This window comes from Oryzias latipes, chromosome 18 (genome assembly GCF_002234675.1).
Source record: "Oryzias latipes chromosome 18, ASM223467v1".
Lineage (NCBI taxonomy): Eukaryota > Metazoa > Chordata > Actinopteri > Beloniformes > Adrianichthyidae > Oryzias > Oryzias latipes.
Window position 1 is genome coordinate 15,234,960 of NC_019876.2, and position 144,179 is coordinate 15,379,138.

The window sequence follows — 144,179 nt, forward strand, 5'->3', positions numbered from 1 at the left end:
AGAAATTTAAATAGACACAAAAAGCTCTGTTTGGGCTTTGTGACAGATTAAAATATAAGTTCTATGTATTTTCAAACTACAGTAAATCTTAGATATTTAGGACTTTTTGTTTTTGTTGTAAAATGGTAAACTTTCTATATAAAGACGTTGCCACTTTATTATTTCAAAAATTTCTAAAATAGATGGAGTTTAAAAAAGACAAAAAAAACGCAGACTTGACCAGTTTACACTTGGTTTGGAGCATATTTTAGGCTAAAAATGTTGCTTTTCTCATAAAGTCATGACAAATCTTGTCTCTAGTTATTTTTTAGAAATATGAATTCTTTAAAAAACAAAAAAAACAAACACAACTTGGATCCAAAATTAGCAAAACACAGCTAAAACAGAAAATACGTTGAAAAAATGCTCCAAAAAACACAAAGTTAAGTGAATAATTCTGCAGCTTTTCTACAAAGGCAGGATAATGACAGGAAAAGAAAAACATGTGACGAGCCCTCCATAAATATGAGAAATGACAATTTTTTAATGCATCAGAACAGTGAACACTTTTTAAAAGCTTCAAGCTTTCTGCATAATAAAAACAGATCGGCTGTTTCAGCCCGGGCTCCACGGAGTGCATTAAATTAATAAATTATGACAGAAACCAATAAAAAAGGGGGTTAAAGACCCACTCAAATGAAAGTGGGGTTTCATTCGTGCAGCTTCTTTCTTACAATGGAAAGCATTCATAAAGAAAGTGAATCTGAAAATAGTATTTCTGAGCATTTCTTTCATTAAATTGTTGTGAATCAGGATCAGACGTAATGCGGGGAAGGGGGGTCGGGGTTGCTTCACGCCAACAGGTACATTTCTAATGAACTGCCAAAGCTTTGTCTTAGAAAACAACATTTTGCCTTAAAACGGTATAAACTAAAAGAAAACTGGGAACGCTTGGGACGTCCGGGGTTTTGTATGTATAAATACAGGAAAATCACTTTGTTCAATTTGTTTTGATACCTCTTGTCTCCTTTAGCTTCACCTTTTTGTTCAGATTGAGAACGTTTCAATGACAAATTACAAAAACGGCTGACAAAAATGTAGAGAGTAAACATGTTCTTTTTTTTATTTCAACAATTCTAAAAACAGTTTTTTGACTTCCAATAAACCCCAACGCCAGGAAACGGTTCCAGCTCATTTACTAGCTTCTCGGTAACTATCCAATAAAACTTTTTTCAGCTTTATCCAAGGTCAAACAGCAGCTTCAGGCTCTGACCCTTTATTTATTTCAAAATTTCTCCTGTAAAACCCACATTGTTTGGTAAATCCTTACAGCTTTTGTGTGTCATTGTTTGGGTGTAAATATACATTTCAGCTCAAGGTTATGCTGATTCTTTAAATTAAACAAACTCATGAGAAGTCATGTGTTCTTTGTTTTCATAAGGCCTCTCCAAAGCAAACAAGCTCCCTTCCTCCTTTGGTCATGGCTCACCTGAAATGGAAAGAGAGAAACGGGCGTCTCTCTGCCCAGCATGCTTCAGCGGAATCAGGTCAGGCCTCACGAGTAGTTATCCTCCTCAAACTGGTGTTTAGCCTTGATGCATGGAGGAAAAACGAGGAGGAAAAAAGGCCTAAAGGTAAGAATTAGGCTTTGGACCTGAGCTTCATCCCAGGTGAAGCAGGGTTTCCTAAAAAAACTGGACTGGCCTGTGAACCAATTTCCCTCAGGCTGCACGCTGAGCAGGACTTCATTTAAACGTCACCCAAAGTGCCTGGTTTATCTGGCGTGCCAGAGAAAGAGAAAAAAGGGTCAGACCCAAATGAGAGAAGAAAAGGCTTCCCCACCCGTAGAGGTTACAGTTGAGCACGATGAGAAGAAAAGGGTTCTGGCTGACAAGAAAGCGGCTATTTACTGAATAATGTCCTACTGTACGCCGTGTGTGACCTGTGGAGACCTCCAGCTCCACAAACAAGTGGTGTGTGTGGAGCTGCAGGTGGAATGTGCTAGCCGTAGTTGTTGTTGTGTTCAGAACTGGAAGCGGCCCCCCTCCAAAAGCCAACAGACGTGACCTCACCTTCATTACAATGAGAGGCGTGGCTTAGCTCCAGAGAGCTGGAAGGGGTGGGGTGTTGCTGTGGTGACAGGACACACACCCACCCATTTCCACACAGAAAGATTAGCTTGACACCACTGGGAAATTAGAACGGTAACTCAAAGCGACAGGATTTTATTGGCCATCCCAATACAGCTTCATTCTGTTTACTTTGCAAGTTTGCGAGGTGGGAGCAGGCTGGCGTGCAGGTGCGGCGCACACGCATCACCTAATTACAATGACACTGTCAGCCCGCGTTGGGGAAATAGTCACCACACTTGTCTGGCATTCTGCGTGTAACTGAGCAATTAGTGGCCCATCCACTCATTTCAGAGCTCCGTACTGTGTGTTGTTTGAGGGTGTCGGCTGTTTTTTTTGGAAGAATTCTAACCCCATAAATGACCCGTTTCCCTGCATGCCCTGATATTTAACACACGGCAACTGACACCAAAAGACATTGATGGACATGACTGCAATTACATTCTTTTTGAAATGCTTAGAGCTAAAGTGGATAGAATAAACTCCACATTTGATAGCTACATGCTTAGTTAAATTTAAAGGCATCTAAGTTAACCCTTTAACACCCGAAACATCACTGGCGACAAGGTCCTTTGACCTTCTGTAGCTCTTTGACTTTTTCTACTATCAACATCCATCAGCTGATTCTAATTTTTTATATGGGCTTTGCACGGTTATGCGACACTTTGCTAACGTAAAGTTAGCACTTTATTAACGTAACATTTTGCATAACGGCGCAGTCGCTTTTCTCTGCAACATAATAAGCCCATTTACGTTGATTGCGTGAGCAATTCATTACTGTGGAGTCTTGCATTTCAGCGCAAAGCTGCTTAACTCCACTATAGAACCAGCTGGAATTATGATAATTGCATAAACGGATAAAGACTTATGGTACTTATGGTAGTAAATTCTGGCATTAAAGATCTGATCTGCTAGCTAAAACACATGAAACTGAGCAAAAAAACCAGAGGAAGGAAAATACTGGGTTTTGCTAATTGAGATCAAATTAAGGGCTAGTACAGTCAATTTATCTAACATAGCTAAAAGAAATTCTTAGTATTAAAAAAAGTTGTTTTATTTAAAAAAAATTACCTGTGCAAGCCAATGTTTAATGTCAAATTAGATACATAGTAAATTTGTTTCTCAAAAAATATATCTTGGGTACAAAGGTAAAAAATCTTACAAAAACTGCTACATTTAATACTAAATGTTAAAGTTAGCTAATAAATATCTATGATTTTGAGAGAAAAATAGACCAATACTTTAAAGCAAAACAAGAAAACCGGCGTTAACTGCAAAAACCAAAGCTACAATTAGCTAAATGTAACAAAAAACTGGTTAAAAAAATACATTTAAGAAAACTATGTATCATAATTAAGATAAGATGACCAACATTAATGGGTAAACAGACTGATTTCATGCTAAATACCGGTAAACAAAAGTTTAAACTTGTCAAAGAAAGAATGATGTAAAAATTGGTTAAAACAAGTTTTGATGAAAAAGTAGAATTCATTGCTTAGTGGCAAAAGTGCCAAATAAGCTAAATAATGCTAAACAAAGTCCATAACACGTAAAAATCCTATATGTAAATTACATAAAAAAAGTCTAAACTCACCAAAAAAAACAATTATTTAATTCAAAAAGTAATAGTAACTGCAGAAACTGTGGCTTTATTCACTGTTTAGTTTGATTTTGGAAAGTTTAAATTGATAAAAATGTATGAAAATGTTACGAGGTTTTGGAAAACACATAAAAATTGAATAGAAACATCCCATTTACACTTGAATTTATTCATGTCAGTAAAAAAAAAACCTCCACGTCTAAAAGAAAACACTGGAAACTATGGACCGACTCTCTTTTTTTGTACATTAAAATGTTTATTACAAACAATGCATACACACTAGTTTCATATTGCTTCAGACATTAGTTTCTTTTCTCTTTCATTTTCAGTTAAACAACTCTGTAACAAAATGTAGATACAACATTTATGAAAATATAAATCTCTAAACAGTTATTTCAGTCCTGACAATACAAAGAATACCATAGAAACATTCATTACCAGTAAGTCAACTAAGAGTTGCAAACATGTAAGTTATTAAAAGTCATTCAAGTTACTGAACATACGATAATACCTTTTACTGGCTGCCATATGGACACATTCAAATATACTTTTAAACTGGCATTCCAATATAATAGAAGAGGATTTCTTTTGAATTTTTTTTTCCTTTAGCAAAGATGTTTTCTCTATCATAACATAATCACAGTCAACACTTAAAACCATTTGGTAACAATATAATTACAGTACAAGCCTCAAAAACAAATTAGACTGTCAACAGAAATGAAACAAATTATCGTAGGAACTTTGGCAATTAAATATCAGAATGTCTTTTCTCTTCGTTTAGACACTTTTGACTTGGTGAGAAAGTTTAAAGCTTGGCGCTGCCACCCAGTTTGAAAGCATCCAAGGGCATTTTTTTTTCTCAACTATTCCTTACTCGTAAACATACAATAAGATGGCTAACCTTTAAAAATAGCCTACGCGTCTGGTTTTTCTGCCATCGTGTCGGTCAGATGATTGAATGTGTAGGAGCTTGATACAATTTCGGTTTCAGTTTTCCTTGTCCAATGTCACAGATCTGGATTATTTTTAAATTAATTTTTTAAGATTGTCGGCTGACCCTTGTCTTGATCCACCAATGTCCGCCTCCTGCACGACATGCTCACCGTGTGTGCTATAGTCCAATAAACGTTACAAGTGATGATCCGGTTGGCCTTGTGGACAATCTTAACAATGTGCATTATTACATCATGTTGCCAGCTGGAGAAAAAGTAATGTGCACTTTTCTGACAACAGACGTAAAAAAAAGTATTGAAGTTGTACCTAAGGCATGAATAAAAAAACAAAAGCGTAAAATTGTTAATGTGTTACACACAATGGGTCCCTAATAAGTGTTGTGTGTTTATTTTTTACCTTATATCAGACTATATATGTTATGAAAATGGCACAATATGACTTAGCCTCACTCGTTTGTAAACTAAATTAAATGGAGCCAGGGCATTTTAATAGATGACTTCCAGGGCGATCAATATTTGACATTGAATTTGTGAGGATTTTGATTGAGAGGTGACTATCAAATTATTAGCATGTCTACTTATCAATTTAAGGAAAGGCCAGGATTAGGTGATACTATATCTGAAAGATATGGTAAAGATCAATGTATTGTATAGAAACCACATTGAGACTTTTAGCCATTAGGCTGCATTGGTGATATTTTTTTTGGGGGGGTTGAAAGGTTAAATTGACATTGGATTGCAAAAGCAACGTTTCACCAGCTGCTAAAGAAATAAAAAAACAACAATCTTTTTCTGATCCCAGTTGGTCCCACTGCAACCCCGTCACAGGCCCTGTCCCATTATCTAACAGCCACTCCTGGGATGCACCAAACACTTGTAGTGGGACCGTACAAATGATTGATTAGCGATATGCGGCTGGACTCAATTTAGATGTAAACTATCTCGCAAAAGAACAGGTTGACGGATCAATGGTTGGTTTGGGACACAAATGCCAAAATTTAGGTTCACATTGGCATCAAAAAGTGGATTTAATTGAGCTGAACTTTTGTGAGAAACCAGTGAAGACCTCCTGACTTCAAACCCGCTTATATGTAGAGGTACAACATATCCTCTGGTTTTAAAAGTAAATTGACTTGAGTCATAATAAAATCGGTCAGTTCAAAAGGGGCCCAAGACCATGAGGTTTGTTTTTCCAGAAAATTATTTTAATTACATAGCTTAAAGGGAGGCTACACCAAATGATTAATACTTTACCCAGATTTAGCAATAGTTCATAGCTTACAAATGCTATAATATGAAGCACCTCACTTTTATCATTTCAGAGGACTAGCAAACTAAAGTCTCTGGACTTGGGCCCTTCTTGAATTAAACAGGGGCGCTGCCATATTGGATAACTAGTCCAGGAATTTTGTACTTGATGCATTTTAAATGTCAAGCATAGTCGATACATTACTACGGACTTGGGACTTTTTTGCGCATAATCAGATAGCTTTTCCCTTGAAGACCATAGAACATACCATATCTCTATTTTGAATAATGGTGGACTTGGGCCCCTTTTGAACTAACCGATTCAATTATATGCTCTGGGAAACCGATGATCCTTTCAGCACAAAACTTCGGATAAAGCTGGCAATAAGCAACAATTTTGGAACATTTTTTGCAAAACTTGGACATTTATTTGAGCAAAACTAAATTTTAAGATGAAGCAGTTTTCTTTGAACTTGTGCTTAGTGTTTATCTTAAAGAAATAGATGTTTCAATATATATTCTTTGCTTGTTATCCCACACATCTTTTGTCTTGAGGTTTTTGTACTCTATATCTTTCTCATTTCCTTCATAACAGTGATAAGACTACTGTCTTTGGCGCCATTTTTGACACAATGCCCATGTCATTTTCCTGACCCTAATTTAAATCTGATAGATTTCCAAATGGCTCCTCTTTGAAGTATGCTGTTAAGATGACAGGGTTGCCATGTTTTATTCAAATCTGGGATATGGAGGGGAAATGCAGCATTTCAAGTAAGCCTGCAAGGATCTTCTGTGTCTCTATCTGTCAGCAGACTAACTACCTAGTTTTTTTAAACAATTAAAAGGTTATTTATTCTGAATAAATCAAGCATTTTTTTTCCCGCAAACATTTCCTAAAGTGCTTGCACCTAATGACACGCCTTGTACATATGTTCACAGAGAAGATTTTTTGCAGAAAAAAAACCTAACTCTGTCCTTCTATACTGGAACATCTCAACTAACTCCACAAAATCTAAAGCAAGTACACTGGTTAAGGCTCAAATGTGTATGGTGCTATGCTACACTGTTTGCTTCTATAGTGGTGTTTCCCTTACAAACAAATAGAACTGCAGGTCAACTGATGTCAAATTCACATAAACCATTACAAGAAATCCCTACAGCTCTCACTCCAGAAAGAAATGCCATCAATCGCTCCTGATGTCGACTGGATTGCAAGTATTATGCAATGGTGCGTATAGTTTGTTTACAAAGTCCCTGCATTTTCGTTATCTTGTAATATGCACATAAAGAACATTTTTATTTCCAGGCACTCACTTTGATTGCATTAAGCACAACTTAACATTTTAAGGAGTTGCACAAGTTGCAGCAGCCGAAAAGAGATATGTACAAATGTTCAAAGTTCTTTTTTTGTACAGTACTGCCAGCTGTTACTACAAACATAAATATACTCTTAAGAACAGTATGGCTTCGTGTGTACAATGTAAATAAAGTCAATGACAGTAGCTAAGATAGCTGGAATGACTATGATAATGTTTGACCAACAAATCTGAATCATAGCTTAGTTCTTCAAATGCAAAAGGACACATAATGGCAAACTAAGTTTACATTTTTTTTCTTTTGTAAAACAGTATTTTTTTTAACAGTCTTCTTGTGTAAAACTAACATAAAGAGCATCTGCAGTTGGAAGTAATACATCATTTGTATGCAGCGTTTAAATGGTCGGCCTATTGACTACCCACAGGCCTGAAATTTGCAGCTGAATCACTTGGCTGTAAACAAGAATCAACTGCTACCCCAGAGATTCTAAGATTTGTGACACGTCTCCCACCCACCCCCTGAATAGACATCTTTAACTCCTCCATTCCGCACTCCTCACTGGAGCAGTTCAGCCTTTTTTGTAGGTGTTGTGGACTCACCCTCTCCAGAGTCTGATACGTTGCTGGGGCTGTCCCTGGAGAAGACTTCTGTTGACTCCCTCCAGACACAGTCGGCAATGCTCTTAAAGGAATGGTTCACACATTTGGGCCGAACCTTCTGGGAGGCGTTGTTGACAATCTGCCGGCTGTTGGAGGTGGCTATCTTTATTTTGAGAGCAGCATCCACCCGGTCGACAACTGTGTATGTGCCAATGCTGCCATCTTCAAAGCCGATGATGATGTTTAGAGCTCGCTGGGAGAGAACAAGGTAGGTTGGAGTCTTGTAAAGAGAGCATGTGCCGATGCTCTTGCCGTCAGCAAGGCGCATCACTATCAGATTGGACACTACCCCAGCATCGTCATCTTCGTCACAGTTACGGAAGCAAACGTACACCAAATAGCGTCCATCTCTTGACAATTTCTGACGCCAGATTATGCCGGCTGCGTGAACAAGCCTCAACTTGCCGCTGTGAAGGTCGAGGACATTAATACTCTCATCACCTTTGGAAACTATTCCTAATTTTCCATTAGGGGAAATCTGAAAGTCCTCGAGATTTTTGAGGAAGTTGGTTGGAAGCTGGACTCGTCTGCACACAGACTCGTCTGCCACACTCCAAATAATGACGGTTTCGGTGGAAGTGATGAAGACCACACAGTCGGGGCAGTCAGGAATGAGCTTGAAGTTGACAATGGTGATGCCATCGTCGCAGACAAACTTCTTTGACACGCTCCCTGACCACAAGCTAACAGCAAGAAGCTTATTTTTGGACGTTCCCACAAGGAAAGTGTTTGCGGTTGTTATCAGGGCATTCTGGAGCATTACCAAGATGTTGCACACTTTGTGCCCTGTAGCAAGTCTCCAGACTCTAGAGGCATTCTGCTCACATAGTGACACCACAAACTGGTCGTTATGGGTGATTAGCAGCTGGGATATTCTCTGTCCATTGATGCGAAAGATGTTTTCTCCAGTATTGGTTTGCCAGATATACTGACTGGACTTGTCGTCAGATGTCACCATGAGGTCCCCTGAGGAGGTGAGGGCACAGTTCTCCACTGTGCCCTCGTGCTTGAAGACCACCTCAATAAAGCCAGTGCTAAAGTTCCACTTGTGGACAGCTTCAGAGCCATCCATTGTAAACACATAGTCCTCCCGGCCAGACAGATGCAAGGTCTGGATCTTCTTGCCTGTTTTGTCAATGTTAGACATGGCGGTGATTATATCGATGTCCCAAACTGACAGAACTCCACTGCTGGCAACAGAGAGGAGCAAATTGTGGTGAACAGATTTGATGAGTTTGACAATAGCCCCTGAGATCTCAATCAAACTCGCCATGCACTGTCCACTGTCCCTCCTCCAGACAAAGATAGAAGACGTGTTCTCCATGGAGGCGACAATGCTCTGCCCGTTCTTGGACAGAACAGCAGCAACAAAGCGTTCAGTACGTTTTGCTTTGAACTTCTCAACCATTTTCCACACTTTTGTGTCAAGAACTTCGATACTCCTTGCCTTGCAGATTAGGATAGATCGCTGGTCTTCAGATAACTCAATACCGACCACTTCACTATCATCTCCTCTACAATCATAGTCCTCCATGAGCTTTGGGTTGGTTATCTCTTTCGTACTCCACACTGACAAACTTCCTTCATTGTCGATCATTACCATTTGGTTAAGAGTGTCAAGTACAAGAATGGACTTGACAAACCCCCCAGAAAACTCAGATGTCACAGTGGCCAACTTGTCACCGTTTCCCAAGTTAAAGATGGATGTAGTGTTGAGGTACTGGCCACAGAAGGCATACATTCCATCTGGTGAGCACTGGACACATGTCACTTCATACCAACAATGGAACTGATAGAGAGGCCAGCCATACAGCAGGTCGATTACGTTCACATCTTTGCTAGCTTCAAGCCAAGCAAGCGCATGATGGGTAGACAGAGTGAAACCATTGATGAAAGCAACTCCACCACTGACACCACTGTGCTTGGACCCTTTAATTTCAACTTCTGATAAAAGGCAGGATTTGTGGTTATCATAGATGAGCAAAGTATTCTTGGTTGTGGCTACAACCAGATATTTCTCATCAGAAGTTAGTCTGATTCCTAGCACAACAGATCTTGCAGTGTCTATCTGGCGCAGGAGCTGCCTGCTTTCTACATCCCATGTACTAACGGACCCGTCTTCCAATGCTACAATGACTATGTTCGGGGCAAGAGTGGGCAATATTTCTACAATTTGCATGTAGCTTGAACAAAGAGGAAGTCTTTCTGGGCTGTAGGTGACATCCATTGATGAATGGAGGGGCATAATAGAGCAGTACTTTGGCCCATCTTTGTCACACTCCAGGAGAAGGTGTCTGAGTTTGGGTAGTGAGGCAACAACTGGCAGAAGCCTTTGTTGCAGTTCTGCAGACAAGGACGCAGGATTTTTTAGCACTTTTACTTTTACACCACGGAGGGTGGTAGCAAGAAACTTGAGCTCTTTTTCTTGTGAACAGCTGTAAGCAAGGTCAATGTCTGTCAAAGCCTTTTCAAACTGGCCAATCTTGATCATGGTATAGAGCCAGCTGAAATTCATGATGACACCAAACATGAGGTCATCTGTGCGTCCACTTCTTGTGAGGTGGTACACCAGCTCCGTCATTTTTCTGTGATTGACAAAGAAAATGTCAGGCTCCAAAAGGTTGCACTGGAACACCCACGGCTGCTCGGGAGTCTGTCTGTCGTATGAGTATTTATCAGAAGATGCTTTCTCGTGGGATTGCTGATGGTGAGGGTTTTTGTGGTGAGAAATGTTGAGGGAAGTGAAGTGGTTGTTATCGTAGGTAAAAATCTTCTTTCTGCCTCCTGCCCATGCCCCTAAAAAATACTCAGCCAAGAGGCTGTGCATTTGATGCACATCCTCCTCATTGCTGAGGTACAGCTTCTGGGCGATAAGATGGAGATGCCTGTTGGCCCAAACCAACAAAGCAATGTTCCGCACCTGCCGTTCTATCAGATACCCCTCCAGCTCCTCTCTGAGCTTAGCAACCAAGTCGTAGGAGATCCTGAGAGGGTTTTTGAGGTATGTTGCCACAATGACATCACCTAGAACGATATTGTCAAGGGACAGGATATCTTCAAGCTCAACCTCGGTTAGCCCAGCTTTGGCCATGGTGATGTACCCCAGTGCTCGGAAGACAAATCGTTGGCCCAGTTTGTTCTCCACAGAGTAAAATAGCTGTTCTATACTCTCATGCACAGTGGAGCAAAGGGACTTATCATCCACATCTTTGTGAGACCTCCAATGAACTACTTCTCTATAGATCAGGTTGACAAACATCGGCAATGTACACTTGGCCAGTGCCTCATTCACATAGATCTGCTGGCCTGAGGTGACTTTTCTCTTCACTCCAAGTAACTGCTGTTTCAACATTTGGCTACAGGCTTTTCGGTCCCTCTGGATTAGCTCTACATAATATCCATCGTCGTGTATGAGGTGGCGTAGCTTCTGCAATATGCCATGCTTGTTCGGCAATGTTGACACAACAATGCGGACTGTGCGAGGGAGCTGTATGGGGAGCCACCATAGTTTGCGAGCTTCATCTGCATCTGAAAGTTGCTCCAGGGAGTCCAGAACAATAACCAGAGGTCTATGGAACGATGATTCTCCTAATAGGTTAATCAAAAGCTCCCTCATCTCCTGAATCTTGTTAGGCAAAAAGTGAATCAGGCAGCGGTAGTTTATTGCGATCTGTTCACAGATGCTCTGGAGGAGAGTTCGTAGGTCTGTAGAGAGTTGGCTGGAGCCAATAAAGCGAACAATAACCACCGGGTCAGTTTCCGGACCCATTTCTTTCTGCAGCCACGTGTAGGCCTGTCAAGACAAAAAAAAACAAACAAAATACCATGTTAAAGTTCATGCAGTTCTAATATTGAAATAATTTATTTCATGTTTCCATAATAATATTTTGCCAAATAAATTCAATAAATGGCCCAGCTGAGATTTCAGGAAGAATAACAATATTATCTGAAGCTTTTGGGGCAATATTCATGACTCCAACTCCAGTTTTAGCTTTGAGTGGGTTTGAGGAGGCGGGGAGACAGATTGTTTGTGAATTATTTGCAATGTAAATATGTTTTCCTAGCTTTCATGGCTGATTATTTTCAGTGTGTGCTACAAAGAACTGATCAGATCTGGAATTATACATACTTGAATCTAATTCCTTAAAATCTTACCACAGTTTTGCAAAATGTGAAGTATGGACACTAAAAGCAGAAGCAAAATTGTAAGCCACTAAAGAAACAACCCATATTTACTCTTGATAACCAAATACACTTGAAATTCCCAGTTTATAATCATGGATTTTTAGATCAACCAAAGCCTGCAACATTTACTCATTTACTCATTTACTCATATAACCTGATTTAGGAATAGTTCTAGGATACAGAAAGCCATGCTTCACTAGATTACTAAAATGACTTATCAAGGTGTTTGTCAATTAAACCTTTTAACACTAGAGATGTCCCCAGTGAAATAAATAACACACTCTCTTTGACGTTCCGTAAGTCTTCAGCTGTTTACGCGATCGTGACTCAGCCAATTTTAACATGGAGAAAAGATCCTTTACGTATTGGCTGTGCCACTTTTCTCCACGACAGAATCAGCAGATTTACGTTGATTGTGTAAGCACTCCTGCAAAGTTGCTTTTCTATGCTTCAGAATCCTGTGGTATTGCGTTAACGGCTGAAAAGTTACAGTACTCAGAAGAATGTCAACACTGAAGCTCCAGCTCCAGTGTTAAAGAGTTGAAAAGTCAAACAATACCTGCAGTAAACTTGATCAATTTGCCATCTGTGAATGTACCATATGTGCTTTTCTAGCATTAATGTGCCTTAAATCGGCAGTAGTTGATGCACACAGGTCAATTTAACCCATGGATTGCCATTTGCCAAACACGAAACAGGCTTGTGGCTGCCTTTTGGAGTGTTAAGCATGTCTAAAACACAGGTGGACACTGTGCAACTTTACATACAAACAATGGTGGTTATAGTTGAGAGGAGGAGGCACAAGCAGCATGGCGAGTCAAAATAAATGTAATCTGAAACACTTATGGAATGCCAGGAGCAGCATTGCAATCTTGAAACTTCTGCATAAGTAAAAGCTTGATACAAGTTTGGGTGTTTTAATTTAAGCTTTTATGCCATTCTTTACCCCCACTTTTTTTTAAATCCAGCGTCACATTTGCAACTTTGCAACTGTTTCTCCTTGCAAATAATGCATGCTGATCCCTTTCCTATCTTCTTTGCCTCAGCTGCTGAACTCAGGGGGCAGCTGGGATTAAGAGTGCTCACCACCACCTATATACCATCTTCGACCTCTTGCCAGGGCATTACTGAGCATTGTCAGCCGAGACACAGTGCTGACCAGCTGCTGAGACTGCGCTGCAACAGACACCTTAACTCTTTTGTCTCGGAAAGCAGAACAGATGTCAGATCATCTTCAAGAGAGCTACAAACTCTTTTGTTTGTTTTAGAAGCACTTCAGTTTCAAGTTATCTTCTTACAGGAAGTAAATAATATTTGTCAGAGGGGTTTCTTCTGTTGGTGCCCCAACCTGTCCTATTAGCCAACATTTTATTCTGAGCACTAACCCTCCTAACCTCATTTGACAATCTTGTTTGGCAGCTTCACTTCTTGTATGCCCCCATAAAAGTTCTGATTGTGGTATTAAGTTTTGTTTCTGCTTATTTACTTATGGTAAATTGTGTTTATTTAAATAGTGCTTTACGACCTTCCTTGAGGGCCCAAAGGGCTTTAGAGTCACAGATCCTTTCACCCATGCACTCACACATTCACACACTGATGGCGACTTCAGTGCCCAACACTTAACGCCAAACTATAATAACCAGTAGCAATGTGGGGTTCAGTGTCTTGCCCAAGGACACTTTAACACATGGGTCGGCAGGGCAGGAACTGAACCTAGAATCTTGAGTGCTTTACCTCTGCACCACAGCCGTTCATGGTGCAGATATCTATTTTTATCATATCCAATCCAATTTTATGCCAATAGGTTCCTGCTCCATCCAACCATTTTCTAAACCTACTTTAATCCCTTTTGGGGTCGTGGGAGCTAATCCAAGTTCCTGTTGGCCAAAAGTGGGGATCACCCTGGACAGTTCTCCAGTTCATCACAGGGCCACCTTCCAGCTCTTCCATGATGTGTGTATATTGTATAAAGCATGTGCCAAATCCTACTGTTACAGTCACTATTGGTTGATCCCCCTCAAATCATAAAACTAAATAGCAGGCGGAATCTTTTGAAAGCGCACATGTCGTGCTCTTTACTAGTCGTCTCAGAAAATCCGGACCATAAACTATCATAAACTTGGATTAATCATGTTGAGCTTCGAAATCTGAAAACTCTTGTACTGTGTGTGTGAAAATAAACAATGATTCACCTTTAGAGACAAACTTCAATAAAAAGTTTGAGTGAAACACAAACAGGAAAGAACGTTGATATTGTTTTTTTTGTGCTGAGAACAATGGAGAAGATGATTAATGGTCCAACAAAAATAAAAGTCTATATTTAGCCCGCTGTAGCTGCTATGTGCTGTTGTGTAACTACAGACCACCTGCAGCCCAACCAGCTGGAGACAGACTTGTATGTTTTTACACACTCAGCACCATCTTTTTGTGAAGATCACAATGTAAGGCACTTAATAGAAATAGCAATTTAGCACCTTTGTGTTGGTCTGCTTTAGAAGTTCCTTTTTATTTTTCGAATGAATGTAAAACTCACTTTGTTTTCATGAGAAACACTGTTAGGACTTAAAAACTGCAGGCCAAAAACAGAGCCCATACAAACCACTCTTATCGTGCGTGTCTGTTTACACGTGATAAAGCGTCGTGTCATATATCAGCAGGTTTTTGTGGGCTGGCTTTCCCTGAAGCTCTCCCCTTAATGATCCTTTTATGCTAAAGTAACAGATTTGATTTGTAACCACATTAGCCTGAATGTGTGTAAATCGTTTGTTCCTGTTGAATGTACGTTTAAGATAAGTCAGGTTGTAAATAAAAAACATTTAATGTCCTGAACACTCACTTGAATGCAGAAACTGACACATAGGCATTAGTGAGAGCTTTTTGTGTTTGGAGGAGTAGGCATGCCGCGGATGAATCTTTATGTAGCGAGGCTGCCAGATGACGCACACATGAACCTGGGAGCAGTCACGCCATGTTTAAAAAACTGTATCTTTTGCACAACTCATTTAAAGCAGCTGTTGAGACTCGGTGTGTATGTTTGGCCTGGGAGGAAATGAAGCACGCGCTGGCTTTTGGTGGATGCACAGATGGTCATGAGATTATTTGCTGTGAGGGGACGAACAGTCGCACGCCTCCTCATACTGTTGCACAGAACTGGATACGTGTTGGGCCAGTAAAAGGATACTTAGGAAAAGTAGGAAATATGACTCATAAAAAGGAGATTTTGGCACACCTGTTTGGCCACCTCAGACAGCAGAAGGGTCTTTCCAGTGCAGGGTCCTCCAAAGACCACCATGGGGCTCATCCTGCTCCCCTTGGAGGGCATCAGGTACTCCTGCACATAATCCAGCGTCTCCGCCTTGTACTCATAAAGAGCAGCATAGGTCTTACAGAGGGACAGGTGCTGCAGGACTTCGTCGTACAATGGGTCGGTCTCTGTGTCAAAGTTCTGCTGGACTGTGGCCTGGATGATGTCCACCATGTCCTCGTAGAACTGCTTACAGAGACCTTCCACATAGTGACTCTCCACTTCCTGGGAGTAGCCTAACTTCATGTCGCAGTGGGTGACGGAAGAGTAAACGCGGAGGTTGGAGGCGGCCACAATCGTGGGGATGAATTCGTCCCGGACCTTCAGGAGGCGCTCGTAGGACTCTTGGTTGCGCATGACGCGATCGCTGCTGACCACAATGTCCATGTAGCGCGACATCTCTGGAATTTTGGCGAAACGGTCAAAGTTGGAGATCTTGCGAATGTAGCAGACGCATTTCCTGAGAAAGGCAGGTGTTTGTTTTCCCAGAGCAAAGTCTAACTCATCCTCCAGGGCTGAAACGACAAAGAAAAGACGACAAGTTTAAATCTCCTGAGAGAAAACTTCTTCCTCTTACAAAAGACACCGCTGGATTACAAGCTATAAAGTAGGAAATCGGAAGAATATTGGATTTAGGTCTCCTTAAAGAGCACGGCCGTCCCCCTTTTAGAAGCTTTTAGCCTCCAACTAGATGGATTTCTCTTGTGCCTTATTTAAAAGAAGCAAAGATGATAGAAATCACATAAGCCAGCACACAAGCCCACTGACTGAAATCCTGCCAGGATCTCCTGCGTAGTTTAGCTCACAGAGTTGCCTCTTATTTATGTGGGTAGAAGGCAATGTGTGAAAAGAAAAGTGAAGGTTCCGGAAGATGACACATTCATCCCATACAACCAAAAAAAAAAAAAAAAAGACCAACAAAACTCCTTGACTCCGGCTTCTTCAGCGGGATACTCTTTTATTTTTTCCCCACTATTCTTTGTGGCAATTCTTTCTAGTTTTCTTCGTATTCTTCTTCTTTTCTGAGCTGTCCTACTAACCACGGCCTTTATCATCAGGTACCAGCTCCCCCCTTTGACATTTTTTAGAAATAAAAAAGACTACCTTGAGAAATGTGTTTAAAGCTGTCCAAAGTATTGTGAAATGTTTTGGTGCTTCCCACATAAAATGTGCTGTGCGATGCATTAATCTACCGTACAGTGTTGTCTTATGAGTGTGTTACACATGTACTTAGAAAATGTGCCTGTTTACATGTGGAAGGGACAAGAAATTATGTTCTAAACCAATAGCTGAGCATCTTTTTTGAAAAATACATCTGTAAATTGGATCTTTTTGTTACTTTAATTGTACATATGCATGCACACAAAAAACTGTTACTGTTGTGTGCGTGAGATGTTATTCTTTTTCATGCAGAAACTTGCAAGCTGTCCGAAATACTGCAAAATTCCTCACTGCGGCATAAAGTTCTATCTTAAAGGTAAACCAATTAAGTCAGAAGCAATTTGTTAATTATCTAGCATTCTTACTAAAGTAACTTCAGCTAGTAGGTAGTTTTTTTGAGAGTTAGAACAGGAGGCCAGTCCTTTTTCAGAATTCATAAAGCCACTGAGGTATGCATCTAAAAAACTAAAGAAGCCTTGAATGAAAATATTAAAAACGTAAATATAAAAAAAAAAAATCAGTGGATATGTATATCTTGTTTGTTCAGTTTTCCATTTAAACTTCTTATTTTCATCAATTAAGTTTATATGAGGGACGTTAACCTTCTTTAATGAATGAAGTTTCTTTTTAGAAAGTTGGTCTCTTTTGAGTCTCTTTTGAGACCAACTTGGATTTTTTTTGGTGTTCTCCTCATTAACAAGTGTTCTGATTGAGGAAATTGGTTAGTTTCAAAAGAGGCTGCACTGAAATTATACTTTGGAGGTTTACTGCTCCACAGGCTTCTTTGTGTCTGTGTTGAATGAAGATTTCATAAATTGAAAGCATCTGTGATTTGTTGACCGGCAGAAGAGAGCGGAAGGCTCCTGTTGGGCCAGATGCACCGATGTGGTTATGACTGAAGCTTGTGTGAGTTTGAATCCACTGGCATATCAATGGCAACAATGAACCTGCGTATAGATAAATCGATGGTGCTGTCCGTGGTGCTGAAATAATATGGCTTTGTGCTGTCATGGATCTGCTTCACACTGAGCTCTTCAATACTCATCAGAAACACTAAACTGTACATGTTTATGTGCCCTTGATCCAGTCCAACTTCCACTGTAAGCTGAGCTAAAGTTACGAACCAGAATCAGAATCTGCTGATTTACGTTGATCGCCAAAACAGTCAAATGATTACAGTAGGTTAAAGAGCGTGTGTTACCTAAGTATCACCAGTGATATCAATGGTGTTTAGGGGGTTACTTGCCTTCAATCATGTTGAGGTACATTACAAATTAAGTGTTTGATTGATTGAAGTGAAGAGGCAGACTGCTTTAGTTTCAGTTTTGTGGAAGTTACATGAAAAATGTTCTTCCAAATTTCTTTTTGGGTTCAGTTAGGAGCTTATGATTAGCTGAACGAAGAGGATATGAGAGACTAAAAGGGTAAACAGCTCAGGAAACCATGGTGACATTCAAAACCAGATGAAAGAATCTTAAAATGAACGGGTGTAATGGCGCTGAAACCAAGGAATCGCATTTGTGTTTCCTTGTGTTTGTTCAAAGATGTAGGCACCAAACCGTGACTTTTGACCCATAAATTACCCAAAAGCCTTAGAGGAGGAAATGGGCTACTTCAAATGAAGATGTCTAATTTTACTATTGCATGTGCATATATCTGCATAAAGTTTTGCTCTGCCCAACCTAACAATGTTCTGAAAAGGAGCAGCTGAGTAAGATGAGGTGAAGTGAGTTTTGTTGTTGTCACTCATGGGTGCAAACCCCTTGTAAAAACTAAACAAAGCTTCTCAATAATGTCACATTTTTCTTGCTAAAAAAACCTAAACTAATTGACCCCCCCCCTCCCAACACACTAATCAGAAACTGGGAAAATTTAAAAAAGAAAAATAGCTTCTACAACATTCTAAAAGCTAGACTGTGAACGAGTCCATTTTGGGTGTAATATCAGACATTTGTACATAGTAATAGTTTAGTCTCTGGTGGTCATTTGAGGAACTGCAACATTTGGTAGCTCTTAATTGGCTTTCAAATGTAAAAAAACAAACAGAAGGTGGGCGCTTGGTCACAACCAACAGAATATTTGGGGCGACAGTGGTTCAGGTGATTCAGCGGGTCGTCCAATGATCAAAGGGTTGGCGGTTCGATCCCTGCTCCCACCAGCCAAATGTCGTTGTGTCCTTGGGCAAGACACTTCACCCTCCTTGCCTCCAGTGTGGCTCCACTGGTGTGTGCATGTGCATGAATGATCCCGGTGATGGTCAGAGGGGCCATCACCAAGTATGAATGAGGAGTGAATGAATAATGGACACATTGTAAAAGCTTTGAGTGACTTGAAAAGCACAGATAAATCCAATCCATTATTATTATTATTTATGTGGCAAACAGCAGGAGCACCTAAAAGGTTCAGAAAATATTTCCAAATAATAAATACAACAGAGGAGACATGATCATAAATAATATTTTGTGGCATGAATTTATGTGAGCTGGGAGTGGAGCTAGTAATGTGTTTGCAAATTTTGACCTGCTCTAATTTCCCAGCATTCAAATAGTCCAAATGCATTATTTGAATTCACACTGGTAAAAAATAGTGTGTTTATAACGTGCAAAACTAAACACTGTCTGTATAATTTTAAGATGAAAAGTTTCAGGTTTTTGTATGTATACACTAAGTTCATTTAATAATCTTGAAGTTTTAATGTAAAGAAAAGTTTAATCCATTTAAATGTTATTAGAAAAAAGAGTAAAAACAAAAGATGAATCTCTTGGTGATGCAGATCTAACAAAGGACATCAAACCCTTGGGAAATAGCAATTGAAAGAAAACACTTGTGTTTGAAATTAAAAATAAACCACACTGAGTTTATTTTTTCATTCAATAATGAGTCACATCACGGCAGAGTCATTATGGAATCAACCACACCTGTCAGGGGGTAAACAGCATAAAATCTGAATTTCTACGAATAACCACAGCAGTCAAGAGCGCCTCACTAATGACAAGGCGGACATTAGCAAACAGACGATACACATCAGAGTTGTTCCATAGCATCTCATTATAAAATATCAGAACATTGAGTAGGGCTCTACTGTGTCAAATACTTGGATATCTACAAATATTTGTGAAGCCCGAGATCACCGATTTGAGATTGTTTAAAATATATACTGGAGAATATCATAGTAATAGGTTTAGGGGAGTCCAGATGACAGCCCCTAAACCTACTACTAAGATGGAATCAACCTGGATGAATGAGAGTCTTCATAGACATATACTGGAGAATATTAAAAATACACAATAGGCAATATTTTTCTGTCACTCTAAAATGGCAAAAATAATGATGAATTTTAGGTTTAAAACTGGATGCTGACAAATCTTTATTAAAATGCTGGTAAAGGTTCTCATTTTAAAAGTAAAACTATCACTTGTTTGAAAATCAATTTACCAACATATTTTCAAAAATATATTTTTTCAAATAATATCATTAAAATGTAAAATGTTATTTAAATTTGAATAAAAATAAAAATCAGGAAAATTTATTTAATAATAACCAGTAATGATCATAAGAGAACATCATTGCATTTGAATTTTTTAAATGTTCTATGGTTATATGGTAGTGGATTTTAATTCTCCAATATTTTATGGAAATTTTAATGAATAGATTTGAATCTTTTTTCTGAATACAAGCAGCTGGCTGCCTTTGCGTAGCCGCACAGACATGAGGCTACTTTGAAAGAAAAAGATCACAATGTGCACTGTTAAAAAAAGAAAAAAGAAAAAAGTTGACATGAAACTCACCAGAGCAAAGGAATTTCTTGGCCTGAGCGCTCTTCATGATGCCCTTCTCTTGAAGCTGCAGCACGGCTGTTCGGAAAATCCTCTTGATCTCCTCCGACACATTCCTCCAGGCCTTGTCACTCTTGGTCTTTGCTGCGCTGCTGGACTCCATCTGAGACGAACAGGAGCCAGAGGAAGGACAGGCTGACCGTACACTCATCACGCACTGAGGGACCCCTGTCATTTTGGCTTATGCAAGGATATCTGGACTAACAAGGGGAAGTCTCCTGTGTCATTCAACTCTAAATACAATCATCAAAGTTAGTAAAAAAACAGGATGTTTTAACTTTCTTGCTTTTAATTTCTATTATGTGTTTATTTCATGTTAAAGAAGAAAGTCTGTGCTGCCTTTGCTGAGATCTGATCGAACTACATGTAAACAAAAGAACAGAATGGTTTAAAGTATTCCTACTTGTGCAGAACCAACACAAAACAAATGAATCTAAATTGACTTTGGGGAACTTTAAACCAAATGGCACCTCTTTAACATCAGGACTGAAGCCTTTTAAAAATAGATGCAGTTTATAACATGAACTCTAGAAATGTTTCTTCATCTACAAAGCAAAATCAAGCGTTCTGCAAACTTTGACTGTATGGTGAAGCACAGTGGATCTTGGGTTTACTGCTCTTTGTAATGGAAAGATTTGCTGCTAAATGTCACAATCTTATTGAAGGTCAAGGCAAACGGAGGAGACTACAGACAGAGGAGGGAATCAAAGATCAATCCTCACAGCAAAGTAGACAGTTCCTGTTAAACCCCTGAGTTTTTAAATAATCCCAAAGAGCAGCTGTATGTGTCCAGTTCACTTGTTATTTTTGTTACTATTATTTTCCTAGCGGTTAAATTCTGTCAGCGTAGTTTAGGATTTCATTGCTTCAACTCCTATTCAGAGAAAAATGTAACACATAGTGGCTGGTGGCTGATGGGGGGGAACCTGGGATTCACTGCTGAACCCTCTGGAGGTGTTGAGAGCCTATCAGCGAAACACTGAAGAAGGAGGCCGGCCACTTGAAAACCCAAAAGATGTCACCATTCATTTGCCTGCCACAGTGTCTCATCAGTGCCTTAGTATTTACTGACGGATAATAACATCTAATTCCAGACAACAGATCTGTGCAGATCTGGTATAGAATAGTCCATTATATAAACAAGATGTCCATGAAGGGAAAATGGGACAGATGGACTGTAAATAAAAACTCACTGGCCATTGTATGACCTGTTTACATTTCTGGAATGGTGGCTGTCATGTCTTATTTTTCTCCTTGCTTTTTATTTTTATTTTTTCCGCTCACTTGTTTTTTTTTACTCTTCTTCTCTTTATTTGTAAGACTTGTTTTGTTTGATGTCATGTAAATTTATGTTAAATCTTGTTTAAAAAAATGAAAATAAAACTTAAGTAAAAAAAAGAAGAAAAAAAGATGTCCATGAGTGAATATCAGTCCTGCTGGACTTACTGAGTTCTGGTAGTTCTTGAGCATTTGGGCTTTGGGCTTGAGGTAGTATGCGGGTGGTACAGAGTTTTCATCCCTGCAGTACCACTCTTCCAAAATGTGGGTGTCCAAGCCGGCTTCCACCGCTGCATCCAAGATCATCTCGAACTCTGCGGATTCCACCTCCCCCGGCACTCGGATGCTCCCGTATTTTTCTCCCACCAGCCCCTGAGGAAGGGAAGAAAGGAAGCAGAGAGGGACAGAAGGGCACGGAAGGTGAAAATGAAAGAGGGCAAATTTTGGCTTGTCATAATCGCTCAAGCTGTTATGGGGCTCTATTTTGTGGATCAGTGGTGTCGGGTGAGTTGTTGAGCCAATGAAGCTCGCAGCGCGACTCATTTCAGGCAATTTCAAAACCACAAGCACAACTGTGACGCATTTGGGGCATAGGAAATGTGACTGCAAACTGCAGCTAGGACTTGGTGAGCTCTATGGCACATACTGACATCTCCATCCTGCGTGGTTTTGCTATATAGTACGATGAAAGCATGAAAGATGATTTACAGAAGGAAAAAAACAGCATCCATTTTTCACAAAGTGCTTTTCATGCACCTCTAAAAGAATGTCTGGAGATAAGAGAGAAGACCCAAAGTGTTGAAAAATAAAAGCATAAAAAAGCTGTGGGTGCCAGACTGCACACTTTAGAAGAGATCAGAAATAAAACACAACATTTTCCCAAACATTTGTGGACTCGTAACAAAAATAGAAAGTGTCAAAACCCCTAGCAGACAGTAAACCATGTTGAGCCTCACAGCTAAATGAAATATTCAAGAGACAGGAACAAGAGCTGTAGGAGTCTGGCAGATCAAACACTTGTAGGCTGAGATACTGAATCAGTACAGAGGGACCAATACCTCTGAGAAGTAACAAAAGCCAAACTTTTGCCAAACTTTTGCTACCACAGCAACAAAAAAGTAACTTTGATTCTGACCCAGAGACAGTTTGAATGAGTGTGGTTCCCCAAAGACCAGATAAAAAATGTTATCTGTGTTAAAGATGATAGAACTTTCCAAAATGTTTGAAATCACGGAAGACACGTTAGACTTTGAAAGGAGTCACTTGCAGCTTGGGGACTACAGAAGTGGGGCCTTAGTAAGACAATTGTAGGTTTAGTTTAAATCCTTCTTGCCTATTGATTCCAATCTTAGTGGGCTGAAAAGCTGTTGTTGGTTGAAAAGGCCTGGCTCTCAGTCTCAGCTGTAATTCATCCCAAAGGTGTTCAATCGGGTTCAGGTCAGGACTCTGTGCAGGCCAGTCAAGTTCATCCACACCAGACTCCGCCATCCATGTCTTTATGGACCTGGTTTGTGCTCTGGTGCACAGTCGTGTTGGAAGAGGAAGAGGCCCACTCCAAACTGCTCCCACAAGGTTGGGAGCATGGAACTGTCCAAAATATGTAGAAGAATTCAGAGTTCTTTCACTGGAACTAAGGAGACAAGCCCATGTCCTGAAAAACAACCCCACACCATAATTCCTCCTCCACCAAATTTCACACTCTGCACAATGGTTCTACTAGCAACCTCCAAACCCAGACTTGTCCATCAGATTGCCCATTCTTTCACAAATGTTTGTGAAAACAGTCTGCTTGCCTGAGTGCTTGATTTTACACACATGGGGCCAGGCCGAGTGATTCTGCCTGATTCTGATTGTTTGGATGGGTGAGCGAATACTTTTGGTAATAGAGTGTGTGTCTCTCCATGGCCTTGGAATGCCTCAGGATTCCCCCAGAGGAGCTGGAGGAAGTGGTCATAAAAAGGCAAGTCTGGGCATTTTGGCTTACACTGCTGCCCCCATGACCCAGTCCTTGATGACTAGATGAAAATGGATGGATGAACAGATGGATGGATGGGAAACATAAAGGAGAAACTGGAGATTCAGATTTGGGAATGTCGTACAACCTTATAAAAGGATGATAATGGCAAGTTTGTGGTGTTAGTAATAGAAATATTTTTCAATTGCAGATGGTGTTAATGCTTTAACGGCAGAGGTGTTGCCTGCAACACCTAAATAAGATGGGCTCTTTGACTTAGCGTAGCTCCTCAACCATTTACACGATCAACACGTGTCAGCTGATTCTGTGGCAAAGAAAAGTGGCTTTTCATAACAACGTTGCAACACATTACTAATGTAAAGTAATGGAGCAAAGCAGCTTTTCTCTGTGACAGAATCAGCTGATTTTTGTTGATTACATAAACACTTCACCACTTCAAAGTGTTGTATCAGCGCAAAGCTGCTTTTCTGTGCTTCAGAATCCATTGGAATCACGTTGATTACGTAAATGGTTGAAGAGTTACGATTTTTGAAAGAATGTAAACACTGGAGATAAACATCTGGTGTTAAGAGGTTAAAACTCAAATGAAAACTTAAAATACTTAAAACAGCAATTGAAACAATAAAACAATTAAAAAGTAATATAGTAAAACATCAGTGTGTGAATGTGTGTGTGCGTGGGTGAATGGGTCTGTGACTGTAAAGCGCTTTGGGCCTTCGAAAGAGGGTAGAAAGCGCTATATAAGTATACACCATTTACCATTCACCATGTATCATAGTAAAATAAACACACAGGTAAAAGCAGAGTAGAGTCTTATGTCCAAAGCCTCGCTATTCAAATGAGTTAAAAGCCTTTAGTTTGTGCATCTTTGGATTTCTAGTTGTAGATTTGACTCTGGTGCTTTTTACCTCCTTTAGACACGACACTTATTTTCTTTTAATTTAGTTTTTCATTTAAACTTAATCACAATATTTTTGTGCTTATTTCTTATTATTTCTACATTAACCAATCATGTTGGCATCTTCTCATAACCTCGGTCTGCTTTATGTGAATACATTTTATTCTCAGAGTGTGAAATTTGCCAACATTATAATGTTTTTTTTAAAGCTCTGACATTTGCACTATTTAACCTTTTAACAATAATAGCTGAACAAGTTCATTAAGGTTTGAGTCATCCATGCGATTAAATACAATGCACCTGCCAAACATATTACAATCATTTGAATTTATAAATGTTACAAGTAAAACACTTCTTGATCATTAGTGTAGCATATCTGAAACCTTAAATTATGGTTAGTGAAAGTTGTTACTCTTTTAAAAAATGACATTCTGCTAAACAAACAAACACACCTGGATGATACGTTTCTGTTATCTTTGGTTTTAATTAAACATGCAAGGCTACTTCATAGAAAAAGAAAGTATATGGATTGTTTTCAAAAGTAAAACACAAAATTCTATCATTTCTACATTCATGCCATGCTTGATTTGTGGAGCCAACATATATAATCTCTACATTTTTTATTTTCAGAAGTAAGGACACTAAGCACTGGAAATATAATTAAGCTCCATCAAATGAACTGGTAGCCCTTTCATCCAACTGTTATCTCTCTCCCCACATGGCAAATCTACTGTAAACTCCAGTCAGTTTTTCTTATCTGAGCTCATTTTCCTGAGCGACACCATTCAGAGCCAACTGCTGGTTTACGGTCTTCATCTGTTATTTTTGGGATAAATAGGAATTTTAAAAAGTCTACATGACATGGACAGCTGATCTTTTTCCATGTGTCATAAGTTGCATGCACCTAAAGCCCGGCTTGCGGTGGGAAATGCAGAGCAAGCGTGAGGCAGAACAACCGCGAGCACTGATGAGCAGGAGAACGGCCGGGTGCTCTCGGCAATAACGCTTCAAAGCCGTTCTATGTTGGAGTTCTTGTTTTGCTGGCAATCGCAGTGGGAACAGATGCAGAGAGTGAGAGGGAAAAAGATGATGGCATGTGGCGCGGTCATTGCATGTTCTGTAGGATGGCCTGCTCTAAAATGCTACAAAAGCGTGTGATGCATTAATTTGCATTTGTGCCGTTTTATGGCCATGCTGCACTAGTTATCAGGGGTCCACGTGGGTATCAGAGAGTTGCTGTGCAGAGAAACCGCGTGTTTGGAGTAGGAGGGTTCAGGTGAGAGGTTGGTTACTGCTTTGTTAATTCAAACTAAATTGTGTATAAGCATTTATTGCTTTTTCATAACCAAAAATAAGGATAATGCTAAACTTAAATGCAAAGAAACTCTAGTTTTTTTGTGTTAGGCAACTCTTTGGAGTCTTCATACCATGTTAGCCAGTGAGCCCTTTAACACCAAAAATGTCCCTTGTGACACCTAAAGAACTCACACTTTTTAAACTACCTTAACTCTTTAACCAGTAAGACAATTAACGTGATTTTAAAGGATTCTGACGCGTGGAGAAGCAGCTACAGTTTTAGTAACTATAGTCAGTGAAGTGTTGAATAACGACTCCAAGCAAGTTTTTTCCACATCAGATTTACGTTGCTTGCATAGGAACATACCTATTGTGAAGTGTTGGGTATCAGCTTTGCACCAATATGCAGCCCTCTACGTAAAAGCTGCTTTTCTCCACAATAGAATCAGCGGATTTATGCCAATTGCGTAAACAGTTAAAAAATATTTCAAGGAATGTCAACACTGGAGCTAAAACTCTAACGTTTAAGGGTTAAAGCTAGCATCTGTATCTGGGTTTCAAGTTTTAGTTAAGACACAGTTTTCATTTGTCAGCACAGATTCGATTTTTTTAAGTTTGGGTAAAGTTTTTTTTTTTTTTCATTCATTCAAAAAGTCAGAGTTTAGGTGGTTGTGGCAAACCACTTCTTGCCAAACACCCCTGAAGAGTTTGAGTGACGGTTGCTGGTAAATCTTTTGCTGGTCCTGAGCATGCTGAGCTGAGCATCAGGCGGTGCTAAACACTGCTGCAGAGTTCACAGAGTAGCAGTAGTGGGTTGTAGGTGTGACTACAGAGATCTACAGTGGATGTCTGAGAAATTAACTGAAACAACAGACTACCTGGAAACTCATTAAGAGTCTGGCTGTAAAAAAAGGCTCCTCTTTCTCTGAAAACATTTTTGCCTCCGGTGTTAATGACCTAAAGGCTTGTTGTATTAATTATTATTTTAAAGCTCTTTCACAAGCTTATTCATCTGTACAGCAAGAAAAGAAGATCTGAGCTACCTCCATTTGTGAATGAATTCCAGTTGTGCATCGGAGTGAGGGCCCTATCTTATGTGTGGGTCTGAATAAACACCCAAAAAAACGCAGTTGCACTTTAAGGAGCCACGATTGAGACACTCCTTTCTCTAACAAGATCACAAAGACGTGGCAAAATGTCTGCCAAAGAATTAGAAGAGGCTATATATAGTTTGAAATTTGGGGTTTCAAATGAGTTTGAGGGAAATTGAAGTGTAGCATGCATTGAAGCATGCCTTAACCAAACAGCAACAAGTAGCAGTTGACAAAATATTAGAGGAGTGTGAGCAAACACTGTGGGAGGTTAGGGGTTGACTGAAACAATCTTTTGGGACAGTTTGAGGAAATCTGTACTTTTAGTAGCCTTTGAAATTGCTGAAACATAATATACTGTAAATGTATATTTGCATTCCAGCCCGGTACAAGTTTGCAAACTGAAATTTTATGTCTGTAATCATGGAAAAACTATCAAGGAAATTGATTATTTTGTAAGAGCAAAGAGATTTGAAATTCAGGCTGCAAGAGCGCAACGTTGGCTTGACCAGTGTGAGGAAAGACTGCCTTTTTTCAGGCTAAAGTGGAACCAGACAGGTAACCAGTAACTCCCTCGAGAGGGAAACTGGAGCGTAGCCACTACTGAGAAGACACCTACATTATTTTTAGCATTTAAGGCCAACAAAAGAAACTTTTTTCTGCTTGAGAAAAAAAAGAAAGGGACTGGAAAGATACGGGAAACTTTGGTGGAAGTGAAATTTACACTCTTGGACAGTGCTGAAGGAACAGTGATCAAAGACCTTTAGTTTTTCCAGTAATGGGTAAAATAAAAATAAAAAAAAATAAAAAACACAAGAAAAACTGTCTATTCCTCTAATCCATCATTAACCATAAACATCATAAAGTCAATACAACTGGTAGAAAAAGGGTTTAATGACCTGGTAGATTGGTAGAAGTACATCAGCAGAAGAACCCTATTGTCAACAAACCACTGGAAAGCAAGCTGCCAGACGGCTTAAAAAAGGAGTTTCTGGTTTATGCTACAAAGTCGAGAAAGTCTGAACTGAAAGACCAGTTTGAAAAGCATTTTTACAAACAAATAAAGCATCTGAAGAATGAAGACATTGGAGATTCCCATAAAAAAAAAACAAGGGGGTTTACCAAATTACCAAAGCTACAAAGCCACAAGATAGACTGTAGTGTTTGTGGAGATAGTACCACTGCAAGAAATCCATAGTGTTAAGACTAGTAGAAAAAAGGGATTCAGCAAAAAGAGACCCTGTGGTTGACTGAAATGCTGAAGGTCCATGACGATGTTAGGGAATCAAAGTCCCTTGAGTCCCTAAAACACTTCTTTTAAACTATATGTGTATTATCTAGTCTTCGATTTTTATTTATTTTTCATTTATTCCATTTTTTATTTTACAGTGTTCTGCCATGTTGATAAATTTCTGTTAATCGAACAGACAATAAAGATAATCTGTCTTTAATTATGCGAGAACAAGGACGATAAAAGCTTCATCCTTTATTTACTCTGTCCCACAGAGACGAGGATGACGATAGGTGTGGTGTATTTGTGTCTAAAGTCCACAACAAAGTTTACAAGAGTTTTTCACATCCACTACTTGAAACAGACTAATCCAGGAAACAGGAAAATGAACTGTCATGTTAGCCAAAAGTGTGAAAGCTCTGAGTCACATTTTAATGAAGAATGGATTTGATTTGCATAAATGTGTCTACAGACATGTTGAAGAATTGATTAGGATCCATTAGTTAAAAACTGACTTTAATACTCATCTCCCCCATTATATGCACTGGCTATGAAAGGAACCAGTCAGTAAATCCCATCAGTAGCCAAAGAAGAAATGGGCACTGGCTTTGGCAAGAACAAAAAGATGCATTACTTCAAACTCCAGAGTCACTGAGTAAGTATCTTAGCATGTGTATAGCTTTGCCATATGGGGAAATCTACAGAGTTCGTCAGTTTTCCACATGGACGACTAGTGGGCAGCGAACATCTTGATGCTGCCATCTTGTCTTTTGCATAATATCAAGCTATTTTAGCTACATCAGCACACAGAGAAGTTACTTGTGACTTTTAAAAGTCGTTGGTGCACTGAGCTGCCCTGCTGGCCATGCACGTGGCTCACAGTGCTGTAGCGATGTGTCAAAAGAAAATACAGGCACCGCAGCTTCTCTAACACTTAGGACTATCTAAACCTCAAGGACAACAATTAAAACCGGTATTTTAAAAAAAAGACACAGAAGCTGGCATTAAATGGTAAAAGAAATTAAAAAATTATGCTTTTAACCCCCTAGCCATTGATGGAGGTTTGAATAAGAACATGTCAAGAGGATTACCACACAGCTGTTGACATGCAGCGGTCTTTTGTAAGTGTTTCCGTCCGGACTCAGATCGGGTCTGTCATTCCAGAAGGGTTTGCACTCTCGCCGCTGCTCTCCAAGAGCTGCAGGTGCGAGATTTGCAGGGAGCCAAAGCGAAAATAGCAGAGTGGCCAAATGCAATTAATGCACTGGATGCATTCCTATTCCTCTCTCCCTCTTTCCCTCTCCCTTCATTCTTTTTTTGTAGTTTGGAAAGGCTTTTTATACTCTAGCTAAGTGCACTTTATCTGATGAGCCAGTTGGGAGAGGCAGCTAAGATATTGTGCACAGCTACAGAATGAATTAACAAATCAATCACTCACACAGTCAATTAATCAATGAAAACACACAGTCAGCTGTGCGGATGTTTGCTGCATTGACTGTGGAACAGCTAAGGCCAGCATAGATCTGAAGAAAACTGGAGGATAAAAAAAAAAGTTTCCTCTTCAGTTGGAGGTGTTTTATCTGCTTTGCACTGACTACGATCTACCACAACTAATTGTACATTTTTGGTTTGCCTACCAGAGTTAGTATTTAGTTATGTTAAATAAATAAATAAATACATGAGCTGATCAATTTATAGTGTCAAAAGATGTAAATTTGAAAAAAGTTTAACCTTAAACGTTTGGTTAAATGTGTCCACTTTTGGCGTCATCCATAGAAAATCACCAAATGAAATCAATTCAGTCGCCATTTTTTTGGGATACGGACAACACCGTGTTAGAGCTAGACAATATCAGTAAGCAGTGTATTGTCGGACTCAGTCTGAGTCCACATTTCTATCGCAACCCCTCGCCTATCAGGAGTGAGCTTATTGGAAGACCACACCCCTACCACTTGAAATCAGGGTACATAATCTGTCAATCAAACACTTTGAACAATGCACATGGGGGACAGCAGGCACCACAAACTTTTATTGAGACATCTGATCGGTCAGTTTATATAAACCGACCGATATAAAATAGGATTATCAAGAACATGTTAAAAATAGGTTGCATAGTAAAAATAGTTATTCTGACAAATATAATTTTCAAGTAATAGTTGTTTATTTCTCAATAAAAGTCTATAGGATTTGGGCTTCGTGGAGGTGCTTCCTTATTGGGTACTCACGGGAGTAGGGGGTCACTCAGTCCTATTTTCTTACACAGTAATTGAGTAAAATATGTATTTAAGAAAAAACAAAAACAAATTTTTAACTAAATATTGTAAAAAAAACTGTATGATAAATGGTTTTTAGGGTTAATTGTTTTATACAATTTCAAAAATGTATTTCATTACTATGATAAAGTTTTTTCTGGTTTCTGTTTTTATTTTGGCGGGTTCTAGCTTATGTTTCTTTTTTATAGTGTATCACCAATGTTTTTTTTGGCTCACTATGTACCTCTCAAAATTGCTTCAACATCAGTAAACACAACCAGAATTGATCCATATAAATGGCGCTCTGGATTATAAGGCACACTGTTAATTTTTGAAACTAATTAGGGCTTATACCATGGGTGAATACTCGATTCTGATTGGCTGCTGGGTGTGCGTTAAAAAGTGATAACCGCACGCCCCCAAAAGAAGTTCCGGTCACCTATCTTAAATCTTCTGTATCGCTTCTCTAAAACAACCTTTAGCTTCATTATCTGGACAAAAACAAGCGGTAAGAGGTGAACTTTCTCTCTGAACTGATGCTCTATTCAACCCATCGGGCCGATCAGCATATATATATAGCTTTATATCGCAGAATCTTGACTGCAGCGGTGGTGCGCCGCCTTGTGAGGTTACCATGACAAGGCGCCGCATCACGTAACAAGTACAGGTCCAAACCGGAAAAATACAAGAATTAAGGACTAAAAACTGGTTAATATTTATTTCTTTCGTAAGTGACCACGGTATAGGCTGGTTAATGGCCTTCGAAGTGCGTTAAACCCGTCCTCTGAGCCTGAACCGTCCGACACTAGCGGCTTGCGTTAAAAAGTGATAATGCACACATCGTCGGCCATTAACCCTTAATTATAAGTGTCCCTTGTAGTGCAGAAAATAGGGAACTTGTTAAACTGAACTAAAATCCAGCTGCTTTGCTCAGTAACAATCCCAGCAATCATCTGTTTCTTGGATAACTTATTACCTTTACAGGGTCAAAAAAAAAAGGCTGACATAGACCTGATTCACCAAACGATCAGTACAGAGTCATGAATTAAGCAAACAGACTTCTTATATACTCTAAATTTTATATCTAAACATCTTCATATGGTTTAGAGGTGTAGACTTTACAATTCATTTAATTCCAAGTGTCATTTTATTAAACATTTGCAAAGGGTAACCATGCCACGCAAAAGAAATTCAGCAGAACTGTCAAACTTTCTGAGATCGTATTGTTGGGAAAGCTGAGGCTAGTCTTAGCTAGGGAAAAATTCCCAAAAATCTTCAGATTCCTCTTGCTGCTAATAATAGAATTGTAGTACAATTCAAAAGCCAAGAAAATAATCAACAGATGTTCCTCCCGTCAACCTGGACCCTCAGAAAGGAAGCATAGCTGTTTAAAGAGAATTGTGGAAAACGAACCCTGTTTGAAGTTCAGTTCAACATCAAAATTAATTTCTCAGCAAAATAAAACTGCAAGAAAAATGTCTACTAAATACTAAAGTAACCTTGGCCATTACATTTCAATTGTGTGCTTTGCGTACTTATGCACTGCTAAAAATGTTGCTTTAAAATATTGTTTCCTAGTTGATGGAATACGATAAAAAAAAGTAGGCTTCCAGTTTCCCTTTAAACAGCGAGGTGGACAACCCTATCACATTTTCCCTTATATCATGAAGTGGAGAAGTCACCAAACACACCCTGCAATATTTGTAACTCTCCTCTCGCATAGGAGGAAAGTCCTTGAGGCACTGATGGAGGTCTTTCTTTTCTTTTAGCATGAGGGAATTCGAGAGCTGAAGAGAGTTAAGTTTATTGTGATGCTTAATCTGTGGGTCAATGACACTATCACCATGCCAACCTTTGCTATCACCATGGAAACCTGCTTTATTGGATGCACACGATAGAGAAAGCCCTTCTTTGCCTTGGTGTGGAGGTTGTGTCTCCCAATCCTGTACTGCCTCCTGGCTTGTCTCAGAGGTGATCGCTCACTTTACGAAGACTGATGGACATGTCCGATAAAATGTTGACCATTTATTAAGCTTTAAAACTGTATCTTAGTGGGATTATTCCTAACCAGTCATTTAGGGAAAAAATGTGCAAAAGATTTTAAAGAAAACTCCCTCAAAATCTGTTTTTTTGGTAATGCTTCAGTGCAATTGAGGATAATTTTAGTTTGTGAGCAAAGTCTCCGGGGGTTTCCAGTCATTTGCACAGATCCTTTGTGGCAGCAGCGATCTCTTCCCAGCAAACGTGTTGATGGCAATTCCCTGTTCTCTCAGGAGCGCTTTTAGAAAAAGAAGATCAATAATCAATGTGGACCTAATTTGACTTTCCACAGAGTTCACCTTGTCTTGTTCTGGGCTTTCTATTCATCCCTATTCTTGCCTGTGATTTTCTCAGAGGAGGTGACACTTGGGCGGTCCCTGAATGGTGTGAAATGTCTCCGGGTCGGTTTCAGTTTTCTTTCCATCCAACTAACGGCAAAGAAAATAGATGAGAGAAAAGAAAAACTCTGAAAAAGTCACAAAAGAGTTACAACAACCTAGTTTGTGGGTTACAACCATATACAGATTTATGCAAATCTCCTATTTAATCTAGAAAAGCTAAACCTAGCCCCCCTTCCCCCTTTTCACTTTTATCTAGGTCTATCTCCTAATAAAAATAAACTGCAGTTCTCCAGGGATGCCTAGTCAACCCAGAACTATCATTAAAAAGGATCTCAGTCTGTGATCAAAGGATCCACCAACACTGCTCTGACCTCCCCAGTCATGGAAACGAAGCTGGATGTCCGACCTGACGACAAAGTCGGGCTGTGGGGACCGAGCAGCTGGTTTTGGAGCGTCTGAGCGGGACTGTACAGCCATCGTGGGATCCTCGATGTGACATCCCGTGCTCACTTGAGAGGTCAGACGGCTCGAATTTGCCATTAAACATTTACCCATCCAGATGGAGGACGTGCGCTACAGATGCATACGCGTGCACGCGTTCGTATTTAGCATTCTGAACTGGAGCCTGGTGACATGGAGCGTGTGATCGTCAGATCAGACAGTGTGTAAGCGAATGTGTGTGTGCAAGCCAGAGTTCTTATGTGTGTACTTTCTGTCAGTGTCTTGTGTTGCTCTGTGTCTCTGGTGGCTGAGATGATGAAACTGCAGCAGCGACTAAGGGCAAAAAGTCTGACGGGAATGAATGAAAGCTGTACAGCAATAAGAGCGCAGCACAAACAAACTGGTGTTCAATCCTTTTGAGTTCTGCTTTCAGTGTATTACAAAGGTGTCCTGTAAGAAGTCGACTTAAAGTCACAATATCAGAGCTTAACATTTGTTTATGTCTTGCATTGTTTCAATGACAAAACCAGCAGTTTATATCCATCAGATCAAGGGGAAACCCTTTGACTTTCACATTAACTCCAATGAAATCTTTTTTTGTGTGTTCTTGTAGCATTTTTTCTAGAATAGAATATATAAAATATTTCTGGATCAAAACTGTATTTCTTTGTTCAGATCGGGATGAATCAGGAGTAGATGAATAGATTTTGTTTGAAAAAGCTCTTTTTAGTGAAATGGGTTGGCCAAATCCTCTCTGCTTCGCTCCATTCCGATGCATCCACTTGTAGACAATTAGATACAACAACATTATCGTCCTCGTCTGAGCTGGCTTAATACAGTGTGGTTGGATAGCTCCAGTAATGCTCGCCATTTTTGTTGCACCGCTAATGTTAGCTTAAGGGGCTGTAAGCCAGTGGGAGAGAGTGTAAACAGAGGGATGGTGGGATATCAGCAAAAGGCTTACTTCCACGCCAACAGTCCCGCCCACAACTCAGAGGCAAATTTCTGATGAACTCCTGCCGCTCTGCACAAACTTTGTCCAAGAAAACAACAAAGGTTTTTTGATTTTGCAAAGAAACCTCAAAACAAAAGTGTCTAGAGCCGGATGCTGTTCAACTAACCACTAAGAGCATGTTGCATAAGAAGGTCTGTCCCACTTAACTTGAATGCAAAAGTTTATGTATTTGTACTATTAATGTGTTAGGATAAAGTTTAATGACCTCTGTTAGACCTTCGAATTTTGTTTATTTGTCCATCTTTCTAAAGGCAACAGTGAAATACGGAGAAGTCAAATGCAGAAAACCTTTGGTGAAAACATCTGCTGATTAAAGATTAATAGAACCAAATCTAAACCAAACTATTAAACTGTTCGACAGCAAAGAAGTAATTTCCTGAAGCAGAAACTGCAGAGGATGCTAAATAACATCATTTACCAGAGCCTACCTCAAACAAGGCGGGAGGGCAGAAAACATAAGCTAAACAAAAATAAATATGAGCTAAAAAAAAATGAAAAAATGAGTTATTTACATCGGAATTAGTCATTTATCTAAGATGTCAACAATCCTCAAGCTAAAAAATGACATTTGATCTGTCAAGATCAAAATAAATTAATTCCTCAAAAGGTGATGGAGCTGCTTCTGTAAACAACATTTCTCTTCTGAATTAGCAGTGTGTGTCACGTCGTGTGACCTGACCTGTTGCTCGTCTCTTTTTACTCTCACTCGTTTAAAACAACAGACCATTTGATCAAGCTCTTGACATTGCCCCTGTGTGCAAAGTTTGTGGCTTTGTAGCTTTTGGAACAATGACCTGTTAAAAAAAACATTAAATATTAAAATGGTATCGCGAATTTAACCATCATGTGACTCACTGATGGCCTGCACAATAAATCACAAATGTATCGTTATCGAGATTTCAAGCTGTGCAACACGCATATCCCAAAAGACAGCGAAAATTGCGATAAATGGAAACATTAAATATGCTAAAACAAACTTATTGCAGCTCGAAGTATTTAACCTATCAAATAAATTTCCTTTATGCATTTGACCAATCACATGGACTCCTTTACATCACTGACCAATCAGATGGAGCTCTTTTGTATTAGATGTTCACCTCCTATGTAGACGAGGGTTAACTTAAATTAAACTGCTGCAGTGAAATGAAAATTAAGTTTTTGGTTGTTTCGCTATTTGTTCATGTATTGCAAGTTATATCGTCATCGCAATATAGATAGATAGATAGATAGATAGATAGATAGATAGATAGATAGATAGATAGATAGATAGATAGATAGATAGATAGATAGATAGATAGATAGATAGATAGATAGATAGATAGATAGATAGATAGATAGATAGATAGATAGATAGATAGATAGATTTGCACTTATATAAAGTGCGCGAAACAGTGGATCAATTAAATATAATAAAAATATTACTAAAATTATTATCAAAAATTATTATCAAAAATGAGATTATTATTAAATAAATAAATAAATATTAAATATTAAATAAATACAGCTGCAAAAGTGTAAAAAACATGCGGTCTGCAAAACTGTAAAAAAAAAACAAAAAAAAAAACATTACAAATATCACTAATATTGTGAGTTTTCCTCATATTGTGCATCCCTAATTCAGACCTGAAGGCAAAACAGATTATAGGGCGTATTCAGCCCAACAGTCCAGTAATGTGACATGATTACACTACCAAAAGTGCCTGGAAGAGCCAAGAGGTAGCAGGTGATTGGTCAGAGGAAGTTTTTCTAGTGAACTGTGTGGTTTTTTTCCTCTTTTATTTACAATAATCAGCCTTTGTTGAGAATTCAACACGACAGATAAGTCTAACTTTATCAACAATAACTCTCAGCACTCACACATAATGTACAAAACAGTACACTTTCTTTATCAGTTCGTTATGTTGCAGCACAACAAGTATCACTGCACTGGGCTTCTGACCATAATGCTCAGACTATCTATCAAGCAGTCTGGTTTAGAAGTTTACCAAAGTCAGAGTGAAACATTTTTGACAGATTCTGATTTGGAGAAAAGCGGCTTTTCATATTGTAAAGATGTGCAACAAATTACTAATATAAAGTGTTGTATAAGGGTGTGAAGCCACTTTTCTCTGCGTTAGAATTAACTGGAATTACGTCAATTGCATAAACGGTTGAGGAATTACAGTAATCCAAAGTCAGCACATGAGCTAAAGCTCAGGTGTTAAAGGGTTACGTACCGTATTTTCCGGGCTATACAGCGGACCTGAGTACAAGCCGCACCCCCTAATTTATAAAGGATAAGCCATTTTGTAGATACACAAGCCGCACCTGTCTACAAGCGGAATGCCCCATGTTGTAAGGACTTAATTAGTAAGTCACTGATCATCCTGCACCAAACGCTATGTGACTACACACAGCCGCAGACGGGGTGTAGTACACAGCATTTCAGCCTATTTATTTGAACACACTCATAAACAGTTAAACAGTATGGACGTCATTACTGCTGACAGCCCCTTCAGTCATGGTGAGGAACTTTACACCCATGATTCCCCACTTCCCATGAGTCTTAGGGGCTTAATGTGGGGCTAACCCCGAGCTTTTCCTTCCAAACAGTGCCTGTGACACAGCAGTAACACGGCAGCAATATGGTAGTAACAGGGGTGGTCAAAAAAACATATCGGTAAAAGTCGCTGAAAGCAGCAGTGACCTATTAATGGCACGCGCCTCTGGCAAGCGCTGCGCAGCGCATGTGCCAGAAGTTTCCTTCCACTACAGTGACACACCATAACACAGCGCTAACAGGGTTGGTTTAAAAAACATGAACGTAAAAGTCACTGAGAGCTTTCTTCATCTTCCTCCTCAGTGTGGGATTGGATTAGCGTCAGACATTCTTGGCCACACACTCTCTCAGTGTCTCCTTCGTTGTTGCTGTCAGTGTCACTCTGAGGTATATTCTCTCTTGAGCTTGCGCTGTCCTCTCCATCACGCAGCAGACCGGCTTTTCCAAAGCCGTTGGTGACAGTGGATTTTTTCACACTGCTTTTAACGATTGCTTTTAACTTGAAAGCTGCGTCATATTGTAGTGGCGGTCACGTGCACGTTGGGTCTAATGGCACCAAAAGATTGTGGGATGCAGCCAAAGTAGGGCTGAGCAAGGATGCTTCTCTCTGTTGCACCATGACTGAGGGGTCTAAAAGCAGAAGTGACTTGCTGTTTGGCTGCTTGTGGGTGTGTCAAAAATAAATGGACTTGTTGACGGAAATGGGATTATAAGCCGCAGGGTCGAACGCGTGTGGCAAAAGTAGCGACTTATAGTCCAGAAAATACGGTATGCTTTATGGTCCAAAAAATACACTAAATTATTTTGGTTTTCCTTCGTCTCCATTTGAGCAAACATTGCCTTTTTTCCTATGCTTTATATGATATACACATAAAATCATTTTTATGTATTAAGAAATAGTTGCTTTTAAATACCTCATAAAAATGTCACAAAAAAAATTGTTTGTTATTTGGGAATGAGTGGATATTTGGAGTATTCCTGCAGAATTTCTTCAGTTGATACACGTTGCAGAACGTCAATTAAAACATAAAATATGATTATTTTTTAAACTTTCTTTAAACTACGAGCTTTTGACAAGAATCCTTTCTGTAATCATAATAAACGGAAAACACAGCAGCTGCTGGTTCCCAATTTGACAGCACAAACATGCAAATCTTGAAGCGAGAATGCGAGCTGCTGTGATGCTGCTCCACTCTGTGAGCGAATGATCAAATCCCCAGATGTCTCCGACAGCTTTGCTGCTCTTATGGAAGTCTGTTGGAGGACCATTTCATACCTGCGATCACTACTAGTGCTCTTCTTCACATCGATCTCTCACCTCGTCACCTCAGCTGAGCATGAATTATCGCTCCATGGTGTCTGAGCTCATTTCCTAATTGCTCAGCTTCACAGTATTTGCATGCAGGCGATTTATGAAGCGATTGTTTAGACAACACACGTTTAGTCCAGTTTTTTTTTTAAACAAGCATTACTTAGAAAAAAGAGAAGTTAAACACCTGCGAACACATCTGAAATCTGTAAAGAAAAGTCATTAAAACTGACAAACAAAAAAGGCACTTCAACTAAAAGATAAAGGTTTGTAGTCTGATTTTAGCTGCTGTGATGGGTTTGATGCTTTTCTCCTCATCAGGTTGTGAAAAAGAGCAGAGAGCCCGTCAGAGAGAGAGCGGCATTTAGAAGGCATTGCATGAAGCGTGGTGGAAAAAGGAAATACAAAACTCGTTCTGAGGATGAGGATTACGTGCCCCACTGACTGAGCTCCTCTTGTACCCATAATGCATTACCTGTGATCTCTGCCTCCCTCAGTTTTCAACCTACGGACTCAATCTGTTCCGTCTGAATAATTCCTGATCAGTTTCCCCTTGTGGAAGCGTCTAACTTATGCTTTTCCTTCATTTCTTTCTAATGTTAAAAAACAAACAAACACATTATCAGCAAAATTTCAACCATCATTACAGAACTGGATGGTAACTTGACATATTTCAGAGAAAATTTAGGCCATATATGTACTTATTTACTTAAAATGAGGGATAGAATGGAATTCTAGTTTGTCTGCTTGCATTCCACAGAACAGCTCCAACATAAATACGGGGAAAAAAGCTCAAGTGGAATCACACAAACAATGAAGTACAAACTTGGACTGCATGACATGAGGAAAACTTGTGATGTGCAATATTGATGATCAACATTGCGATCATGAAATGACTTGCGATACACAGACCTTAAGCCTTTTCAGTTCCAATGATTAAAAAGGAAATTGGTGGTGTTTGGTCCATGCAGCTCCTGTGACCCCCTCCACAGTAGAGTTGGGTCCATTGGCTCCACATTTAAAACAGCCTGCGTCAAACCTGGGTTTTAAAATGGACATTAATTTGAAACTTGACTGCCAAATTAGTTGGTGGTAAAATTCAGCTTCTTTTATTTGAGGAATTTGGTGATGGTGAAAGCATTTTCACCCAAACACGATTTTGAGACAGTAATCCATGCTTTCATTACATCTGGGTTGGATTACTGTAACTCTGTTTGTTTTGGAGTCAGCCAGTTATCCTTCTCATGTCTTCTCACACGAACGCTGTTCTGATTGGAGCCCCCGGTTCATCAGCTCAGCTGATCAGCTTCTCCTGGAGGTCCAACAGGAGGCTCAGTCCACCGAAGCTGTGGATCATGTTGCCATCGAGCATTCAGCAGGCATCCTCACCGTCCATTTAAGAAAAACTTCACAAAACCTATTTCTTTAGCCAGGCTTTGACACAACATGAGACTGCTATGCTGGTGTGTTTTATTGTTTTGTTTTTTGTTTTATGGTAATACTGGCCAGGACTAATCCTGAGTGATTTTTTTAGTATGGCAAGTTCTTGGTAAGGTAAACCAACACGTATACCTTCCAAGATTTTAATGCCCTGACATGTTACTGTGTTTCTTGTTGTACTGAAAAGACTCTCTGAACTTGAACTAGTACTAGTTATGCAGAAATACTTCCTTGCAAGCTTGCTTATATGTGACAATGTAATTTGCTGGAGTTTCCACCACACCATGGGGTCTTCCTCACTGTCTTTGACCGCAAGTAGCTTTTAAGCTCAGCTTCTACACTTTGTGACAGATGCATTACAGAGAAGTGAGGGAGTGGGCCTGTCTCGAAAAACCTGCCAAGTGATTTTTTTTTCCAGAGGAGCATAAAATAAACATTTATCCCAATTGAAGCTGTCTTCCACGCACAGGCTGATATCGCAATAACAGAACACGTAAAGACCTAAAGCTTTATCGGTTTCAAAAAACCACAGTGTCTTGAATGTGATGAGTTCACGTTGGTGTACTTACGACGAAACAGGGTCCAGCCGAGGTCTTTAGACATTCCTCCAGGAGTTTCATTCGGAGTCTCTGCAGTTCTGGATTGTCCCATTCCTCTGGATCTACTCCCCAGTAAAGGTCCACAACCTAAACCCACACAAACATCAGGACACAGACGATTGCTGGAGGGTCAAATCTTAATGTTTCAAATCATAAAAATAAAATGCTGTTTCAATTTTATGCTATTGTTATTCCTACTGAATCAAGGTTACTATAAATTCAGGAAAATGGTTCAGATCACCAATAAAGTTCAGCGTTTTTAAACCATTTCTTCTTTCATTTGTATTATCCCATCTTGATACATTTATGCAGATTTTATTATAGGCTTGCTGCTGATAATTAATTTTAAACACAGTCAAAGATCTCTGATTATCTCCTAGAATTATATCCCACTGACAAGACAATTTTTAAAATAACCTTTCCCAAGTTTCAGCAGTTCTCATTATTTGATGTTTCTTTTAAATTCTCCACTGATGTAGTTAATTATCTATTTCCTGATTGGCTGATCAAAGGTGTCAATTAGTGTTTGCATCTTTATTTCTATTAGTATAAACCATCTATAGATAAACAGGGTCGAGGTATAGAAGGAGGACTTAACATTTGCCTTCACATTCAGCTGACAGCAGGTTGGTATTGATAGAAATGTTTGTGTGAAAGCACAGGCGGTACTGTTTTATAGATCTAAACATTTTCCTGTTATTTGTGCTATTTTTGGATTTAACCATAGACCAAGTTCTATGCTGAAATCCTCTAAAGTTATAAATGAGGCTTCAGGAAACAGAAAGCCATTACCTACAAATGTAAAAAAAGAAAAGAAAAAAAAAGAAATAGAAGACAAAATGGCATTGTGTCATCTAAAAATTCATAACACAACCACAAAAACACACAAAGAACTCAAATTCTAACTTCAGTTGAGTTTATTTTTATGGTAGCATTTCTTTTATATCAGACTTGCTTTTTAGTTTATGAACCTCCCAGAGCCCTTAGATCCTCAGGCGCAGACCTGCTGAGAGTCCTAGGGTCAAAACAAAAATCCACGGTGAGCCTCGTTTAGAAACTACGGTCCTCGTCTGTGGAACAACCACAGAAGAGGATGTGAGGGCCTCATCCACTGTAGAGGTTTTAAAAAGAAACTAAAGACACATCTATTTATTTCAGCTTTTAAGTAGATCTCGTATGTGGGATCTAGAATATAATTTATATTATATTGTATTACATATTTATTTGTTTAATGCTTTTTAGTCAAGTTGTACTTTTTTAGGTCTCAACTTGTTCTAACTTATATTCTAGGTGTTTTAGACTTTCTTTTTTTTTTAACGTTTTATGCATTAAATTATTTTCATTTATATTTTCATATTTTAGCTGTTTTTATGGTTTAACTGTTATATTTATGACTTCTACATTTTAGAATGGTTCCGAGTGTCTTTTCAGCCTTGGCTGGGGTGTTTGTGTTCGGGCTCCCAGAGTTTTGGCCCTGCTTGTCCTCTGGCATCTCTTGTTCTGGGTCCTCCGAGCTGCCTGGCCTAATGTGCCCAAGTCAGGCGCATTGGAGCCGAAGGTTGGGGGACCGTGGGCCGGGAGGTGCTGGGGATGAGCTGTGCTCATGTTGCTTGGATGCTAATACCCCAGCCGACAGGAGGACAGGGCGGACGCCGCCTTCTGCGATCTCTCTTCTTTAGCTTTTTATAACCATTTATCTTTTATCTGTGTTTGTCTTTGTGTGTTTTAATATGTGGGTCTTATTTTCTTATCCAATTCAATGTGTGGGAATTGGTGTTTTATGATATTGTTTGTTTTTATGTACAGCACCTTGAGCTGTTCTTTTTACATGAAATGTGCTATGGAAACAAGATCACTAGAATTAGAATTGATGGTCTGGGGCTGTTTTGGAGCTTTAGGATCTGTGAAATCCGCTGTAATCCAACTGAAACTCTGTCATGACCTAAACAGGTCATTCCAGAAGGGAACCTTAAATTTAACCCTTTAACACCAGTGTTGATATTCTCTTCAACTGTTTAAGCAATTAATGTAATTGCAGAAGATTCTGAAACAGAGAAGATCAGCCTTGAACTAATGGGAAAGCCTTTACAGTAGTGAAGTGTTCATGCAATCAACTAATTCCGAGCAGTGAAAAGCCACTTTCCCCCCTTAAAATCAGCAGATTCAAATTGTTCGCAAAACAGTTGAAGAGTTACTGAAGGTCAGCGTGTGCTATTGAGATACCACAGGTGACAACTCCAGCTTTAAAGGTTAAACAAAATAATTGGGCGAAATCAATTTAGAGTATTGTGAGAGACTTTTAAACAGCTGTCATTACCGCCTGATTGCCATCAGTCGTGGTATAATCGGCTGAGTAACATTTTACGTGTAGCCTTGAAGCACTGGGCGGTTTTTCCCCAAACAACTGAAACATTGTTAAAAACTAAGGTTTAGTTTAAAAAGCCGCAAAGTACATCTTCCTAGTTCTGACTTGCCATTAAAGATACTGTTCTATAAAAATAAAAAAAACTACTTCAAAGGTGTTTGTCTGCATTACTACTATAGCACCATATCACACAATTGAATTTCTTGGGGGTTAATTTATTTGGACAAATGTGTCTAACTTCCTTTGGAAGAAAAAAAACATTTTCAGGAACTGAAACAAACAAAAAAGAAAGGAAATAAACTGTGGTTAAAATTCTAAAAACTGCTAGTAAAATTATTAAAGATAAATAAAGGAAAACACTAATGTCTCAATTTGCTGTTAAATTAAAGAAATCTCAAAACGGAAGCTGCACTTTGAGTGGAGTCTCAGTCAGATGGGACTCACACATCCACCTGCTCTGCCTCGGAAAGCTCTCTATAGTGTTGAGAGAGTGGCAGGGGGACACGCTCACACATACACACAACCCTCCCCGCACACGCCGACGACACGTTCTAACAGTTGAGACAGTTCCAACAGTAAACACGCCACGGGGGGAATCTCCTGCTGGAAGAGCGAAGCGGGAGGGAACGCCTGTTAGTGTTTGTGTGTGGCCAACACCACAATGATACTGCGTCAAAGAAGGACAACAAGCTATGAGGGGCCGTATAAGACATTATTTATTCTGAACCATTCACATTCATACATTCTTGCTCTCACAGTCATATATACTCTTTTTCGCATACATATATTCTCTTACGCATCCATATATTCTCTCTCTCACATTCATACATTCTTGCTCTCACAGTCATATATACTCTCTTTCGCATACATATATTCTCTTACGCATCCATATATTCTCTCTCTCACATTCATACATTCTTGCTCTCACAGTCATATATACTCTCTTTCGCATACATATATTCTCACTTGCACATCCATATATTCTCTCTCTCGCATGCATATATATTCTCTTACGCATTCATATATTCTCACTTGCACATCCATATATTCTCTCTCTCGCATGCATATATATTACTTTACACATACATACATTCTCACTCTCATTGTCACTCTTAAAAAAGAATGTATGTATGTGAAAGACAAGTATATATGAACGTGTGAGGAAGAGTTTATATGTGTGTGTGAGAGAGGAGTATGCATGAAACGGAAGTTACTTTGCATGAAAAGGAAGGCACTTTGAATGAAAAGGAAGGCGCTTTGAATGAAACGGAAGGCAGATGATTTCTCGTGCTCTGATTGGACGAGAGGCCGCCACCTCCCATTTTGAACAGACGCTAACACGAACCAATAAGAAGGCCATCGGAACCTTAAGAAATATTTTATCTTCACCTCAAGTGGTCACAAATCTGTCTGCATCTCTAGAGACACAAAGGAATGTCTCAAATACCAATAATGGTAATAGAAGTGCCACCGAAACAGAAAATCCGTATCCACCTTATTCCTAGCCCCCATGAGCCTTTGCGTGAATTATGGGCGACACTTCCTGTAGACGCTGGAACACGCATTTACATTAAAACAAATTCCTCTTGTTTTCGATCCATAACTACATATAAATGTGGGAAAACCAGCTGTCATTTCTTAAAAAAGGCAACGGTGAGGTGGAGATGAAATATTTGTTAAGGTTCCGATGGCTGCAGGACCCCCGTGGCTACTTCTTGCCGGTTCGTTTTTTTAAAAAAATAAACTTTATTAACAATATCTTGCACATACAAAATACCAAACACAAAACTCCACTGTGTGCAAAATACAATCTTCACGTTCGCCATGAGAATGAACAAAAAAACATGATAACCATGTAAAACAGGTTATGCAAAAAGAAAACAAAAATAATAAGGCAAAGGAATCTGTTAAAGTTTCAGGAGAGACCATGTTTCAACTGTTCTGACAGCTTTTTTGTTAGTGGAAGATTTAATACTGTTCACATACAAAACCATTTCTTTCTGAAAAACATAAAACACGGTTTTTTTGTTGGCATATTTACACTTGTGTATAAAGTATTTAGCCATAATTATAAGTAAATTAACTACATATATTTTTTCTGCATTAAGTCTTTCTTGTGTAAAATATCCAAAAATAATATGCTCGTAAAATAATCTATAATCTTCACATAGATGAGTTCTTATAAAATGTATCACATCTTTCCAAAATAGTTGAGTGAAAGAGCAAAACCAAAAAAGATGAGGCACAGTTTCTGGTGAGGAATGACAGAATGAACAGTTTATGTCCAGATCTTTTTTAAACTTAGTAAAGAAATGTTTCACTGGATAAAATTTGTGAAGAATTTTGAAAGAAATTTCTCTGATTTTATTGGTGATGAAATACTTTTGTGGCAGGGTCCAAACCTTTTCCCACTGAATTCTACATCCAAAGCTGTTCCAGTATGAGATAACATACGGTTTTGTGGCAATCTCATTTTGAAACAGAGAACGGATACTTTGATTATTCCTGCTAGCTGAAAAACATACCTTTCCACAACACAAGTCTGTTAATTTGGGATTTCTTGCTTGTTCATGTTAGCGTCTGCACTGTAATCCCTAGCGAGTTGACTGAACTTAAAAATTATTTTGTAACAGATTACGCAACAGTTAAGTTATATTATTAAAACTTTTAAGTTAACATTTATTAAAATTCATATTGTCAGTTGGCTTACATTTGTATTATTTCATATAAAAAATATTAAGATTCCTCAACTTATAAAAGAGAGATTATTTACTTAAAGTTTTTAATATTTTCCAACTAAAAAACGCTTTAACTAACTATATTTTTATATTACTCAACTCATAAAATATGTAAAATTCACTCAAATGCTTTATAAATTCTTTAACTCATTAAATGTGTAGCATTGAAAATATTTAAAATTCTTCATCTTAAAATGTATTCTAAACAGAGATATTGATACTGCCCCACTACATTTTAAAGGCTAACATTGATAAAAACCAACAAACGTGAAGGCCACACAATAGTGATTGCTTAATACACTTTTTTTAATTGCTCTTTAAAAAAAAGCACAAATATCAAGAGGATGAAGAAACAATAAGTGCAATAAAACTGCATTATAAGAGTGCCACACAACATATTGACAAAAAGAGTTGGTTTTGTATTTTACGGCAGAAAAAGCAAATGATCACAACAAAACACATTAGTTACAATAAATGTCCTTTCAGTGGTTTGCTGTCCTCAAGGCTCAAGACAGCATTCTGAATAAATATGAAGGCAAGTTCAAGTTTTTTGGGGTGCTGTAGGTCCAGAGCATAGATGTCCCCGAAGAGTTAGAAGAGATTAGTCAGCCAGATCTGTGGGACCACTGACGGCAGCATCCGGAGCGTCACCACGACAACTGAGAAGATACCCACAGCAGTGTCTGTGAGGTCTGGTAAACAAAAAACACAGATGAGTTCAGACCCTCAAAGATATTCATCACACTAATGTCCAAAACTGACATTCCTGCCATCTGTCAATAGGAATCTTTTCATGCTAACATTCTGTTAGCTTTTAATCAACTGGCTATGATGTTTTAAGGACCAACTCCAATTAAAATTGTGTTTTTAAAAAGTTCTTTAGCATTTTTCTGAAGGAGGACATTTATAAAATAATTTAAGACTAAAGCTTCATTTTTCTTTATTCAAATAATGATGGATCAGGAGCAGAAAAGGTAAACGAAACTCCACTCCTTCCAATCAGGAGTCCCTGATGTTCGCCTTTCATCTTCCGTCTCAGTTTTAAAACCATTTAAAAATATCACTCAGTTTACAAACTACAAACAATTGCCCTATTTATTATGTCACTCAATAAAATCTCAATCAATATTAAAGGATTAGTGAAAACCATTGACAGGGAGTCGTGTGCACTTACTGTACAGGTCTTGAAGAAGTTGGAGGCATCTTCATGCAGATAAACAGGAAGTGCAAGGAGGACAAGTGCCCGTCTCATGTTCACGTCACGCTGGTCCTAAAAGAATAAAAAGAAATATCCATTACCTTTGAAGCAAATGCAGAGCAAACACTTCCAATATTTACTTAAGGAACTTTAAGAAATAATAAAATGATACCTTTTCTAGATGTCTATTTCTAGTAAGAGGACAATACAGTGTTTATGTCATGATCCACTTCAGGTCAAAGACCCAAAGTCATTTGAAGGCAAGTTACACCGTGGCTTCTTACAGCTGTTTACAAATGATTTGTTATCCGTTTTTGAATTATGCACATTAGAAATTCACCTGGAGGTCATAAATCCTAACCAAGCTGGCCAGTTCCTGTCTGTTTTGGTGGACTTAGTCTCAGAAAAGGGCAGCTTTAAGTTACACAAACATGTAAAAACTGCACAATTTCCTCTGACTGCATCTACTCTACATAAATCCATTTCAGATCTTGACAGATGAGTTTTCATGGTTTCAAATGATGGAATGGTGCTAATGCAACATCATTTTATTATTGTAATATACTGTCATAAAGACATGACAATATTCCAAAGTGTCTCCACATACATGGCAGTGGAAACACTTTGGAATATTGGCTATGTAGTACTGCAGTATTATATGTAGTACTGCATAGTGCCAAAGTAACAGAACACAACTTGCACCTCCATTCCATTGTGCCACCTTCAGCCTGCAATCTAAATATGTTTAGTTAAATTGTAAATAATTTCAGCTCTATTTAGACCTTTGGCTAGTTAAAATGTGCATAAATGTTTCCATGCTGCCGTATAAATCTAATAATGGTAATAGTTCAGGATGAATGTATTAAATAAGTATAAAACTCACCCACTGACAGGTCTTTTCTGGTGAAATGGTGACTTTCTGGTGAACTTTCTGAAGTTCAGTATCTGAAAAAGTCCAAAAGAGATTTTTCAATGTTAAAAAATGTTTCAATTATATTCTGATCAAAAAACATTTATTGCACTACACAACCTATTGCATTTTTTGTTTTTTTAAAATAGCTCTAGACAAATAACTGAGACAAGTTACCTGGCTGGCCTTGGCGTCTACCTGGAGGTGAAACACTGAACACTCTGTAGTTCGGTACCTGAACACAACACGAGCACGTTGATTAATTTATTTTTACAAAAACCTTTTTTATAACGGAGATCAGTGATTTATAAAAGCTTAAAGCTGCATTCAAAACCCAATGCTTCCATGTAGCAACCAGGCTTAAAACTGTTGGCGGTAGCTCCTCCCACACAACCGTTAGAGGCTTTGAGTGACATTTTTGGACAAATGTCCAGCAGCAAACTTTAGCCACAGACAGAGGCCTCCAACGCGAATTTCACACGCGGATCATGTTTAGTGTGATTGCAGCATAACAGATCATTTCTACCTCTGAAAAAAAACAACCTCATCACTGTCGTAACTTACGGGCAGAAATGCATTTGGGTTTGGCTCGCCACGTCTGCTATGACAAACTAATCATGTATACATTTCCACATTAATCTCTAAAACAATCATAACACACATATGTTTAAACAACAGTAAACCACATTTACGGTAGTATAAGAGCATTTTTAAAGCATTCATTCATAAACCATGAACGATACTTACCAAATTAAATCAGGGCTGAAGACAAGACGGCACCATCAGCGATGAGGCGGATGAAAAAAAAACCCGAGGTTGGGGCGTCTTGAAGCGGGACGAAATCGCAACGCTTTGCAGAATAATAAAATGCTCGACTTTCAATTTCAAACGTCGCATACTCGCATTCGGCAAATCCAACATGGCCACCTGAGCTAACGTAGAGAAAACGACAGACCCTCCCACCAGTACGTGATGACGTCATAACGCTACTTCACGGATCTTAAAATTTTTGAGTGCCAGATACAAATAAGCTTTAAAATATTTAGCACTGTTAAGTTAAATTTGAAAAAATCTTGATAGAGCTTAATACTTTATAGTTGAATCAACTACAAAATGACATTTAAGTTGTGTAACCTTAATAGTTATGAGTCAGTACAAGTGATAGGGTTTAGAGTGTGTTCAAAATGGGAGGTGGCGGCCTCTCGTCCAATCAGAGCACGAGAAATCATCTGCCTTCCGTTTCATTCAAAGTGCCTTCCTTTTCATTCAAAGTGCCTTCCTTTTCATGCAAAGTAACTTCCGTTTCATGCATACTCCTCTCTCACACACACATATAAACTCTTCCTCACACGTTCATATATACTTGTCTTTCACATACATACATTCTTTTTTAAGAGTGACAATGAGAGTGAGAATGTATGTATGTGTAAAGTAATATATATGCATGCGAGAGAGAGAATATATGGATGTGCAAGTGAGAATATATGAATGCGTAAGAGAATATATATGCATGCGAGAGAGAGAATATATGGATGTGCAAGTGAGAATATATGTATGCGAAAGAGAGTATATATGACTGTGAGAGCAAGAATGTATGAATGTGAGAGAGAGAATATATGGATGCGTAAGAGAATATATGTATGCGAAAGAGAGTATATATGACTGTGAGAGCAAGAATGTATGAATGTGAATGGTTCAGAATAAATAATGTCTTATACGGCCCCTCATAACAAGCCCCACCTGCTGCAGCAGTAGCAGTGAATCATTCCTTTATGCCCTTGATATCCTCCACATAAATGTGAATGATCCTTTTTAAAACCTTTTCCTGCCCCCTCATTGTGTTTCTGCTCATGGAAAGAAAGAAGGGACTCTGATTTTAGGTGGGATGAGCAGTGATTGAGCAGTGGGGGCTGCTACCTTGTTCCAATAAATGAGGCCAGGCAAAAATGACTGGCACATCTGCAGTGGGTGGCAGGGTGCTGTGGCAGGACGCCTCTGAAATAATTGAGAGGGGGAGGCTGACAGGGTGGGAGTTGGGATGCTTGTCTCTGCCATTATTGGCAAGAGCGGCAGGAGGTGCTAGAAATGCTCCTTCGCTCGTCTACTGACGGGGGCTGGGGGGGGGGGCTATGCACCTGCGAGCACATGGATCACTGTGGGAAGCGGCAGCTGCCAACCATTTCTCCATGCCTGGAGCTGCAGTGTTTGAGCAGAACCCTCCCCAAAAACCAACCAAAGTAAAAGCCTTTATTTACTTTCAGAAGCTAAATTATTTCTTCTAGCAAAGGCGGGAATTACGTGAGTGTGGGAGGAGAGACACGCTGGCTGATGTAATAAATGTTCAAGTCCTTTTTATTACCCCCCAACACAGGAGGACTTATATTTTGTAAAAAAAAAAAAAAAGTCTTCCACTCTGGGGTGAGAACAAAAAGATACGCATCCCTGATGTTATTAAAAAAGACGATGGCAGCTCGGTCACAGTCCATCAGTGTCACTAATCTACTTCCAGAGCACGCGCGCGGGGGGCGCCATCTGCATTGTGTTGACAAGAACCGCGGGGAGAAGGAATAAACTGATCCCAGCACCCCTGATTGCAGAGGTTTCCGCAGGAGATTAGGAAGATGCTCTATAATTAAACGCTAAACGAAGACATTAGTCATTTCTCTTCTCCGCGAGGTGAGGATCTTTTAATTTAATTTGCCCGCTCGCCTGCTGTGCTCCGACTTAAGTATGGAAGGTAGCGGAGATGCATTACATAGAAAAAGTTGAAAAGAAGCAGAAACAAGTAGATGGATCCTGTTTGTAGGGGTTTTAATAAAGTAGCTGAAAGAGTCCTGTGGGAGGGTATTTAGCTTCAACATTATAGTTTATATAGCACTTTTCCGCTCCTATCTTTGATTACCTTCTCCCTCTTTGCGGCTCTTAAAACTACAGTAGTGGGGGTGCCGTTTCTTAGATAAGAGATGAAGCAGCTTCTGCTAAGCAGCTTTTCGATGCCCGTGTGAGGCGTTTGCCCATGGCAGGTCAAATTTATTGAATGCTAGACTATTAACTTTGGGATTCTGCCCAAGATGCCCAGGATGAAAGGGCATGAAATCAGGCGGGAACAAAAAGAAGAACCACCAACAGAAAGACTGTAAAGCAAAGACTGGAGTAAAAATAGACTAACATTACTGTTTCTTCTACACACTACTGCAGGCACTTTTATTAGGAATGCGTAGGAAGTTCCTAAGAAGGTTTGACGAACGCCGGTCTTTTGCCGCTTGGGGATAATGTCGGATTTAGCAGCAGGCTTAGCATCCACTGCTAAATGTACTTTTTAAAAAAGTATTTTGCTGGGAAATATACCAGATTCAATAGAAGGAGTTTTGTCTTTAGCTACATTGCCAGACAAAAAACTTCAGAACAGTCTAATGTCAAGGTTTACAAGAGTTACTTGTTTATCTGTTTTTTGTCTTAAAACAGATATTCTAGTCCAGGTGTCGGCAACCTGCGGCTCTTTCATTCTTGTGCTGCGGCTCACTGTGTTTTTGTAAAATAACTACCATGTTCTAAGATTGTCGTGGTGCCTTTACACCGTCGGGTAGTGCGAGCGGGCAGGAGGAAGAGAGTAGTGTGAGCACGCGTGTTTGCGGCTGTGAACGCGACCAGAGTCTGTTATCAAATAGAAAATTCTTCTAAAAAGACAGTCAGTGGCATTCTCGTAGGGGACACATGAGCACCCCCAAAAAATAATTGATTCTGAGTATATGAACAGGCAAAGAGGTGGGGGCGGGGCTTAGACTCACCACTGATGATTCCAGACCCGCAACAAACTAAAAGCTGCTTCCTAACAAAAAATAGTTCTCATCCATAAAATTAATTTACTTTATTGGGTTTTCTGGATTTAAAGAGAGAAAAAAATAGAAAGGAGTCTGCATCAAAGAGAATTTGTTTTCATCATCTCACTTATCTTAACTCTGTGTTTGACAGACAGTCAAAGTCTATTCAAGGTTGTGGAAAATGAACAAAAGATCAAAGGAAAACTCACATACTCATAATTAATTAAAATAAATAATTAAATAAATATCCTGACAGCATTTTGAATCAATACAAATACGGCCAAATGAACTATTGCAATATATATTTGAAACGATTTTTTTCTAACACCCCTAGTGTTTGCCGCTCCCTGTGCTTTCATTTCTGCGGGAAACTGTGTGTGTGGGTGTGGGGTAATTCTACAATTAATCTGAACAGTTTTTTCTTATTTTCTTAATATACTGTACTGGCATTTGTACTCATGGAACGAATAAACAACTATAGAAAAAAAGAACTGGGGTGAATCTATAGACCAAAATGTGTTTTTAAACTGTAGAATGTAGACAAAACCTTTTCACAGACACAAAAAGTATTTTTCCTTCAACAGACTTAAGAAAGTCCATGAAAAGTTTTTCCCAACGCAGTTGTAGACATTTCTATCAATGTGCAACTCTTTCTGTTTTGTTATTTCATCACGTTCCTCCTAAACTCAGGGTGTATTCAGACACACATGGGGTTCACTTCAAAACAACCAGAAGCGAACAAAAAATGTTGTCCCTGATGTTAATACAAACGTTCAAATCTGGTCAGAAAAATAGGAAGTTTGAATAAGTGAACTATCCCAACAAGTATTGCAAAGTGCAGGACTACCAATCTTCCTTCGCTTGTTGTTTTGACCCGCACTCGTAATTCCTGGCCAGTGACTGAAGCGATCGTTAGTCATGTGGTTTTGTTTACAAGCTTTGGTTTGAAACAGAAATCTCTGGAAGAGGCTAGTATGAATACAGACTAAATGTAAGGACCAAATTAAGCGCACTTGCTTAGTTTGCCAATGGACTTTTCCAATCTGAATACACCCTCAGAGTCAATGCTGCCTGCCTGGTTGGAATTTGTCCTGCTGCTGGATGAACCTTTGACCGCATACACCACATGATGATGGATCTATTAACAGACCTTTGTCGTAGGTGTTTCTGTTGCTATCACTTTATGCAGGCAAACCATCTTGTTTCTTTTGCCATTTTTTTAATAAAGTTTACTTTAGTCTAAATATATTTTTTGTGCAATTTGACATTTTGGGAAAACTGCCCTGTCATTGACTAGTGACCTGTCCGGGGTGAACCCCACCTTCGCCCAAAAGTAGTTGGGATAGGCTCCTGTAAGCACATGACCAGGAAAGGGAATATGTGGGTTTAAAAAATGGGCTGATAGAACTTTGGGAAACCTGGCCTTTTTTTAAAACCTATGCCACTTTAGCAATCACTACATCTGAGGATATTTGATAGAACTGAACTGGATAACTGAAGAGAAAACTGTAGACCAGCACTGCATACTCCTCGACTACATAAGGTAATAGAATCAAAAGCAGGGCAGGCTTTTAGTCAAACATTCACAGAAAATGCCGTTTTCATGTCAGAGCAACAACTTCCAATATAATCATATTAAACTGTTGTTGCTGAACATGGCTTTGGCAGATGTGTTTCTTGGTTGAACTGACACTTGTGCCCTATGATGGAGTTGATGGAGAGTTAACAACCCAGTGGGAAAACTGGGAAGCAGTCCTGCAGATCACCGACACACAAGAGAAGTCAACAGGACTCTGGAGAAAATGAGAGAAATACAACTGCTTTATGGTAGCAAACAGTTAATCACTGACATCCCTGTTTTATTGTGCACTGCTGCCATAGTCCTCCTCAGGGAGGCTAAGAGAACTAATCTAAACCACTATCCATTACATAATTTTAAACTGCCTTTCCTGCAGCTAATTTGGTCGGTGGAAAATCAATCATGATCTCGGTTGAGCTCTCAGGATAGCTGGCAAGTTTCCCGAATTCAAAGCATCAAATCCAGAACCTTTTCAGTTTAGAATATCCATGTAGGTTATTTAACATGTCACACAAACTTGACTGCATACACATTGAACGGGATGTGAGCTTTCTGTATGGTCTTCTTGTCGATTCCTTTAATTTTGAAGGATTTGGGTTACATTGCATTTTTCCCTTGATGACAAAATGGGAAATGGTTCGTTTCTTTTTGTTTTGTTTGTTTTCCTGTCCAGCATTTTCATTTATCACCCGGTCTATTTCATTCAAAAATAAAATATGTTTTTGTTTCTGCGGCAGCTTGCTGCTGACTGATAAATTGACGGTGTTGCAGGGGAGGTAATGACACATCCTCTTTACAGGATGTCGGGTCCCAATAAATGCAGAGAAAGCTTCTCATATGTGTTTCCTTGTTTGATTTTTCACCATCATTGTTGATTGTCTGCTTTATTTGTGAACACTGAGCTGATATTTCTCAGCAGAGCAAGTAAATCAAGGGTGAATGGGGAGGGTGGCCTGCCGCCAGCAAGAGAAAGCGGCAGACGGAGAGGAGAAAGAGACGCAATAATGAGAAGAGCTGCATTCATGTAAACAATGACAAACAAATCAGCTTCATTTTTCTTGTTAAAATTGTCACTTTTACTATAAAAAGACAAATAACAAAATTCCTGCCTAATTTATGCTCACAGTAATAATTCTTTTCAGTTTAGCTGCTGGAGGAGAACCATTTCTGACCTGTTTTTTTTTAAAGCAGCTTACGGAAAATCACCAGTTTTAAGTGGGAGAGATTTCCTGAGTACACTCCATAGTTTTTGACAAAAATACATAATTGACAGGCACTTCTTTTACCCTTTAAATACAAGCTTTAAAGGCAAGATAATTAGTCTTTAGAAAAAAAAATTATCTGCTTAAGGTGTTGGATGTAGTGACACTCATGCTAACTCTGGCCACAGTGTATTGGTGTTTGTTTGTGCACGTTTTAGCAGCTGGTAAGAGCTCAAACTATGCTTTTAAACAGAATGGAGTTAATCAAAGCATTTCTAAGAATTACGTTGTAGGTGCATGTACAGGAAGAAATAGTCCGCAAAAACTCGGAAAAATGTCAGCTATAATGCAAGACTGCAAACACTTTTAGTTTGTTCAAATAAATGTTAACAACTACATTTGAATTTCAATTGAATGCAAGAAATAATGTAGCAGAAATCTTGATACTCTGAGTTTGACCCTTAAACAAGACTAGAGCGTTCCTCGTTGGTAACCATAGTGATCTAAAAATTATATAGTACACTTTGTACAACAAAAATGTATTAGATTATGGCACATAACATGTTTTGAATTCTTCAAAAATGTGAAATGTAAATCATTTTTTGTGCCTCTTTGATAGAGTTTAGCTGGATTAGATGATGCTTCGCACCAAGCAAGAGTGATAATTGAAGAAAAAAAGCAAGATTGACTGTACGAGCCTATGCTTGCTGAATGAAATACAACTAGAGATCAGAAGGATACCAGAAGTTTTCATTAGCAAGGATTATTATCTAAATATAACCATAATCATTCATGGTTATTAGCTAAGTCATAACTCCCATTACGCTTGGATACATGCTGTCTGCAGGTGGACAAACCTGAACAAGTGCACAGGTGGCCCACACTAAACAAGCTTGTAGCCTGCTCGCTGAGCCTGTAGGGCGAAAAGGTATGTAAATTGTTTTCTACTGGCGTGCTGTGAGATTCGGATAGTAGCGGACATTACAGTAATACAACACACAGGGGTAAAGTAAGGGTAAAGAAGGTGAGATGCAGGCATATCGTAAGAATTTGCTAATTTTTTGCCAGCAGACAGCCTGTGTCTAGCCGTAAGGCTGACGCTTTACCAACAACTAAATTGTGGCATAAGGCCACAGAATGAATGCATTACCCGTACGTCATAAGTGCGTCCAACTTACAATAGCCTTATGAATACTTCACGATACACTTACCACAATCGTACATTCCATTTTCAACAAGCCTCAAGTGAACTGCAAGACAAACCTGCGCTCCACTAAAGACATGCCTTAAACTGGCGGCTCCTCTCTACCATCCCCCACTGACCAAGACAACCCAAAAAGTTGTATGGGTGGACAATTTCATGCTCTGCTGTAAACCATGCAATGGAGCATTTAGCTGCTGGCTCCGTGACCAGCGCTCAAGGCGCGCATTCCACGGAAAACACTTCTGCTTTAGTTGGCTCAGATCCATCTGGCGGGAAATGCGGAGGCATGCGGGGCAATCCGGGCCTCACTTATTTAAAAAAAAAAGTTTCCTTAAAAGAGTTTAGAAAATTCACACCTGTTTGAGTATCTAAAGCTGTTCATTTAGTCAGCATTGTTTGTTTCGGTCGAACAAGCGTTAGCAGTCGCCATCCTATGGGAAATTCCATTATACGTTAGCATCAAGCTAGCGAACTTTCGCTTTACTGCTGATTTCCTTTAGTTCACTAAAAAGAAAAGGAATAAAAGATCAAACTTTACTTTAATGAAGCCGTTATTTATTGGATTGATTCAGATTCCTTAATCAATTTCATCAACCCAGCCCTAATATCAATGAAAGGAGAATGAACTGTCTATTTTACATACATAAGGTGTACTGCATTATAGAGAGCATTAAGTGTAACAAAAAAGTCAAATAATGTGGTATGACTACTAAACCTAGAATACCCAGAGGGCCTAAACAGTAGTTACGGATTGATCAAAGGGGTTGATGGGAAGTTTTTCTAGTAAACTGTGTTGTTATTCATGTTCAGCTGTTTTATCTGCAATAAGCAGCCCTGCAGAGTGTTCAACATGACATATGAGACAAACCTATACTGGTTAAACAAAGTCGCACAAAACATTTTGACAGATTTTTGAACGCCATGTACCACACAAATTTTTTTTGGGTCAGTGAACACAACCAGAGTTTATGTACAAGGCACACCCAACTGAATCGGTAAATTCAAAGGGGGCCCAAGTCCACAATTTTTCAAAATAGAGATATATGTTTTATGGTCTTCAAGGGAAAAGCTATCTGAATATGTGCAAAAACGTCCCAAGTCCGTTGTAATGTATTGACTATGCATGGCGTTTAAAATGCATTGAGTGCAAGAGGGGCCCAATTCCTGGACTTGGGTCTCTCTCGCATGGGTTTAGCTTTATCCCATAGATGGCAGCACATGGTGAAAAACACCCAGTTAGCAAATACAAGGTTTTCAGATTCAGTACAGACTTCAAAAACGGTTTAGAGGTTTCTGAAAATATGTCTTCGCAGGTCACAACCAGATTCCGCCTTCTAAAGCCGACAGTAACGGTTATTACATACCCAGAGGAGCCACTCTACACTGGGCAACTTGGTGTAAAGGCAGCAAAGGTAAAGAATGTTTAACGGTTGGCAAAATATCTTTCACCAGAGGCTCAGCAGTTCCTCAATGAGTTAGGAGTTTGTGATACTAGGTGCAATGACGAGTCTGACTTTGAAGATTAGATGTACCTTTTTGATAACCAGTTCCATTTTAGGAGGAAAACAAATCTGACATGCAGTTATCATGTAGGAGAAAAATGGTTTGGATATAAACTAATCCTAAGAAGTGTTAAGAATGTGACAATTTGAAAAATAAAGATTCATGTATATGATAAATATGTGGTTTGTCCATTCTTTCCATATGTTACTTCTGTTAAATTCAAGACCGGCCCAAGTCCAGAGACTTTAGTTTGTTAGTCCTGTGAAGTTATAAAAGTGAAGGCCTTCATATTATAGTATTTGTAAGCTATGAACTGGTGCTAAATCTGGGTAAAGTATTAATCATTTGGTGTAGCCTCCCTTTAAGCTATGCAATTAAAATCATTTCCTGGAAAAACAAACTTTTTGGACTTGGGCCCTTATTGAATTCACAGATTCAATTATGCAGTTTTTGAGAAAATTAAAGGCTTTTAAGGATGACTTACAGTCCTAAAAATACAGTAATCACATTAAGTCATTGGTTGTATTTGTAAAAAAAAAAAAAAAACAAACAAGAAAAAAAGCTTGTATTAAAAGTTACTCACCAGGGCATTTGATAGCAGCAAGAAAGGTTATTTGTAGCACTGAACATTGAAGATCTGTACAAATTCAATAGTTTTTGTAACTCCAACAAGACCTAAAAAAATCAAAGCGTTGTGGGGATAGATATCAATTGTTCAACTTGATTTGATTGAGAAGAATCATGTTATGATTTGATGTACTACAATTGATTAATTGATCTTTTTTTTTCTTCAAAACCAACATTACTTGGTTATAAAAGAGAGTTTTCTTTTAAAATTGAACAAAGGTAGGGATTTGGGGGTATTCATCTGTTATAGCTTAGATGACAAAGAAACAGCAAAATGACTTTTTTTTAACCTCTAAGATACAAGAAATAACAAACAAAAATACTAGTTTGATCATTTCCAAACAAAAAGATCTCACCCTTTGTGTGCAAACATAGGGATTATGTGTCTAAATCCAAAATGGGTTGACCTAAACAGAGCCTAAACACAGAGAAAGCACAATGTGCCATCAGCTAACAAGCAGCCGTTTCAGATAGGCAGTAAAGCATGTAATTTGACCAGCAAATAACAGCCCCCAGAGTCTGTACGGTGTCAAAAATCAACACTTCTTCCTTCTTAGATAAATTACACTGCAGTATTACTTCCTTTGATTTTTCACCAACGTGATGGGAAAACCAACCATCAAATGGTTCTAAAATAAAATATCTCACCAACTCCAAGGGATTTTAGGATAATATTCTATTACCGTACTTGAATTCTCAACAAGGGAATGAATTGTTTGGGTGGAATCCAGCGAGGAATGTTTGCCTCACTAAATGTTTGGGGAACCATCAGTAAAAGATGTGGTTAGAAAAAGGCTTACATCATCTTTTATTCCTACTCTTTGCTTAAATCCCTTTAAATTCACAAAATGAAACTTATGTACTATCAATTACTTATATTTAATCTTTTATTTTCTTTTACCGAAGATAAAATACAATGATTAGTTCAGGGAAGTCGTTATAGAGGTGGGAAATATATTGAATGAATGTTAATAGTAGGGGTGTAACGGTACACTAAAATCTCAATTCGGTTCAGTTCAGGGTTTCATAGGTACAAAAAAGGCAGAATTTTTTTTTTTTTTGCAAAATGCATTTAACCCACCGTAATTTTTGATTTAAAGTTAGGATTAGAAAGTAGGGGTTTGGGTCAAATATACTATAAAACACAAAAACGCAACAAATAATAAAGTAGGAACAGAACAAGTGAACTAGAACTAATAAAGAACAGAGACAGAGGAAGTGAACTCCAACAGTAAACATTGCCATACAGTGGGCAGGTCATTCCGATACAGTCCTTTTAGTGCACTTTTTCAAGTTCTTTCTAAATTAAACTTCCATTCATCCATCTTCTTCCACTTATTTGGGACCGGGTCGTGGGGCAGCAGTCTAACCAAATGATATTTTGCAAGATTTCTTAATTCATCGATGTAGATTTATCTTACTTTGAAATGATTTTTTAATGGTATAGGTCACATGTCTTGAAGTCAAGGCCCGCGGGCCGGATGTGGCCCAGAGCATTCTATATTATTGTTATTAATGGCACTGCGAAATGTAGCACTGGTAACTTTTTTACTACAGATCCCATAATGCAGCGCTTCAGCTGCCCTGGTGAACAGTAGCCCTCACAATGCCAAAGAGAAAAAGTTGATTCTGAAAACAGAGCCTTTAAAAAAGGATTGGAGGCAGAATAAATGTTTCTGACCTTACTAGTGGACCCGCCTATCTCATTTGTAGAGGGAATGTGGCTGTAATCAAAGAATATATTCTAAGACGGCCCTATGAGACAAACGTCAAACATGCACTTTGATGAGAAGCTGAGCACACTGAGAAAGAAAAAAATTATTTATTTTTTTGTTGCTTCGTAGATTCGGAAGCTTATTGAGCTGCAGTGTTTTAGCCCACTGAAGGCAAAGTACGACACTTAAGAAATGCACCACCTCCGTCTACATGTGCCTCCAACTCTGTGCTCATTTCTGTGTGAAAAGCTCGTCTTAGTGATGAAGACAAACAAAACATCACACAGGTGTCATTTCACTGACGAGCTCCTGCAGTCCATCCTGAGAATCTCCACAACTCAGACCCTCACTGCAAACACAAACCAACTTGTTGACAAAAATGATGCCAGGCGTCCAGCTCTGATAAAATTAGACAAGAGCAAAATAATGGGATTTGATTTATTGCTGAAAAGCACTAATTGTATTCATTTTCCTGGTCCTCGCTGCTCCTTGCCTTACTGCCGTGGTTCGGGGTGGGGGTCGGGGCCTCCGGTGCCCGGTAGGGGGCGGTGGGGACTCCGTTGGTCGGGGGGTCGGGTCCGGTGCCTGGGTGGGGCGGGCTGGGCCGCTGCGTGGTCTTCTGGGCTTGGGTGTGTGTGTGTGTGTGGGGGGGGGGGGGGGGGGGGGGGTGGAGTGGTGGTCTGGCTTGGCTATGGGGGGGTGGTCTTTTTGCCTGTGCTGGGGGGGGATGGGGGTTTATTTCTGTTGATTTATTACGGATTAATATTTTCCATCTAATTTTCAGGGCTCGACATAGCCATTTGTCCGCTGGCCCGGTCCTGTTTTTCGAGCAGTACGGACCACAAGACTTTATTTTTTACTTGTCCGCTAGGGCCACTAAAATATCTAACAATTAATACATTTTTCATCTTTTTCAATAAAGTATATTTTGCGAAAACGTGTAGATTTACCTCGTCTTTATAATTCACTTTTTCTGCTAGTCCTGTGTTCAGACTTCAAGGGTTTCTATGGGAAACCTTTTATCACTCTTCTTCTCCTCTCCCGCCTGCGCGCGCGGCTGTCACTGCCGAGCACCACGCGGCACGCGCTCACTCAATTTTTTTTTTCAAACTTTATTGAATGTAACAATTCAATACTAAACAATGTTAAACAGCAACAACAAAGGAACAAGCCAGTGGGTTATTATTACATTTTAGGCAGATATATTTAAACTGACACACATATCAGCGCGCCCCCTGGTGGTTTTTCACCGCGATGATCATAAATCCAACACCGTCACTGAAGAGAGACTGAAGCATGTCAGAGATGTGGAAGACATGGCAGGAATAGATAGGAATATGTTAGATGGAGTGACGGGTGGAATTAGTAGTATGGACAGCAAGATATTTAATGAATGCATTGAAGATGAAACTGTATGCACTAAGCTTTAAGCTGAATGTTAAAGAATCAAAGGCAACTCCAAATACCTGAATCTCAGACTCAAATGGAGTATAAGGTCAAACTACTTAATTTTGTTTTTCTTTACAACACTGTAAGCAGTAAGTATTTCTAGTTAGCTGAATGATCTCAGTAATTTAATTGTATTTAATTTTTCAATTATTTAATTTAATTAAGTAACTAAAGTAACTAAAAAGTAAATGTAACTTTGCAACAGTAACAAAAAGCAGAACCTTAAGGCAGTCAGGGCAAAAAAGTCAATAAAACTTCTTAACTATTGATTAGGAACAAATGTGAAATAGCAGTGATTAGAAGCAGCATGAAAACTTCTTAACTAGTGTTAACTACTACACTGCAGCGCTCTCTTCAAAACATCTGAAACAGACTAGAGCAGATTTAAGTTTGATATGCTCTATTTTTAGTCATTGAAAAGTGTATAAATAAGTGCTAGATGTCACCAGAATGCACCAAATTGCACCATATTAAAATTTTCCGGGGGGGCATGCCCCCGGACCCCCCTAAAGTTGCAAGCACCTGCGGAGCGGCGGGTCTCGCTGTGCGCGGTGTCGGGCCAGTAACTTTCAAAAACTACTGGCCCTGTGGGCCAGTGCAAATTTCTGGGCTATGTCAACCCCTGAATTTTATTCTTTTTTTTCTTTAAAGTTACATTTTGAAAGTTACGTTTTATTCTGTTCAACAAAGGTTTATCTTGTGACCTTTAGCCTGAGAAATCGAGTTTGAGACCCCTGGTATAGGTCGATTTGATTTGATTCGGCCTCAGACACATTGATCTGGTCAGATCGTAAGAATAGAAATCTGATTCAGTGATTAATCGTTTAATTGTTGCACTCTTACTACAAACTGACCCCTGTACAAAATCAAAGAAGAAAAAAGTCATGTGGCCCTGAATAACATTAAACCAGTCTATTTATAATGAAGGTTGTACACTTACAGAATAAGATGGCGTATCCTTATGGTGCAAACAGACGTCTAAATTGACTACAACAACGGACCCTGTTTATTTTGAGGAAACTATAACGGCAAAACTTGTAAACGGCAAGAATTTACAAATTAGCCAAGCTCTATACATGTCTTATGTAATAATCAGCATATGTTGACATTGTGCAGATGCTCCAGTGCATCTCTGCAATTTCATTTAAAAAATTCCGTCATGCAAAACAACCTAATTACACAGAGAAGGAGCAGGGCATGTTGGGATAAAAATGGTTAAAAAAAAGAGGATCACAGAGTCTGATCCCCTTGTTGCTGCCGTGCGATGACTGAATGAGGACGCAACTCTCGGCCCCTAGGCTGATTTTCCTGCCCTATTCCCCCCGTTCCATTTCCTGAAAACCTTCTCTTCCTGTTAAAGGAACAGTCTGGGTGGAAACTGACTCAAATGATGGGAGACCAGGGAGGATTGGGCTCCAGCAGTTTGGCATATGTGTGTCGGCAGATGAGCGCATGAGAGATGAAAGGAGGCAGGATGTTGAAAAGGGAATCCAAAGAAATGTATAGCAAAGAAAAAAAGGTTTGACTAACTCTATTTTATGCAGAAATAACTGACGGGCAATAACACACGCATATCATCACTGAACCCCAGATGTTGCCGATTCTCTCCACGGACTAGAACCTGAGATGGCTTTGCGTGAGGATGATAAAAGACGAGGAGGAAGGGGACAGAGAATATGTGAGTTGTAGCGTAAACTCGCATAATCGTTTCAGCTCACGCTTCAAACGGCGAGCTGAGTCACCGGACAGACGCGTGGCCACAGAGCTGAAGCGACACCGCCTGACTTCTGTTATCCAGAACGTCTTTATCAGGCACTGTGGCAGGAATTTCAAAACAGAATAAGACGTGACGCTCCTGCCTATATAAAAAGCAGAGACATCTCTTTACACCTTACTATTCCAGACAAAACTATAACAAAGTTGTTTATCATATGACTAACACCAACTCGGCTATTTAATGGTTAAAAATGGGAATTAAAATTGTAAGACTTGTTTGAGTCTGATCCAAACTTAACAAGAGATTTTTTAACCCTTGAGCTATCTTAGATGACCCCCCCCTTACTTTGATGTGTTCTTCCTACCATGACAAAGGTGGATAAAGGTGGAAAGATTTCATGTAATCCATGGACACCAGTGAAGATCACAAATCATTGAAGAAAAAAGGTTCAGCGCACTGTCTAGTGGGTCTAGATGACCCAACTCCCAATGTTAAAGTGCCTAGGATAGCACAAGGGTTATATGTACTGAATAAAGGGTCTGCCTTTGCTTTGGTGTTTGTAAAATATTCAGGAAATTAAAAATAAATAAAAGTGTAACTACCACTGAACATCAGTTTCACACAGGGGGAAGCTTTTTAAACACTCCTGTTTAGCAACGTCTTTCTGTTTGTCCTTAAAGGCATTTTTCATGCAAACAATTCATGTAGTAATTTAGAATTAGCCTCCTGCTGACTGCAGTTTAAGAAAATAAAAAATAAAAGCAGGAGGTCACGGGGTCTCCCTTATCGGGAACAAACTTCCGCTAACGTTCCTGGCAGAAATCTCCCCGTGACTGGAGGGGCTCTCCCCATGAATTTGGAAAGCAAACAAAGCTTTGATGGCTTATCTTTGCATGTAAACTGATCTGCATTGCAAATGATTTCAGTGAGTGGACACCACAGGGAAGATGGGGTTGTTCTCTGACAGCGACAAAGGGAAAGCCCCAGCACCGTGCTGCCTTATCCACGTCTGCACGTGCACCGGAGGCCTTATCTCTGCCGGCCTTCTGTCTGCTCGGCCCTCTGAGGCACAAGCCAGGTTTTCTATTTTAAGTTCACCTGGTCTACTTGCAGAAAAAAAAAACAGCCTAACATCTTCGTTTTTCAAAGCTACAAGAGCCTGTAGTGCCTCAGAAAGATCCAGAGAACCTGTATGTGTTGCTTTTGCTGAACGTTTCCCAACATTAGGCTGTTCCTTTCCAAAATGCTGCGGCCAGACTTCTGATAAGTACTGGTAGAACTCAGAATTGTCCAATTTTAGCATTGGCTACTGTTAAAGGCAGATGAATACAGCAGAGAAGCCGAGCCTTCAGCAATCGGGTTCCTTTTTAGTGGAACCAAAACTCAGTTTCAGAGGCAGACGCTCCTCCTTTCTTTGGTCTTGACTCTTAACTATGCTGTATGATGGTAAAGGTTGGCCCAAGAGGCCCCAACATTAGAATGTGTTGCCAATTTTTCCACCACAATTCAGTCCAAACCTAAATTTCTTTTGGCCCCGGTTTTCTTTCGGTTCAATATATGATTTATATATTACCAAAAAAAAAAAAACCCTCCCCCAAGAAAGAAAGAAAAAACAACCAAAAATTCAGGGAAATCCTTTTTAAAAGTGCTAATAAGCAAGTATCAATGAAGAAATGCTTTTCAGTGGGCTCAGACTAAGCCTGATGTAATGTAGTAAAACAAAAAATAAATGTATTAAATTTAGCACAACATGTGTTCGACACTTTTATTGTCAACATATGCGAGCGCGTGCAGTAGGGATGCAAGTAGGGATGCAAGTAGGGATGGAAAATCCTTTTCCCACTCTACTGTTCAACATTTTAACATACAGTTTGGTTGAGAATTGAAGCATCCCACTTTGTACTGCTTGAACTGAACCTGTGTGTACCGTAACTGTTAAAAAAAAAAAAAAAAACGCTTTTCTCTGCCTCAGAATCAGCTGATTCACACTGATCACATAAACGGTCGAGGAGTTACGGTATGTCAAACAATGACATCTTCTGTGTTAAAGAGTTATGAGCGACATCGCCATCTTTACAGCAGATTTTCCCGCCTTACAAATGTTTTAATGGCGAGCCAGCCCCCCCCCCCCCCCCCCCCCCCCCCCCCAGCTGTGTGTGCAGCTGTATGATCTGACACATTTTCACGCCTCCAGGGCTCTGCATAAATAAGCAGCCGTAGAGTGTAGGCGAAATAAAGATCTCGGTTGTACCTTTATTGTGGAACAGCTTCATTAAAGCAGCGTGGAAGGAATCTGTTTCTGCGCCTTCACTGCCTCACATTTTCAAAAGAACATGACACTTCTAAATCCAGCTGCTCCCATCTGCTGAAGGTCTCGGGTCAAGTGCAGTCTTTGACATGCAAAGGCACTTTGGTGACAGCGCTTGTATGCCGGGAACTGCCAAAAATGACATTTCCCTCATAGACTCACCTTGGTGTGTTAAAAACAAAAAATGTTGAGAGTAAACCTGGTTATTTAGGTTTCTTCCAAATCAATCTGGGAAAAATATTAATATTTCACTCAGATATTTTAAGGCTATCGTGGAAATAAGGCTGTTGTCTACATATTTTCAAAAACCGTGAGAAAACTAAGATACAATCAAACAAACAAAAAAGCCTACGACAGTATGCCCACTCACCTGGAATTCAATCCCATAGTTCTCCCTGCAGAAGTCTCTCAGTTTGGGGTAGACGTGCTCTTTCAGTGCGTTCCTCTCTGCTTCTGTGTCTAAGAATGAAAGATACAAGAACTGCATTGATTTACGTTACCACTGTGCAGGAACAACACAAAAAAGTAAAAACAAGTCCTTTTCCTTTAACAGTTTACTAGATTAAACTTGCTTATTTGAACCAGAAGCTGGAAAGATTAAGATCAACTTCTTGAAAAAAAAATTACAATTAAAGGCCCGTACACACCGGGACGAATATTCGCCAGGCGTTATTCGCCAGCGTTTTTCGCCACGTCTTTTGTGTTCACACCCAGGCGATTTTCGCTGACGGTGAGCCGAGCGAACATGCAATTTCATTCCCTGACATTAGATGGCGCTTAATGTAAACAGAAATACTCCTGTACACAAGGTGGCGCTGCGCAACTTTACGCTTCTTAAAGTCGCTTTTCGCTCAGAAGAAGAGAGCAAGTATTTACGCGCTTGTCAGAATCATACAAAGAAAACATGAATATTTCAAGCATCAGTAGCTCCAACTGGTGCTTGGTTCGGGGATATTTAAGAATGTCCGTCATTATTTCTTCGCGGCAGTGTCGACGCTACTTGGCGTCTATCTTCTTCGCTGGTATGTGTGCTCAGAAAGGCAGTTTTGTGTTTGAGCGCCCCCAAGTTGTGTTTTACTGTAACTTCAGAAGCTCCAGGCACGTGTGCAAAAGCGCCATTCTCATTGGTCGAATAGATTTCGACGCGACGCGTCGAAAAAAAAAAACGAACCCGAGGCGTTTTTTTTTTTCGACGCTTTGGCGCGTGGCGTTTTTTCGCCTCGGTGTGCACACTCTCATTGGTGCCCTTTGTTTAGTCACGAGGCGTTAAACGTCGGCGAAAATCGCCGGCGAAATTCGTCCCGGTGTGAACAGGCCTTAAATGTGAGATATTGTTTGTGCCATCAGAAATACTGACATCTGAGCAGCCCAGGTCTTTGATTTCACAGACTTTAGTCCAAAAAATATATATTGGAGGATGAAGAGGTTACCAACTTGCTATTCCAAACAGCCTGTAATCTCACACTATGGTCACATCGGCTTCAGCATCTATGTTAATACGTGTGTATGAGCGTTTTGGGCTTCTGAGTTCAAAACTCTGTCATTCATGCGTCGTTATGCAAAATTTTACGTCTGTTTTTGGGCTGCACATATAAAACACACGGCCAATGAACACACGTTGAAAGTTAAAACAGTTGAACTTTGACCAATCAGGGACTCTGCTTTAGTAGTGATGTACAGGTGGTGTCCTTTTCAATTCACGTAAGTATTAACCGTTTAAAAATGTATTATGAGGGAGAAATGCGTAATCATAGTTTGAACTTGGCCAGAATCATGACACCAAGTCTTTCAGATATTGTAATAGAGCTGTGAGCAAAAAAGCCTGGAGAACGATTCACGAGATTTGCACCACTTTGACATTCATTCAATGTGAACACCATATGCTAACCACGCATTTAAGAAGGCTCGTTTAGTGCTCTTGAACGCGCATCACATCCCTGGTGTACATAGCATCAGAGGAGAGTATCTAAAATATTTCAATATCCGCTGTTTGTGATGGGCGTGGCCTGCCGGAGAAACCTGTAGCCACGCCCCCTCTTTCTGGTAGTGGTTCTCAGAGAAGAGCGTCCCTCATCTTGGTTTTGTTTCTGCCTTTATTGGTTTCCAAGGCTACTTTGATCCGACATTTTGCTTTGAAAGGCTCTGACATTGATGAATTGAGGTTTATGTTGCTTTTTCTTATTTTAAACGTGCGTCATATTTCTCTGACATCAGCTTTTTAACGAGACATACACCTGAATAACACTCCACATCGGCTGTCAGCTGCCAGGACACTGTCTGAATGGACCGGCATTGTTGCAGACAAGAGGGACTGACGTGAGGGGGAAAGACGCAGGAACGTATCCAACGAGGACAAAGGAAAACAACAGGTGGAAAATAAAAAAACAAAAGGCAAAGGAAAAACAAAAAGACACAAGAGGACAGCGGTGAACCAAAGCAGAGACCTATGAAAAAGCCCCAAGAACATTCAAACAAACCTCATGAAACTTACAAAATACAGTGTAAGTAGAGAAAAGGGAGCACAAAAACGTATGTGGGACTGAAATAACAATGTTCAAAAAAGAAGAGCCGACTGACAAAACCTCCAGTTTTTTTCATGACACAAAAGTGACACAAACAGAAAAATAAAAAAGTTCAAATGTCACATCAAAGAAGCCAAAGAAAGCAAGAAACGTGTGAACAACACAAATCGCAATGTTGGGGTAAACATGCTGCCAACTACTCTGAATGCTCTTCTCTGAGGCGCTCAAACAGATGGAAAGGGGTGTGGTCATTCGGACAGTCAAAGCATTTTAAAGTAGACTTTATTTTTGCCATCTTCATGCTTCCGTTAGTCTATCAGAGAGATAAAAACCTACATATGTACATGAACTTTATTTGATTTCTTTTTCAGCTCACAGATATACAGTAACATTGCTGACCCGTTCCAACTATTCAAATTACTGTCTGGACTTTATCCCAGCTTTTTGTCCCGGGCAGTGAAAGGTGAGGGGTCTCTCCATAGGTATGTGTGCGACCCTGTGTGTTAAAGAAAACCCAAAATTCTCTCTAAGACTCATGGGCATGGATCACTTCATTTTCATGAAAAGACATGAAAGTTTCCCCCCACCATCCACAAACATGTTTCAGAGGTTCATTGGTTACTCTAAATTGTCCCTAGGTGTGAATGTGAGTGTGCATAGGTGTGTGATTGTGGCCCTGCGACAGACTGGCGACCTGTCCAGGATGTCCCCTGCCTTCGCCCAGAAGTGGCTGGGATAGGCTCCAGCAGCTCCGTGACCCACAAAGGGACAAAATGGATTAGAAGATGAATGATTGACATGAAAGTTTCCCTTTCATGCCCCTCATATTAAGAATAGAAAAACACTTCCAAAAAGTTGACTGCATTTTACCACAACATAACTCAAATCTCAATGTAACCCCCCCATCTTAAAACCACTGTTTTGACCCTCCAGGAAGTGATGCGGGTCACGTTGAATTTTGGCAGGTACCACTAACTTCAATATTAAATGTCAAATTTTGCACTCAAGATAGACATTTGTAGAGCTTTCTCTCCACATTCATATTAAAATTAACATTTTATAACTTAGGGGGAGGAGCTAGTGGACTGGCTAAACCAGAAGTGGGCAAACTACGGCCCGCGTGCTGCATCCGGCCCTCTGAACAATATCAGAGATCCATGTTTTTTGTTTTTTTTTTATCTGGCCACACGATCATGACGTAACTTTTTATTCCACCCTTCTGAAGTCTGTGTCCCGATCTGAAACCCTCTAACAATCTGTAAAATAGAACAGATGACAGTCTTCCCTTTCTACGTCACAGTTCATCTTTCCTGGTTTAGCTTGTTCTTTTAGAGCGATTATGCTGCTTTTTTTAAACAGCGCACCCTGTTCTGTGTCCTGATTGGCTGGAGACCTTGTCAATAAATCTCAGTCCCTGCCGTGTCTCCTGTACAAAAACGCGGAGCTCTTCAGATCTACTGAAATCTTTGATCTTTGTTTTCATTCTAAGATCCTGGAAAAAATTTCTATGAAGGTTTGAGAATTTAAACAAGAGAAAAGGGTGAAAATGTTCATGTCTGTCTAAGAAAAGTGTATTTCGGCCGTGAGGAGTTTTACTGCCATAATTTCTGTAATCATTCTCCTTGGATTTCACTGATCACAGATTATTTTTAGAACCTAACAACTGCAATAAATGAGGGAACTCTGTACTGGTGAAAAGGTAACGCAAATATATGCGTTGCTGCAGCAGAAGACAAAGAAATGTACTTTTTTCATAATACTGGATGATAAACAGACGCGCAGGACACAGCGCAGCTGCGCAAACTGATGAGCTGCAGCCCTCAAAGTCTCAGCGGAATTTATGACAAGAGAGGATCAACTATTTCTTGTTTTTATTGTGTTTTTTTGAATGTAGCAGTATATCTTTCCTGAATTTTTGTCTTTGAAAATCATAGTGTTATTTGGTCATTGTTTTATTTAATAAATTTCAAAATAAAAATCAATACCGGATATGTGTTTTCATTTTCACAAGGAAACTGTTTGTTGACTCAAAAATAAAATGAAAAATCAATCCGCTAAACGGCTTTTTCTTCTTCAACACTGCTCATTCTGTCACTTAATTAAAATTATAAAGAAAATGGTATTTGACATTTAATTTTCAAAAAGTTCTCTAGTAAATGTGTAACAAAATTCAATTTTAAATATGTAATTTCTATCCATCCATCTTCCTCCGCTTATTCGGGACTGGGTCGCCGGGGCAGCAGTCTAAGTAAAGATGCCCAGACTTCCCAGCCCCTCTGGGGGGACCCCGAGGCGTTCCCAGGCCAGCCGAGAGACGCAGTCTCTCCAGCATGTCCTGGGTCTTCCCCGGGGCCTCCGGAACACATCCCCAGGGAGGCGTCCAGGAGGCATCCGGACTAGATGCCTGAGCCACCTCAACTGACTCCTTTCGATGTGTCTACTCCGAGCTCTGCGTGGGTGACCAAGCTTCTCATCCTGTCTCTAAGGGAGCGGCCAGCCGCCCTACAGAGATAGCACATTTCAGCCGGTTGTATTAGGGACCTCGGTCTTTTGGTCATGACCCAGAGCTCAATACTCATAGGTGAGTATTGGAACAACGATCAACCGGTAAACTGAGAGCTTTCATTTTTGGCTCGGCTCTCTTTTCACCACAATGGACCGATACAGCGGTCCGTTAATCAATTTAATTAAAATGGATTAACAGAAATGTTTTTTTCATTTTCACAACAAAACTTCACCGATTGACTAAAAAATAAAATTCAAAATCAATCCTCCAAAATGCTTTTTCATTTTCTACTTCAACACCACTGAGATTTATGCAAAAGTTTTTCACAGTGGATGTGAAAACAAAAATGAAATCCCCTCTTTGCATTTTCGTTTTCACATCCACTGTGCAAAAACTGTTGGATAAATCAATTCCTGTCAGTTGTTCCAAGGGGGAAGGCGGGGCGATGACCTCAGTGCTCACTCTTCTTCTGCGTTGTTGAGTACACCCTGAAAATTCCTAAAAAGCTGAAGTTGACGTCCAGGTTTTAGCTTCCGCTTCAACGATTAAGGATAAAGCTAAGGGAGAATCTATATACACCTGGACATTTTATATCTATATACACATTTGAAAGGGTGCTACACAAAATTTAGTTAACAAGGAAAGTTTAAACGGGCTGCAGATATTTTAAAGGGGATAAAGGAAACTGGAAACAAAAAATATTAGATGCCAGCTTCAGGCCAGTCGGTGAAAAAATTGTCTGTCATTAAACAGTAGAGTCGTTTAGGGATAATTGAGTAATGGTATTACTACAACCTTCTATTGGCTAAATTTTGTGCAGATGATTAAAAAACACCAAACAATTTTAGCTAAAACTAATATTTTCTAAATAATGAGTCAGTATGTAGTAATCATTGCATAACCATACGGTCTCTTTGTAGAAAAATGCCTGTTCTTAGTAAAATTATGCAGTCTTACACAGGCAGACATGATGCTAGAACGCCCCAGTGCCACAGAGTGAAAGGCCACATCTTGATGTTATGTTCCACTTTCCCTCCTCCTTTCCTCTCCTTTTCTCCATCTTCCAAATGGTTACTATAATGTCTTTGGACAGGCCCAGCCTGCATCCCTCTATTTTTCTGAGGGGTACGGACTGATCGTTAAAAACAGAATCTGCCCAACAGAGAAGCCCCCGTATGACCCAGAAGCTGGCGGGGAGATGCAAACACACACGGTGGACGGCGCACAATCAGCCCCTCAGCTGTGAAACGTGTCATCCACAGCGTGAGTAAAAGAGCCCACAATTCAGTCTGACGTATCTATCTCGCATCTATCTTTAGTAAGGCTTTGGGCCGTGACTGAGCAAATATCCGCCCAGAGCCACCCTGGCCAAATGTCAAATCAATGCCAAACAGACGTTACACCACACAAATTAAATAAGTGGCAGTCTCTGCATACGTGAAGCTCCTATTTCCTTCCATTGAAGGCATGCAACAGTAAAAGGAACAGGCTTAAGGTGACACCAATGACAACACGTCAGAAAAAAACTGTCTGAGGATTGGAATGTAACTTGCAGAAAGTGTTAAAAGGTGAAATTCTACTCTGTTCAGACTTAAACAGTGCTGCTATTGGTTTTGTGCTGATAACAGCAACCTGCCTTGCTGTCTTGTTGTTTGGGTAGGATGCTGATGAGTTATGGCAGCCCGATCCACGAGTGTGTTTGCCGTCTGCACGTCGACATGCAAAAGAACAAAGAGTGGATCCAGCATTCGCTTGTGTTTGTGTGCTTCTCCCTTCAATTTTCCTGTTTGTTTTATTCCACAGTGCAGACCAATCTTTCCCTCAGACGTATCCTGTTACTATATTTTTCTTATCGCAAACTCTGCTTTTCTCTCTTTTTATACCTTTTCTATTTAGAGCAATGTTTGAACAGAAATACAAAATTTCCTCTCAATCTTGAATCACTTGTTATGCAACATTACGATTTATAAGCTAGGATACTTTTTTTCTTTGAAATTAAAGTGTAAACATTGGAACTGAAATTCTTTTAACTCCTTGTGCCTTAAGTTGTGTTCACACCAAATGTGATTCATGCAGCAGGGGCGTCCACTTTTTATGCTAAGTCATTGTACAGACGCAATCTGAGGACTTCCGGCGCGGTGCCTCGAACCAGCAGCAGCACAATTTGATTTGCGATTTGGCCGTTACGTGGCATCTAGAGTTAGAAATCTGAACTTTGCCAAGACGAAATGTCGCGTCAAACAATCAGGGACTCATCAGAAAGTCTCTTTCTGCCCTGCTGCACGTCAAGTCCCCGGCAGTAGACCATTCCGGACAACCGGAATGTTAATTGAAGCCGCCCCGCGTGTGTCCTCCTGCTATTGGCTCCGCAGTTCTCGCCCAATAAATGCGAATTCATTAAGGAAGCGTTTTTTTTTCGTGGCACGCGCTTCATACGTAGCCATCAGCGCCTTGAAATGCCACGCTGCCCATGCATGGTTTACAACAGAGCAAGACAAAGGATAGTCACTGCTTTCTGTCTTTGTAATAAAAGGCCTCATCTGTTAATACAAAAGTATATTTCATAAACAAACATTTACTAATAGTAAATGTTAGTAAATAGTAAAATACTACTTACTAATAGTATATATATATATATATATATATATATATATATATATATATATATATATATATATATATATATGTAATATATATTTAGTGTAGAGATCTGGGGGTTAGCCCCACCTTCAGCCCCTAAGATTCATGGGAAGTGGGGAATCTTGGTGTCGAAACCTTGAGTGAGAGGAGTGAGAGGGCTGGAAGCAGAAGTGACCTCCTTGCTGTTTGGGCTGTTTGAGTGTGCTGAAATAAAAGGGCATTGATGTTCAAAATGAGTAAATGAGATATACACAGACACAGCTCCATGTGACGATCAGGCTAAAAATGTTTGCCAGTAGCTCCTCTCACATGCGTCTGGGGCATGAAGCATTGGACAGCAGCAAATTCACCACGTGTCCAAATAGGGTCGGCCGACGCAAATTTGATGCTCGAAACACATTCTTTGTGAACGCATATGCACCCATACAGGGGGTTGACCCGTACGGGTGCTGCAGGTTTTTGGGTTGGGTCATAGGTTGATGGGTTACTATAAATTGTCCCTAGGTGTGAGTGTGTGTGGGAGACAAACTGTGACAAACTAACCACTTGTCCTTTACCCAACAGTAGCTTGGACAGACTCTGGCAGCCCCCAAAAGGGGGTGGATGGATGTTAAATCTACCAGAGTTGTTTTAGTGTTGCTCTGCAAAATGTTTTACTACAAAATGGTTTGATGTTAGAAGACTTCTACCCTTGGTCTGCTTCATCTTGTTTGTATCTAGAGTGTTCCCTCTAAATGTAACCGGTCCATTTTAAATTGACTAGGAAACTGATTTGTGATTAGAGAGCATTAGGAGGGTGCGACCTACGTCTTCAACCAAAGAACAGCAGTGACCTCAAAACTCAGCAAAGCTTTTCCATCAACAAAATTTAGGTCACTTTGCAGCACATAATGTGTTCTTTTATCTGCTTTCAAAGTGTTTGAAACCAGTTTAACTTACTTGACAATTTTTTTTTACCATTACTGTAATGTAATGCTTGTATCTCCATAATCAATAAAAGCTGGCCACTATCTAGATGCAAAAAACTTACAAGAAAATATGAGAGATTGTTCCTTTTTTTCTCTCTCTCTCAAATGTGTCACCCATTACTTTCAATGACTCCCTACGGTCACAAAAATGCCTTCTGAACTACTTAAATTTCCCGCCTTGTAATTGTCCTTTTTGTCATCATTTTGTTATAATTCAATTACGTGGGTCACCAGGTCATTTAAAGGTTGTTTTGTGTGGCTCAATTGGTTCACACCCCGCTCCCGCCAGTCATTTGTCGTGTCTTTGGGCAAGACACTTCACCCTCCCTGCCTCCAGTGTGGCTCCACAGGTGTGTGAATGTGTATGAATGTCCCAGGATGGTCAGAAGAGCCGTAGGTGCGTACTGGCAGCCACGCCTCTGTCAGTCTGCACCAGGGCAGCTGTGGCTACAACAGTAGTTACCATCACCAAGTATGAATGAGGAGTGAATGAATAATGGACACATTGTAAAAGCTTTGAGCGTCTGGAAAAGCGCAGATATATCCAACCCATTATTATTATTATTACACCTGTCTGGTTACAAGAACCAAATGAAAATAAATTTAAGACACACAAGTTTAGTTTTTTGTCTTTAACAATAACATTTTTAGGTTTTTAATATGTTCAGAATTCAAGGGCCATAAGTTGGTGTTGGTTAAGTTACTCTTACTAGAAAGTAAATAGAAAATATTTACTGGGAAATTTTAACACATTTAAGACTAAAATTAAGGACAACTTTGAACTTGTGCTGCTATTGACTCTATTTTAATTGCAGAGAAGCGACACATTTTTTCCCTTTGTTAAATGTTATTTGACACTTTATAAGAGCCTCACCGGCAGAAAACCTTGTCAAAAAATGTTGAAATCCTTTATCTGCTTGCTTCTATTTAAACATTTCCTTTAAATCTATTAGAAAAGAATCAAAACATACAGCCAAACTGATGCACAGTAAAGATTAATTTAATCTAGTAGAAAAGGAAAAAACCCTTGTTGGTAGTTTAAACCCCATCGTGTTGGAACCTTACCAGGTATTGTAGAGAGAAAATTGACAGGATGTTTAGCAGATTGACTTAATCCTTGACCTTGATTAACTATCAGACCATGTCATTGCTTCAAACAACAAAAACGTACAATAGGCGAAGTTTAATCCCCAGATTTATAAGGATTATGAGGCCCAAACTGTTGAAAGATATAACCTCCAAAGAGGTTATAGTCAGGGCCAAACACAGGGCTGATACTATGAGCCCTGAAGATGCTGCCAATCCCAGCAGGACACAAACTCAACATGAACCAAAACAGCAACAACATAAACCGCTGTCAGAACACAAATCAATAACGGATGACCTGGAAGATGGTGAACGCAATATTTGGATCAGTCATCCATAAAGGCCAAAAGTTCTTGCATTTCCTAAACCCATGGAGACCTGACAGTTGTAGGAAATAGCATTGAATCCAGATAGGGTAGATCCACTGGGGGGTCACTGAAAGATCATCTATAGAAGCAGCATCTAAATAGCATCTGCAGGTACCAGCACCACACGAACGAGTTCACTGGGTTGCAAGCAACGGTTTTCTCAAGGGTGCCTCTTAGGTTTTTCGTTTTTTCCATTGAACTCACAAGTTAGGCACTCAATGACAACCCTGATGGATGAAGAAGGTAACCATGGAAACCACATGCCATTTCAACATTTATAAAAATATAGATAATATAAAATAAAGAGGATAACTGCCTGGATTAGCTTAAATATATAACATTTATTGTCAAATTTTCTTTTGTTAGAAAATAAAAACGCATTGATTAAAAATTTTCCAGGTTGATGTATAACTGACACTATGCATACCCAAAAAAAAGAAAGATAATTTAATTTTCACAATGCTGTCTCCTTTCACTGGAGTGAATTTCAAAATAAAGATCTTAATATTTTTTTGCAATAATGTCAGTATAATCCAAGATTCAGAGAGAGAAAATGCCTAATGAATACAAATTAAATGTCTTTTGTCAATTTTCTCGTTCTAGTTAATTTGATTATTTCAGAAATATTCTGAATTTTTCTCTTTTATTCGTCGTATTTTTGAATTTTTTAATCAGGGACAGCAGGTAATTTGGTATCATCTGCTTTCTGAATATTTGTTAAGTTACTAACATGTCAGTCTCAAAGGGAGATAAACAATAGAACTGATTTGAAGTTTAACACAGGAAAAAGATTCAATCAATATTTTGCAAACTCTTCCAATACTTAAATATTTCTATACTTTCATACTTGTAGTGAAGCAATACTTTTGCAGACCTATTCCGGGGTCATCTCTTGATTAGCTCCAACATTGGTCATTTCCAAGAAATGTAGAAAAGCTAAGCAACCCATGGACATGTTTTGAGATTATGGTGGAAAATAAGTATATTTTTAAATCTACAAACAAGCAAGATTTCTGGCTCTCACAGACCTGTCATTTTTTCTGATAGAGGATCCTCTGTCCTTCACTATTACCTTCATTAATGGCGCCTGTTTGATCTGGTTATCTATATAAAAGACACCTGTCCACAACGTCAAACAGTCAGACTCCAAACTCCACTATGGACAAGACCAAAGAGCTGTCTAAGGACACCAGAAACCAAACTGTTGACCTGCACCAAGATGGGAAGACTGAATTTGCAATAATTAAGCAGCTTGTTGTGAAGAAATCAACCATGAGAGCAATTCTTAGAAAATATAGATGTATAACAAATTATTGAGTTGAACTTTTGTTATCGACCAAATACTTATTTTCCACCATAATTTACAAATAAATTCTTTAAAAATCAGACTATGTGATTCTCTGGATTTTTTTTCTCATTTTGTCTCTAATAGTTGAGGGATATGAAAGTTATAGGCTTCTCTCATCTTTTTAAGTGGGAGAACTTATATAGTGGGAGACTAAATATTTGTTTTGCCCTACTGTAAATTAGCACATGCATGACCTCCAATCTACAAATCATGCATAGATATTTTTCTATGTTAAATGGATTTAACATTAATGGACCAGTCGCACGCACACACGCACTCACGCACTGAAGGAGGAGGGTTTGGGGAAGAGACAGAGGGAGCTAAAATTGTGTGCCTTGTCTAGGCTACCCCACCTTGGTGGGACACAGCCTTGGTAAATAAAAAAAAAAAACATGGATTTTACATCTTTCTTTATGGATCTAAATGACAATCTTATTAGGTATGTTAGTGAGCAATTTTCCCAATTTTTCAGAGAACAAGGCAGTAGATTTTCGATAATCATCAGAATAGAATTTGTATTTTTGGAGTTTCTTATTCCCTTTTTTGCCCTGCCATGGACTGGTGCACCATCCAGAGAATACCCTGTCCTCAAACTACAGTGACTGGGATAGGCTCCAGCATCCCCCCGTAACCCCAAAAGGGATTAAATGGGCTTGGCAAATGCATAGGTTATTCCCCTTTTATGATATTTTTAAAGTGTCTTCCATTGAGCGTCAGCAGAACATCCTGGTAGCTTATAACTGCTTCGTAGCGTTTTTAGAACGTTCTAAAAGCTGCTGCCGCACTCGTCTGGGACTGTGTCCTGTGTGCGCTCAGGAGCAGGCAAGGCACATTTTAAATGGCCTGCAAAAGCAGTCCAGACGTCCAACACTGGCCAACCCCCAAGAAGCAATTTTGAAAGAGTGGCCGCATGAAGCTGACGCAGTCTCCTGCCATTCCTCCCACTGTGCTTATTCCTTTTTTCGCAACTAGACTTATAATTAACAGGAGTGAAAGCTTTCAGAAAAAAAGAAAAACCTGCCAAACGAGTGAAAAGGAAGACAAAAATGTCAGTAAAAACACAGGGGACCGTCTTGTGGGGAAACGTACAGCAATTAGCCGTCTCTATAGCCCTGACAGTAGACCCTTTGAGAATTGATGTTATGCATCATGCCTTAAGCGCCTCTGGCTTTTTATCACTGTCAAACAGCTTAAGTGATAGCTTGCTTTTTGATGCAAGCTTTCACTCATCTGTTCAATGCCCAAAAGGAACTTCAACCAGGTAACACAGCAGACAGGCTCACATGGATCCATGAGCACAGGAAGTGACCAATGAGACAACAAAACCAACAAAGTGAAGCTAACTCCGTCACCATTCTCTCACGATCCAGCTGTTGTCATGTTGGACCCAGACAATGTCAGCAAGGAGTGATTGTTCTGAGTCAACATTTCTATAGCAACTGCTCTCACCAATCAGGAATAAGCTTGTTGGAAGGCCACACCCCCACCACTTACAAGTGAGCCTGGGAGAATTGGTCAGACGTTTTGAACGTTCAATGTGAGACCACTTGCTTTTATTGAGGGATCTGATTTTTATAACTTGCACTACAGAAAAACTATCATGAGAAGAGATTGATAAACACGGTATCAGAGCAAGAATGGTGATTCTGACAAATGTATTGACAGAGTAAAAGCGATTTTTTCTAAATAAAAGTCTACGGGATTTTCACTTCTTGGAACCAACTACATTCAATGAGTTAGACACCAAAGTACAGACAAAGAGGATTGTAATGGATTCCTATTTGAAATCAGCTGAGCGAGATCCATCCATCCATCTCCATCCATCCATCTTCCTCCGCTTATCCGGGACCGGGTCGCGGGGGCAGCAGACTGAGCAGAGATGCCCAGACTTCCCTCACCCCAGCCACTTCCTCCAGCTCCTCTGGGGGGACCCCGAGACGTTCCCAGGCCAGCCGAGAGACGTAGTCTCTCCAGCGTGTCCTGGGTCTTCCCCGGGGCCTCCGCCCAGTGGGACATGCCCGGAACACCTCTCCAGGGAGGCGTCCAGGAGGCATCCGAACTAGATGCCCGAGCCACCTCAACTGGCTCCTTTCGATGTGGAGGAGAAGCGGTTCTACTCCGAGCTCTCCGCGGGTGACCGAGCTTCTCACCCTATCTCTAAGGGAGCGCCCAGCCACCCTGCGGAGGAAGCTCATTTCAGCCGCTTGTATTCGGGACCTGGTTCTTTCGGTCATGACCCATAGCTCATGACCATAGGTGAGTACTGGAACGTAGATCGACCGGTAAATTGAGAGCTTTGCTTTTCGGCTCAGCTCTCTCTTCACCACGACGGACCGATAGAGCGACCGCATAACTACGGACGCTGCTCCGATCCGCCTGTCAATCTCACGCTCCGATTTTCCCTCACTCGTGAACAAGACCCCAAGATATTTAAACTCCTCCACCTGGGGCAAGGACACTCCACCGACCGAGAGATGGCAAACTACCTTTCTCCGGTCAAGGACCATGGCCTCAGATTTAGCGGTGCTGACCCTCATCCCAGCCGCTTCACACTCGGCCGCAAACCGCCCCAATGCACGCTGGAGGTCCCGGTTCGATGAAGCCAACAGGACAACATCATCTGCAAAAAGCAGAGAGGAAATCCTGTGGTCCCCAAACCAGATCCCTTCCGGCCCCTGGCTGCGCCTAGAAATTCTGTCCATAAAAACTATGAACAGAACCGGTGATAGAGGGCAGCCCTGCCGGAGTCCAACGTGGACCGGGAACAGGTCTGACTTACTGCCGGCTATGCGGACCAAGTTCCAACTCCGGTCATACAGAGACCGGACAGCCCTCAGTAAGGCTCCCCGGACCCCATACTCCCAGAGCACCCCCCACAGGATGCCACGGGGGACGCGGTCGAACGCCTTCTCCAAATCCACAAAACACATATGGACTGGATGGGCGAACTCCCACAAACCCTCCAGCACCCTAGATAGGGTGTAGAGCTGGTCCACTGTTCCACGACCAGGACGGAAACCGCACTGTTGTTCCTGAATCCGAGGTTCGACTATCGGACGGACTCTCCTCTCCAGTACCCTGGCATAGACTTTCCCAGGGAGGCTGAGGAGTGTAATTCCCCGGTAGTTGGAACACACCCTCCGGTCCCCCTTCTTAAAGAGGGGAACCACCACCCCTGTCTGCCAGTCCAGTGGTACGGTTCCCGACCGCCACGCGATGCTGCAGAGACGTGTCAGCCAAGACACTCCCACAGCATCCAGAGACTTGAGGTGCTCAGGGCGGACTTCATCCACCCCCGGGGCCTTGCCACCGAGGAGCTCGTTGACTACCTCAGTGACTTCAGCCCGGGTAATGGACAGCCCCACCCCAAAATCCTCACTCTCCACTTCTTCAAAAGAAGGCGTGTCAGTGGGATTGAGGAGATCCTCGAAGTACTCCTTCCACCGCCCGACAATGTCCCCAGTCGAAGTCAACAGCCCCCCACCTGCACCGAAAACGGTGCCTGTGGAGAACTGCTTTCCCCTCCTGAGTCGTCGGATGGTTTGCCAGAATTTCTTCGAGGCCAACCGATAGTCCTTCTCCATGGCCTCACCGAACTCCTCCCAGGACCGAGTTTTCGCCTCCGCAACAGTCCGGGCCGCAGCTCGCTTAGACTGCCGGTACCTGTCAGCTGCCTCTGGAGTCCCGCAGGCCAGCCAGGCCTGGTAGGACTCCTTCTTCAGCTTGACGGCATCCCTTACTTCCGGTGTCCACCACCGGGTTCTGGGGTTACCGCCGCGACAGGCACCAGAGACCTTGCGACCACAGCTCCGAGCAGCAGCAGAGACAATAGAGGTGGAAAACATGGTCCACTCGGACTCAATGTCCCCAACCTCCCCCGGTACCTGTTTGAAGTTCTCCCGGATGTGGGAGTTAAAGACTTCCCTGACGGAGGGCTCAGCCAGACGTTCCCAGCAGACCCTCACAGTACGTTTGGGTCTTCCAAGTCTTTCCGGCCTCCTTCCCCGCCAGCGAATCCAACTCACCACCAGGTAGTGATCGGTGGACAGCTCCGCCCCTCTCTTCACCCGAGTGTCCAAGACACAGGGCCGAAGGTCACCTGAAACAACTACAAAGTCGATCATTGACCTCCTGCCTAGGGCGTCCTGATGCCAGGTGTACTGATGGACACCCTTGTGCTCGAACATGGTGTTCGTTATGGACAAACTATGACGAGCACAGAAGTCCAATAACAAAACACCACTCGGGTTCAGATCAGGGGGGGCGTTCCTACCAATCGCACCCCTCCAGGTGCCACTGTCATTGCCCACGTGGGCATTGAAGTCCCCCAGGAAGACAATGGAGTCCCCCGTTGGGGCACTTTCCAGTACCCCTTCGAGAGACACCAAGAAGGCCTGGTACTCCGAACTGCTGTTCGTCCCGTAAGCCGAAACCACAGTTAGAGACCTGTCCCCCACCCGGAGGCGGAGGGACATGACCCTCTCGTCCACCGGGGTGAACTCCAACACTCGGCGGCTGAGTTGGGGGCTCACGAGTAAGCCTACGCCAGCCCGCCGCCTCTCACCTTGGGCAACTCCAGAGTGGTAGAGAGTCCAACCCCTCTCTAAGGACTGAGTTTCAGAGCCCAGGCTATGTGTGGAGGTGAGCCCGACTATATCTAGACGGTATCTCTCAACCTCTCGCACCAGCTCAGGCTCCTTCCCTCCCAGAGAGGTGACATTCCATGTCCCAAAAGCCAGGTTCCATGATCGGGGTTTGGGCCGCCGAGGCACCCGCCCTCGACTGCCACCCAAACCACATTGCACCGGCCCCTTTTGAGGTCTCCTACGGGTGGTGGGCCCATGGGAGAGTGGTCCCACGTCGCTCCTTCGGGCTGTGCCCGACCGGGACCCGTGGGAAGAGCCCCGGCCACCAGGCGCTCGCCTCCGAGCCCCGACCCTGGGCCTGGCTCCAGAGTGGGGCCCCGGTGACGCCAATCCGGGCGACGTAATCGGGTCCTCGTTGTTTCTTTTCATCAGGGGTTTCTGAACCGCTCTTTGTCTGGCTCGTCACCCAGGACCTGTCTGCCATGGGAGACCCTACCAGGGGCTTAAGCCCCAGACAGCTTAGCTCCTGGGATCACCCGAGCTCTCAAACTCCCCCACCACGTTAAGGTGGCGGTTCACGGGGAAGCTGAGCGAGAACGTTTGGTAATTCATTCACATCACTAGGACAAGATGTGAAAATGCTGGAGGTAAGCATCCAACAAGCTATTCCCCTCTAATAGATGTTGGGGTAAAACCATCCAACCATTTTGCAAACCTACCTCATCCCTGTCAGGGTTACATGGTTGCTGGAGCCTATCCCGGCTACATTTGGGTGAAGGCGAGATATAACCTAAACAGGTCACCAGTGTGTCACAGAGCCTCACAAAAACTCACATTCAGACCTATGAATCAATTTCTGACTCTTGTTATTGAACCATGGAAAGAGTTACCAGAGAAAACCCGCACATGCATGACGAGGACCTGCAAACTCCACACTGAATAGACCCAACCAGGATTCGAACCCAAGCCTTATTGCTGTGAGGTGAGAATGCTGATGCCCTAAAGTTAAGTATCGGACGGATTGTAGAGTCCTAAAATCAAGTAATTTCCCATCTCGTCCTCTGTAGTTACATTATATGTTCATGGCAAAAGCAAATTTAAAAAACCTTTTAACCTTTCTTTTAGTTTAGCTTCCACATTTATTACCAACAAGACAAAATGTTAGCTTTGCAAAAACCTAAACAGATGATTTTTTTAAGCAGATGAGATAAGATGATAGAAAAAAAAGGTATAGATTTGAAAAAATGGAGTTGTGTGACCTTATTGCAAGTCTGTCTTTTCCATTCTAAAAAAAATCTGGAACATTTCCTTTCAAACAGCAAAGATGGCAGCTCACACCAGCTGGTTGGTTCCATTCCTCATTGCCCTGGTTTACATGCTTTTCAAAATGAATTTCACATTCTGATTCATCACGCCACTGAAAGAGTTTTCCACCTCTCCGTCTCAAATGAGCTCAAGCCCTGAGACATTTCCTACTTTTGTCTTTTTGTGTTACACGTTGGAGTTTGACTTGTAAGTGGCGTGAAAAGCCGTGGCTGGCGACAGAATTTCTTTCAGTTTGAGGTCTGATGGAGTTCTGAATGAGCATCCAATGTTCTAACGGTTTCCAGCCTTGATCTGAAATCATATTTTTCAAACTTTACAATCACTGAATTCCCTCCTTAGTCCCAACTCTTTTTCTTCTTGATCTTTACATGCAAATATGCCATATTAAAGAGAGGTGAGCAACAGGTTCTGACCACTACTTTACCTTTTGGCTGCTCCCTTTAGGGGGCGCCACAGAAAACCCCAAATGCTTTAGTATTATCAATAAAATATCCATTCAAACCCACATAACACCTTCCATTTTCAAGAAAGCAATAAAACATGATTTTCAATTTAAAAGCACTTCCATTCTGTACTTTTATTTTAAGAAACTATAAAAAGGGGAAGATTGTTAAGTTCAATCAAAGGGCTCAAAAAGAGGAAAGTAAGTATTTTTCTATGTTATAAATACATGCTTGGTTGGCTGTAAAGTATGAAAAGCTGAGTTAATTTTAACCTAAACCTTTCTGCACTGAACCAGAGCATAAAGGTGAAGAAAACAGCGGAGCTGGGGTAAGTTTTACAGAAAATAAAATCTGCTTTTCTGAATATTTTGTTTTCATTTTACCAACATACGAGACTTGGTTTAGTAACATTAGCAAGTTAAAAGTTTTAGAAAACAGCAACTAAAACGGATGTAAAAATGGGATTTGGACGTGCTGATCTTTTAATGGCTTTCAAAACAAGAGCATGACCTCATCTATCTTTATGAGGACAACAGTTTACTCTCAGTTATCTCTTTTGCTTCTTACCCAAATGTCTCCAGTTGTGGTGAATCAGTATGATGGTTTTGTATCAGAATTTCTTGCTGCAGCTACAGGTGGTATAGTCCAGTCAATTTCTGACTAAGTCCTCTTAAAGTCCCACTCCAATCATCTTTTGATCCATTGTAAAAGTGTTTCCAGTGGTCTTCTAATTTTAATGAAGCAGTTTTTAGCCAAAAATGAAAAAAAAAAAAACTAAAATTTTCTAGGACGTAGTCTCTGCAGTAGTTCATTAGAAATTTGTGCGCAGGACTGTTGGTGTATGGTAAGCTCTCTCCCTTTCCATCATCCCTCTGTTTAGTGGCTGTTTTGGAGCAACCCCTTCCCCTGCTCATTACTGAGAGCTCTCTGTTTACACTTTCTCCCGCCAGCTTACAGCCTCTCACAACCCCCACCTGTGCAACAACAATGTTGGGCAATATTGGAATTTTTCAGCGGTACAGGTTTGAGCCAGGCGCTAGCAGGAAAACGAAAACAATCAAGGATGTAGACGTCTAGTTAAGAGCTTGTGGCCCCCCAGCATATTTTCTGCATCACAAATACGATCTCTTTCAAATAGCATTTTTTGCTCTCCTTATTCACAACGATTTGAATACAGAAATACTCAGAAATGCAATTTTAAGCTTATCTTCTTCTCTTTTTTTATATAAGTGGTAGGAATAACACATCAATGTAAGGGTGGGGTCATCTAAGATAGATCAAGGGTTAAAAATCACATCTAAGTCACATCCCTGGCAAACTGTGCAAAAAATAAAAATAAAAAACATGACATATACTTAAAATGTGGTATTTGTCCTCCATCATCAACAAGAAAACGCCACAAGAACATGTTACAGTAAGAACACCAGAATTACTGTGTATGTCCGACTTCCCACCCTAACCCCTCTATAGCACACTATGTAGTGCGTTTGCCATTTTGTTATGTTGTCAGAATCTACAATACCAAAATTGAGTGTCCTGGAAATTTCCCAGAAGTCTCTGCGAAAAACCAGTGTGCATCAATGCTCACTAGATCTGCGACTATAGACCACAATGCATTTCGTCGGAACAATATTTGCCAAAAAAATGTATTTTTTTCAAATAAATCCTAAATGTTTTTATCTTCAGAATACAGTACATTCTTAAATAAGCATCGCAAAACGCTCATTTCAATTAGATTTTAACTTTGTGAAATCGATGACATCATATCCGCCTTTAAAAAAAAAAGAAAAGTAGTGTGCATGGTGTCCAATTTGCTTTTACAATTCAGGGCACTATGTAGTTTTTTTTTTTTTTAAGGGTGTGTGTGTGAACAGCTGTGATTAGATAGATAGATAAAGCTGTGATTAGATAGATAGATAGATAGATAGATAGATAGATAGATAGATAGATAGATAGATAGATAGATAGATAGATAGATAGATAGATAGATAGATAGATAGATAGATAGATAGATAGATAGATAGATAGATAGATAGATAGATAGATAGATAGATAGATAGATAGATAGATAGAATTGACTAGATATGTAGGGAAATCCCCACTGCTTCACCCCTGAAATAATAAATAAAGATGAAGGTGTGATCAGGTTTTACCGTCGGGGTTGGCGCAGATGAAGACCCGCACGCTGCGGCCGGAGGGGACGTGGTGCGGCGGCAGGGCGTTGATGTTTCCGCCGATGGCCGCTCTGCGCAGCGCCGACTCCCGAGGGCATGGCTGCCTGCTCCCCACTCCCGACGGCCACATGGGAGGCGACTTCCAGCGTGGCTGCGCGCGTGCATTCACAGAGAGGGTCAAGTTAGACGCGCACGTGCCTCCTGACCCCCCCCCCCCCCCCCCCCCCGCGGCACATTCCAGAAGCTTTTTGCTTTTGACATACTAACTTAGAAAATTAAAAAGAAAAAAAAGGCACGTGCCGTCTCTTTTTTGAGTTAAAAAGAGCGTTAACCCACAATTCAATGTGAAACCTGTCATAGACTAAATAACGCACCTGTCCTGGCAAAAAAAAAAAAAAATCCGGAATAAAACACAATGTTAATGCAGTTTGAATGTAATAATATGATGATACGCACAGCCTACTGCCGTCACGGTGCATGCGTAATGTGAATACATGTCCCTAAAGAATTTTCATCATGCCACTGTGGGACACACAGACAAACAGAACCAGACGGAACAAAACTCGGAACAAACGAGCAAGGCAAGCATCCGCCGAGTTCCCACCCCTGAGAAGATGCTTGGGAGGGCGAATAACCGCTAACAAAGGTTATTCCGCCGGGGAGCAGATGCCAAGTCCCTGGTTTTCCGGAGTTGGTGTGTATCTTGAAATATTTGTTTCAGAGACGGAAAACCTCAAAAGAGACGACAAAAAAGGCGGCTAGAGAAAAGTTGGGGAGTCTGCAACAACACAAATGACTCAAAGCACTCGAGTCAAACCACAGTGGATGGGAATCCACAGAGACTGAGAGCACTTGACTAGTGATGGAGAAACAACAGGATACTTCTTGTTGCTCACATTCATGCGCTTCATTTCGCGGCTTCCGAAAATATCCTGGCGACGAGGACAGTGTCAGAAGGGTAAAAACGCCCATTTAGAGTTGCCTTGACCGAAAGGCGACGTTTCGAGACCGTAAAACAGGCGCCGTGAGTCGGAGTGCTCCCCGTGGCAATCTGGTGCTTGTGAGAGCTCGGGAGCTGGAAGGCGCGCGCCTAGGCTGTCGAAACGAGAGCTTCTTCCGACACGTTTTCAAAATAAGACGCAACTTAACAGCAAATGTCCACCGTGCGCCTGTGTCCCATTCATATTAAGTATTCACAATCAATTTAAAATAATAAGCAGGAGGTATGCCGTCAAACCTACGATGGGTCTACAGTTTTGTGAATCCATACTCACTATGAAAGGGTTCACTGGAAATGTACTTTTATGTTGAAAACAAGAAACGGTAATTCCGGCTGTGCTCCGGCTTTTGCTGTCCGGCTTGACAAAGGCAGCAGATGATGCTGTGGATGTTCCTCCTCTTGTCTCCTTCTCCGTTGGAGGGTCAGCCCTATTAAAATAACAGGACCGCGAAGTCAGCAGTGTTGACGCTACAATTCTTAAGCGAGCATACAAAAAAACGTAAAGCAAAAGGCGTTAGTCATTTACTCAAGTAACACCAGATCAAAAAACATTAAAACAACTAAATAAATGCACTTAATAATTGAGTTTAGCTAGTTCTTGAAATGTTTTAGAATATAGCCAAGTTCCCAGCTAATTTATAACTTTAGTGGGGGTACAATCATTTCCATTCTCTTCGTTAAATTTAAATCATGTAACATTGAACTTTTTAAGTTTTTTAACTGCTGTTGAAACCGCATACGAGAAAGTAAGGGTTTGAATGAATTGCTATATTGATCAAGCACCTCTTCTCTGCAGCCTCTGGTTATTCACGCGGGAGGTTTAAGTGCATTGGACTTGTACTAAACGGAATTGATTACTGTGCTGTTCTTGTGAGCGAGAAACGCTGAACCATATATTTGGTTCCCCCCTCGCAGTGTTCAAGTGTTCCTCTGAATCGGAGGTGTGCGTGTTGCTTCAAGCTCAACCCCTGAGCAAATGCTGTCAGCTGCAGATCCCATCAACCTGTTATAAAGTGACAATTTTAGCTTTTTTTTTTCATTTTCACACAAACTTCTTCCCTGCCTATTTCCACGGTTTTGATGAAAAAATAATAATCACATATGATACATAATCCGCTACATTGACTAAATCCACAATGTCTTGTCTGACTCACTGGATTTAAAGCTCATATTATCCAAAGACACGTAATTTTATAGGCTGCTTTCAAAGATAAGCTAATTAAAGTCTAGGTGACTTACTGCTGCGGGTCTTGAGGATGATTCTGACTCTGCAGACTCACACCGAGCTATTTAAGTCAGCCTGCAGGGCCACTAGCTCACACTACGACAAAACCGCAGCTCCGGAAAAGCTCAAGTGGAGCACCGGGGACAGGAACTCATTCCCTACAGTGATGTGACCTTTCTTCACTTGATTGTTGCACCAGCACTCATATTGCAGTTAAACCAGAGACAATTCCAACAAGCACTTCCAAAATTCTTCAAGTTATTAACTGTAACCTTCTCTTTTTAATAAGAAAAAAAGGTTTTTCAGAAATATTTAATATAGTTTCATTTTCTGAAAATACCATATTTTACCTACTGTTGGGCACACTGGATCATAGGGTGTGCTCCAATACATGTTTTAGTTTCAAAATAATGTCATATATATATGACACACTGAACTATAAGGCACATTATGCGAGAAAAAAAGAGTCAGAGATTAGTCCGTCAGTCAGACTTCAGTATCTATTGTGCTATCTTAGATGACCCCACCCTTACATTGAGGTGTTTTCCCTACCATGACAAAGGTGGATACAGGTGGAAAGATTTCATGTAATCCATGGAGACCAGTGAAGATCACAAATCATTGAAGAAAAAAGGTTCAGAGCACTGTCTAGTGGGTCTAGATAACCCAACTCCCAATGTTAAAGTGCCTAGGATAGCACAAGGGATAACTGCGTTCACAGTAACTCTTGAACATGTTTGAAACACGCTACACGTTAGCCAAGTTAGAAGTGTTAGCCACGTTAACAATACCTGTATCTCCCAACCTTTGGATGCCACTAAAAACGAACATTACTGTGACTACGCTTGTTATTAAGACGTAAAAAAACACAGTCCAACACCGCCACATATTGGCCGAATTACCGTATCCATCAACACCCAACCTGGTTTGCAAATCGTAAAAAAAAAATAGACTGACATTTAGACAGAGTGCCATATACCTCTAAAAATTGTTTTCACATCAGTAAACACACCCAGAATTAATCCATATATAAGACAGTTTGGATTATAAGGCGCTTTTTGAAAATAAGGCGTTTAGGAGCACCTCTGCAGGCACACGTTTGCATCTCCTGGTGTAAGTAAACATCTTACATATTCTTGTTTTGACATTATCCTCGGGCTTTTGAGACATTTTTCTGACAGTAACTGCAGATTTTTGGGTTTGTTGGCATGTGAGCGTGTACAGGAACTCATGTTCCTGTTTCAGAGTCACCGTGGTGACAGGATGTGATGTGTCACCTGGTGGACACATGGGCACCAAAAGGACAGGCACTCGGTGTTCACACACAAACTTCACAAACGATCAGTGATGGCTGGTGACTTTGTCAAAACAGCGGGTAAGAAAAGAGGGATGGGATGCGGGGAGAGGGGCGGGAAAACATCTGGGATGCTCTATTTCTGTAGTTTACCCTCAGGTATTCCCTCATCGAAATGCTGCTTGAATATTAGAGCCACCCGACTCAAAAGGTTGAGGGTATTGAAAGCACTCATCGATGTGGCCCTTTAGATTCTTGTCACTAACAAGATGGAAAAAATGTCAACCTAAAGTTGTACCTTTGAGAAAAGATGTTTGATACCATTAACTTTTCCCCAAAACACAATGTAAATATTAGCTTCATACATTTAATTTTAAAAATGTAGTTGATCAGAAAGAATCTTGGGGAAAATAAAGGATTAATAAGTTCACTGCACCAGACGGGCGACCTGTCCAGGGTGTACCCTGCCTTCACCTAACATTAGCCGAGTCAGGTTCTGGCAAACCCGTGGCCCTAAAGGGATATATACTTTAATTGAGGCATCTGATTGGGCAGTTTATAACTTAAATAACTTGAACTACAGTTAAAGTTATTTAAGGTATTCAAGGTATAAAAGAAAGAACAGTTATTCTAACAAATAGAATGACTTGGTATTAGCTGTTTATTTCTCTACAGAACTCAATGGGATTTTTCAATGGGGCTTCTTACACCCAGCGGGTACTTCCTATTTGGAATGAGAGGTGGGGACAATCATAGGATTTACTCAAGGAATTTGGAAATTCTTACAAATATTTAGATTCTTTTTGGTGATACCTCAACCAGTACACAGTTTTTCTTTGACGGGCAACAAGAGCCAACATTAATCAGATCAAAATCTCTGTACTGTCTTTTTTACATTATCAAATTTATATCAGTTCAGGTTATGTATAAATCCCTAATTCACAATTAAGGCTGTTGAAAGGAGCTCCTCTAAAAGAATTAAAAACAGTCCAGTTAAATGATTGGGATCGTTATAACCCAGTTCTATCCAAACATGCTAGATTATTATAATCCAAATAATTCCAGTGAGGCTAGATTGTCATAATGGTATTATAATAGTGGCATATATTTGTGACCAGCAGGTCACATCAAACATTCATCGGCTTAATTTTAAATGCATCACTAGGAAGACATCTCCAGCAGAACACAAGCAATCATCGTTATCATGAGTCTGAGAAAACATAAAAAAACAAATCAAATGAAATCAAGTCAAATCAATATTTATATAGCACTTCTCATACATAAGGGGACACAAAGTACAAAAAAAGACAATCAAAAACCCCACAACACTGGAACATCTGTTATAAGACAGCAGAGGTAGTTAGTAACTGCAACAGTAAGGGGCAAAGTTTGTACCAAATTGCTTAATTTATTTTAAAGTGTTTTTTTTTGTCTTTGTTTTATACAATAATTCCGTGTGGAAAAAAACATGTAGTTTATAAAAAAGAAAGTTTTGCAAAATCAGTTTTTATTAATTCATCCAAATTGTAATTCATTATTATATTTCATACCTGAAACAGTTTAATTTATAAAAGTTATCTTCTATTTTCATTTTTTTAATATAAAGGAAGTGCATTTTAAATTAGTTTATTCATCCACACTAATTTTTCACACCTTAAAAAAGATAGGTAGAAAGATTACTGACTTTAAATACTTTTAAAGATCACATTTGTTTTTTATTAAACTGGGATTGGGACAGCATGCTTGTGTACAGCTTCACCACGCTTCATATCATATATGGAGCTTATTTCCACAGAGAAATCCCATTTCTATTACCTGCAACATCCCTGACAGCCTCTGTGACTGAACATTTCTTTCAAGTTTAAGAACCCCAAGCAGTAAAGCTAGCACACTGCAGGAATTTAAACTTAAATACGATCTCCTAATTGCCATGCCAAATATAAAGATGCTTCTCACATCACCTCTAAAATAATATTAAAATTATATTTTCATGGTAACCCGAGCACCTTGAAAATCATTGAAAGGAATTATGGGAAGTCAACTTTTGCTTCTGCTTTTGCTGAAACGTCTGACAATATTTTCACTTTTTTTTTCTGTCCACACAACCTTTACTGCAGACATTGTTTGTTTTTATGAATGTATTACAATATTAAAAATCTCAACCCTCAAGGGACAGTGAGGATGCAAGTGAGTAAAAACTTGGCTGTTTGAGTTTAAGTAAGATCAACATAATCCTCCAGTTAGCTGATAGATTAAAATAAGAGCTTAACAACATTTGCCTCATTGAGGAAGTGAGAAAACTCACAAAGGAAGCAGGAATTGACTCTTAAATCATGAATTTACAGGTTTATTTAGTTGCAGGTGAATCTCTGATCATTTACTATTTTGTCCATGTCCATGAAAATCAGGGAATAAGGGACAAAATTGATCAACCACATTAGTTAGGAAGGTCTCTTCATCAAACTTCTCATTGTCCAAATTCAAACCCAGTGGAAATTGACCCTGTTCCGGCTACAGAGTTACTGTCAGAAACTGTGAATCTGAATCAGGTCACAAACAGGTATGAGGGGATTAAGTTACAACTCTTGAGAACCTTAGGCGAAAACAGAACTCTGCTTAAATGGGCAGGTTCTGGCAATCAGAAGGCTGCAAGCACGTGGAAACCTTGTTACGGCATTTGAGCCATGTGTTTTTTTCTGCTTTTTTTGTGTACTTGTTTTGATTTCCTTTCTCTTCTAGAGCTGTCCCTCTTCCAACCTGCGGATTGCTGTCAGCTGATTAAGGATCAGATGATAGAGGCCAGCTAATGGTGCTGGGCTGATCAGCTGGAGAAGTTTAAAGGCTGTGAACCGATGGCAGACAACAGCGGGTGAAATTGGCTAACCTCCCATTTTGCTTACAGTTTCATACTATCCAGTAGAAATCTGTCCTTGTGTTTGTGAGCTGTTTAGCTCGTGTAAACAGTTGTAAAAAGCAGTTTTAAAAATTGTACTTTTGTAACTTTTGTTTCTATTGTCATTTTATGGACTGTGCTCTGATATTTGTGCTAGTGTTTTCTTTTAAAGTAGCACTCCAACCATCATTTGATTATATTATAAAAAAGCATTCCCAGTGGTCTTTAAACTATGATGATGCCGTTTTCTAGGACATAGTTTCTGTAGAGTGGCAGTAGTTCATTAAATATTTGAGTTGTAGGCAGGACCTTTGGTGCAGAGCAACCCCGCCCCCATTTTCTGTCACCAATAATTGGAAGCTCTCAGTTTACACGCTCTCCTGCCAGCCCCTAACCACACCCCCGACCTAACATTACAACAAAAACGGCGAGCAGTATTGGAGCTATCCAGCCGTACAGTTTTGGGTCAGATACCAGATCAGACAAAGAAAACGTATAATAATAATTATAAGGATTTATCTGCGCTTTTCCAGACACTCAAAGCACATACATTATTCATTCGGTATCTACTGTTGTAGCCACCGACAGAAGACTGCCAGTTCACGCCTACGGCCCCTCTGACCATCACCGGGATCATTCAAACACATTCACACAGCTGCAAGGAGGGTGTCTTGCCTAAGGACACAACGGCAGTTGGCTGGGGGGAGCAGGGATCGAACCGCTGACCTTTCGATCATTGGACGACCTGCTCAACCGCCTGAGCCACTGTATTTGTCTGCAAGGGGATGCATCGGAATGGAGCAGATAGCATGTGGCCTGCTCAGCGTATTTTCTACGTCACAAATACAAATTTTAAACAGCATTTTTTTCCTGCTTCACAATGATTTAAATGCTTAGAAATGCAATGTTAAGCTCAATTTTCTTAATATATGTCATCCACCATGTGAAAAATGCCTCAAGAACATGTTAACACAATTTTTATTCAGCTTTTTATTGATTTTAATCACACAGTTGTCTCTCTATGTGATTATTTTGGTTCTTTTTAGTAATTTGTGTGGATTTAAAAGTGTTCAGACTGTCTTCAGGCTGGTAATAGTTTGTCCCAGTTGTGCAGATAGCCTCTCCGTGTTCCATCGTGATCTAAAAGAAAAGGTTTCTTTTCATGCTTTTGATTGTCGAGCATCCCTCTTCTGAGCCCTCCTCCTCCACGAACACAACAGAAACAGTGACTTCTTCTTATTTAAACAACTTTGGCTGTTTAACATATTATCTTTTCTTTTTCTATGTACATGCTGCTCTGACTAATAATCCATATAAAGCTAAAATAGCTCAGTCTTCTGAGAATTGTGGTGCCATATTTCTGGAAACAGCAGTTGCGCAATGCTCCGCTAAAAAATGTCAAATAAAGGTCAAAGTGCACCTCGGATGCATCACAATGCAGGAGTTATTGATGAAATATGTCTATATCCTTCCATAAATGGATAATGTGAGTTTTCTAAACTAAATTAAGTTGGTTTAATGTAAGTTTAAAGAAGAAAAGATGAGAATTTTCTTTCTTTCTTTCTCCAGGATGAAGCAAAAGAAGCTGGAAGGGGCTCCCCCTCAGAGAGTTTGATCTATTGTGGCATTTTTCTTTAAATGGAAAGAAAGAGAGAAATCAAATGAAAAGAAAATTAACATCCATAGGATCTTGTTTCCATCTTGATTTTTTTTATAATGCTTATACATAAACGTTTATGTGCCTGCATGTGTGCTTGCGTGTATGCGTTTGTGTCCATTTTTCTTAAGTCAATTTTTGGACAATTCATTTTGAGTGCAGTATGTTACCGTTAACTCATAACTCAGTGAAATAGCTAGTGAGTGTTGATAGATAAATAAGTTCCCCCGGGAACATGGTCCCCTCTGAAAAGATGGATATTTGCCGTACCAAAAGTGAGTTCGTTACCGGGAAATTTGTTGCAAACAGCGAAGGGGGGTCTAAGGGCAGGGATGCCAGTATAGCTTAGTCAGTTTGTTAGTTCATTTTAGTATTTTTCTATTGAACTCTTTGTATTCATGATCCTTTTGATTTCATGTTTTACTTCGAAGCCCATCGAGACGACTGTTGTTGTGATTTTGGGCTATACAAATAATATTGAATTGAATTGAATTGTTGCAGCCAAGTACAGTATGTCAAAGTGAGCTTGCGATGATGTACCGTAAACAAACAGGACTACACATAGTAACCCTCGTGCTATCCTGGGCACTTTAACATTGGGAGTTGGGTCATCTAGACAGTGTGTTGAACCTTTTTTCTTCAATGATTTGTTATCTTCAATGGTGTCCATTGATTACATGAAATCTTTCCACCTTTATCCACCTTTGTCATGGTAGGGAGAACAGGTTAATGAGGGTGGGGTTATAGGATAGCACAAGGGTTAATCGATCATGGTGTCTTACTGACAACAGTGTTGTCAGTAAGATATGTCAGAGGGTTCTGCCGCGAGTTACCATGATGCAGTGTTTTACAACAATAAATCAATAAATCATACAGAATCATTCAGATCAAAGAGCAACGGTGAGGGGTACGTCTCCGCTAACCCTGTGTCATGGTATGACGCTGGCAACAGTGTCGCCAGCTTGTTATCATAAAGTGGATAGGTTAAGTCTAACAGTGCTTGATTCAGAACTCAATACAAGACTTAGAGACTTGATACAAGAACCAAGGTCTTGATATAGGACTCAAGGGCTCAAAACTGGACTAAAGGACTCAATACAAGACTCAGGGGCTTGAAACAGCACCCAGTGACTTAACACAGGATTCATAGAGAAGACACAGGAATGAATACAAGACTCAAGGACTTGATACCGGACTCAATAAAAGATTCAAGATTTACAAAAAGAGTCAAGGATTAAATGAAGGATTCCGTACAGGACTCTGGGACTCGAAACAGGACCCAAGGACTTGATGCAGGACTCAATACAGTTGACTAATTGATGCAATTCCAGCGGATTCTAAAGCACTGATATGCAACGCATAACGTAGTGAAATGTTTAAAAAATTAACATTAATCTACTGATTATATTGTGGAGAAAAGCGGCTTTGTGCTGTTTAGGTTAGCATTGTGTTGCATATGCGTGCAAAGCCAAAAGGAAAACTTGTTTTTCTCCACGTCAGAATAAACCAAGTCATGTTGATCAGGGAAATGATTGAAGACCTTCGGTATGTCAAAGACCATGTGTTATTTAAGTGTCACCGGCAACATTTTAACATGTTAAAGTGTTAAAGGGTTGAATAAACAAGAGTCAACCGAAACAAACAAAAGCCTGCCTTTTGCATGAAGCTTCCAATTAAATACAAAAAATGTCTGAAAAACAAATGTAATAAGTGACTCAATCAGAATGGGAAACAAAAATAAAGACGTTCCTTGCTAAAAGGGTTACAGCCATTTGGTCAGGGGTGTGGCAGCCATAACAAAAGTCATAATAAGTCCTAAAAGCAAATTCATTACAGCCAAAAAGATTTGTATTATTTAGCAAAGGATGTTGTAAAAGGCTGAGTTAGTAATTGTAATCTGTCAGGTCAGTGGTTCTCCTGTTGTTGACTCTTGAAACCATTCAATTTTTCTTATGTTTTGCATTATATTTCATTTTAACGAAGGCTGAGTGTTACCATGACTTTTGGCAGAATGTAAATCCTCATATCTGTGGAAAATAAAACACAATTGTGTGTTTGTACTATTTGTATGATTCATGACCACGATCTTTGCTCCAATTATTTTTTTTTTCTGTAGTTTAAGTGCAGTTGAGAAAATTCAAGCCTTCTTGCTAGAGTCTGTATATGAGATGGAAAAATGACAAAGCTAGGTAAAATCGCTCAATTCTTCAAGGTGTTATCCATAGCAGCCATCTTTTTGTGCTTTATTTTCCCACTGCTGGAAGGCTTAATCTCAGAACGAGGGTGATGAAAAGAGGTTTCAGGGTGAAAAAAATTGACAATTTGCCCTACACACAAACACCCAACACAGAAGAGGAAAAACCTGTGATGCAGTTGCAAGGAAATGGAACTAATACAAAAAGTAGCATCTGTTTCTCCATCCTCGGCTTCTACTGACAAGCTGCCAAGTGGAGGGAGGACAGTAATGGCCAGATTTCTGTTAACACAGAAAGGACAGAGTCTTTGGCTCCCTCATTACCACTGTTTTTTTAAGCTATAGGAGAAGGAAGCTGCACGAACACATACAAATGTCAAATAAACAGAGTTTTCCTGCAATGCTTTCCAAAAACCAGTCTTATCCAGCAGACATGCAAGTTTTTTTTATTTTATTTTTATTTTTTTGGAAGTTACATCAGTGTGACACAAAATATACAGAATACATTGTGGGTATGGAGGTGATGGTAGTACCTGCAGCTCAGTCTGTGGAACTTTGTCACATATAAGATGTAAAAGCAACCTGAGGTTCTTCCACATCAATGGTCCCGCCCACAACTCAGAGGTGAATTTCCAGTGAACTACTGCTACTCTACAGCAACTATGCTTAAGAAAATGGCATAGTTAAAAATAAAAAATAGTTTAAGAGATGATTGGAGTTGGAATTTTAGTACAAGAATTCTTTAACAACCTTTCAACTACTGTAACTCTTCAACCGTTTACATAATTAACGTAATTCCAGCAGATTCTGAATTTGCAGCTTTGTGCTGCATATCGACGCTGACATTCAGCACATACCTGCTTTTCTCTGCATCAGAATCAGCTGATTCACATCGGTCATGTCAACGATTGAAGAGTTATGGCATGTCAAAAAGTGTGTGTTATTTAGGTGTCACCGAAGATATCTCTGGTGTTGAATGGTTAAAGTTCTCCACCTGTTTTACCTCTTCTCCCCATAACCACACCATTCTCCCTTCAATCCATCATTTACACACTCACTTTTAATCCTATCCTTTCTAGAGAAAACCTCTTCCTCTCTAGAAGTTTCTATCCACCTATTACTCTTTCTACAATAGAAACTAGGACTGACTAAGGCTACGTTCACACTGCAGGGCTTAATGCTCAAATCCGATTTTTTGAAAAAATGCGAGTATTTCTATGCAAAGCCGTTCACAATTCCAATTACATGCGAACTTTGGTGAACTCCTGTGTGACCGTGAAATGACCCAGAAGTGACCTGCATGCGCAGAAGAGTACTCAACGGTGACCGACGTCACTTGTTGTTTGCGGAAGTAGCTAACATTAACAATGGATGTCAACAACAGTGTTGTCAACAGTGGAGCTCTTTTTGCATTATTACATTCATTTTCACAAATGCACAGTAACAATCTTCTCATTTTAAGAAGGCATTGGAGCCGGGATCGTCTGGACCCACTTTTGTGGAATGGAGATGTGAATGTGCTGGGGCCGCGCGCGTGTGTGTAAGAGAGAGGAGAGAGCGCGTGCAGCGCAGGAGGGAGTGAAGGGGGCAGCGGAAGTGTGTTGGGGGTGCGCATTCATGTTGTGTGTTGCGGAGGAAGGAGAACGGTAATAAAAGAAGGCTTCCCCCAGAAAAAATGCTATTGACTCTTTATTAACCCACTCTGGAGAATCTGAGGGTCCGAACGGGGAAGTGAACCCAGAAGGAGGATCCGCCTTCGGCCCTGGAGAAGGTGTCCCCCGCAGTTCTGACCACGGTCGGAAAGGGAAAAAAGTCATCCCTGGAAAGGTTCAACACCACGCTCAGCCATTTCGTTGGAAATTTTTTCAAAAACCGCCAAGTTGCAATAAGAGCCCTGGAGTTTGGCCTGAATAGAGCTGTCACCCCAAATATGAATCCAATCGGTGACCTCGCTTCCCTTCCACTGACTGGTCTCAGCAGCATCGTGCACCATAGTTGATGTTTAAGTTCTAGTTCCCGCCTATTTCCACGCAGAATTATGACGTTTGTAGCGCATCAATGACGAACGGGTCGGATAAATGTGGCCTGGCTGTTTAGACATAGGTCGCATTTCAAAAGATCGGATACGTATCTGATTCAGCACCACATCCCCAAGTGGCCTGGGTCGCATTTGAAAAGATCGGATCTGTGACGTTCAGACTGTCATGAAAAGATAAGATACAGGTCGCATAGGGGCAAAAAAATCGTAATTGGGTCGTTTCAGCCTGCAGTGTGAACGTAGCCTTAGACTCCTCCCACATCCACAACATGCTCACAGCACAAACCCTTTTTAAAAAAAAAGAATATATTGAAATCCATGTTTGTGCCCTCTTGGCCAATGCCAAACCAAACAGGAGAGGGCTCACCTCCAAACCTGAGGCAAAAAGACAAAACTCAGTAGGTTTCTAATAGTAAACCAAGCTGTATTTAAAGTAATTTAAAGTTGAAGTCACATTAGCTGTCACTCACCTCGTTGTGTGAGATTTGTTCTCTGCATTTAACTCATCCCCTGGGGGAGCAGTAAGATGCAGACACAAGCTTGCTCAGGAACCATTTGGTGGTTTAACCTTCCAATCCAAATCCCTTATGCTGAGTATCAAACAGGGAGACATTGGGTCCCATTTTTAAAGTCTTTGGAATGACTTGGCCATGGATTTGAACTCACAACCTTCTGGTTTCAGAGTGGACACTTTACGACATGGTAGATATTTGCCTAATGTTTCAGACACAAAGTTGGAAGGTGGAAAGAAGAAAAAAAAAGATGACTGCAGCACCAGAAAGGCAATGTCGCTGAGGGCGGATGAATAATGAGGATTAGCAGAGAGGTTAGGCCTTGGAGATGAACAACAGCGAGAAAGCGGCATGTGTCAAGAGAAAGTTCAAATGGAGGTAGGAAAATGATCCACAGCACACACGGGATTACATATTTACAGCTACACATCCTCATTACTGGGAGTTATGTGGAAACTTATTTCGGAATCCCGTCATTAGTAGAATACCTGTCAGGTGTTGGAGATCAGCTGCAGAGGGAGAAGAAAAGCAGCAGCTAGTTAGTCGGTTTGACGTTTAACAGAGCTGTGGCAGCAGTATGGCGGCAACCTATTGTCCCATTAATCTCAGGATGATGAGTAGCAACTCCACACTCTTGTCTTTTAGGATTAATCTGATGTCAGGACAGGAAAATATGAACCTCCATCTGCTCATAATTAGTTATGTCAGCTGCTTCCCGACCATGACTTTCTAGGAAGAAAAGTCGAAGGATCCGTCCTCAAATCTCCTGTTGCCAGAGATGTAAAAGATATCAATGAAGCATAAAATATGCTCAACGTCAAGCGGATTTGAAATAGGAAATTTACAGGAAAAAATGTGACACGAAAAAAAATATTTATGGCTACAGCGTGTTGCTTGAAAGTCAGGTCTCTGCATAATCCCTCTCTCAGTAATTATAAAGCCTAAATCTCTAAACATTTGTCAGATTTTGCTTGTTTTTTGCATTTTTAACATGTTCCTAAGGCATTATAAATTAAGCTTATAATTGTATTTCTGAGAATTTCTTTATTCAAATCATTGTGAATAAGGACCAGACCAAAAATGTTAAATTTGAAAAAGCTCACATTTGTTACATAGAAAATAGACTCCTTGCAAACTCCTTGCTCCACTCCATTCTGATGCATCCACCTGTAGAAGACTAGATCCATGTACGTCCTCGTTTTCCTCGTCTGAGCTGGCTTCTAGCACAAAGGTGGAAAGGTTAGATTTTGCTCGCCATCTTTTACGTACCACAAATGTTAGTTTGGGGGTGTCAAGGGCTGTAGGCTAGCAGGATGTCGGGAAGTGGGGCGGGCTTTCTCTGCACCAACAGCATAACTTTAAATCAAAAGGAAATTTCTAATGAACTCCTGCCACTCTGCAGAAACTATTTAATAGAAAATGACAGGTTTTTAGACTTTGGCAAAAAAACAAATAAATAGAAAAATTGATCAAAAGATGACCAGAGTGGGACATTAATGAGTCTTGATGATGAAACATGACCTTCTTGACTCCTAAATGACAACATTTTTTTGATACAACGCATGAAATTATTTATATTTCATAAGGAAAAATTTTGCCACTTTAATGCGAGTAGAGCTCATTATCATCACTACATGTCAGGCCGCTGCATTAATAAACATAGTATACATAGTAAATATATATATATATATATTTTGGGTTGACTTCGATGAAAACAAAGCTTTTTCCCCACAGTGACCTCGTCTGACTGTTTAGTCCTCTGTTACAAAGAGCATAAGTAATGTAGGAAATGCAAAAGGCTCAGATTAAATGTGTTAGTGTGGAAGTTTTTGAAAATGTAGGTATGATTATGAAATTATGAAAAACCATGGTAGCTAACAATAAGCTTAGAAAATGCTGCAAGTTAAAATAATAAAAAAAATGAATAAAAGTCTGCAGCTCATAAAGTAAAATTGACCTAAGATTGTAAATCTAAAGATTGGCAAAAAAAACACTGCATGCCCTAAACAAATTCCCTAGACAATCAAGATTTCAGAGTGGCCTTTTCTTGTGGCCAGTCTAAGGCACACCTGTGCAATAATCATACTGTCTAATCAGCATCTTGATATGGCACACCTGCGAGGTTGGATGGATTGTCTTGGCAAATGAGAAGTGCTCACTATCACAGATTTAGACAGATTTGTGAACAATATTTCAGAGAACTGGTTATTTTGTGTATGTGGAAAATGTTTCACATCTTTGAGTTCATACCATAAAAAATCGGAGCAATAACAAAAGTGTTGCGTTTATATTTTTGGTCAGTGTATATCTTTATCTATCTATATCTATCTATATCTATCTATACACGCACACCTTAGTCTCACCCCCTACTCACCCCTTAGTCACAAAATGAGTCCTGGGAACCACTAAAAACAACTGATCTTAAAAAGTTCTGCTTGCTGTTGGTTCTTTGGAATACTGTACTACAAACGCAGAAGGTATTCCTGCAGACGGAAGCACACCTCCCCAGAAGGAAGTACTGGTAGGTCTTTATCCCACCTTGCTAAAGGTTTTATTCAAATGGAGATTCTAGCTTTATTTGGAAGAAAAAAACTAACTGCCACAGAGATTTGAGACGGAGCTAAATATAGTCCCAAATCTTCCAAGTTTGCTGTGACTCTGTGTGTGTGTGGGCTCCTCATAACAAGGCAGACATTCTCACAACTGTAAAAAATCCAGGCTCCACAGAACTAACCACTTTGGAGTTAGAAACACCATCCAACCATCCATCCATCTATTTTCCAAACCCCCTTAATAGTGTTTGTAGGTGTGGGGTTGCTGGAGCCTATCCTAGCTACGGTTGGTAAAGGTGGTGTACATCCTGGGACAGGTCTGTCCCAGGGCTACACAACCACACACATTTACAACCACGTTACTTCATACCAATCATAACATTTTTTTCCAATTGTGAATATAGCTTCTTTTTGGATCTCGTTTAGGTAAATAAGAGAGAAAACACAATTTTATTTAATGATTTCAATTTAAATAAAATGCTATTTTAGAATTTCATTTGAAGGATACATTGAAGGAAAACATCATACATTGATACATTGATACATCATACATTCATACATTGAAGGAAAACTTCTGCACAGCTGTTTCTGAAGGCTTTGCAGATCTTAGAAAAACACATTCGGCTTCTCTATGAGGAAAACATCTCTTGTATTAGATTTATCTAACGCCCGGACTGCAGGAGGAGCACGCACAGCCTTGGGCTTAACTCTGCGATTCCTGTGGTTTTCCCTAAAGACAAAAACCCTTAGTTTGTGTTCGCAGCTTCATTCATGGAGCGAGCATAGTAAACAGATAGGCAAATTACTGGAGGGGATAGACAGAAATTAAGAATGGAAATGAAAATGAATGCACTTTGATGTAGCTACACTTCAAAGGCATTCTTGCCTCAAGGGTTTGAGTCACTCTACTGTATGTGAGCTCCAGAACGATGGGAAGTCTTCCCTGTGCTTTTCCCTTTTCTACTGTCTGTTCGTCTCTTATCAGTTTCTTGTTTTTACCAAAGCAGAGACTTGACAAATGTTTTTCATTGCTGGTGTGTGGGAATGTGTAACAGAGGTTTACTGAAAGAAATACCCAGGAAGAATGTTGGAGGATTGGGTTGTGAGCCGGTCCTGGCAGGTTCTTTTTTATTGGATGGAATTTTACCCAATTTTTAACATATTCCTACAAACATTATCAACGTTATGTAGACACCGGGTATGTAATGTGCTGAACGTAGGTTTTTGTTTGCACTTTTAAAATGTCAAAATATTAAAAATACAAAACTTCCTATCGGAAGAAAATCTATTTTTTTCAGAAAACAAGACATATGTTTTTTGAAATATTCCAGTGAATACTGATGGGCAGTTTCTGTTTTGTGACCTTTATGTGATAAAATGGGCAGGATTTTGTATTTTGGCCATCAATATGGCGTTCATACAGTCTGTTGCTATCCGATACTAGCGCATGTACTCACGGTTGGAAGAAACTTGGTGTGAAATGTCGAAGTGGTGAAACTCTTGTGAATCTTTCTCCAGGCTTTTTTTTACAGCTCTATTCCAATTTATCAAAGACTTGATGTCACAGAATTCCAATTGCAATTATTGATTTTGCCTTCATGATCAATTTTCAACCTGTTGGCACTTCCAATTTTCAAAAAAGACACTACCTATGCGTCACTACCAAATCAGACTCCCTGATTGGTCAGAGTTCAACCGGTTTACCTTTCAGCGCTCGTTCCATTGGGACTCGTTTAGTATGTAGACCCCAAAAACCGAATTAAATCTTGAATAGCGACGCATGATCCAGAGAGTTTTGAACTTGGAGACTCGAAGCATATATATGCGTGGGTTTACTTAGACTTTACATTGGAAGCTCGAACGTGCGTTTCCCTACCCGATGTAAATGTACTGTCAGACTAGTGTCATGTTATACTGTATACCTACCTGTTCATGAAAGCATTTCTTGAATGAGGTTGAATATAAATGTCCACTTTAACCCTTGTGCCATCCTATGACCCCACCCTTCCATTGACGTGTTCTCCCTACCATGACAAAGGTGGATAAAGTTGGAAAGATTTCATGTAATCCATGGACACCAGTGAAGATCACAAATCATTGAAGAAAAAAGCTTCAGAGCACTGTCTAGTGGGTCTAGATGACCCAACTCCCAACGTTAAAGTGCCTAGGATAGCACAAGGGTTACAGAAAACATGTTGGTGTATTGATGTGAAAACAAACATGGTCTGAAAGTTAAAATAATAGATCACCACATTCCTGACAACATTGTTACTGCAGTTGGCATTTTTTTTAAAGTGACTATTTTTGAAATAGCTCTTGTTACGTAGACTTAACCCTTGTGCTATCCTAGGCACTTTAACCATTGGGAGTTGGGTCATCTAGACCCACTAGACAGTGCGCTGAAACTTTTTTCTTCAATGATTTGTGATCTTCACTGGTGTCCATGGATTACATGAAATCTTTCCACCTTTATCTGGCTTCCTCCCGCAGTTCAATAACATGCTTCATAAATTAAAAACAACTACCAGTACAGGGCCATACCCTAAAAGGCACAAGAGACCTCACTTCTTCAAGGGGTGGAGCATCCTCTGAAATATCGTTCAAGAAAGGCAAAAAAATGAAAGGAACAAACTTTATGCCGTTTACTTTAATTATGCACATCTGCCTCAAACATAAACATCGGCGTAAATGTTTTAAAGAAAGTGCTTCAAAGTGTATGACATGGCAACTTTCATATTTTGCCAGGTGTCGGTCGGGTGTTCATCCTTTCCCCGTGGTGCACATTAGAGTAGATCTTGAATGCTAAATCACTTGATTAATAGTATATCAGTGGGGATACATGTGTGAGGAAGTGTTGCAAAATAATGCATGCCATCCCATGAGGAACCGATCAAAAGCAGTTTTATGATAAGAGGGATGCAATGAATAGTTTTTTACTTTCTGAAATGCTAAACATTCCCAACGGTAGAGCCCTGTGGGCTTTGATCGGTCATGCTGTTCACCAAGATCTGCTAAATAATGGAGGTATACTTTCCCATGACTCATAAAGCCTATATTTCAACTGCTTTTTAAATTTTTATGGGTCCCTTTCTTTAGTCCTGTCTGCATGACAGGTAATCCGTCATATGAAATGTGTTTTTCACAGCTGGTGTCCCTGTGAGCTGGCTGGCGCTCTGCTTTGGACCTTTAAAAAAAAAAGTTCTTTTGCACACAACCTGTTCAGCTTCAGATTCCGAAGTGTGGTTTGATTTCCGTGGAGGTCGCATCCTCATTACTCGTCATTAGGGCATTGCTGGCAAATCCATCTTAATAAAGCACCTCACACAGTGACTTGTCAGTTAAAAAGCCTCTAATTAAAGTCCATATATCAAGACCCACAGGTGGGTCTGATTCATTGCTGTCACACAACACCAACATTCCAGGGAGATGCGAGCTTTCACCACGCCACCTCTATTAAACATCCCTGTTGGCTCAGCTTTCTGATGAAGACAGGAAAGGGAAGTGTAGCTCTGCGTTTAGTCGGCAGAGTTACAGGCTCGCAGACGGTCGACAAAAGCTTTGACAGCGTGAATATAGGGAGCTTTACTTTTCTCTTCAAGTGGAAGTAAAGTGGAGGGAAAAGTAGAGAAACTTGAGCGACGGAGCTTCAGCCCGAATGGAATCTCTTTAATGGAGAGCCCAGCTCACGAGTTTCTCAAAGAGCTGTTGGGCTTTTTGAAGGGGCCGACTGGATAGAGGAGGAAAGTAACGTTAGGAATGGATTTTGATGCAGAGCTGGAGAATGGAGACTGAGAGAGAAAACGCTGTGTGGGAGGCACCATGACGATTGCTCGCTCCTGCTTTTACGCTCCCATTCAGCAAAGGCAGCAGCACAGAGACAGGATGCTAAGCTAATGAGCTCCCACAGGGTTGCACTGGTTTGGTCCATTGAAAAATTTACTCTTCATCAGTTCCCCTTACTGCCAGCTGACTTTATGAAGTTAGATCTGTTGTAAAAGTACAAGCCGTCCCTAAAAAGGTTTTGTACTTGTAATAAGGAGAACAAAATAATACAAAACAAACAAACAAAAAACCTTTCTTCATTTTACACAAAGAAGACAAGACATAATGGTGGAAGATATCATCAGAAGTTCCTGAAACTGACAATGATCAACGCTTCTTCTCTCAGTTTTTTCCTTGCAGTTTTAAGTCTAGTTTGTGGCAAGACCAAGTTGAATATGTTTTACTTCAGTCTTTTAATACTGTTTTAGTACTCTTCATGCGTATATTCAAACTATCTCTGCATCTTAGTTTTGCAACTAATCAAATGACTGTGTTTTTCGGACTAAAAGTCGCACTGAAGTATAAACTGCACTTTTGGGAGAATTGTTTTTTTTTTTTAATACGGGAACAAGGACGGACATTTCAACTTTAAAGGCAAATCATAATGAAGGAAATGATGACAGTAATAGAGTGAATATCTGCATGCTTCACTACCGTAACACATACACATACTTATTTAGCTACATGCAACTTTGGAGGAATCTAGTTTATTACCACAACATAAGTGTCACGGTGTCTCTGGCAGATCTCCTCCCCCTCCCCTCTCTGCTCTGATCCTGATCACCTCCAGCTGTGGACCCTCAGCTCATCAACCTCAGCCCTTCTTAAGGAGATACAGTGCCAGCATTCATCGCCAGTTTGTTGCTCCTCTATGGTGCCTAGTCTGGTCGCTCATATACTTTGTTCATGAAAGTTTGACTCACGCTAATCTTATGTTTACGCCTCACCTGCAGGAATTATCCTCCACGAGTGTCCACCTGGTTTTCACCTCCAGAGCTACTCGGCTCCGCAGTGATCGTTCACCACGCCAAGTCCTCCAAGCAACCCCTCTGCTTTAACCCTCCAATCACACCACATCCTCATCATACCACGCCTCCACGGGACTCTGGCTCCACAGTCATCATCGGATCTATGTCCAGGAAAACAAATCTCTTTGAACTTACCTTCTCATTCTCCTGTGATCCTTCCGGGTTCCAGCGTCTGGGTCTGTCTCGGTCTTCGCAATCATGACAATAAGAATAATTTGGAATAACTTTGCCATAAGACTGAGCAGCGCTTCTTCTTCATTCTTGCAGTGGAAAATATTGATACACACAATTACAGTACCCTCTAGTGGTTGTCGCTATTTAAAAAGAAATCCCATATAGGTCGCACCTGAGTATAACCCTTGTGCTATCCTATGACCCCACCCTTACATTGAGGTGTTCTCCCTACCATGACAAAGGTGGATAAAGGTGGAAAGATTTCATGTAATCCATGGACACCAGTGAAGATCACAAATCATTGAAGAAAAAAGGTTCAGCGCACTGTCTAGTGGGTCTAGATGACCCAACTCTCAATGTCAGAATGCCCAGGATAGCACAAGGGAAAAGAGTGTACTGAAAAACCGTTTGGTCCGGACCGAGTCTGCTTAATTTGATCTGGATCAAGCCCTGACCCTTGCATTTGGACTGTATCCAGACTACCTTCAAGCAGACCTTTTTCAGACCTAACAAATCCATGTGACTTAAGATCACTTCACTCATTGGTAAGGACTTACAAGTGCGGCGCAAAGCATCTGGAGGCGGAAATTGTGGAAGTCCTGCGCTTTGCAGTCCTTGTCGGGATAGTTCATTTTCACTTTCTCCTTTACAAACATTATATTTCGCTGACCTATTCTAAACATCAATATCAAAGTCAGGCTCAACACTTATTACTTTGGTAAGGCAGAGGCGCGCTGCATGGGGGTTACTGAGGAGGGGACAGCTATGAAGGCTGATAAGTGTTTATGGTATATAGATTGTTGGGAAAACAATGAGAGGCAATGTGGATGACGTTAAAGGTTGTTTTAATGAGCCTGCATTTATCTGACGAAATTTCAATGAGTTGCTGTGTCTCATTGTTGTGGTGTTATAGCATTGTTTTTAAAGAATTCTGTTAAAGAACCCCTCAGATCAAAATCATGTTTTTGACATTTACGTGTGGCATTTTTCTTATGAAAGAGAACAAATGTAATAAGAAATCATTTCAATTTTGCATTTATGAGTATTTCTCCTTTTAAATCGCTGTCAATCAAACTGTAGGAAAGATGCTGAGATGTGTTTTATTTTATTATTTTTCTTCTTTGTCATTGTCCAGGAAAAAATAAATATATTTTTAAGAAACAGGTAAAGTCTACACTTAGCAGTCCTAGGCTACAATGGAAACTATTTCAGTCCAGGATGTGGGATTCTGTAATAGCAGAAAAGATTTTTAATTTTATTGTTAATCCATGGCAAAACAAACCCAGAAAGAGCATCTTTTTTAAAATAGAATTCAAGCAACATTAAAGCAAAAGGGACCAGCGAGGACCTTCTGAGATGAGGATGAGTAATGAAGGAATCTCATGGCTGCTCTCAAACGCAGCACATGATGATGGATTCCATGCGGACGTCGCTGTGTGCGTTGGTTTGGAAATAAGCTTTAAAATTTCCCATGAATTTTTCATAACGACGTAGCGTCATGTGTGCATAAATACGCACACGTGACCGCAGAAGCTTACATGGAGCATTTGCTGCTAAGTCTTCTGCGTGTGCTCTCCTTCTGTGAGGCACATTTGTGTGAATTTGAAGGTCTTAAGATTGGCTGCTCAGCCGCGCTCACCAGTGTAGGACGTCAAGTTGAAGAGCCTCTCGTTGTTCTGCCTGAGAGTCATTTGGATTGAATTGATAAGAAGGCCATTAGCTGCTGCTTCCGTTGGTTGCCATGACAACATGTCTTATGTGGAGAAGGGCAAGGTGCCTCAGGTACTTCTTCTGCCAGAAGCCATTGTGTGTGTGTGGGTTGTGTGTTCAGATAGATTGTATTTCTTGTATTGGACTGCTGGGTCTTTTTTTTCCTGATTTAACTTAATTTGAGTAAACCCCCACGACATGCCAATCAAAACACCTCCCAGATGTTGGTGTAGCACAACATGCCACCGTCAACCCCATTGGCCGACTTAGCTCCTGATGGCTGTGCAGCTCCTTATGATTGGCAGGGAGTGCCATGAGATGTGAAAGCTTGTGCTTTATTTTAAACGGATAAAGATGAAGCTTTGCAGGTCAGTTTAGCTTCTGACCAGAATAATAAGTCAGTTTGCAGACAGTCTGTGTGGGAGGAAGTGTGCCCTTGAGCAAAACAAATCAGCTTTTACATCAGAGTGTTGGAGTGCTGGAACTTGTATGTCTGCTGTGAAGCTTCATCGTGGAGATTAATAATTGGGGGGAAAAAGCGGTTTTGTTTTGTCAAAGGTCAACCTAGAAACCTTGATGCTAAAGAGTAAATGTCTCCCTTGGTAGGGAGGATGCTTGGACATCACTGCAGCAAATGTAAATGTCTCTGCTTACAGAGTAACAGGGATGGATAGACAGGTTTTTCTGCCGCTAACACTTCTGAGGAGCTTTAATTTTGTTTTTGTGGAGTACTGTGTATTTCTGAATCAGTTATAGCTTTTTGGGTTGAAAATGTCCTGCTGTGTAACACTGCAAGATCAGCCTTGCAATACAATTTGTACTTGTAGTTAAATTTGGGTAACGCTTTCTTTTACAGTACAGTACTTACAGTGTACTTAAGTGGTATTTACATGGTACTTATTGTGTAACTACTGGGTACTTTCAGGGTACTTACATGGTACTTTTTATGGAATTTACTGGGTACTTACAGTGTGTTCACATGGTACTTTCTATGGGACTTTACTGGGTAGAAATAAGGCTGATTTTCTTTTACAGTCCAGTTTCATTGTACTTAAGGGGTAGTTTCTGTGGTAAATTCATGCTAAATACTATGAAACATACGAGTGCAGACTTAAATTCAAGGTACTTTATTTGTACTTACCTCGTTCAGTAAGAATATTATAAATACCCAGTATGTACCACATAGGTAAGAACCAAATAGTACCACAGAAATACACAGTAAGTACGATGTAAGTACAGAGTAGACACAAAAAGTACCATGTAAGTACTCAGTAAATTCCATAAAAAGTACCCTGAAAGTACCCAGTAGTTACACAATAAGTACCATGTAAGTACCACTTAAGTACACTGTAAGTACTGTATTGTAAAAGAAAGCGTTACCTAAATTGGTTTTGATGGCATTTATTTTATGTAGAACTTTTTAGTTGACTTCCACCTAGCCATCCATCCGTTTTCACAACCCGTTACATCCCTTTCAGGGTCAATTGGTTGCTGGAGCTTTTTCCGGCTACTTGTGAGGCAAAGGCAGAGTCCACCCTAGAAAGTTCACCACTTTGTTGCAGGGCCACAATCACACATCTAGGGACAACGTTGAGTAACTAAATTACCTATGAAGCATGTTTTCGGACTGTGGGAGGAAGCCAAAATCCCAGCTTGGATTTGAGCAAAGGCCTTCTCGCTGTGTAACCACTGCACCACCAAGCCCCTTTAAGTGATAGGAGTGTGGACTTCCAACAAGCTAACTCCTGATTGTTAAGAGCGGGTGCCATAGAAACGATGACTCAGACCGACTCGGACCAGTCACTAGTTTCTGACGATTTCTGGTTCCAACATGACGACATCCGTATGGCGATTGACATGACTTCATTTTGCTGGAGACATCTTCTTTGGGTGACATCAAACTAGTGTACAGTGAAAAATGTGTTTTAGGACAAAGGACCCTAACAATACTCATTATCTGAAGATACAACAAGCAGGTCAGAATGATAGATGTTTATTTTAACATGTCTACATGTCAGGAAGGTTTTTGACTAGAGTTCAAACTCAAAATTGTGTGTGTTTAGGTATCTAGACACATCCATGGTCACACATCCATAAATCCAGCCTTCTGCTCTATCTGTCTCCTGGCGTTCCCCTTCTTAATTTTGTCTTTCATGCACTGACGGCTTCTGGAGAGCTCTCAAATTAATCATTGTTTTAATCGAAGCTGGTTAAATATTCTAATTCAGCAGCCATTTACCCAGTGCAACCCTTGCTTGCCTCTCATCTGAGCAGAAAGTATGGCACCATTTCAGGCTGCACTTTAGTGCAGGATGCTTTAGCTGATGGAACTATTCAGCAAAGAAATATACGGTCTCTGCTTTCAACCTAAATGATCCTATTAATTATCAAAAGCATCTTTATGGGGAAACTAATAGGCTCTATTTAATTGAGAATACGAGACAGCGGTAACAACAAATATCTTGTTTGTTTGCAGAGCTCAGGAACTGAAAGAACAGGAGTATTGGGTGGAAATGTTTAATTTGAGAACCTTTTCATTTTTTATTAAGTGGTTTTTTTTTCAGCCTCCCTTTCCTTAATGGTTGAATGGACGTTTTTCAATCCCACCCTTTATTGCTAGGTGCAAAATAGCAACAAATGATGAAACTTTGACCTTTTTTTCCAATTAAAATGTTTTTTTTTTCCAGCTTGAAAGTGTATGATTAATTCCATCTGATGCATTTTCTTCTGTTCATCTGGAACTGGCTATTTGACCACCGGGGGACAGTCTACCAGCAGTCCCCGACTTACCCCCTTCCTCATATAATCTCTTATTAGGGTAATTGGGGGGTGGGCAGCCTGCGATGCACCTTGGGGGGAGGAGCCACTTGGTAGTGTTCCCCCTCCCATGGTTGCTGTATGGATTAGGCCCCCTCCCTCTTGGTTTTAATTGCACCTTAAACATGTAGGACCCTTGGTAGGGAGGATGCTTGGACATCACTGCAGCAAGCAGGAGATGTCCTCTCAGTGCCCTAACCGCCAGTTTTAACTGCGTCCCCTTGGTACACACACCCTTTACCCCTCAAAATGCTACCCCATCCCTGGTAGGGGGTACTGGGCCCTTGGCAACGGCGGCCGTGTTCCCTGGGTGCTGGCTTCCTGGGCCCAGCAGCCCTCTCTCCCCGCAGGGAGAGGGGTCCCTGATCTCTCTGGCAAGACCAAGAGCCGGGGATCACATTATATCTGAGCCGGGGGGTTTCCATGTCGTTGTGGTGTGGGTTCTGGTCCCTGCCCCTAAGCCCCGGACCTCGCCAAATTTCCAACTGTGGGCGAGCGTGGTTGGGCCATGTATTAAAACACTTCCTATGGACCCCCTCTTCTCCTGGGCGTCCTCCTCCTGGGCGGGTATTGCTGGCCCCTGACTTGCTCTCTCCTGGACCAACCCTGGGAAGGTTGAGGGGCTGCCTGGAGCGCGGGTGGGTCTCCCTTGGGGTGTCCTGACTTGTACCTGGGGTTGGGGAGATGCCCAGAACTCCTGGGTGGTGATGAGGCGCTTGTCTGGGGCTGTGGGCGCACTTCTGGGGCGGGGTCTCGCGTTGGGCTATCCCGGCGGGGGGCTGCTCTCCTGGTTGGGCTGGAGCTTGCACTCTCTCCCCCCATGCCTCCCTGCTCTCTGGCTTTAGGGGCCCCCGTGGCGATCCTGCTGGCCCTGGCCTGGGTGGTGGATGTGATCGCCCGGGGGGCGGGTGTTCTCTATCCGCTGCCGTGCAGGTGTTGGGGGGTTCTGGCTGCCGCTGCTGCTGGGTCTTGGTGTGGAGATGACTGGGCACTCTCCCTCCTTATTTTTACATTCCACCATCCATTTTAGAAGAACATAACCACTCACATGAGCACAGGTGTTAGTTCACCTTTGCACAAATAGTTTCTGTGACTGAATGAAATATTACACACTAGTTGGTTTGAAGGCATAAGTATGCTTGTGTGAACGATATCTGTATTGTGTACATGTTGAAAGGTGAACCTTTTTGGAGCCAACAGGTATGTGTATAACATTTGAGTGTGTGTGTGGGACAGGCCCTGCCCTTTTAGATGTGCATTACATCTGAACCTCACTTGTTGCTTTATGCTGCTTCATGGTTTTACCCCCCCTTCTATAATCCCCCTCTTATCCCCCCCTCTCTGACATCCCTCTCTCTTTTTCCCTCCTTTCCTTTTCCATCCGGTCCAACACAAAAGATTTTCAAATATGATTAAAATGAATAAAGTTTGGCCTCGATTACAAAAGGGGTTTGTTCAGACATACCTCTGGTTTGTCAGAAGATTTATAACCCCTGTTGTTAAAGTAAAATATGTCCAACACAAGAGGCCTTCAGCTCTCATCTGTTTGCCCAGCTGTTGGACAGGACAAGTTGAAACAAATAAATAAACAAGAACTTGATGTGCCTTAATAATCCAATTGTAGTTGAACCCACACCACAATTGTAGTTGGATTTTTGATCCATTCATTTAATCTGCCTCCTCATATAGAATATTCTAGCTCTGCCTCTGTCAGCTTAGAAAATGAATAAGTAACACATATTAGCAGCGGGGCAGGGTAAGAAACTGGTATTGATTTAAAATCAAATACATTTTCACCTACATAGAAGATCTGACCATTGATCCGTCAAACTAATTGAATAGTTGACATGGTGCCCCTGTCAGATACCTGCCTCCTCCCCCGTCCTGCTCTGCCGTGGAAGCTACCAGCTGGTTCCACTTACCTCGTCATCTTCCCTGCCTTCTTAAGGAGATCCAGGACCTTTCTTCGACAACAGTTCGTTGTTCCTCTCACGGTGCTTAGTCTGGCTCTCTCATGTCTTGTGTCTCACCTTGGTTTTGCCTCGCTAATTGTGCCTCTCCGTTCCACTCTCAGAAATCTTCGTCACGAGTATAATTCCATCGGTTCGCTGTTCACCAGCCTCACTCTTCATCCTCATTACGGATCCAGCAGAATCCTCAAGCTCAAGCTCCATCTCCCTCAACCCTCCAGTCAGCTGTCACGCCACATCAAGAACTCTGTTACGGACTCTCCTTCAGAGAATTAAATTCTCTTGCACTTACCTCTCGTTTCCGAGTATCCTTCCGGGTTCCAGCGTCTGGGTCTATCTGAAATCCAGCGTGATCATGACAATAGTGATGTTTACAACATTTAATTGCAATATTTGTCAGGCAAAAATGGCACTTTACTTAAATTTGAAGCATGAATTCTTAATTATTTTTATAGAGGTGCCACCATTGTTTAGTTTGAATCAATAATTTTGTGAAAAGAGTTTTCTTAACCAAATCCATTTGGTGTCGTAAAGAAATTTGACATAATTCAAATGTATTGAAATAATACAATATTAAATCAAGTTAAATCAGCATTTTGGTAGTTTTATTCATCATTACATCAGTGGTACAGTTTGATAAAAAAAAAATTAAAACAGCATTTGTTTGATTTTAACCCTTGTGCTATCTTAGATGACCCCACCCCACCCCCCTTTCATTGACGTGTTCTCCCTACCATGACAAAGGTGGATAAAGGTGGAAAGATTTCATGTAATCCATGGACACCAGTGAAGATCACAAATCATTGAAGAAAAAAGGTTCAGAGCACTGTCTAGTGGGTCTAGATGACCCAACTCCCAATGGTAAAGTGCCTAGGATAGCAAAAGGGTTACGAGTTGCTGAAAGGGAAAATGTAACCTACATTGAAGAGGAAGAATGCAGTGTCATCAGTCATAAATGAATAGAGAAAGCTTACACTACTGCCCTTTGAGGCCAAGGACAACCACAATGGATTCTCTTTAAAGGGCAATGATTTAAATACACACACAAGTTATTTGGCTAAAAAAGAAAAGAACACTTTGATCACTTGCATTTCATCGCTGGATTGTTTAATCTGCTTGAGGAGGGTTCACTTCCTTAAAAGTTTGGTCTCAATTAACTGGGAAGGAGAGTTGAAATAAGCATGGTTGTAAACATGTCAGTAACGCTGGAGCTTTAGTGTTGACATTCTCTCGACTACTGCAACTCTTGAACTGTTTACACAAAGACGTAATTCCAGCCAAGGAAAGCTGCTTTGGGCTGATATGCAAAACTTTACATCAGTGAAATGTTCACACAATTAACAGAAATCAGCTGATCCTGTCATGGAGAAAAGTGGCTTTGGGCCGTTATACACGGCGCAAATACAGCCGCAAAAAAGTTGCTTTTCTCTGCATAAGAATTAGCTAATTCACACTGATCACGTGAACAATCTAGCCACAGGGGTTGCAAGCCAGTAACTTCTGTGCCGGTCCCAAGCCCGGATAAATAGAGAGGGTTGCGTCAGGAAGGGCATCCGGCGTAAAAATTGCCAAAATAACCATGCGAATCATCCACAACACTTTAGACATACCGGATCGGTCGAGGCCCGGGTTAACAACGACCGCCACCGATGCTGTTAACCTACAGGGTGTCGGTGGAAATTTGACTACTGTTGGTGGAAGAAAGAGGGAAGGCAGAAGGGTCCGTGGCCAGAGAGAGAAGGGAAAAGGCAGGAACATAGGTTTGAGAATAGGGACTCTTAACGTTGGCACAATGACAGGGAAAGGCAGAGAGCTGGCAGACATGATGGAGAGAAGGAAGGTAGATGTACTGTGTGTGCAGGAGACAAGGTGGAAGGGCAGCAAGGCACGTAGTATTGGAGGAGGATACAAACTGTTCTATCATGGTGTTGATAGGAAGAGAAACGGGGTAGGAGTGATTCTGAAGGGGGAGTTTGTAAACAGTGTTCTAGAGGTGAAAAGAGTCTCAGACAGGATGATGAGCCTAAAGTTAGAAATTGAAGGGGTGATGGTGAATGTAGTCAGTGGGTATGCGCCACAGGTTGGCTGTGAGTTAGAAGTGAAGGAGAGATTCTGGAGTGAGTTGGATGAGGTCATAGAGAGTTTTCCCAGAGGAGAGAGAGTTGTTATTGGAGCAGACTTTAATGGCCATGTTGGTGAGGGCAATAGAGGTGATGAGGAGGTGATGGGCAGGTTTGGTGTGAAGGAAAGGAATCTGGAGGGACAGATAGTGGTGGACTTTGCGAAGAGGATGGAAATGGCTGTAGTCAACACTTACTTCCAGAAGAGAGAGGAACATAGAGTGACATACAGAAGTGGAGGTAGGAGTACTCAAGTGGACTACATCCTATGTAGACGAGGTCATTTGAGAGAGGTTAATGACTGCAAAGTGGTGGTAGGAGAGAGTGTAGCCAAACAGCACCGCATGGTGGTGTGTAAAATGACTCTGGAGGTCAGGAAGAAGAAGAGAGGGAAAACAGAAAAGAAGACCAAGTGGTGGAAGCTACAGAATGAAGAAACTTGTGAGGAATTTAGGCAGAAGTTGAGGCAGGTCCTGGGTGGTCAGGATGAGCTTCCAGAGGACTGGGAAACTACAGCAGAAATTATCAGGGAAACAGGTAGGAAGGTGCTAGGTGTGTCATCTGGAAAGAGGAAAGACGGTAAAGACACTTGGTGGTGGAATGAGGAAGTACAGGAATGCGTCCAGAGGAAGAGGTTGGCTAAAAGGAAGTGGGATGTAGAAAGGACTGAGGAAGGTAGACAGGAGTACAAGGAAGCGCAGCGTAGAGTGAAGAGAGAGGTGGCAAAGGCCAAACAGAAAGCTTACGATGAGCTATATGACAGGTTAGACACAAAGGAAGGAGAGAAGGACTTGTACAGGCTAGCCAGACAGAGAGACAGAGATGGGAAGGACGTGCAACAGATAAGGGTGATTAAGGACAGAGATGGAAAGGTGCTAACAACCCAAGAGAGTGTACAGAAAAGATGGAAGGAGTATTTTGAGGAGCTGATGAACGAGGAAAATGACAGGGAAAGAAGGGAGGAAGATGTGGTTGTTGTGGAGCAGGAAGTAGCAGAGATTGGAAAGGATGAGGTTAGGAAGGCTCTGAAAAGGATGAAGAGCGGAAAGGCCGTTGGTCCTGATGACGTACCTGTGGAGGTATGGAAGTGCCTAGGAGAGACAGCAGTGGAATTTCTAACAAGGTTGTTCAATAGGATTTTAGAGAGTGAGAAGATGCCTGAGGAATGGAGGAGAAGCGTTCTGGTCCCGATCTTTAAAAACAAGGGTGACATGCAGAACTGCAGCAACTATAGAGGAATAAAGTTGATGAGCCACACAATGAAGCTGTGGGAAAGAGTAGTGGAAGCCAGGCTTAGGAAGAAGGTGGAATTTGTGAGCAGCAGTATGGTTTCATGCCCCGTAAGAGCACCACTGATGCCATTTTTGCTTTGAGAATGTTGATGGAAAAGTACAGAGAAGGTCAGAAGGAGCTGCATTGTGTGTTCGTAGATTTAGAGAAGGCGTATGACAGGGTGCCGAGGGAGGAGCTGTGGTACTGTTTGAGGTCGTCTGGAGTGGCAGAGAAGTATGTCAGAGTAGTTCAGGACATGTATGAGAGAAGTATGACGGTGGTGAGATGTGCTGTAGGTCAGACAGAGGAGTTCAAGGTGGAGGTGGGACTACACCAAGGATCAGCTTTGAGTCCTTTTTTGTTTGCTATGCTGATGGACAGGCTGACAGACGAGGTAAGACAGGAATCTCCCTGGACAATGATGTTTGCGGATGACATTGTAATTTGCAGTGAGAGTAGAGAGCAGGTGGAGGAACAGCTAGAGAGGTGGAGGTTTGCTCTGGAAAGAAGAGGTATGAAGGTCAGTCGTAGTAAGACAGAATACATGTGTCTGAACGAGAGGGATCAAGGTAGAAGCGTTAGGTTACAGGGGGCTGAGGTGAAGAAGGTGCAGGAGTTTAAGTACTTGGGGTCAACAGTTCAGTGTGATGGGGATTGTGGAAAAGAGGTGAAGAGGCGAGTGCAGGCAGGTTGGAGCGGTTGGAGGAAAGTGTCAGGAGTGTTGTGTGACAGAAGAGTGCCAGCAAGACTCAAAGGAAAGGTGTACAAGACAGTGGTGAGACCAGCTCTGCTCTATGGGTTAGAGACGGTAGCAGTGAGACAGAGACAAGAGGCTGAGATGGAGGTAGCAGAGATGAAGATGTTGAGGTTCTCCTTAGGAGTGACCAGGTTAGACAGGATAAGGAACGAGTACATCAGAGGGACGGCTCATGTTGCCTGTGTTAGCGACAAAGTCAGAGAAGCCAGACTGAGATGGTTTGGACATGTTCAGAGGAAGGATGGTGGATATATTGGTAGAAGGATGTTGGAGATGGAGCTGCCTGGCAGGAGGGCAAGAGGACGGCCAAAGAGGAGATATATGGATGTCTTAACAGAGGACATGAAGTTGGCTAACGTTAGGGTAGAAGATGTTTATGATAGAGTGAGGTGGAAAAGGATGATTCGCTGTGGCGACCCCTGATGGGAAAAGCCGAAAGAGAAAGAAGAAAGAAGAAGACACTGATCACGTGAATAGTTCAAGAGTTATGTTATGTTAGTGGGCGCGTGTTATTGAGGTGTTGTCGGCGACATCTCTGGTGTTAAAAGCTTAATTTGAGTTTTGTGGAGTTAAATTTCTGTTAATTCTATGAAGTAGACTGTTTTCTTAAAGACCCACGCCGAAGAAAATTTTGTTTGCTGTGTTTTTAACATGTTCTTGTGGCTTTTTTCTGATGATGGAGGACATGTATAAAGAAAACGAAGCTCAAAGTTGGATTTCTGAGTTATTTCTTATTCAAATCACAAATCCTGAGAAGATAAAAAAATGTTATTTGAAAAAGAGCTTATTTGTGATGTTTAAAATACAGTCCCGCCCCCAACTCAGAAGTGAATTTCTAATGAACTCCTGCAGAAAATATTCTCTAGAAAACAACAGAGGTTTTCTGGTTTTGACCAAAATCCAGCTCCCCCCAGAGCAGGAGTGATTCCAGATTCCAGTCTGCTCGTCTGTGCCCCTGTACTCGGTCGTTGACCTCACCTCTGCTTCGTCTCGGGCCCCCAGCTGTCCCCTAGTTCCATCTGTAAGAAGATCATCTGCCACACTCTTCAAACATGTAGTTGTAGGGTTAGATAAAATAATTCTTCGCTAAAGGTTCTGGTACATCACCTGTCTGTCCTGGGAAAGGACCCCCTTTCAGGAGTTTTTCTTTACTGAGAAGGAGGGTTTAAGGGCAGGGATGCCCAGTTAAGCCTAGCCTTTAGTTTAGAAATTGCCTAATATATTTTATGACCGATTTCCTGTTTTTATACAATTACCGGTATGAAGCCCATTGAAACAACTATTGTTGTAACATTGGGCTATGTAAATCAAATTGAATTGAAATGAATTAAATTAGGCATCATCATATTTAAGAGGACCACAGGAAACATTTTTACAATCAATCAACAGATAATTGGAGTGCGATTTTAGCTGTTTTTTTTATGTTTTCTTTGGTGTAATCTTAAGATAAAAACAATTGTAAAACCTTCATTCCTCCGCATTGGTTTTACCAAACAGTCAAGTTCTCGTAGCTACAAAATATTTCATAGAAAGATCATTTTTCAGAACACCTCATAACATTTCAAAAGAACACGATGTAAACCAGGGGTGCCAGAATCCAGGCTTTGAGGGACGATAACCAAAATGTTTTCCAAATGAACCTGCTATTGAAACTCCTTGTTGGCTAGACACACCTGACGTAGGTAATTAGCAGCAGACAGGGCAAGATTTTTGGAAAACCAGCTGGAGGCCGGCCCTCAAGGCCTGGAGTGCGACAGTACTGACTTGAACATAAAAAAAGCCTTTGCGTGGGTGTTGAAATTTGAATTCTACCATCCATAACAGCAATATTGATAGGAAAAGCATCTCATCTCCTTCATGGGGAAATATATTTTCTCACTTGAAAAACACTTTCCAAACTCCTTCCATTTTCTGCACGTATAATAACATCTTAAGCTTAGCTGGACACATTGCCTCCTCCAGCCTCATCGCTGACTTCTGCTTTGGCGGGCGCAGCCGTCACTCTCAGTTCTCCTTCGGTTAGAGAGGAGAACGGATGCCCGTCAAATAATCCGTGACCGCTGCAGCCTGTCATGAGCTGTTCCTACTTTTCCTTCTAAACCCCGGCCTGGGTTGGAGAACCCTGTCACATGCAGACAGCTCTGCACACGCTGTGCAAAAAATAAATAAAAAAAACAACATCCCCACAGCAGAGTGGAGCAGCAGCGTGTCCTTAAAATCTAAGTGTGGCTTAATGTGCGTCGACCTCACTGTGGACAGGACCGCACGCAAACAACCGCGCACACTAGCTCCCACACAGGGGATGTGGCACAGAAAACAAACTAAAATTAAACTGCAATCCGTCTTGTGCTATCGTACTGATACAGTGTCCACAATTATTCAAATAAAGTGATAAAATCATCCGAGTAGAAATGACTCCTCTTTAGGAGTCTGGAGCTCTGGGTGGATGCGCCTATAAATAGCTTTGTGATAAATCCAATGATGTGTGGGTGAAGACTTTTCCCAAAGCTCCAGATTCGTGCGTCGTAGAAATGAGCAAAGACACTTTTCTTTTTATTTTACCCGGGCATGTGCTTACCCCTTCTGGGGTACTGTTCTGTAGGTTTATCTCAGATGTATGACTAACTGTGTGAGACAAATTTGTGGCAATCTTTTCATCGGCCACTGGAAAAACAAGCATTTTATCTGTGCTCTGTGCTGGTCTGTGAAAATCAATGACTGTATAAGGGGGATCACGAATGTAGTCATGGGATATTCATTCGTCATGTGACCCTAAGCTTTCACTCTTTTAAATATGTATGACATTAGTGCATTCTTTCAAAAATGGACTAATAGATGGACAAAGAAGCAAAAAAGGGCTGAGGGTTGATGGTGATCTCTCAAATAACCCTTTTACACTGGAGCTTTAGCTTTTGACTCCCATAACTCTTCAACCGTTAATGCAATAATTGTAATTGGAGCAGATTCTGAGCAGGGGAAGTGGCTTTGCACCATTATTCAAAAATGAGATTGGAAATGTGTTGTACATTGGTACAAATCCAATACGCAAAGCTACCTTTCTTCGCTGATTCACGTTTATCGTGCAAACGAAGAGTTACAGTTCGTCAAAGAGCGTGTGTTATATAGGTGTTGCCTGTGACATCTCCAGTTTTAAAGGGTAGATAAATGACCACAGTCTGCAGTTGGAAGATAAAATGAATGATCCAAAATACACATATAGGGTAACATGAAATTAAACCTCTGATGTTTTTAGAAGGTGGGATGGTATGTTCTTCAGTTGTGAAACAGATCAATTTCCGATCATGCAGCCAACATTTAAAGAAACAAACGGATCAGTTTAACAACAGAGCTTACTTTTCTATGAAAGTTTGAACTTTGAGAGTTTAAAGAAGAGTGAAAAGTGTGAAAATAATCATATCTGTCTTAGAAAAGTATAGAAAGTGTGTAGTGAGGATTATTACAGCCTTAAAACATCTGTAATCCTATCGCAGCTCATTTTTCAATGTAACTCCCCCGATGAACGAGGGAACACTGTACAAAAATGTTGCAAAAGTACCTGTATGCTTACTTTCAAGAAACCAGTGCAACACTGACAGAAAGAGCCTTTCTCTTAAACTATCTTAGCATCCTTAAATATTGGCTGCATGGTGGTGTAGTGGTGAGCACTCTATCTCACAGCAAGACCTTTCTGTAGAGAGTTTGCATGTTCTCTTTGTGCATTTGTGAGCTTTCTCAGGTTTCCTCCCACAGTCCAAAAACATGCTTCATAGGTTCATTGATGCTCCTGATCATTTGTCCCTACGTGTGAGTGTGTGGTTGTGTGCCCTGTAACGGAGCGGGAGACTAGTTTACTATAAAGAAATTTCAAAGAAATATCAAGTTGGAAAAAACAAAATTGCAAGATTGGAACAAGTAGTTTAGTTTTTTGGGGGTTTGCCTGTTCTTTTTTAAAGCATTAGATTTACGCAGAAGCTGTCCACTGGCTTCCTACATACCTCATCCCTGCATATATCATTCATCTGGACTGGTCTTCTTTCCAGATGAAATTGTGTCGCAGTTTGTCTTCATGACTGGCACACCTGAGGCCATTGTAACATAATCCACAAAGCCTCTAAAAGAGAGGAAGGTCCACACAATACATCCTTGTCGCAAAAATAACTGAATGTGACTTCAGGGTGACCATACAGTGTGTTGGGATTGTGAAAAATGAAATAACAATGATAGCAAGCTTCTACTAGCTCAGCCCTTGCGTTCATGTCCAATTAATGCACACAAATCCCTCCCTTCTCATGAATGTATCCTGTTTTCTTTTGGAAGCAAATCATTTGAACATTTTTGAACCTTTCTTAGGGTTGTAACTGAAAAATCCCTGTCTCCGAATGATAACTAAGTCTATGGCAAAACAAACTACCGCCAAAAGCAAAGCTGGCCCTTATATCATGATCACATTTATCAGCTGCTGAAGTTATTGATTGTACCATGAAATACGTGGCACTCAGCCGTCGTCCTTGCGGCTTTGTGACTGGGAGATTTGTTTGAGTTCTTTTCTCTAACAAGTGTTTAGGAGCATAAACTCTGTGAATTCCTGTCCTCACACAGGAACAGCTTCCTTCATTTTTATTTCACACATGAAATATGTGAAATCAAGACACAGGCATGGTCTTTTTTTATTTATGGAAATACACAATAGTCCAATGATTTTATAGTGGAAGGTAAATATTTCAAAGAGTAATCGGTTACAACTCAAATTTTGTTTTAGACAGCCACTCAAAACAAAGAATTTGAGGAAGTTTGAGGAATTTATTCTAAATTTTTGTGAGTAATGAACTGAGGAAAAATCTATTTTAATGCTTTGTTCACATGGGCCATGTTTAGACAAGCAGGGAGGGGATTCTTTTTCTATTGTTTACTAGAACCTGTCCACCACCTCCAGTTGGGAGAGGCTTGGTGCAAAATGTTGAACCGGTGCAAATCTTGCGAATCTTGCTCCTGCCTTTTTCATCCAGCTCTGTTCCGATATAAGTAAGACTTCGTCTCATAGAATTCCAGCCGCACAAAAACTGCATTTATTCATTTCTCATCCATGATCAATTCCCAAACGTTTGGCACTTTTATATTTTTAACAGTTGTACATCACTACCAAATCCGAGTCGCCTGTTTGGTCAAAGTTCAACCTGATTCAACAAGTTATCAATGGCGACGTGTTTTGCACGTAGAGCCTAAAACTAGTTTTAAACTTGGGTAGGTATGCATGAACCCAAGACTTTTGAGTGTGGAAGCCAGAAACATGCATTTACATGTGTTTCCAAAGTTTATTTGATGGAAGTGGTTGCTCAAACATGTGTTGCCGAGGGCGATGAGAACATAGTTTTAAAGGACTCTTAGTTTACGTTTAAAAAGTCATGGCCTCATTTTGTTTTTTTCAAAACAGCAATCTTATTCTGGTTGAGCAGAGATAAAAATACTTCTACAATGGGTTATTAAAGCCAAAATTATAAAACGAAATGTTACAAAAAAAAAAAAAATTCAGGGTCAACATTTGTTCTATCCATATATATTGGGTCTTTTTCCTGTGACATCCTCATACACCATCCTGTCCAGATCTCCCGTCATCCTGGGTTAAATTTCATGCCCGCCACTGCATTGCAGTAAACTGCAGACATACTTTACACCTGACAGTCTCATATGAAAATTTAACACAGCTGCATTAGGATTTTTTTCTTCCTCCTAAATCTAATGTCAGCGGATTTTAGAGGCCGCTGCAGGACAAAGTCATTTTGAAAAGGCTCAATGCTTATTCGCCACGGCCTTTTGCTAGAAGGAGAAAAAGGGAAACGTCCCCCCACCTCGGCCACAGTTTCTTATAAATGCTCTCAGTTCTATTTCATAGAAGGATAGACCCAATTCTGTAATTGCATGCTTCAGTTTGATTTAATGTCTTCTATGTTTTATTGTATTCTTCAGTAAAACAATTTTTTTACAAACGTTTTTTCAACGTAATGAAAGCATTTAAAGACTCAAAAGTTATGTCCAAAATTTGGAAGTTCAGCATTTTTGGGTGCATTGTTTTGAAAAGATAATTAAAAAAAATCAAAAGCCTATAACAAATTTTGCAAACACAGATTTTATTTACCGGTACTATTTTTTCAGCAGACTCCTGGCCGATTAAAAATTCCCTAATACGCTTTTAAGTATTGGGATGTTCAGAAGCCACAGATAGCGAGTTGAAGGGTTAAAAGCGCCACACACTTCACTGACGAAAACTTAACCCGATTTACGCCATCGCAAACTCCCATCAACAATGGCGTGAGGTTAAACCTCGACCACAATTTAAAATTAAACGTCATGTTATACTATTTTATTTCTTTATGAGTATTTGCATCCGAAATATTAAAATTTCATGACTTTTCCAAAATTTTACGGAAGATGTCATTTTTTACAAACTTTTCAAGGACCTAGAAATTGCATGTTAAAGTTTTTCAGGTTTTTCATGGCCGTACGACCCTGATAGTAACAGATATAAATGTCACAAGAACAGGCAGACGGCTGGATCCAAATGCAGCAGGTTTGTTAGCTCAGCTAAAAGTCCACAAAGCTAAATCAGGGTCAGGCAGTCAGGAGGTAGTCAGGAGTCCTGGATCCAGGATCCAGGCGAGGGTCGCGGCAGGCAAACAGAGTCAGGGTTAGGAGACAGAAGATCAGGCCCAGAAATGATGCTCGGTAAGGAAGGCAGAGTGGCACTCACAATACTTGCTGCGTGATTAAGTATGCCGGGGCTGATGAATGAATGAGAATCAGGTGTGCGGCTTCCAGGAAGGGTGCGCTGGGGTTTCTGGGAGCCGTAGTGTGGCTAGATCTCTGGGGGCGGCTCCCGCTGGTGACCAGAGGGGAAGACAGAGTTCAGACTTTTGACAATAATTCACTAAAAGTGCATAAAAATAGATTAAATCAAAAAACTAAAACCAGAGGTAACAAAAAAATATATAAATATCATAGAGAATATTTCTAAATTTCAGCTGAAAGCCTGATTTAAAAAGTGGGTCTTGAGCCTTTAAAAAAAAAAAAACCATACAGTGGTAGACAAAATTATTGGTACCCCTCAGTTATAGAAAGAAAGTCCCCAATGCTCACTGAAATAACTTGAAACGTTCAAAAGTAACAATAAATTAAAATTTATTGAAAATTAAATAATCAAAATCAGCCATTACTATTGAGTTGTTAATTAACAGAATTATTTAAAAAAAAAAAACAATGAAATAGGGCTGGACAAAAATGATGGTACCCATAAGTTAATATTTTGTTGCACAACCGTTTGAGGCAATCACTGCAATGAAACGGTTTCTGTATTTGTCAATGAGCCTTCTGCACCTGTCCACAGGTATTTTGTCCCACTCCTCATGAGCAAACTGCTCCAGCTGTCTCATGTGCATAAAAAACGCACGGTCACTGAACGTGCATTGAAGGTTAAACCAGGTTGAACTTTAACAAATCATGGAACTCAGATTTGGTAGTGATGTATGGATGACGTACCATTTTATTCAGGGAAGTGCCAACCATTTGAAATTTGACAATGAAGGAAAAATTAAGAATTGTGTTTTTGGAGCAGTAGAGGACACCAAGTCTTTCATATATTGGAATAGAGCTGTAAAAGAAAAAGCCTGAACTTTCACTATATGGGTAAAGCTTCACTTTAACCCAAAAGGAAAGGCTTTCTATAATGTTAAACTAACACTAATTGTCATCTGTTTCTTCTTAAACTGCAGGTGTCTCTGAACACAAATTGAGAAAAGAAGTGTATCTGAAGGGTAACAGTCCCCCACATCCACATTGGAGGGACACCCTAAAGTAATCAACGATCCATAAATATCACTGTATGTCTCTGTCCCCCTGTTGACCTGTGCGGCGGCACAGAGATGTTACTCATCCTCCACAAATACGCTCGTTCAGACATTCATTTGCAAAAATGCACCTCAGCCCTCAGAAATGCACAGAAGTCAGACCTGCACTCCTAGCCGCATATATTCTTGCTCAGCGACAGCCTTGCACTCTGTCAGCAGTGGGCAAAAGTCCAGCTGTGAGGCACCCTGCAAGCTGCCAGTGATTACAGCCGGTTCAGAAAATTCAGCAAAGAAAGGAGGCGAGACAGAAAAGACCGGCAATCAATAAATCCCCGAGCAAAACGCGAAAGAAACGTCCTTTTTTCCATTTGGGTTCTCCTGACTGAAGCCTGGGCTTTGATTAGGCAGCGCTGCACTGTGCATGGCTGGAATCAAAGGTATCTGTTGATGGCTAAAATTTATGAGATGCCTTTTAATGTTTTTCACTCTAGAAATGGAGGCTAAAATGGAATTGGATCGATTGTTTTATAAGCACCCATCTATATTCACAGATATAAATGGAACCTAGGCTGAAAGATTTTGTTGTTGTTTTTGTGCTAAGACCATGCGCTGCATTTATACATGTTTAAAAATATTTCAGTATTTCAGGAAACGTTCTTGTTACTTTTGTAAAAAACTGAGACTGTCAGAGATGGATGTTGGAGTTATTTCCATGCAAGGTTGGGAATTGAGCATAAAAAGGAAAATATATTAGTGATCATCTAGATCTTTGACTAGGAAACAAGAAAAATGTTTGTTGGTGCTACTTATTTCCCCTGAAGATGTGGACAAAACAGAGAATTTCTTGGTTTTGTTTAGCAATGTCCATTATCTTTTATCTAACTTAGAAAAAAAAACAGTTACCTACTACTTAACGTGACCTAATTTTCAAATGAAAAAAAGCCTAAAAAGAATAATATCTAAACAATCTCTTTTTGTATCAAGAACACCATAGATTTGACCAGTGACACCATATGACACGCTCTTTGACCTGCCACAAGTCTTCAACCGTTTATCAATGTGAATTGGCTGATTGTGAAGCAGAGAAGAGCAGCTTTTCATAGCGGCTTTACATCGATATGCAATGCATTATGTTAATAATGTGCAAAGTTGCTTTTCTCCACTCTGTAATGCCTGGAATTAATTGCGTCAACGGTCGAAGAGTTACGATAGTCGAAAGAATGTCAGAGAATGGCTAAAACTCCAGAGTTAAAAGGTTGAAGATAAACATTTGAAATAACTGACATGAGTGTTCTTACCAAATTCAACGTCAATGTTCCTTACAGCCTTTTCACGACAGGTAGAGCACAGGAAATGCCCAAAGGAATTGTTTTATCTGTCTCGCTCTTTGCCTATTGATCTTGTGTAAGTCCATATTTTCTGATGCTAATAAAAAGAGTCCTCATAAAAAAATGGACCAGAATGCCCATGGGGTACAGATAACTTCAACTCCAAGAGGAGGCTTTGCCGTTTCATTGAAATCCCAGCTGGTCTTTTTTTGGGGGGGCACATTGTCATTTATAAAAGCATGGTTGGGGGGGGGGGGTGGCCATAAAAACACATATAAAGGGCATCAGATTTTATTTTATTCTGACTGTATCTCTGTAATCTGCTGTTTCCATCTTTTTGTCCTTGTCATTCCTTATCTGCCATTTCACCCCCCCACATTTTTTATGAGACACACTGCTTTGCTTTTTGTCCATGTGAAAAAAGCAAAACAGAGACTTGGATTTTGTGGATCACGCCTGCAATTTTGTTGGAGCAGTGCTTTTTCTTGAGTGTGTTCCTGAGGCGCTAATGTAGGGTGGGGCTGTAGCTCTTTATTGATCCAAAAAAACCAAATACATGAAACGCTCAGTCCATGAGCAAAGCTTCGCTCAGGTGAAGTTGGCAGACATAAGATCAGATCAGTCAACGATTGGGGCCTTCCTCAGCAAAGCTTTGATTTTCACGGCAGGGTCTGTTCGTGCGCTTTGAAAGGACGCGCATGTTTCACGTGTGTGAGCCTCGTCGTGATGACTTCTGGCTCGCACACACATTGGACGTGTGGTGCCGGCAAATATCAATCCACTGACCTTTTCTGCAGAAAACAAAGAACCATTGGCCTAGAAGAGCCGGTTCATCCACAAACATGTGCATGATCAATAAACTACCTTTGTTGATGTTTTGTAGTCACTGTTGGTTATAATCACCAGAAGGGACACGTCGATGTGTCATCAGCAAAAAACAAGGCAGCAGTTTAGCATAAATATGTATTCAAAATCTATTACGAAATGATTAAGAAATGTTGTAAAATAGACTGAAATATTTCAGGAATCAGCCACAGTATAAAGAAGGTATTGCCTTATGTCTTAGTCACATCAACCTTTCACCATACAAGTGCTGGTGGTTTTGGGGTTTTCTGGGCTCATGGATGGTCACTAACATGTGCAGTAGCATCTTAAAGGGAGTGCAGATGTCGTCTCGTGCGGCCAATTTAAGGGTTGTCGTAAAAATGAAACGTACTATTCTTACGCATGTGGTAGGTACATTGTGAAGTATCTGTAAGGATAATATAAGTTGCACTAACTTGACATTTGAGTGATGCTATCGGATATGTGCAAATGCTGCACACACGGGGTATGCAGTTCCTATGTACTGGTAAGTGTCCCTACGACAACTGTGGGGTGTCCACACAAACTATGCTTTGATGGTCTAACACCCTTTTTTCCTCATTTTTTAACAGTCAGGCTGATTGCAGGCTTATCAGTCACTCCAGATTCATGTTGATCATCCACAGCTCTTTTCATTTCTGACTATCACCCTCAGTGTATCAAATTGTCTAGTTTTCAGTTTTACCTTGTCAGGTCATCTGCTCTGTCCTGTTCTGCTTTGACACTTTTTTGGTGCTCGCATGGTTTCAGTTTATTTATTAAACATTCTATTTTCTTCCACCTTACTGTGGTCTCCTGCACATTGGGTCCTACACCACCAGTTCCTAAAATCTAAGAGCGGCCCCCCTGTGTGCTTCATAAATGTTTCCCCGTTTGTGGGCCGGAAACAGCTCATATCCACCTGTAAAGGCAGTTTTGATTAAGGCTTAAATAAAGTGGGTCCCTTTGATTTACACTATGAATTATTCAATCACCTTTTCTCATTTTTAAATTGGGTTTGGTGTTATTTTTTTACGGAAAAATTCAATGTATAGAGTACAGAGAGTGTAATATGACTCAATTTACTGTAAAAAAAACAAACAAAAAAAACTCAAATTCTATCATTTGTAAAGTAAAAAGACATTTTTTTCCCCATAAATGTCACTGCCTGTTACATATTGGTTTGACTTAACTCAAACTTCTGTTGTAATTTAGCAACCTTTTAACCACAGTTTACTGTTGTTTTTTTTTTGCCTTTCTTTGCAGGAGCTGTCACTTTTCAAACCTGCTGTGAGCTGATGAGGATCAGCAGATGGTATTTGGGTTCATCAGCTGGAGAAGCTTAAAAGCCATGGACAGGTGACACTGTGTATATTTGGATATTTCTCTTCTTTTTATAGCTTTCAGTGGGCAGTATTCTACGTTATTGTGCTTTTTAGCGCTTCTAAATTAACCTGTTTTGTAACTTTTTTTACCTTGATTTGTTTAGAATCCTTCAATCCATCTGTTTGTTTTTGTTCAGTTTTGCCGTGGGTCTGAGAGGTAATAAAATAAAGAAAAGTGCAACAACTGTCCCTGCATTTGTTTGATCTCAGATCTACCTTCCTTCACAGTATGTAAAAAAAAAGAAGAAAAAAAGGACGAAAACCATCTCGATCTGATGATGACTTTTGACATTAAGGTCGGATTCTCTCTGGCAGCAAATATAAGTCAAACTTTAATGAGAACAGAATTTTGTATAATTGGTTGACCTTTGGATCCCAGACACTTGACTTAGCTGAGTGTTTAAGAAAGCCAAATACCCACTGAGGTGTCTCTTAACAGTGTCAACTGATTTCACAGCTTGATCACAATTTTTTAAAGGTTTTCACACATTTATGCCCACTGATGAATTTACAGGCAAGAAACCAGGATATTATGTTAAAAAGGCAATTTCATATTTCATAATTGAGCCGTTTACAGATGTTTTGATTTTAAAGTTTAAAACACACCTTGTATACCAACTAGACAAAAGCCATCTTTGCACATGTACTTCCTGCTGAAAATAGCAAAATAAAACACTTTGAAACAGTAGCAAACTTAAACTAATCAATACAAATTTCTCCAGATCTAAGCAGAGGGAAGATGGTTTTATAAACCGAATACTATTTTGTATTAATATTGATATGCCAAAAAAAAGGAAATTTCTATTATCGTTACTATTACCATAACAATTAGTTAGTAAGCTGCTAGAAGTTAGAAGCTGGGGAAAGTATGGTGCACTGGGTTCTGTCCTCTATTCTTGATGACTTATTTATCATTTAGTTCTCCATGCCTCTGTTTCATGTGTTGTCCCTCTTTCCCACCCCCATCCAGGGAAGCGGGAGTGTTTTCAGAATCCAGTTGGCTTGTCTGTGTTTCTGTTTTTGGCTGTGGATCTCGCCACTGGCTCGTCTTGTGCCCCAGCCTTCCCCCAGTTACATCTGGATGAAGCTCATCTGCTGGACTTCTCATGATCGGCTAGGCTGAGCAGACCCAGATGCTGGAACCCGGATGGAGCACAGGAGAATTAGATGGAGAATTAACAGATTTATTATTCTGGACAAGAACCAGTGGGCGAGTTTTGTTGATGAATATCCGTTGGCATGATGATTCTGGCGAAGCCGCTGTGAGTAGTGGCGTGGCATGGATTCGTGGTTGAGTTGTTGACAGGAGCCGAGACTTGAGTTGAGTCATGATGTGGCTTGGAGTCGTGGAGTGGCTGGAGGGTTTGGATCTTTGATGAGGATTAGTTTGCTCGTGAGGAGGTATGACCCAGGTTGACACTTGTGGCAATTGGTCCTGTTGACGAGGCAGAGAGGTAGCAGTTAACATAAAGCATGGAGAGCGAGCACTAATGACAAGACTGGAGACCAGGTAATGCACCATGGAGGGACAACGAACTGCCGACGAATGGTGGAGATGGATCTTCTTAAAAAGAGCAGAGAGGTTATGAGATAAGTGCCTACAGCTGGGTCCAATCTGGAAGGTAGAGCAGAGAGGGGAGGGGGGAGGAGAAGACTTCCAGAGGCACCATGACAGGACTATTCAAACATGTAGTTGTAGGGTTTAATAAGCTGATTCTTCTTTATGAGTTCTGGTACTATGCCTGTCCGTCCTGGTAGAGGATTCCTACCTCATGTGGACATCCCTGAGGTTTCTTCCTTTTCCCCCCCTGAAATCTGTTTTTTTAGGAGTTTTTTGTTACCGAAAAGGAGGATCCAAGGGCAGGGGTGCCTACTTTAGCTTAGTCTGTTTAGTTTAGTTTAGGAAGCAGCTATTGTATTTTATAACTGATTTTACGTTTTGTACAGTTACCGGAATGAAGCCCATTGAAACAACTGTGTTATAATATTGGGCTATATAACTACAATTGAATTGAATTGAAATAATTTCAAATTTATTCCATTTGCCCCACCTTCTTGAGTCTAAGTAAGACATATAAAATTGGGAGTTTTCTTGGCTCCATCCACCTGCCAATAAATTTAAATGCCCCTATTTATACACAAATTTGAAATCTAGTAAAATCATTATAACTAAATTGAAAAAAAGAAAAAACTTTCCTCTTAGTTTTCAAAAATAAAAAAAAGCAATAAACGTCTAAAAGCTTTTGAAACCTTTAAAAACAGAGATGTTGCAGGTGACAGCAAAATAACACATTCTCCTTGACGTACTGTAACTATTCAACCATTTTCCCCATCAATGTGAATCTGATAACTTTGACAATTAGGAAAGCAGCTTTGGACCGATATGCAACACATTACTCACGTAAAGTGGGCGGTGCAAAACTTTACTCCGCTTCAGAATCTACTGGAATTATAAGTGTGTATATGGTTGAAGAGTTACCGTAATTTAAAGAATGTCAACACTGGAGCCAAGACTCTGTTTAATCAAACTGAATATAACCAATTTTTAGTAAAATGATAACCTTTTTAACATGGATGTCAATGAGAAATTGCTTTCTTTTGAACCCAGACTCTGGTGGTCGTTTTTGGAACTGCAGTATTTTGGTACTTCACAGATTTGGAATGTGTGTATTAAAAAAATGGCAAAAACAAAGTAACGAGAGTGAGATATTAAATAAACAAAAGTCCTCAATGCAAATCCAAAGATAAATACATTGAGTAAATGCCTGAAAATTTCTCATGAGCAAAAATAAGTAAGTGAGGAGGCGCAGAAGCCTATTGATTTGAATTACTAGAGTGCTAGCATGACAAACAAGTCACATTTGTTTCTCTCTTTCCTTGGTTGATGAGCAATGTAATCACCAAACAACCATCTGTTTTAACTGTGGAGGGGGTCACTTCAGGTTCAGTCCTTGTATAAAAGCATCCATGTTTACAGGAAGTTTTAGACTTTACATTTAAAAACGCTATAGAGTGAATCAAAATATCACATACCTGTTCCAACGTTTTTAAAAACTTTATCTGACAATATTCTCTGCACCAGACATGATGCATGGAGAGCATGATTCCTTTGTGGAGCTACGTTTACGCCAGACAAGTCAATGCGCTTTTGGGTATGAAATGGTGCAGCAGTGCAAATCTTGTTAATCTTTTCTCAGACTTTTTCTTTCACAGCTTTATTCCGTAATATGAAAAACTTCATGTCATATACAGTAATTCTGGCCGGGCACAAACTGCAATTATTTTTCTCCTTCATGATTAATTTTCAAATGATTGGCACTTCATCATACGTCACTACCAATTCCAGCCAGGCAGCCAGACCGCAATTATTAATTGCTCTGTGATCAATTTTCAAACGGTTTCAAACTACAATTGGCACTGTTTTGAAAAGGACGCTACATACTTCACTTCCAAATCCACGTCCCTACTTGGTCAAGGTTCAACCTGGTTTAACTTTCAGTATGTTCAATGGTCAAACGTTTTGTATGTAGAGCCCAAAAACTGTCGTAGAAACTTGCATGGCGAAGCTTGAACAAGAGAATTTGGAACACGGAAGACCGAAGTGCACATATGCACGTTCATACAGAGCTTTTATTGGAAGTGCTCACTTGCACAAGCAATGTCAAGGGTGGTGTGAACGTAGCTTGGGAGAAATTGCGTCTCAGGGATTCTCAATGATTTACCTTCACAGCAGTTCACTTAAAGGCGATGACTCTTCAGCTTTCCTTTTCTACGTCCTTCAATACTTGTGTCACTTGTGGTAAATAGTTTAGTTATCTGAGTAGAGATTTATCATCCACATATAAGCTGAGTGGAGCTCACACCTGTGGCCTGCAATGGTGCTGGTATGCAGGTCATTAAGGCCATGACAGGGTCTGGCTGTACCGATATTGTTTGCGTCATTCTGAGAAGAATTTCACCTGGTTCAAATGAATTTTTTGCTCTACTAGTTCTGTCTCTGATACTGACAAATATGTTTTAACCTGGAATAAATCCTTCCAAGGCCTCTACTTGACTAAACAATTCTGGTGGGTGGCTGATGGTTGAACACAGCTCTGATTTGCTTCCAGAATAATTAATAAAATTATTAGAAAAGACGAGAAAGTAGATGCTCTCTGATATACTTGACAGCATCGTTAGGGAAACCAACATAATAAACCCACAAGCTACATATTCTTTCTCCTTAGAAATCTAAATGCATCATGAAACAAAGTTAAAGATCTCATTGATAAATGTCTAGCTTTTAAATATCAAAAACCTTCTTTACAGGTAGCTATTGACCTTGATCACCAATTAATCTACTTCCACGTTGATTTGAAAAGGGTTCTAATTTGGTTAACGAACACTCCTATGAATATTTTCTTGATTTAATAGTCATAACAATTTTAGATTAGTTTGTACTCCATTCTTGCGAAACAAACTCAAAAAAATGAAATGATCTATTTATCTCTCTTTATCTTAGTCTTTTAATTTTTTTAAAGTTCTTTTCTACGTACACTCCGAGCATGTGATGCATGTTCTAAAATGCACTAAATGACATTTAGCATCCAGTGTTCACAGGGGACAGTTGCTATACCCAATTCTAGTGCATTTCCAGAACCTGCAATTGAAAGTGGCTTGGTGGGAGATGTTGAAGAGGTGAACCCTTATTCAACATGTCCCACCTCAACGGTTGGCACTTCTGTGTTTTGAAAAGGACGCTACATATGTCACTTCCAAATTCAATTCCCTGACTGGTCAAAGTTCCACTGGTTTACATTTTGACACCTGTTTAATAGCTGTGTGTTTTGTGTGCCTCCCGAAAACAGACAGAGGGATGCATGAACGGAAGAGTATAAACGTGGAAGCCCGAAAAGTGCACATATGTGCGTTTATATAGACTTTCCTTTGGAACTGTTTACTTGAACGCTTGTTTACATGCCCAGTGTAAACAAAGCATTAGGGATCCACTGGGTTGCTGGAGCCTATCCCAGCTGCTGTTGAGCAAGGTTGGGGCACATCCTGGACAGTTTGCCATTTTGTTTCAGGTATTTTCATACACTCACGTTGGTAATCTTTGTGAAAATACAATTTCATTGTTCGTCTACATATTTACGTTAACTCCGTTAGGTCTGTTTTTTCCGCCACTTTTTTCTAACGTTTACTTCTAGCTTTGGCAACATTCTCAGATGTTTTGAATGTAGCACTCACATGTTCAAATTACCTATAATAACCCTAGTCTAGTTTCTATTCATAGCAGTCTGTTTTAGTTAGCTGTGGTTACTTCCTTAGGCTTCACATTTCATTATTTAAAAGGCAAGTAGATAGATTAGCATTTAGGTAATTTTTCCTTTTTCATGTGACTAACGTCCCACACACACTCACACACAGACTCTTTTAAGTCTGCTTGCAAAGCCTGTATAAGCATTCTTCAACATCTAATTATATGCTGACAACAGTGTGCCATAATTCTGACTAATGAACTCCCACGGATTCAATGTGAGTGTGGAGAAGATGGTGGGAAAAGAGAGATGTTTAAATAATACATTAAAAACATCAACAATGTGTTTTCTTCCACACTCACATGAAAATTTGCAGGGATGATCAGATATCTCGGCTCCAATGTTAAAAAATTGGAAAACAAATATTATTGCATAATGATATGTAAATAACAGCATGTATACAGTGGGACAAAAACGTATTTAGTCTCCCTCTTGAAAAGATAAGAGGCCTATCATTTTCATCAGAGGTATACCTCATCTATAAGACACAAAATTAGAAAAAAAATCCAGAAAATCACATTGTCTAATTTTTAAAGAATTTGTTTGTAAATTATGGTGGAAAATAAGTATATTTTTAAATTTACAAACAAGCAAGATTTCTGGCTCTCAAAGACCTGTAACTTCTCCTGTAAGAGGATCCTCTGTCCTTCACTATTACTTTCATTAATGACGCCTGTTTGATCTGATTATCTCTGTAAAAGACACCTGTCCACAACCTCAAACAGTCAGAATCCAAACCGCACTATGGTTAAGAGCAAAGAGCTGTCTAAGGACACCAGAAACCAAATTGTTGACCTGCACCAGGCTGGGAAGACTGAATTTGCAATAATTAAGCAGCTTGTTGTGAAGAAATCAACTTTGGGAGCAATTATTAGGAAATGGAAGACATACAAGACCACTGATAATCTTCCTCCATCTGGGGCTCCAAGCAAAATCTTACCCCCGGGGTTAAGAGGATCAGAACAGTGAGCAAAATCCCAGAAGAACACAGGGGGACCTAGTGAATGACCTGCAGAGAGCTGGGACTAAGGTAACAAAGGCTACCATCAGTAACACACTACGCTGCCAGAGACTCAAGTCCTGCAGTGCCAGACGTGTCCCCCTGCTAAAGCCAGTACATGTGCAGGCCCATCTAAATTCTGCTGAAGAGCATTTGGATGATCCTGAAGAGGATTGGAAGAATGTCCTATGGTCAGATGAAACCAAAATAGAACTTTTTGGTAAGAACTCGTATTTGGAGGAGAAAGAATGCTTTGCATCGTAAGAACACTATTTTGTAAAGCATGTGGGGGTGAAAACATCATGCTTTGGGGCTGCTTTTCAGCAGAGGGACCGAAACGACTGATCCGTGTTAAGGAAGAATGAATGGGGCAGTGTAACGTCAGATTTTTAGTTAAAACCTTCCATCGGCAAGGGCATCGGAGATGAAACGTGGATGGGTCTTTCAGCATGACAACAATCCCAAACATACTGCCCGGGTAACAAAGGAGTGGCTTTGTAAGAAGCATTTCAGGGTCGTGGTGTGGCCTAGCGAGGTTCCAGATCTCAACCCCATAGAAAATCTTTGAAGGGAGTTAAAAGTCGGTGTTGCTCAGCAACAGCCCCAAAACATTACTGCTCTAAGGGAGATCTGCATGGAGGAATGGGCCAAAATACCAGGAAAAGTTTGTGAAAACCTTGTGAAGACTTACAGAGAACGTTTGACTGCTGTCATTGCCAACAAATGTATACAATAAAGTACTGAGTTGAACTTTTGTTATTGACCAAATACTTAGTTTCCACCCTGATCTACAAATAAATTCTTTAAAAAAATCAGATGTGATTTTTAAGTTTTTTTTTCTGATGCAGATATTTGAGTAGGCTAATCGTCAGGAGCTAGCCCCGTCTTGGGATTTAGTCAGCTCAGATGTGCCATGAAGGATTGGATTCATTCATGTTCCACACCATTTATCTTTTCATAGCAAAACATAACCATAAATAAATATTTTGTTTAATTTTCTACCTGCTTTGTGCTTAGATTGTGCTTAGGTTGTGGTTTTGTTCTAAACCTTTAGCTGTTCCCCTTTTTCAATTATTTCATCTTTTTGCCCCAAATGCTCTTTTTCTTGATTTTTTTTCCCTTCTGACCAACAACCTTGCCTCCAACTCTCTGTGTTCCTCCCATTCGTATCTCTGCAGCTCTTGACGTGAGCAAAGAAGCCCACTGAGAAAAACCACAATGTCAGAGCATGCTTCGAATCTCTCCGCTGAGAAGGAAAATTGACTGAGATTGTCTGTGGCAATCCCCGTTCGCAGCAGTATGTGGCCCGTGATGCTTAAAGTGCTGTGCTAATTAGTTTTCTCTGTTCCAGCCTCCATCCCAACACAATCTCTGCCGCGCGCTCGCCACAATGGTCCCTTCTCTGCCTTTTGTTGCTGAATCGCTCGTCTGTCGTGGCACGTTATGTAACGGTTTGTGGAAAATGCAGAGCAACCTTTGGTGGATAATTCTTTTTGTAAAATGCGTGTGGTCTTTACATGTCACACAAGTTACGTCTCTATATTTGCTTCACGAGGACAAATGAGGAAGCAAGCACAGCAGAATGACACAAGCAGTTAGCACAACGTCAGAAAATTAAACCGCAGCCTTAGTGCTGCTAAATCTCTCATACAGTAAATTATTAAAAACAAAGAGGCCCTTAAGTGCCTTTTAAATTCATAATGCTAAATGAAATAGCTCTTTTTACATGAATTAGAAGTTGGGGAAGTTAGCATTCTTTCTCTGCTTGTTTTAACCTGTCTTTACGTTCCCTTTTTTTGCCTTCTGGATGAAGAAACTGCACATTAGGCTACAAAATACTGTATAAATATTTTAGGAAGAGGTTCAATTTGATTTCTCAAAGCAGATCTGCATGCCTTAGGGTGGGAATTATGTGTGGTTATTTAACAAAATTAGATTAGTATGGTAAAAGACCTGAAATGTTTGAATTTCTTTCCCTTTTTTTTAATTGTAAAAGATTTTTCTTTTTCAACGTGGGGCAGTATTTGAGTCCAACAGTCTTCCAGGTCTGTTTTTGGAGTTTCCACATCCTTCAAATCAAATCAAATCAAATCAAATCAAATCAAATCAAATCAAATCAAATCAAATCAAAGCAAAGCAAAGCAAAGCAAAGCAAATCAAAGCAAAGCAAAGCAAAGCAAAGCAAAGCAAATCCAAACTTTAATTATACAACAAAAGCACAGTGCTTTACGGGCATAAAACTGTTAAAAACAAAATAATAAAATACCCAGAATGCCCTACACATACAACATAATGAAACATAAAAGGGCAAATGAAAGTATAAACAAAAATGGAAACATCTCCCTATTTTTGTCAAAAATCTTACGACATGCGTACACCCTCAAAAGGAAAACTTTGCTGAAAGCCAGAAAAATTTTGGATAGGAAGTAATTTCACAGGCTTTTGATTAAAATATTGTTTTACTTGAAAGTCTGAGAAGACTTTCACTCTCACTGTCTCCATCACAGGAAGTCAGCTTTGTTGGGTGAGGGACACGTTGCAGATTGGCAGTGCTGCATCTGTTACTGTCACAGTAAAAGACATCCCATCTTTTCCGAGATGTACTGCTTTCATCTCCTTTAACTTTCATGTGTGTTTTTGGGGTTTAACTACAAGTAAAAAGTGACAGTATGAATCCAAACTACTGCGTTTGTTTCTACTTTTTTGCTTTGGGTTACCATACTGTTTCACAATCTTGCATGGAGTTTTACTTAGTTTTAAAGGTTCTATGTCATGCTTATCTAAACCTTTCAGAGTTAACTATATCCATATAGATGATAATATATTACTTTTGGCACACTAAAGAACGGTTCTTTAATAAACTAAGTGTAATGTGTCAGAGAGAGAAAAAAAAACAAAAAAAACAGACACCCCTATTTTATTTTGTCATAGTCTTTAAGTTGTTATATATATTGTCTTAACCCTGATAAATTTCGTTTAAGTACTGATTTCAGTACAAGCTCAGTTACCATTGGGCTGTTTCACGGCCGGCCGCTAGATGGCGATCATCACGCTGGTATAGAGTAGTTGGGCATGCAGGAAGAAGAATAACCCTTCCTGTAATGAAGTTAACGGTAGCTCAACGTGTACGTCTCTTCTATTCTTACCACAGACACGTTGCTGGATATAAACACCAGTTGCCACTGTAACTGCTAAGTTGGGGAGGCAACATATTTTGGGGGCTCGTCCGGGATTAGCGCCTCCTGCTGCATTGGTGCTAATCAGCAAAGAACCGTGGGATCTTGATCTTCTGAGCTGATGACTGAGAGACAGAATTCAGGGTTCCAGAGATGACCACTTTGCATGGTCTACAGTGGGAAATTCAGGATGAACTTCGTCAACTGGTCAAGGCAGCTAACAGAGATCTGCTTCACAAGCTGGCAGTTTCATGTCAAGATGGAAGCGATGGAGATTGGCCAGGTGAGGACGCCACTGAAGTTCAACTTTTTGATTTCATCGTGGACTTCTTGAGAAGTAAATACCTGAAGAGTCTTGAAGATCAAGGGATGTCTCACCTGCTTGTGCTCCGTGACCTCATTGATTGACCTGCAGGAGTTCCAGCAAGAGGAAGGTCATGGGGGGGCAGCTCAGGAGGAGGTTACTACGATGGGTTCGGTGACTGAACCAGCAACTGTAGTTCCGACAAAAGTATCAGCACCATTGGCTGTTGACCAGATAACAGGATTGGTGAGGCTGACTGATGTTGCTACACTGTTACCACACAGAGAATTTAAGATTCATGGAGGTCAAATCTCAGATTCTGATTCAGATGTAAGTTTTAACAGCTTGTCTAAACAAATTGAGGATGGATTGGTTGAAGGTTTCACAGAGACTGAGGTCATTAGGACTGTGCTTAAAATTATTAAGCCAGGTACATTTAAGGAGATGCTTGTTACCAAAGACAGCCTAACTGTAACAGAGTTAAAATGGTTCCTTAGAGCACATCTCAGAGACAAAAGTAGTACTGAGTTATTCCAGGAATTGAATAATTCAAAACAATTTGAAAAAGAAAGCCCACAACAGTTCTTGTACCGGTTAATGGGGTTAAAGCAACGGGTAATGTTTGCATCTAGACAAAGTACTGGGTTCCAGTACGATAACCAACTAGTTCAAGGTGTGTTCCTTCATTCACTTTACCAGGGCATGAATAAAAAATGCTCATTTATTCGCAGAGATATCAAGCCTCACATCTCCGATCCAGGTGTTACAGATGACTTCATCTTAGAAGTGATAACCAGGTCCTTTAGTGAGGACTCAGAAAGGAAGAACAGGTTAGGACAGACACAAAAGCATATGACAGCCAGTGCCTATTCTGTACAGGAAACAGACAAACAAAATGTAACACCTATGCAGGCAGAGGTACAAGCTAACCGCACAGCCATACAGGAGTTAACTTTACAAGTTTCATCTCTGACAAAAAGTATAGAAAAGGTTCTTACACCAGTAATGAATGCAGCAACAGAGAACACATTACAACCAAAGCAGACACTTAAACCAGAGGTTAAAGGAAAGTGCCAGGAGTGTGTCTTCAAAGGGAATAAAACTTGCATGCATTGTTTCCGGTGCGGAAAAGAGGGACACAGAGCTTTTGGATGCTTACAAAAGAAACAGCTGTCGGGAAACCAGAGAAGGTCACTGGGAGGGGACCACCAGTGACCAGGCCGAATGAGGAGTCCCCCATCACAAAGCCCCTCACCAAACGAACTCAGTTTTCTCAAATTCAAGGAGAAAATATTGTTTCAAAGGAAACAGGTGTGGCACAACTGATTGGTGGTCGGTGCATGGTGACTTGTCATCTCAATGGAAAAAACTTCAGATGTTACTGGACAGTGGGGCACAAGTGAGCATAGTAGAGAAGGGTTGGGTGCAGGAAGTCTTGCCAGATGCAACTATCTATACACTTGAAAGTCTATTGCCAGATCATTCTCTCAGAATTACAGCAGCTTATGGAACAGATGTGCCATTTGAGGGATGGATAGAAGTTCTTCTTGAAATCACAAGCCTCCAACATGGCTCAGTTGCCATTGATGTTCCCATGTTGGTCAGTCAAGAGAAAGTGAACAGTCCCTTATTAGGTTTCAATGTAATTCAAGAGATAATCAAAGAAAATGGGAACCAAACATCTGACATCAGTTTAGTAGATTTATTATCCGAAGCTTTGAAAATTCAGAAAAGCAATATTGAAACTCTTGTCTCAGTTGCTCATGCAGTACCATTGCAGAGGGAGCCAGAATCAGTAGAAGTGAGGGTTGGAAAGAAAGGGCTCACTGTTTCTAGTGGTCAAATCTGTAAAGTGAAATGCTATGTCAGATCTTTCCCTAGAGGAGGAGTAATGTTGTTTTAACCCAGAGGTAGAATGCAGATTGCCAGAGGGATTGCAGTCGTTCCCTACTGTTGTTGATGTGCCGATTGGGGTTACAAAAATAGTGAGAATACCAATCCAGAATATAACAAAGCATATCTTCCTACCTGCAAAGACAATATTGAGTTCCATTGAAGATATTGCAGAAAGTGAACATGTAAACATTCAGTTATCTACTCAAATTTTACCAGAGCCCAGTGATGATATTCTCATCTGCACGACTGATGTAAACTCTACCAGTGACAGTTTCCATGATGTAGAGACAAATAAGGGGACAATCTCCTGCTCATGTCCAAACATGAGCAGGAGATTGTACAGCAAATGCTTTATGAGGAATCTGCTGTGTTTGCTCGTGAGAATGGAGATATGGGTGCATTCCTGACTTACAAGTGAAAATCAAAATGACAAACAACACTCCTGTTCAGAAAAATTACAACTCTATTCCACGACCGCTGTATAAAGATGTCAAGGATTATATTCAGAATCTTTGGGACAGGGGGTGAATCAGTAAGTCAATCTCAGCCCATTCCTCACCGGTGGTGTGTTTGGAAAAAAGACGACAGCCTGCGATTGTGTGTTGATTTCCGTGAGCTTAACCGCAAAACTATCCCTGATCGCCATCCGCTGCCACGGATTCAGGATCTGTTGGACAGCTTGGGAAGCAACTCCTGGTTTTCCATCCTTGACCAGGGAAGTGCATACCATCAAGGTTTTGTGAGCCCAGAATCAAGGCACCTAACTGCTTTTAGCACCCCCAGGGGGCTCTATGAATGGATAAGACTTCCTTTCGGGTTGACAAATGCACCAGCTGCATTCCAGAGGTGTATGGAGGGAGTTCTAGAGGGCATGAGAGATGAATTCTGTGTGCCATACTTAGATGATGTTCTTTGTAACTCTAAAACTTTTAGTGACCACGTCGATCATCTTCACCAAGTGTTTCGTCGGATGCAAGAGCATGGCATCAAGCTTCGACCAGCAAAGTGTGACCTCCTTAAGAGACAAATTCGGTATCTGGGCCGGATGGTCTCAGGAGATGGAATCCAGATTGATCCAAAGGATTTGGAAGCAGTAATAGCCTTGAAGGAAAAGAAACCCCAAACAGTTGGAGAGATTCGAACATTGCTGGGATTTCTGAGCTATTACCGATCCTTTATCCAAGACTTTTCACGGTTGGCAAGACCCTTGTTTGAACTCTTGAAAAATCAAAGAGAAACAAATAATGTCAACAAGAAAAAGACTAAAAGGAAGAGAAATGAAAAAAATGGAGGAAAGGGACAGCTTCCTTCTCGCACACCCATTACTTGGACGTCTGAACATCAAAGTGTGGTATCCAGGTTGGTTGAGATGCTGACTAACCCTCCCATTCTGGCTTACCCAGATTTAAACCTTCCTTTTGTGTTGCATACAGATGCTTCAAACGAAGGCCTGGGAGCTGTATTGTACCAACGCCAAGACAACAAACTACGTGTCATTGGTTATGGATCCAGAACATTAACACCAGCTGAGAAGAGCTACCACTTACACTCTGGTAAACTCGAATTCTTGGCACTCAAATGGGCTATCTGTGATAAGTTCAGGGACTATCTGTATTATGCACCAACTTTCACAGTCTATACTGATAATAACCCCTTGACATACATCCTTACCTCTGCAAAACTAAATGCTTTTGGGTCACAGGTGGGTTGGGGAGTTAGCTGACTTCCATTTTGACATCAAGTATAGATCGGAGAAGAGGAATGCTGATGCCGAAATGTTGTCCAGGTACCCAGTCGAACTTCAACAACAGATAGATGATCACACAGAGACAGTGTCACCAGAGGTAGTGTTTGCCGTGTGGCAGGGTAGCAAAGTAACACATGACCACGATGTCCCTTGGATGGCGGCATTACAGCTTAACTGTCCAGATGGAGACGCAATGCCATCAGACAGCACTTCCAGCTTCAGACCTAGTGATATCAGAGCAGCGCAACAGGAAGACCCAGCAATCAAAGAGGTTGTGTCGCCAAAACTTAAAGCTTGGACACCCAAAGAAAAGGAGAAAAGAAGCATGTGTAAACAAACAAGAAGACTTCTGTATGAGTGGAGCAAGTTAGAGGTGGAAAATGGATTGTTGTATCGGAAAACTGGCCAAAACAGACAATTGGTCTTGCCTGAAAAGTTAAAACTAGTCGTTCTGAAAAGTTTGCATGATGACATGGGGCATATTGGTTTTGAAAAGGTGATCCATTTGGCTCGAGAGCGATTCTACTGGCCACATATGCAACAAGACATTGAGGATTATGTCACAAAAAAACGTCCTTGCATTCAACAGAAACGCCCGAATGTTCCACCAAGAGCTCCCATGGGATCCATTACGACCAGTTCACCATTTGAGTTGGTGTGTATTGACTATCTCCACTTGGAGCCGAGCAAAGGAGGATATGAGTATATCCTTATTCTCATGGATCACTTCACTCGCTTTGCGCAGGCATATCCAACAAAAAATAAATCAGGAAAGACAGCAGCTGAGAAGATCTTTCTGGATTTTTTTCCTCGTTTTGGGTACCCAGAAAAGCTGCATCATGATCAAGGAAGAGAGTTTGAGAATAGCCTGTTTCAGAGATTGCAACAACTGTCAGCAATTGCTCATTCTCGAACAACACCTTATCATCCACAATCCAATCCAATGGAACAGCTAAATCGCACACTTCTTCAAATGATGCGTACTGTGCAAGAGGAGAAAAAGACTGAATGGAAAGATCATCTTCCTCAGCTCATCCATGCGTACAATTGTACAAGACACGATTCCACAGGATACTCTCCATTTTTTCTCTTGTACGGCAGATCTCCTCGGCTACGAGTTGATTTGCTTTTTGATCCTAGGAGAGAGACTGACACAGTTAACATCAAACTTTTGTAACCAAATGGGCAAATAGAATGCGACTTGCATACCAAATAGCTGCAGGCAACAGTCAGAAATCTTCCATTAAAGGCAAGAATCAGTATGATAAACGTGCCAAAGGTGTCCTTCTCCAGCCCGGCGACAGGGTACTAGTAAAAAATCTTTCAGAGAGGGGAGGTCCAGGGAAGCTACGTGCTTACTGGGAACATGTACACCCTCATTCATTAGAAGATTGATAGCAAATGTCAGGAGCCATTCTCTTAAGGGGGAAGAGTGTAATGGGTCAGAGAGAGAAAAAAAAACAGACACCCCTATTTTATTTTGTCATAGTCTTTAAGTTGTTACATATATTGTCTTAACCCTGATAAATTTCGTTTAAGTACTGATTTCAGTACAAGCACAGTTACCATTGTGCTGTTTCACGGCCGGCCGCTAGATGGCGATCATCACGCTGGTATAGAGTAGTTGGGCATCCAGGAAGAAGAATAAACCTTCCTGTAATGAAACTAACGGTAGCTCAACGTGTATGTCTCTTCTATTCTTTCCACAGACACGTTGCTGGATATAAACACCAGTTGCCACTGTAACTGCTAAGTTGGGGAGGCAACATATTTATTGTTTTGTGAGCTAATTACTACCCCGAGGTAAGACGACTTGTTCTCTAAAGCTCTGCCCTCTACTCCTTGTGGGTGCAGCCCATTTCGTGAAGTCCACCTAGGCAGCCTGTCTGCGTTTTGCCCACAAAAACAAATACCATCGGAACTTTTGCATGGGATGTAGGATGTGCATTTTGTGGAACCTTACAAAAGTGTTTTTGCCTATCACTGCTAGCTTTGCAATGAAAGTAGGTGTGTGTGTTGGCCTAGGGGCGGTGCTGGTAGCACAGACTCTTCCTGGAAGTTGCTGGTCCTCACTTTCATACGTACAAATGTTAGGGCGAGGTCCTTTTCATGGATTAGGATGGGCTGGTGCTCAGAGGACAGGTTTTTATAGGAATACTCAGAAATATGTGAATGGATCAAAACAACATTTTGGGGTTATTTTATGTGAGGAATTAACATTATGATACACTTAGAAGCTCAAGTTGATTTTTTATGATTTAAGCCCTTGAAAACAGTTTGTGTATTATTTTTTCTGCTTTGCTGTCCTATGTGGAAGGAAGAAGGTAGGTATTCTGTTAGCTAATCATAGTTGTTTAGTATTTTAAAAATTCTTTACTTCCAGAATTAACATTCATAAGCAAATATTGCCAGAAAAAAATGTAACAGAAAAAGGTATTTGATAATAACAAACGTTACTTCAATATGCTTGAAATGCTTTTTATGTAGCTGGTCCTTCATTGCCAGGGCAATGTATTTGGGATCAATGCAACACTACACATCAGTCATCCTGGTCCCTTTGCAGAAAAGTAGCCCAAAACCATGATGTTTCCACCACCATGCATCACAGTGGTCATGGTCCTCTTCCTCCTCCAAAGAGTTCCTTTTGGTTTAATCTGACCTCATGACATTCTCCCAATCCCCCTCTGGATCATCTGGATGTTCCCTGAAAAACTTTAGACAAACCTGAACATGCGCTGATTTAAGAAGGGGGACTTTTGTATCTCTTTTATGATTTGAATTCATGATGACATTGTGTGTTACTATAGCAAATTTTGCTGTCGTCTCAGCTCTCTGCAGGTCATTGACCAGTTCCGCTCATGTATTCTTGGGTTGTTTCCACACCGCTCTTAAGATCTTTTTTTTTAACCACCAGGTGAGTTTGCACGCTGAAGTGGTGGGAGATTACCATTGATCTTCCATTTTCTGATTGCTCCATCAGCAGATCTCTTCTCTAGTAATATGCTGATTGCGAAAGATATGGCTCCTATAGTGAGCTCTTTGGAGTGAAAGACAAGTTTTGGTACTTGTGACACTAAAAGAAGCTAAATCTAGAAAAATTTTGCCTTTTACTGATAATACAAAGGCATAGTGTAGAGCAGGGGTCCCTAAACTTTTTCCAGTTAGGGCCACTTGACGTTTCCATTCTCTGATCAGGGGCCAGGGTCAGTTTGAAACAGAAAGTCGCAGGGTTGCCTAAATGTAAATACTTGTTGTTTCCCAAAAAGCCACACATAACCAAATATAAATAACCCGATCTGGTATCAAATAATCCTCTCTGGGTTCTTCACCAAAACATATAATAACTTAATAGCTTACAGTTTTTCTCAGTCGCTTTAGTACAATTCTCAGATCAGAATTGAAGTTTGCATATACGTGTGTGCTCAAAATAATTCAGAACAATTTGTCCAAACAGCAAAACCCTATGGATTTCTTGCAAAAGCCTGTAACTTGCTCAAAATCTTTAGTTCATCTCTCAAAACTAATTCTTTATGTCATTGAATATGTCAGTGCCATCAGAATGTCAAGTCCTTGTGTCATTGTCTACGAACAAGACAGTCAAATTACTTAGTCATGTTGTCAATATAACTGTGTACTTTAGAGGGAGGTTCTGATGTAAACTATGGCTAAAGTTTTGATGACAATTATTGTAAAATGTAAGTTACAGCTTTTTTGTTTGATTGCAAGAGACTGGACAAGATTCACATTTACACTTTTATAGTTCATATTGTAATTTGTTGACAGACCATGTCATACCAACATAGAAAAACCCACTGCAAACAGTAACACAAAGGGGAAAAAAAGACAGGACAATATTCTGTACAACAGTACAAGCAGTGCAGTAGGAATTGGTGTGGTCTTCCTACACC

General features: G+C 40.4%; 1 protein-coding gene across 2 annotated transcripts; it reads right to left on the minus strand.

Moving 5' to 3' along the window:
• Positions 1-6,790: 6,790 nt before the first annotated feature.
• On the minus strand, positions 6,791-85,485 carry nwd2 (NACHT and WD repeat domain containing 2). 2 transcript variants are annotated; one of them, XM_004079893.4, is made up of 8 exons: positions 85,316-85,485; positions 84,399-84,570; positions 64,823-64,911; positions 40,087-40,203; positions 21,818-22,021; positions 20,324-20,474; positions 15,300-15,889; positions 6,791-11,678 (listed from the first exon to the last, which is right to left on the minus strand). In XM_004079893.4, the coding sequence occupies exons 1-8, from the start codon at positions 85,328-85,330 to the stop codon at positions 7,782-7,784; spliced, it is 5,235 nt and encodes a 1,744-aa protein (XP_004079941.2). In that variant the 5' UTR covers positions 85,331-85,485; the 3' UTR covers positions 6,791-7,781. The 2 variants fall into 2 exon arrangements, with proteins under 2 accessions (XP_004079941.2, XP_020567326.1); XM_020711667.2 differs by having other exon boundaries at positions 85,024-85,485.
• Between the last annotated feature and the right edge of the window lie 58,694 nt (positions 85,486-144,179).

Coding starts and splice junctions, on each gene's coding strand:
- nwd2 (XM_004079893.4), bottom strand. Junction 64,912..84,398: donor CATCTGCGCCAACCCCGACG/GTAAAACCTGAT, acceptor TTTCATTCTTAG/ACACAGAAGCAGAGAGGAAC. Junction 20,475..21,817: donor TCAAGAACTACCAGAACTCA/GTAAGTCCAGCA, acceptor TGTTCGTCTCAG/ATGGAGTCCAGCAGCGCAGC.